Source organism: Anomaloglossus baeobatrachus, chromosome 2 (assembly GCF_048569485.1).
Source record: "Anomaloglossus baeobatrachus isolate aAnoBae1 chromosome 2, aAnoBae1.hap1, whole genome shotgun sequence".
Classification (NCBI taxonomy): domain Eukaryota; kingdom Metazoa; phylum Chordata; class Amphibia; order Anura; family Aromobatidae; genus Anomaloglossus; species Anomaloglossus baeobatrachus.
Window position 1 is genome coordinate 669,153,542 of NC_134354.1, and position 144,179 is coordinate 669,297,720.

Sequence of the window (144,179 nt, forward strand, 5' to 3'; positions counted from 1 at the left end):
TGAAAAGCATCAGGTAAGTGCTGTTTTAAATAGTTCTGCTTTTAAATGTGTGAGGCCATATGGCACCCTTCAGATAAAATAAAATATTAGTGTAGGACTGCCCCTTGAGATTTGCCGTGGAGTGGCAGGGTAGCTCAAAATATTGCAATGTTTTGCCAAAAATCTCCATTTATTAATAAGTACAGTTTAGAAATCGTGCTGGCTCCCTCATGTTGATTATCCTGTTAGTCAGATCACTGATTCTTGCTCCCGGGAGGCAGCATACTTCTCGTGTGGATAAGTCCGGACTGCAGACAGCTGCCTCTGTGCCTCTTCGTAGTGAGTCACCCACAACTACCACTCTTCTTTTCTTCCTAGACACACTATCTTTTGACGCTCATGAGTGTTTCTGGGTGACATTTGTTTCTTCTTTTGTTGGCATGGTCTCTTCTTGAATTGTGCCATTTTCATCATTCTGCATGAGGGTTTGCTAATGGTTCCCAAGATGTGTGGGTGATGACGGCTTTGTGATCTGCTGGCTCCTTTTGGTCACGTCTATCCATTTTTCTGCCTCGGTAGCTGCTGTGAAGCTTTTCTCCCTTTTCATATTATGAAGCATCGCTTCTGCTTAGTCCAAGAAATCCTCACCTTTTGTTCTAAAAGGGCCACTAGTTTGCATTTGTGGCAAGTTAAGTGGTCAATTTTATCCGGTAGATCAGCGAACATGTAGCATGTGTTGCAGCTCACCATGTACGTATTCACCTCTTTCATATTTCTGTGAAATTCAAATTAATATTCCTGTGTGTATATATTTTTTTACTTTACCTGGGTGTTCGGCGGTCCCAGCACATGAGCCAGACAAATTCTCAAAGCAGCGAGCCCGGCTAATACCAGCAATCGTTCAGCTTAACCTCTTCACGACACATGACGTACTAGGTACACCATGGATCATGTCAGGGTAATCACCGCCGATTGCTGAGCCAGCGGTGAGTCCTGCACACATCAGCTGATTTGAACATTAGTAGCATTAGTACAACAGTAGCATTTCAGCAGATCAGAGCTGTGCAGCTGTAATCTACAGAAATGCACAAGCGATCAGACTACTGATCCTTCTAGCCCCCTAGTAAAATAAAACTAGTAAAACAAAAATAAAAAAAAAATTAAATAAAGTTAGTTTTAAAAAATTAAAAAAAATAAAAAAACCTAAAAAGTTCAAATCACCCCACTGAAATTTAAAGGGTTAAAAAAAAATAGAAAATATACACATATTTAGTATCGTCGCATTGAGAAATGCCTGATCTATCAAAACATAAAATCAGTTAATCTGATCGGTAAATGGCGTACGGCAAAAAATTCCAAATGCCAAAATTCCGTTTTTTGGTCGCCGCAAAATTCAATAACAGGCAAATTGTAGCATCTGCGCAAAAGTGGTACTGTTAAAAACATCAGCTTGAGACACAACAAATAAGCCATCACAGAGCCAGAGATCCCAAAATATGAGAATGCTATGGGTTTCGAAAAATGGTCCAAAAAGTGCACAACTTTTTTTGGACAGGTTTGTGAATTTTTTTTAACTCCTTACATAAAAGTAAACCTATACTATGGAACCTTGTTTAACGAGAACAATCCGTTCTGGGACTGTGCTTGTTAACCAAGTTACTCGTTCAGCAAAGCAAGATTTCCCATAGGAAATCATTGCAATGCAAAGAATTCGTTCCACAACTTGTTAAAGTCCCATCCTGGTCCCCTATTGTGTCATTTCACAGATGCACAAAACACACACAAACACGTACAAACACACACAAACACAAGCACGCACGCACATATTATGCTCATCTTACCTTCCGTTCCATCGCCGGTCTCCTGGGACTTGCTGTTCGCTAGTACAGGCTGCGTATCGGGTTACCATAACGACGAGGGAGGAACTTCCGCTGCCAGAGCGCTGACGTCAAAGGCAGGAGATGCTTGCCTCTGATTGGCCAGCGCGCTGCCTTTGAGTAGCGGTGACAGAGGAAGTTCCCGCTTTGTCGCTATGGTTGCCGATGCACATCCTATAGCGGCGAACTACAGGACCCAGGTGACCGGCGATGGAACTGTTTGTACACATATTATGCTCACCTTACCTTCCGTTCCATCGCCGGCCTCCTGGGTCTTGTAGTTTGCCGCAAGGACGTCGCGATGTACCGGCGGACTACAAGAACCATGAGGCCGGCGGTGGAACGGAAGGTAAGGTGAGCATAATACTGTATATGTGTGCGTGCATGTGTGTTTGTGTGTGTTTGTGCGTGCTTGTATGTGTTTGTGTGGACTGCAAGTGCGGGTTAGAGCGCGGTGGATGTACGGAACCGGAAGTGTGTGCGGTGAGTATTTTGCTCGTACAGCAAAGCTCTCTCGTAAACCGAGTTACAAATTTACAGAAAGCTTTGCTTGTTAAGCGAAATTCTCGTTAACTAGGTTACTCGTTAAGCGAGGTTCCACTGTTCATGTTTGGAGCCTACAAACTTGTATCGACCTGAGGCATCACACCGACACATCAGCTTCACCATATAGTGAACACGGCGAATAAAAGATCACAAAAACAATTGTGCAATCACACTTTTTTAGCAATTTTTCCACACTTGGAATTTTTTTGCCATTTTCTATTACACTATATGGTAAAACTCATGGTTTCATTTAAAAGTATAACTCGTCCTGCAAAAAATAAGCCCTTATATGGCAAGATTGACAGAAAAGAAAGAAGGGAATTTTGTTTACTTACCGTAAATTCCTTTTCTTCTAGCTCCTATTGGGAGACCCAGACAATTGGGTGTATAGCTTCTGCCTCCGGAGGCCACACAAAGTATTACACTTTAAAAAGTGTAACCCCTCCCCTCTGCCTATACACCCTCCCGTGCATCACGGGCCCATCAGTTTTGGTGCCAAAGCAGGAAGGAGGAAACTTATAAATTGGTCTAAGGTAAATTCAATCCGAAGGATGTTCGGAGAACTGAAACCATGAACCAGAAGAACAATTCAACATGAACAACATGTGTACACAAAAGAACAACAGCCCGAAGGGAACAGGGGCGGGTGCTGGGTCTCCCAATAGGAGCTAGAAGAAAAGGAATTTACGGTAAGTAAACAAAATTCCCTTCTTCTTTGTCGCTCCATTGGGAGACCCAGACAATTGGGATGTCCAAAAGCAGTCCCTGGGTGGGTAAAAGAATACCTCGATAAAAAGAGCCGAAAAACGGCTCCTTCTTACAGGTGGGCAACAGCCGCCTGAAGGACTCGCCTACCTAGGCTGGCATCTGCCGAAGCATAGGCATGCACCTGATAGTGTTTTGTGAAAGTGTGCAGACTCGACCAGGTAGCCGCCTGACACACCTGCTGAGCCGTAGCCTGGTGCCGCAATGCCCAGGACGCACCTACGGCTCTGGTAGAATGGGCTTTCAGCCCTGAAGGAATCGGAAGCCCAGACGAACGGTAGGCTTCAAGAATCGGTTCCTTGATCCACCGAGCCAAGGTTGACTTGGAAGCCTGCGACCCCTTACGCTGGCCAGCGACAAGGACAAAGAGCGCATCAGAACGGCGCAGGGGCGCCGTGCGAGAAATGTAGAGCCTGAGTGCTCTCACGAGATCTAACAAGTGCAAATCCTTTTCACATTGGTGAACTGGATGAGGGCAAAAAGAAGGTAAGGAGATATCCTGATTGAGATGAAAAGGGGATACCACCTTAGGGAGAAATTCCGGGACCGGACGCAGAACCACCTTATCCTGGTGAAACACCAGGAATGGGGGTTTGCATGACAGCGCTGCTAGCTCAGACACTCTCCTAAGTGATGTGACTGCCACTAGGAAGGCCACCTTCTGCGAAAGGCGTGATAGAGAGACATCCCGCATCGGCTCGAAAGGTGGCTTCTGGAGAGCCGTCAGCACCCTGTTAAGATCCCAGGGTTCTAGCGGACGCTTGTAAGGTGGGACTATGTGGCAAACCCCCTGCAGGAACGTGCGGACCTGCGGAAGCCTGGCTAGACGCTTTTGAAAAAACACGGAAAGCGCCGATACTTGTCCCTTGAGAGAGCCGAGAGACAAACCCTTGTCCATTCCGGATTGAAGGAAAGAAAAAAAAGTGGGCAAGGCAAACGGCCAGGGAGTAAAACCCTGATCAGAGCACCAGGATAAGAAGATCCTCCAAGTTCTGTGGTAGATCTTGGCGGACGTTGGTTTCCTGGCCTGTCTCATAGTGGCAATGACATCTTGAGATAACCCTGAGGACGCTAGGAGCCAGGACTCAATGGCCACACAGTCAGGTTGAGGGCCGCAGAATTCAGATGGAAAAATGGCCCTTGAGACAGCAAGTCTGGTCGGTCTGGGAGTGCCCACGGTTGACCGACCGTGAGGTGCCACAGATCCGGGTACCACGACCTCCTCGGCCAGTCTGGAGCGATGAGGATGGCGCGGCGGCAGTCGGACCTGATCTTGCGTAACACTCTGGGCAGCAGTGCCAGAGGAGGAAATACATAAGGCAGTCGAAACTGCGACCAATCCTGAACTAATGCGTCTGCCGCCAGAGCTCTGTGATCTTGAGACCGTGCCATGAATGCCGGGACTTTGTTGTTGTGCCGAGACGCCATTAGGTCGACGTCCGGCGTTCCCCAGCGGCAACAGATCTCTTGAAACACGTCCGGGTGAAGAGACCATTCCCCTGCGTCCATGCCCTGGCGACTGAGAAAGTCTGCTTCCCAGTTTTCTACGCCCGGGATGTGAACTGCGGAGATGGTGGAGGCTGTGGCTTCCGCCCACAGCAGAATCCGCCAAACTTCTTGGAAGGCTTGACGACTGCGTGTGCCACCCTGGTGGTTGATGTACGCAACCGCCATGGCGTTGTCCGACTGTATTCGGATCTGCCTGCCCTCCAGCCACCGCTGGAACGCCTTTAGGGCTAGATACACTGCCCTTATCTCCAGAACATTGATCTGAAGGGAGGACTCTGTCAGAGTCCAGGTTCCCTGAGCCCTGTGGTGGAGGAAGACCGCTCCCCACCCTGACAGACTCGCGTCCGTCGTGACCACAGCCCAGGTTGGGGGCAGGAAGGATTTTCCTTTCGACAAAGAAGTGGGAAGAAGCCACCACTGAAGAGAGGTTTTGGCTGCCCGTGAAAGGGAGACGTTCCTGTCTAGGGACGTCGACCTCCTGTCCCATTTACGGAGAATGTCCCATTGAAGTGGACGCAGATGAAACTGCGCAAAGGGAACTGCCTCCATTGCTGCCACCATCTTCCCTAGGAAGTGCATGAGGCGCCTCAAGGGGTGTGACTGGACTTGAAGGAGAGAGTGCACCCCTGTCTGTAGTGAACGCTGTTTGTCCAGCGGTAGCTTCACTATCGCTGAGAGAGTATGAAACTCCATCCCGAGGTAAGTCAGCGATTGGGTCGGTGTCAATTTTGACTTTGGGAAATTGATGATCCACCCGAACCTCTGGAGAGTCTCCAGAGCAATGGTCAGGCTGTGTTGGCATGCCACCTGGGAGGGTGCCTTGACTAGAAGATCGTCTAAGTAAGGGATCACCGAGTGGCCCTGAGAGTGTAGGACCGCTACTACTGCTGCCATGACCTTGGTGAAGACCCGTGGGGCTGTCGCCAGGCCGAAAGGCAGTGCTACGAACTGAAGGTGTTCGTCTTTGATGGCGAAACGCAGGAAGCGTTGATGCTCTGGTGCAATCGGCACATGGAGATAAGCATCCCTGATGTCGATTGATGCTAGGAAGTCTCCTTGGGACATCGAGGCGATGACAGAGCGGAGAGATTCCATCCGGAACCGTCTGGTTCTCACGTGTCTGTTGAGCAGTTTGAGGTCCAGAACGGGACGGAATGATCCGTCCTTTTTTGGCACCACGAACAAGTTGGAGTAGAAGCCGTGACCATGTTCCTGAGGGGGAACGGGAATCACCACTCCTTCAGCCTTCAGAGTGTTCACCGCCTGAAAAAGTGCATCGGCTCGCTCGGGGGGCGGAGATGTTCTGAAGAAACGAGTCGGAGGACGAGAACTGAGCTCTATCCTGTATCCGTGAGACAGAATGTCTCTCACCCATCGGTCTTGGACATGTGGCCACCAGGCGTCGCAAAAGCGGGAGAGCCTGCCACCGACCGAGGATGCGGTTTGGGGAGGCCGAAAGTCATGAGGAGGCCGCCTTGGGGGTGGTTCCTCCGGCGGTCTTTTTAGGACGTGACTTAGACCGCCATGCAGAAGAGTTCCTCTGGCCCTTCTGTGACCTGTTGGACGTGGAGGATTGGGACCTGGCTGAGGGCCGAAAGGACCGAAACCTCGGTTGAATCTTTCGCTGCTGAGGTCTGTTTGGTTTGGACTGGGGTAAGGACGAGTTTTTTCCCTTGGATTGTTTAATAATTTCGTCCAATTGCTCGCCAAACAAACGGTCGCCAGAAAATGGCAAACCGGTTAAGAACTTCTTGGAAGCAGAGTCTGCCTTCCATTCGCGTAGCCACATGGCCCTGCGGACTGCCACCGAATTGGCGGATGCTACCGCTGTACAGCTCGCAGAGTCCAGGACGGCGTTCATGGCGTAGGACGAAAAAGCCGACGCCTGAGAAGTCAAAGACACAACCTGCGGAGTAGAGGTACGTGTGACCGCATTAATCTCAGACAGACAAGCTGAGATAGCTTGGAGTGCCCACACGGCTGCAAAGGCCGGTGCAAAAGATGCGCCTATGGCTTCATAGATGGATTTCATCAGGAGCTCTATTTGCCTGTCAGTGGCATCCTTGAGCGATGAGCCATCTGCCACTGATACTACGGATCTAGCCGCCAGTCTAGAGACTGGAGGATCCACTTTGGGACACTGAGCCCAACCCTTAACTACGTCAGGGGGGAAAGGGTAACGTGTGTCATTAAGACGCTTAGTAAAGCGCTTGTCCGGAAATGCTCGGTGCTTCTGGACAGCATCTCTGAAGTTAGAGTGATCGAAAAACGCACTCCGTGTACGTTTGGGAAACCTAAACTGGTGTTTCTCCTGCTGTGAAGCCGACTCCTCTATAGGTGGAGTTGGAGGAGAAAGTTCTAGCACCTGGTTGATGGACGCTATAAGGTCATTTACTATGGCGTCCCCTTCAGGTGTATCAAGATTGAGAGCAACGTCAGGGTCAGAGCCCTGAGCTGCGACCTCCGCTTCATCCTCCAGAGAGTCCTCATGCTGAGACCCTGAGCAGCGTGATGAAGTCGAGGAAGGTCCCCAGCGAGCCCGCTTAGCCGGCCTGGGACTGCGGTCCGAGTCGGAGTCCTCACCGTGGGACCTAGGTGTCACCTCAGGAGCACTTTGCTGCACCGACCGAGGGGGACCTGGGGGCGATGAACGCACAGTGCCCTGGGCCTGTGTTACCGGTCTGGACTGCAAGGCTTCTAGTATCTTAGCAGACCATCTATCCATAGACTGAGCCATGGATTGTGAAAGCGACTCAGAGTTTCTCAGCCAAAACTGCAAACTCTGTCCCTGCCACCTGGACAGTGGAAGCCGGTGGTTCTACCTGAGCCGAGGGTCCCACCAGTGCCTGAGGCTCCGGCTGAGTGAGTGCCACAGGGGCCGAGCATTGCACACAATGAGGGTAGGTGGAACCTGCAGGTAACATAGCCGCACAAGAGGTACAGGTTGCAAAATAAGCCTGTGCCTTGGCACCCTTGCTCTTTGCGGACGACATGCTGTTGTCTCCTCTTAGAGTAATCAGTGAGGGTATATAGCCAAGGGCAAATAATGCGGCCGAACAGAGAAAATGTATACAATATATATATATATATATATATATTATATATATACACACACACTTCGGCACCCAAGGGGGCCAGCACCTGGTAACCGGTGCGGCTTACCGACCGCCCAAAGCGGTTGTGTGTCCACCAGATTCCCTGCCTGGGCCTCCCAGCGTCACAGAGCTCGTTCTGTATTCCTCCACCGGCAGCAGTGTATAACAATGGCTGCCAGCGTTCTCAGAGGAGGAGGGAGCCGTGGGCGTAACTAATAAAGTGCGGGAATCTGGTGCCCCGCAGTGCTCAGTGAGGGGGGAGGAGGATACCTAAGTATGCTCCAGCCCTCACTGCCGACGTCCAGTCGAGCGTCCCGCCCTTACCCCTGACTGGCAGGCCCGGGGGCGGGAGTTATTGTACTAGGCCGCAGAAGCCGGGGACTAAATTTAATAACGCCGGCCGGCAAACAGGCGCGGTCGGCGCGGTAGTCCCGGCGTGACAAAAAACACAGCAGCCACTGCAGCGTCTGTTACACAGGCGCTCCATGCGCCGTCCCCAAGGGGACACAGAGTACCTCTTAGAAGCAGGGCCTGTCCCTGACGATACCCAGTCTCCTGTCCGTCAGATTCCCCCAGGGGCTGCGGAGGGAGCCCGGTCCCAGTGCATGGTGACCGGTTAGGATCCCACTTCTCCCAGAGCCTCTAAGGGATGGGGAAGGAAAACGGCATGTGGCTCCAGCCTTTGTACCCGCAATGGGTACCTCAACCTTAACAGCACCGCCGACATTAGTGGGGTGAGAAGGGAGCATGCCGGGGGCCCTGTGGGGGGCCCTCTTTTCTTCCATCCGATAAAATCAGCAGCTGCTGCTGACTAAAATGTGGAGCTTGCGTGAATGTGTGTCTCCTTCAACACAAAGCATAAAACTGATGGGCCCGTGATGCACGAGAGGGTGTATAGGCAGAGGGGAGGGGTTACACTTTTTAAAGTGTAATACTTTGTGTGGCCTCCGGAGGCAGAAGCTATACACCCAATTGTCTGGGTCTCCCAATGGAGCGACAAAGAAAAAAAAGAGAATTTTGTTTGCTTACCGTAAATTCTTTCTCTTATAGTTCCGACATGGGAGACCCAAACCATGGGTGTATAGCTTCTGCCTCCGGAGGACACACAAAGTACTACACTCAAACATGTAGCTCCTCCCTCCGGGCTATTTACACCCCCTGGATGACAATCTACCCAGTTCAGTGCAAAAGCTGAAGGAGGACATCCACCCATAAGTAGAGATAGAGTAAAACTCGGAATAACCAGAACTCTGACTACTAACAACAGCCGGTGAAACACACGGAACAAAAAAACTGCCAACAGGCAACAGGGAGGGTGCTGGGTCTCCCATGTCGGAACTATAAGTAAAAGAATTTACGGTAAGCAAACAAAATTCTCTTTTTCTTTATCGTTCCTTATGGGAGACCCAAACCATGGGACGTTCCAAAGCAGTCCATGGGTGGGAATAAACCAAACTGAGAAGTAGGCAAAACCTAACTTCACAAATGGGCGACAGCCGCCTGAAGAATGCGTCTGCCCAAGCTCACATCTGCCGAAGCATGAGCATGCACTTGGTAGTGCTTCGAAAAAGTGTGCAGACTGGACCACGTGGCAGCCTGACAAACCTGCTGAGCCGTAGCCTGGTGCCTGAAAGCCCAGGAGGCACCGACAGCTCTGGTCGAGTGCGCCTTAATCCCTGGCGGGGGAGGCACCTGAGAACACTGGTAGGCATCGGTGATAGCCGACCTGATCCAACGAGCTAGGGTCGGTTTAGAAGCAGCGAGACCCTTGCGCTGACCAGTGGTTAGCACAAGAAGTGAGGTGCACCGCCTAAAAACGGCGGTGCGTGACACATAGATTCGGAGCGCCCGCACCAAATCCAAGGTATGCAACGCCTTTTCAAAGCGATGCACAGGGGCCGGACAAAGAAGGCAATGAAATGTCCTGGTTAAGGTGGAAAGGAGACACCACCTTAGGGAGAAAGTCCGGAGACGGACGAAGAACCACCTTGTCTTGGTGAAACACCAAAAAGGGGGATTCCGAAGAGAGCGCAGCCAAATCAGAAACTCTCCTGAGAGAAGTTATGGCTACTAGAAAAACAACTTTCTGTGAAAGTCTAAACAAGGGAACCTCCCTGAGAGGCTCAAAGGGGGGTTTCTGTAAGGCCGTGAGGACCAGATTAAGGTCCCAGGGATCCAAGGGCCGCCAGTAAGGAGGAATGATGTGAGATGCGCCCTGCATGAAGGTGCGCACCTGAGCCAGTCGGGCGATACGCCGCTGGAACAATACCGACAGAGCCGACACCTGTCCCTTGAGGGAATTGAGGGACAGTCCTAGCTGTAGACCGGACTGTAGAAAAGATAGGATGGTCGGCAAGGAGAACGGCCAAGGAGCATGGTCGGAAGAGCGACACCAGGACAGGAAAATCCTCCAAGTCCTGTGGTAAATCTTGGCCGAGGAAGACTTCCGAGCCTGAGTAATGGTGGAGATGACCTCAGAGGGAATGCCTGAAGCCGTCAGGATCCAGGACTCAAGAGCCACGCCGTCAATCTGAGAGCCGCAGAATTCTGGCGGAAGAACGGACCTTGAGAGAGAAGGTCTGGGCGGTCCAGGAGATGCCAGGGCACCTCTACGGACAGACGGAGCAGGTCTGGGTACCAAGCTCGCCTGGGCCAGTCCGGAGCAATGAGTATGACTCGACGGCCCTCCATTCTGATCTTGCGCAGAACCCTGGGCAAGAGCGCTAGAGGGGGAAACACATAGGCCAGACGGAACTGAGACCAATCTTGAACCAGTGCGTCTGCTGCGAAGGCTTGAGGATCGTGGGAGCGAGCCACGTAAACCGGAACCTTGTTGTTGTGCCGGGATGCCATTAGATCCACTTCCGGAGTGCCCCACTTGCGGCAGATTGATCTGAACACTGACGGATGCAGGGACCACTCGCCGCTGTCCACGGTTTGACGGCTGAGGTAATCGGCCTCCCAGTTTTCCACGCCTGGGATGTGGACTGCAGATATGGTGGACTTGGAGTCCTCCGTCCACTGGAGGATTCGTTGAACCTCCAACATCGCCAGACGGCTGTGAGTCCCGCCCTGGTGATTGATGTAGGCAACCGCTGTCGCGTTGTCCGACTGAACTCGAATGTGCCTGCCCGCCAACAGGTGGTGGAAGGCTAGGAGAGCTAGAAACACAGCTCTGATCTCCAGCACATTGATCGAGAGGGCTGATTCGGACGGAGTCCAAGTGCCCTGTGCTCGGTGATGGAGAAATACTGCTCCCCAACCGGAGAGGCTGGCATCCGTGGTGAGGATCACCCAGGATGGAGTCAGAAAAGAGCGTCCCTGAGACAGAGAGAGGGGCCGAAGCCACCACTGAAGGGAGCTCCTGGTCTGTGACGACAGAGCCACCTGCCTGTGCAAGGAAGAGATCCGCTTGTCCCAACAGCGGAGAATGTCCAGCTGCAGGGGACGCAGATGGAACTGAGCAAAGGGAACCGCTTCCATGGACGCCACCATCTGACCCAGCACCTGCATGAGGTGTCTGATGGAATGACGGCGGTGCCTCAGCAGAGAGCGCACCGCCAGACGAAGGGACTGCTGTTTGACTAAGGGCAACTTGACAAGTGCCGGCAGAGTCTCGAATTGCATCCCTAGGTACAAAAGCACCTGGGTCGGGGTCAGAGTGGACTTGGGCAGGTTGACAAGCCACCCGAACTGAACTAGCGTGGCGAGAGATTGAGAGAGACACTCCGCTGGCAGTCTGCACTGGATGAGGCCTTGACTAGAAGGTCGTCCAGGTAAGGAATCACTGCCAACCCCTGGAGGTGCAGGACCGCAACCACTGCTGCCATGACCTTGGTGAATACTCGAGGGGCCGTGGCTAAGCCGAAGGGGAGAGCCACGAATTGGAAATGTTCCTCTCCGATCGCAAAGCGTAGCCAACGCTGGTGTGAAACCGCAATAGGCACATGCAGATAGGCATCTCTGATGTCGATGGATGCCAGAAAATCTCCTTGGGTCATTGAGGCAATGACCGATCTCAGAGATTCCATGCGAAAGTGCCGCACCTGAACATGCTTGTTGAGAAGCTTGAGATCCAGGATGGGTCGGAAGGAACCGTCCTTTTTGGGGACTAGAAAGAGGTTTGAGTAGAAACCGCTGAACCGTTCGCGGGCGGGAACCGGAACAATTACACCGTTGGCCTGCAGGGATGCCACGGCCTGAGAGAAGGCGGCGGCTTTGGAGCGGGGGGGGGTGGACAGAAAAAATCTGTTTGGCGGGCTGGAAGAAAATTCTATCCTGTAGCCGTGGGAGATGATATCCCGCACCCACTGATCGGAGACGTGTTGCAACCACACGTCGCCAAAGTGGGAGAGCCTGCCACCGACCAAGGACGTTGCTGGCGCGGCCAGATAGTCACGAGGAGGCTGCCTTAGTGGCAGCGGCTCCTCCGGTCTTTTGAGGACGCGGCTTTGCGCGCCAGTTGGATTTACGATCCTTGGCTGCGGTAGTGGACGAGGCCGAGGGCTTAGAGGATGACCAGTTAGAGGAACGAAAGGAACGAAACCTCGATTGGTTCCTGCCCTGGACAGGTTTCTTGGCTTTAGTTTGTGGCAAGGAAGTACTCTTCCCGCCAGTAGCTTCCTTAATTATGTCATCCAGCTGTTCCCCAAACAGCCGGGACCCAGCAAAAGGGAGACTCGCAAGGTACTTCTTAGAGGAAGCGTCTGCTTTCCACTATCGAAGCCACAAGATCCTGCGGATCGCGAGGGAGTTAGCGGAAGCCACCGCCGTGTGGTGAGAAGCCTCCAGGATGGCAGACATGGTGTAGGATGCAAAAGCCGAAGCTTGAGAAGTTAAGGCATCCGTCTCAGGAATAGAGTCCCTGGAGAGGGAATGAATCTCCGCCAGAGAGGCAGAGACTGCCTTAAGAGCCCACACTGCCGCAAAAGACGGGGAGAACGAGGCTCCTGCCGCCTCATATACAGACTTGGCCAGAAGGTCAACCTGGCGGTCAGTGGGATCCTTAAGAGAAGTGCCATCAGCCACAGCTACGACTGTGCGGGCTGAGATTCTGGACACCGGAGGGTCTACCTTTGGGGACTGGGCCCAGTCCTTAACCACCTCTGGTGGAAAAGGAAAACGGTCATCTGAACTACGCTTCGGAAAACGTTTGTCAGGACAGGCCCTGGGCTTGTTAACAGTGGTGTGAAAGCTGGAGTGGTTAAAAAACATACTCCTAGGTTTCTTAGGAGAGGTAAACTAGTGTACCTCTACCAGAGAGGGTTGTTCCTCTGACTCTTGTGGGTTGAGGTTCAGTACGGAGTTAATGGACGCAATCAAGTCACTAACATCCGCATCACCCTCAGACAAGTCAATGGGGTACATAGAGGTAGCGTCTGAGCCCACAGTAAATGAATCCTCCTCGCCCTGCACCTCGGCTTGTGAATCAGAGCCGTGGGACGAGGAAGGAGAAGGTTCCCTGCGTCTCCGTTTAGGGGGACGGGGTCCTAGGACATGCTCTGAGGGCTCTGCAGAGCTCGGAGCCGCAGAGGCACCCTGAGAAGGGGGCTGATGCATGGACAGCAGTGTCCGGGACAGCTGCCCCATGGAGTCGGCAAAAGACTGGGAAATAGCTTGTGAAAAGGAAGCTACCCAAGCCGGGGGTTCAGCCACCGGGGCCGGAGCAGCCGGAGGAACCCCTGAGGAGGCTCCAGGCTGAGACACAAACATGTTAGCACAGGCATCACAATGTGGGTATGTGCTTGGCTCTGGCAGAATGAGCTTACATGCAGTGCATATAGCGTACATGTTTGCAGCCTTGCTTCGGGTGACAGACATGCTGCTGAGGTGGAAGCTCTGCAGCAAGAATACACTCCTGTAGAATGCCCTGAGAGTGTAATAAAGTCCACAACCGAAGGTTGTGGCTTACCAGCCCGCTCTCTGTGTGCCCTCCGGATTCCACAGCTCAAAGATCCTGTGAAGCGTCAGCCTTCCTAATGCAGCTGCAGCATCCAGCGCCTTCCAGTGTAAGAACGCTGAGAAAATGGCGCTGGGAGAAGGAGGGGGGGCGTGTATAAGCCCAAGAGCGGGAAAAACGGAGGGCAGAGAGATACAGGGAGAGATACAGGGGAGGGAACATCTCCCCAGAGAGGAGTGCCCTCCCCTCTGCTGGTCGGGCGGTGGGCGGCGCTGTATGCAAAACATGCAGAGAAGCCAAAACCGAAACTAGGCCCAAACTGAAGCCGGGGCCTAGATTTTAAAATGCGGCCGACGAGCAGGCACCTTCGGCGCGGTTCTCAGGGGAAACCCCCAGAACCGGCCGGAATTTACAGTAACGCTAACACACATACTGTCCCCCTAATAAAAGTACCCGGGACCCCTGAAAAACGTCTCAATACTTAGCTTTTGAGACGCAGGGCCAGTCCCTGAGTGGGGGTTAAACGCTCCTTCCAGCAGGAACCAGACAGGGCTGCGGATGGAGACCGGTCTTCTGCAAGCAGAGAGGACCGTGGAAGCTCCCACTTCAACCCAGAGCCTCTCAGAGGATGTGAAGGAGCGCGGCATGTGAAGGCTCCAGCCTTATAAAGTCAACCTTAACAGCACCGCCGACAGAGTGGGGTGTGAAGGGACATGCCGGGAGTCCAGACTGGACCCACTTTTCTTCCAAATCTTTAAAATTAAAATAAAAATGAAAAAAATATCAGAGAATGCAAGTGTGTGATCCTCCTGAAACACAAAGCATTGAACTGGGTAGATTGTCATCCAGGGGGTGTATATAGCCCGGAGGGAGGAGCTACACGTTTGAGTGTAGTACTTTGTGTGTCCTCCGGAGGCAGAAGCTATACACCCATGGTTTGGGTCTCCCATAAGGAACGATAAAGAAAGTTACGACTCTTAAAAGAAGGAAAGCAAAAAAAAAAAAATAGTAAATCACCTGGGGATGAAGGGGTTAAGAAGACTTCTTTCTTCCCAGAATATGCAAATGAGGCTTACTGGTGCTCTAATCTGTACCAGGTCAATTGGGAAGAAACAGAGCACCAGAAATGGTTCAAATAATGTGATGTATAACTTCTGGGGTGGCTGATGGCTAGTGTTTTTAGGCTGGGAAGGACCAATAAACATGAGTTTTTCCAGGCTGATATCAGCTGTCAGCTTTACCTTTATTGGTTATCAAAAATAGAAGGGGACCCCACATTTTTTTTTTTTTTTAAATAATATGGATGGCATATGCATGTAATACACATGACATATAGATACTTGGCAGCAAAAAAACAAACAAAAAAAAAACTAAAACACGACATACGGATGCTAAGTAAAGAAAAAAATAAATAAATTGCACATGCATGACATACAGAATAACATACACCAAATTTTTCTGACTGAGGATATGAGGGATTTTATATACGGAGATTTGATTGAACCTTAGTTGTCAAACTCTATAAAGGGCTGGTTAGGCAGGGTACAAAGCAATATACAAGTGTTGGTGGGCATGAGTGGACTAGTCACTTTCCCTTTAACTTGTATTTGTGAATTGTACAGAGAATATTAATACGCGAGCAGCACATTGCTCTGTACTCGTAATGATGAGTGATCACTATGATGCTTGAGTGCTCGTTTCCCAACTCGATCAGGTTGGACCCTTTGACCGGCTCAAATAGCGTAATGAATATAATGGAAGTCAGTGGTTGGCCATGGCCAGTTCAGCTCTCCGCCCACATACAGTCGGCCATAAATAGAGCATTTCCCAGAAAGGGAGGATTTTTTTTTTTTTTTTTTAAAACACTACATCCGAAAACTTTGTTTTAACCCCAGTGAGAGCCATTCAGAGATTGCAAGTGGCTCTCACTCGGGTGCCTGCTCACATGATTAAGTGAAGCGAGCCTGTGCTTTGTATTCAATGTTTCATGAACGACACATCCAAGCACCTGGATACTTGGCCGAGCACCCTGAGTATCCAAGCACCACAATGCTCAATTGAGTACTGAACAGTTCCGAGCACACTCACCCATCATTAATCATGAGCATTGATAGTCAGCCCTATCCCTTGTGTCATTGTTGTTTTTTTTCCCAGAATGTCTGAATCTTTTGATATTATGTACTGTATCTCGTAGGATATTTAAAATCTGAAATTGTTCCAGTATTTTTAGACAGTTGTTCAGATTGGTGAGAGGTTCTGACCATCTTTCCTTCTGAGAGACTCTGCCTCTCTAATATGCTCGTTATACACAATCACGTGATAGGGTTGAAAATTGACCCTCCAACTGTTTTTCTTTACTGTGACTTATCATTCCAGCCTTTTGTTAACCCTCTCCAAACTTTTTGAGATGTGTTGCTTCCATCAATTTCTAAAAGGAGTTAATTTTTTGTTTTTTAATTAAAAGGAAAAAAATGTCTTACCTTTTAATCGGTGTCGTAGAAAAGGTTTCCAAATGGATGCATTCTTGTTTTCCTTAGACTCCCAACGTCTTTGTAAGTTGGGTTCTACCTTTATGAGGCGATCAAGTTTGAATCAGACCTGCAGTCGATCTGTGAATCATGGCCTGTACTCGGACTGCGACACATGGATGTGTGAATAATACCTTACTTTAGGTTCATACAACACAATCCAAATGTGTAGAGAAGGTCCAAAATATTACATATATCACTTGGCTCTAGATTGCTTTATATAAAAAAATACAAGTATCAAGTCTGTCCAAAAGATTTTTAGGCTTTTATCATTTTAATATTTACTGCCCTTTTAATTAAGCAGATGTGTGTAGGTGCCAAATGCCCACCATCCTCCTTCAGAGGTATTCAGCTCCTGCCTGAGCATGCAATCATAGCGTATGCAATCAATAGAAAGCATAGGCTATCCTTTCAATTGAGCCCAGATTCCAATCAGCGTATGCAATTCGGAGCCCTCTACAAACTTACAACATGTTGTGCCTCCTCTTTAGAAGATATTTTAATAATGACAAGCTTGCTCATAGGGAACAATTTTAGAAGTTTTCCCTGGGTATATGAGTCCTAGTTGTGCTACCTCAGAAAAACTTGGTTAACACATCATTTATTTTCTGTCTTGTGTTGCCTATAACTGGGAATGATGAATATGACATATGCAATTAATTTCAATGTATTGCCACTTAGGGTTGTGTGAAGGCACCTTAGACCTTTTTTTTTTTTTAAAAAATTATGTTACAGCTGCAATGCCGGACTTGACTGTGGTGTATATGAGGCTGTTCATTAAAGTCAGGAGAGACACTGTTGGGCTGGTAAAATATGGCTGCTATACAGTCAGTTAAATCTAGGATGCAGACTGGTCCCAGTATACGACAGACCCACCATGCTGCACTACATGGAACTAGAGCATTAAAAGAATCAGCATTAGCGATGGACACAAATGAGAAGAATTCATCACTATTTTGTACCGGTTAAGCCGGAGTCACACTTGCGAGTGACTCGCGCGAGTCTCACATCGCATCCCCCCCGACACAGCCACACATTCTCCTGACAAGAGTGGATCAGCTGCATGTATTTCTATGTAGATGAGACGCTCCTGTCTGGAGGGTGGCAGGCCGTGCCGGGTGATATGATGCGAGATTCGCAAGTGTGACTCCGGCCTTATACCGGTCATTGACTTTTTAGTGCCCATCGGCCTCCTTCTGTGAACTTGTATGTTAACTAGTAAATATCATCTGTGTGTATTTACAGTACTAGGTAACCACCCCTCCATGAATGGTGGGTTTGTGAGTGGCTGATTATCGTTATTTTGCACCTGTGCTGCCCCCTCCTTTGTTATGGGGGTCTACTACATCCTGTAGTGCAATGGTCCGTAACCAATAACCTAGAGAGCCGAATTCTGCTCTGAGATGGTCACAGGCCACATCCAGCTCCTGCCCTCATAGTAGTGACCTCAGAGCCCCCATTACTGGTATAAGATCTTTTCAGCAGAAATCACACCAAGATCCAGGGGTTCTCATTCAGATCTGTTCTTCTGTGTGGAGCCAAGCACAAAACTTACATCTAGAGACTTGCTCTTTATAGTCGTTTCCTAGACCTAATGCTTATGCATCAAGCTGACAGACAGCAACGAGCTACACATCACAGGCCTGTGAGGCACATGTGGCTCCCGAGACAGGCTGGGGCCCCTGCGGTAGTGCCTTGGTATTGTGATCTGGAGCTTGTAAGGAAGACTGTCTTTTTTTAAGCCACTAATGTCCTTTGTGACGTACTGTAGATTTGTTGTCATTTTCAGTGAATTGAAAAAAAGACATTGAAGGAGTTGTCCCCTTCCAGAAAACTATGGACTAGAAACTTTGGTAGTTATAAAAGAACTACATTGAGGATTTTTAAGGCTGCTTTCACACATCAGTTTTTTGGCATCAGGCACGATCAGGCGAAAAAACTGATGCGACGGATCCGGCGAAAAAAAAGGATCAGTTGCATCAGTTTTTTCCACCAGTTCCTTCAGTTTTTTGACAGATGCGGTGTGATACTGAGCATGCTCAGTTCAAAAAAACAGATCCGGCAGCAGGATCCGTTTTTTGCCGCTTAACGCCGGATCCAGCGTCCATACGCTTCCATTATAAAACACGCCGTACGGCGCCGGATCCGGCACGATCCATTTTTTTTGCCGGACACAAAAACGTTCACTTCAACATTGCATCCCGCTGCCGGACAAGTAAATTTTGCCGGATCCGGAAAAAAACGGATGAAACGCAAGGCCATCCAGCGCTAATGAAAGTCTATGGGGGAAAAAACGGATCCGGCGGCAACAGGCGCCAGATCCGTTTTTTCGTGTTTTTGCTGGATTGTGCCTGATGGCAAAAAACTGATGTGTGAAAGCAGTCTTAGGCGGGCTTTGCACGTTGCGACATCGCAAGCCGATGCTGCGATGTCGCACGCGATAGTCCCCGCCCCCCGTCGCAGCAGCGATATCTTGTGATTCCTGGCGTAGAGAACATTATCGCGACGCCAGCTTCACATGCACTCACCTGTCCTGCGACGTCGCTCTGGCCGGCGTCCCGCCTCCTTCCTAAGGGGGCGGGTCGTACGTCAGAGCGACGTCACACGGCAGGCGGCCAATCAAAGCGGAGGGGCGGAGATGAGCAGGATGTAAACATCCCGCCCACCTTCTTCCTTCCGTATAGCCGGCGGCGGCAGGTAAGGGGATGTTCCTCGCTCCTGCGGCTTCATACACAGCGATATGTGCTGCCGCAGGGACGAGGAACAACATCGTACCTGTCGCGGCAGCATAATTTTGAAAAAGTCGGAGCCTACACCGATGATACGATAACGACGCTTTTGCGCTCATTAATCGTATCATCTAGGATTTACACACTACGATGTCGAAAGTGACGCCGGATGTGCGTCACTTTCGATTTGACCCCACCGACATCGCACGTGGGATGTTGCAACGTGCAAAGCCGACCTAACTCTCCCTGGGTCTGCCACTGCTCCAGTATGTCGGCAGCCAAATCACTAAGCTCAGTGTGTCTGCTCCTTCACATGGAACAAGCCACTAAATTCACCGATTAGCTGCAGCGCCATCAATGTAAGTACAGCTCTCAAAAGGGAACAACCAAGACCAATGTTACAGAAGTGTTGTTGCACAGACATGTCATTTACATTCATCAGTTCGTTATGGTGTACTAAATGTGCTACTTCTACCTATTTTGGACACAAAAAAAAAACCCTAATATTTATATAGAGATTTATAATACTGTGATGTCTACATCATGGATCCAGTAGAGCAGAGGTCCCCAACTCCAGTCCTCAAGGCCCACCAACAGTGCAGGTTTTTGGGATTTCCTTAGTATTGCACAGGTGTTAATGTAATCACCTGCCCAGGTGCTGGTTCCAAAAGCAGTGCAATGCTAAGGAAATCCTGAAAACATGCACTGTTGGTGGGCCTTGAGGACTGGAGTTGGGGAACCCTGCAGTAGAGAACCTATTTAATGAATAAATGACCTTTTGTAAAAAAAATACCTTTTTATGAGCACACTGCAGATCTGTATTCACCACATAAAAGCAAAGACTCCTGAGGAATGGGCTAGAAGATCTCCATAGTTGACCCTTTATAACAGCATCATGATTTTATAGATATTAATTTTCGGCTACTAATTCTTTTCATTGGGAGTTTATGAGTAACAGAGTTTTAATTTTTATTTCATAAATCAATAGTACATATAAATGTAAGAAACTTTGCAATGTATCATATGAGAAAAAACGGCTTCTTTCTCCTCTTTGACTGATCTTTCCCTCTAAATTAATTGGTAAAGTCTTTATCCAGTGAAGACAGATTTTCACATTACTGGGATAAGAAATAGCAGTTGGTTCTTTTAAAATTCTAAGCTTTTTGTTGATGTACTGGTCCTGAGGAAGAGGTCTTTGACCTCGAAACGCGTAGACCGATGAAATAAAAAGAAAGTTATGCTTCATCAACTACTCTACAGTTTCTCTTTGGCTGATGCACGGCATTAACCCCTTCTATACATCAAAAATTCTATGGAGAGGAGAAGGGAGCTGAAGGCAGACACCGACATTCTGTTACAAGTTCTGCTGTAAAGACCGCATATGTTCACACGTCGCTTTTTTTCCCCACAGGCAAAGCCTGCTATCTGGCAGTAAAGTAGCGGTTTACAAAATGCAGGTTCCTGTGTTTTTAGTGCAGATTATGTGTCATTTGTCTACAGTACACATTTTAATAAAGTTAGTTTCATTCACCAAAAATGTATGGTTGCATTTTTGCACTCTCGTGAGAAACCATAGCAAAAATGCTGAAAGAATTGACATGCGACAAGGTTTTTTTTTTTTGTTTTTTTTTTTTTTTAAAGCAGCAGTTTTCCCATTCAGTTAGGAAAAAAAAGGTTTCTGAAATCTTATAGCTTTTGCTGGTACTGTAAAAGCAGCTTTTAATTTGCATTTAAGAACCCGCTGCAAACACGTTATGTGTGAACATAGCTTTACAGTTCTACATAGAACTTAATCAGCACCAACTGTTATTTCCTATCTCAGTAATGGAAAAGTCTATATTCACTGAAGACCGATTTTACCTGTGAATGCAGAATTTGGTGAATAACAGGTCAGTCCAGGAGGAAAAAAGAGGATTTATGTAATAATAAATATTACAAAGTTTATTATCACATGTACTATTCATTTATAGAAGATTTTTTTTTTCTTTTCTTTAAACAATGGTTAATCTTTAACTGAGATGTGAGAAAATCCCACTGCAGGTGAAAGGGGTTGTCCACTACCAGGCCAACCCCTTCTAATTCCACAGGTTTCCTCTGGGGAAAATAATAAAGCCTATATTCCCCTCCAGTGCCAGCGTGGTTCCAGTGGTGTCACGGCTCTGGAGCTCACGTGGAGTTGTGAAGTTACGTGAGCCCTGCGTCCATTCAGTGCCGGCTTTCTTCTCCCCGCCTTTGGACCAAACTAGTTAATCAAAAGGAAGTGAGCCCTGCGGCTGCACTCACTTCCTGTTGATCGTTCGTTTGGTCCGAAGGCGGGGAGAAGAAAGCTGACTCCGATTGGATGCAGGGTTCGCGTGACATCACAACCCCCACCCATGAGCCACGGACCGCTAGAACTGCACCGACACGGGAGGGGAATATAGTCTTTATTATTTTACCTGCAAGACACATGGAATCAGAAGGGGTTGTCCTACTAGAGGATTCAGTTTGCCTCCTAGTATTCTTTTTTGTGAATGTGTTATGGATGACTTATATAAGAATATAGTGATTATGATCAGTGTTATTAGCTGGTGGGGGGGTCATCACTGTACGATGCTAGTGGAGAAAATGGCAGGGTCATGTTTGAAGAAGGTATGTCTGTGAAGAATGGGTCATCCTTGGCTGTCTTCTTTAGAGATGGGAGTATAGGGAAAAAGAAAATAAAATAAAAAAATATAATATATATGTATATAGATAGAGATATATTATATAGATCTCTTTCTCTCTCTCGATAATATATCTATATACATATATATTATATTTTTTTATTTTATTTTTCCCTATACTCTTATCTCTAAAGAAGACAGCCAAGGATGACCCATTCTTCACAGACATACCTTCTTCAAACATGACCCTGCCATTAGCTATCTATCTATATATACTGTATATAGCACCTCCATATGCTTGATCAATGATTTCAATCTCCAGAAACAAAACAAGTTTTGCCACTCTTGGAAAAGACACACTTGACCGACGTCTTTTTGGTTCACATTTAGGCACACAATACAAGGTAGGGCATAAAAATAGATTTTATTACATGCTCTGTTAGAGGGATTACATATTTTAACATTTCACCCATTCAATCAGTCTTGTAGAACCTTAAATACAGCAATGTGCTGAAAAACCATCCAACAGCTGCTCGACCTAAAAAGAAGAAAACCTAATACTTATTGTAGACCCTCATTTCAAGAAGGTTGCATCCCAAAACGCACATCCTCACACCATAGAAAGAGACACACAGGAATGTCCGTTATTCTTTCCTTTGCTTTTTTTTTTTCTTTATTTAGATAAAAACACGGATGATGACCGATGCGACAGTGGTTCGGCCACGTTACATGATGTAAAATTTCGTAGGAGTGTTTCCCCTGAGGTCTACTTTGTAACAGTCTTACAGAATCTTGTAAATCACTCACTACCCGAGAGGCAGCATGAAACAAAAAAGGTCTGAAGATGATCGCTACATATCTCAAATTCAAAAAACGAGTGTTATAAAGAGTAAAAAATAGCTCTTTATCTATAGGCTTTTTAAAATATGCATGTTTAAAAGAGCCAAAAAAAGGCACTGCATGGTTTTCCATTCATTACTTATCCGGAAAAGTCCCTGCTCAGTGACCAAATACTGGCATAATGAGGCCATGGCCATCTTACAGCTGGGTAGTGCCAATGGAATTATATAAATAAGGACTCAAAAGTTTCTCATACCCTCGCTATAATAAGGCATTGCCTTTGTAGTGTATGGTCAGTAACAGGTTTCAGTTACCAAGCACCACTCTCCACGGGCTCGATAAATACAATTATCAAGCCGCTAATGGAGACCAAACAGTAAAGCTATTGAGACCAATGCCCTCCCCCACCCGCCATGGCAGCAGATGGACAAACATCTTTGATTCAAGTCAGTTATTAGAAAAAACTATTACATATAATCTCAGAGTGGCTAAAAAACATCAAGCAATAAAAAGTCCTTTGGCTTTGATATTTTTCGTTCCATCTAATAAATGGGGATGGGTTTGGGGGTAAAGCCGTGGATATGGTGTGATAAGTAGCCGAACATTTACCCTACTGCCTATCATCTGCACAGTGTTGCCTTAGCAATAACAATACCCTGTACATCACTGGCACTTCCATTAAGCAGGGGTATGCTGTCAGCACCTGGACAGTAAAGCTTCCATCTTGAACAAATACCGTATAGATCCGGTTCCGGAGAGAGGAGTTGGAATAATATTTTGTGATGGAATAACAATAAAAGCATGTTCCAAAAAAGAAAGATGTATTGGAAAGGGCACTATATGCCAATGACTGCCAACCGTTACCTAGGCAAGTGCATCCAGAGAATTATGCATATAAAAGACAATGGCATGTAGAGAATTAAGGAATCAGTGAAAAGACTTATGATATATCCCATTTAAGCAGCCCGATTCCTAAAAAGTACCTGTGTGTGCCCCTTCAGTTATCAGCACGTTGGCATTGCACCCTCTCCGCCCATAATGCAGCCTGACATAAGAATTGATATGAAAGCTAAACAGTAGTGGAGAACCGAAACCCATAGGTACACGGTACCATCATTAAAAAAAGGACAGCATCTTCTACTAGTGCACCAGAAGTAATGGCAATAGATCCCTGCGTTCACTGCCAACATGCCGCTCGGCATGCAAGCCATTAGGAGTGTAAGCCACAGCTAGTTTTGCTTGTTAAAAGGGCAATTGAATTTCCCCCGAAAATTCATATTTGACTCATGAATATCAGTTTTTGTTCCTCTTCCTCTGAGGCCAAAGGCACTGCGAGTGAGAAATTTGAAAAGACAAAAATAAAAGAATATTTAAGATATAAAAAGTCCCCTGAAAAAAATAAAGTCAAGACAAAAGAGTCTTAAGGTGCCCTCAGCTGTCCGAGACTTGCATAAATGTCCTCAGAGTAACTGAGCTCCTCAAAGATTGGGATGAGGCTTAAAAGTTCTGTGTCTCCCATGTCATCAAACCAGGACTGCACGGGTACCTGTAAAGAGAGGATTTGTAGTTACTATTCCATGAAGGCGGCACGAGTACATTAATAAAGTTGGGCACGTTTTATTAAAAAGGAAATTTTCAGTACAGAATGACAGGTCAAACCAAGTACACTTGCTCGGTGCACCCTTGGTGTGCCCGAGCACTTCAGTGCACCTTTCCATCTACTTGTTTTCCACCTATCTCAGCCCCCTCCTCCTTGATTGACAGCTCTGACTTTACAGGAAGCATGGAATCAAAGCAATATCCAAAAAATTGAAAACAAAAAGGTGGGAAGGTGCAATGAAATGCTCGGCCACACCAAGGGTGCACCAAGTGCCTGTGCTTGGTATGAACAGTATTTAGAGTTGAATGTCTCTTTTTAAGCTTGGAAAGAAAACAAAAACATGATTAATATTAATAATAATAATAATAATAATAATAATAATAATAATAATAATAATAATTTTCACGCCCTTTCAGATGGAAACACAAACTGCCAGCAATTCAATTACCCTTGCAGTTTCGGATATACTGTAAAAGGTCAAATTCTGTATCTGGATCAATCTCTTTGTATCAGGCTTCTCCCACAGAAATAAAAACACTAAATTGGCCTGCAGAACGTAGTGGTCAAGAATGGCTTCTCTATGTATCGGCTATTGCCTGTGCGTCTATTAGGAAGGAATATCTTGTTTTTGTGCCCCTCCAAATACCAATGTAGATTATCTACAGCCAGCAATAAACCCAGGGCCGTATTTGCCACTAGGCACCCGTGGTCCGGTGCCTAGGGCGGCACGTTGCGGGGGGGCGGCACTTTCTGGCAGCAAAAAAAAAAAAAAAAAAAAAATTTTATAATTTTTTTTTTTTTTTTTTTTTTTTTTTTACATCCCCGCCCCCCCGCCCCTCCCTCCGTTGCACTTCGCTGTGTTCTCGAGGGGGGGGGGGGTGAGAGGGAGGAAAGGCGCACCTCTGTCTCTTGATAGTGAGCTGATTAACCCCGGAAGTTCCAGCGCCTGCACTTCCGGGTCAGAGGCGCGCGGTGGCGCCAATCAGCTCACTGCCCAGCAGGGCTGTGGAGTCGGAGTCGAGTCGGTGGAGTCGGAGTCGGAGTCGGAGCTCATTTTGGTGGAGTCGGAGTCGGAGTCGGAGTCGGTATTAAAATGCACCGACTCCGACTCCTAAAATATATAATAAATTGGGGACAGGAGTGCAATGCAGAATGTGCTGAATATTTTACTAAATAACAAACATTTAGTATAATGCTTATATTTAAGTGAAAAAATTTATTGTAGTACAATGTGAACATCAGACATTTAATTGTTTTTATGATACAATAATCAAGATATTTGAGTATAGAACATTAAATATTTATTGGAATACAACTTTAGAACACAAAAAAACTAATAAATTGTAAATATGTAATATATATATATATATATATATACAGTGTATATACACACACACAAGATATATATGTAATCTACTGTATATTACATAGTGTATTACATATTTACAATTTATTACAGTTTTTTGTGTTCTAAAGTTGTATTCCAATAAATATATTTTATGTTCTATCCAAATATCTTGATTATTGTATCATAAAAATTATTAAATGTCTGATGTTCACATATTCATGTACTACAATAAATTTTTCACCTAACTATAAGCAATATATGTAGGAGTCGGAGCCGGGAGTCGGAGCCGGAGTCGGAGTCGGTGCAAGAGAATTTGAGGAGTCGGAGTCGGAGTCGAAGGTTTGGCTTACCGACTCCACAGCCCTGCTGCCCAGTGCCCGTGCTGCAGCGTCCAATGCTGCAGACGACACACGCCGCGGAGGAGGACGCGACTGGAGCCGGAGCCAGCCAGAAGAGGATAATCAGCAGAGCAGGGCAGCAGGCACCGGAGCAGGTATGCATAAGGCAGAGCCTAGAATGTATGGGCACCTTACAGGTTAGTTGATGATCGTTGCGATGCCTCTTTTTGGCTGGGAAAAGAGAGAGGCTGGGGGAGGCTGGGAAAGAGAGAGGCTGGGGGGAGGCTGGGAAAAGAGAGAGGCTGGGGGGGAGGCTGGGAAGAGAGAGAGGCTGAGGCTGGGGGGAGAGGAGAGGGGGAGGGCTGGGAGGAGAGAGAGGCTGAGGCTGGGGGGAGGCTGGGAGGAGAGAGAGGCTGAGGCTGGGGGGAGAGAGAGGCTGGGGGGAGAGAGAGGCTGGGGGGGGAGGCTGGGGGAGAGAGAGGCTGGGGGAGAGAGGCGCTGGGGGGAGAGAGAGGCTGGGGGGGAGGCTGGGGGGAGAGAGAGGCTGGGGGGGAGGCTGGGGGGTAAGAGAGGCTGGGGGGAGGCTGGGGGAGAGGCTGGGGGGAGAGAGAGGCTGGGGGGGGAGGCTGGGGGGTAGAGAGGCTGGGGGGGGGAGGCTGGGGGATAGAGGAGGCTGGGGGAGAGAGAGGCTGGGGGGGGGGAGGCTGGGGGGAGAGAGAGGCTGGGGGGAGAGAGAGGCTGGGGGGGAGGCTGGGGGGAGAGAGAGGCTGGGGGGGGAGGCTGGGGGGAGATGAGAGGCTGGGGGGAGAGAGAGGCTGGGGGGGGAGGCTGGGGGAGAGAGAGGCTGGGGGGGAGGCTGGGGGGAGAGAGAGGCTGGGGGGGAGGCTGGGGGGTAAGAGAGGCTGGGGGGGAGGCTGGGGGGAGAGAGAGGCTGGGGGGGAGGCTGGGGGAGAGAGAGGCTGGGGGGGAGGCTGGGGGGTAAGAGAGGCTGGGGGGGAGGCTGGGGGGAGAGAGAGGCTGAGGCTGGGGGGAGGCTGGGGGGAGAGAGAGGCTGGGGGGGGAGGCTGGGGGGAGAGAGAGGCTGGGGGGGAGGCTGGGGGGAGAGAGAGGCTGGGGGGGAGGCTGGGGGGAGAGAGAGGCTGGGGGGGAGGCTGGGGGAGAGAGAGGCTGGGGGGGAGGCTGGGGGGAGAGAGAGGCTGAGGGGGGAGGCTGGGGGGAGAGAGAGGCTGGGGGGAGGCTGGGGGAGAGAGAGGCTGGGGGGGAGGCTGGGGGGAGAGAGAGGCTGGGGGGGAGGCTGGGGGGTAAGAGAGGCTGGGGGGGAGGCTGGGGGGAGAGAGGCTGAGGCTGGGGGGGAGGCTGGGGGGAGAGAGAGGCTGGGGGGAGAGAGAGGCTGAGGCTGGGGGGAGAGAGAGGCTGGGGGGGAGAGAGAGGGCTGAGGCTGGGGGGAGAGAGAGGCTGGGGGGAGAGAGAGGCTGAGGCTGGGGGGAGAGAGAGGCTGAGGCTGGAGGGGAGGCTGGGGGGAGAGAGAGGCTGGGGGGGAGGCTGGGGGGAGAGAGAGGCTGGGGGGGAGGCTGGGAAGAGAGAGAGAGGCTGAGGCTGGGGGGAGAGAGAGGGGGAGGCTGGGGGGAGAGAGAGGCTGGGGGGGAGAGAGAGGCTGGGGGGGAGAGAGAGGCTGGGGGGGAGAGAGAGGCTGGGGGGGAGAGAGAGGCTGGGGGGAGAGAGAGGCTGGGGGGAGAGAGAGGCTGGGGGGAGAGAGAGGCTGGGGGGAGAGAGAGGCTGGGGGGAGGAGGCTGGGGGGAGAGAGAGGCTGGGGGGGAGGCTGGGGGGAGAGAGAGGCTGGGGGGGAGGCTGGAGGAGAGAGAGGCTGAGGCTGGGGGGGAGGCTGGGAGGAGAGAGAGGCTGAGGCGAGAGAGAGGCTGAGGCTGGGGGGGAGGCTGGGGGGAGAGAGAGGCTGAGGGGGAGGCTGGGGGGGAGGCTGGGGGGAGAGAAAAGCTGAGGCTGGGGGGGAGGCTGGGGGGAGAGAGAGGCTGAGGCTGGGGGGGAGGCTGGGGGGGAGGGCTGGGGGGAGAGAGAGGCTGAGGCTGGGGGGAGAGAGAGGCTGGGGGGAGAGAGAGGCTGGGGGGAGAGAGAGGCTGAGGCTGGGGGGGGGAGGCTGGGGGGAGAGAGAGGCTGAGGCTGGGGGGAGGCTGGGGGGAGAGAGAGGCTGAGGCTGGAGGGGAGGCTGGGGGGAGAGAGAGGCTGAGGCTGGAGGGGAGGCTGGGGGGAGAGAGAGGCTGAGGCTGGGAGGGAGGCTGGGGGGAGAGAGAGGCTGAGGCTGGGGGGGAGGCTGGGGGGAGAGAGAGGCTGAGGCTGGGGGGGAGGCTGGGGGGAGAGAGAGGCTGAGGCTGGGGGGGAGGCTGGGGGGAGAGAGAGGCTGAGGCTGGGGGGGGAGGCTGGGGGGAGAGAGAGGCTGAGGCTGGGGGGAGAGAGGCTGATGCTGGGGGAGGCTGGGGGGATAGAGGCTGATGCTGGGGGAGAGGCTGCTGCTGAAGGCGGGGGAGAGAGGCTGCTGCTGGGGAATGGGAGAGAGGGGCCAATGCTACAGACAGAGGACAAGGGTTGAGGGATAGTGCAATGACAAAATCGATGGGTGGAGTGTGGGGACTCAGAATAAGAGGGGAGCAGCATTGGGAGCTCATTATGGAGAAGGGGCAGCATGTGTGGGCTCAGTATGGAGTGGAGCAATGTAGGGGAGTCAATATCAAGAGTGGGGTAGTGTGTGTGTGGGGGGGGGGGTCTCAGCATAAGCGCTAGTGTGGTGGTCTTAGTATGATGAATGGGGCAGCATGGAGGTGTCATTATGGAAAAGAGTAAGGCAGCATTAGGAGCTCATGGAGAGGGGCAGCATGCATGGGACATTGTGAGGAGGGGGCAGCATGCATGGGACATTGTGAGGAGGGGGCAGCATGCATGGGACATTGTGAGGAGGGAGCAGCATGCATGGGACACTGTGAGGAGGGGGCAGCATGCATGGGACATTGTGAGGAGGGGGCAGCATGCATGGGACATTGTGAGGAGGGGGCAGCATGCATGGGACATTGTGAGGAGGGGGGCAGCATGCATGGGACCCTGTGAGGAGGGGGCAGCATGCATGGGACCCTGTGAGGAGGGGGCAGCATGCATGGGACCCTGTGAGGAGGGGGCAGCATGCATGGGACCCTGTGAGGAGGGGGCAGCATGCATGGGACCCTGTGAGGAGGGGGCAGCATGCATGGGACCCTGTGAGGAGGGGGCAGCATGCATGGGACCCTGTGAGGAGGGGGCAGCATGCATGGGACCCTGTGAGGAGGGGGCAGCATGCATGTGACACTGTGAGGAGGGGGCAGCATGCATGGGACACTGTGAGGAGGGGGCAGCATGCATGGGACACTGTGAGGAGGGGGCAGCATGCATGGGACATTGTGAGGAGGGGGCAGCATGCATGGGACATTGTGAGGAGGGGGCAGCATGCATGGGACCCTGTGAGGAGGGGGCAGCATGCATGGGACACTGTGAGGAGGGGGCAGCATGCATGGGACATTGTGAGGAGGGATCAGCATGCATGGGACATTGTGAGGAGGGGCAGCATGCATGGGACACTGTGAGGAGGGGCAGCATGCATGGGACACTGTGAGGAGGGGCAGCATGCATGGGACACTGTGAGGAGGGGCAGCATGCATGGGACATTGTGAGGAGGGGGCAGCATGCATGGGACACTGTGAGGAGGGGCAGCATGCATGGGACATTGTGAGGAGGGGGCAGCATGCATGGGACATTGTGAGGAGGGGGCAGCATGCATGGGACATTGTGTGGAGGGATCAGCATGCATGGGACATTGTGAGGAGGGGCAGCATGCATGGGACACTGTGAGGAGGGGGCAGCATGCATGGGACCCTGTGAGGAGGGGGCAGCATGCATGGGACACTGTGAGGAGGGGGCAGCATGCATGGGACACTGTGAGGAGGGGGCAGCATGCATGGGACATTGTGAGGAGGGGGCAGCATGCATGGGACATTGTGAGGAGGGGGCAGCATGCATGGGACCCTGTGAGGAGGGGGCAGCATGCATGGGACATTGTGAGGAGGGATCAGCATGCATGGGACATTGTGAGGAGGGATCAGCATGCATGGGACATTGTGAGGAGGGGCAGCATGCATGGGACACTGTGAGGAGGGGCAGCATGCATGGGACACTGTGAGGAGGGGCAGCATGCATGGGACATTGTGAGGAGGGGGCAGCATGCATGGGACACTGTGAGGAGGGGCAGCATGCATAGGACACTGTGAGGAGGGGCAGCATGCATGGGACACTGTGAGGAGGGGCAGCATGCATGGGACATTGTGAGGAGGGGGCAGCATGCATGGGACATTGTAAGGAGGGGGCAGCATGCATGGGACACTGTGAGGAGGGGCAGCATGCATGGGACATTGTGAGGAGGGGGCAGCATGCATGGGACATTGTGAGGAGGGGGCAGCATGCATGGGACATTGTGTGGAGGGATCAGCATGCATGGGACATTGTGAGGAGGGGCAGCATGCATGGGACACTGTGAGGAGGGGGCAGCATGTATGGGATATTGTGAGGAGGGGGCAGCATGTATGGGACATTGTGAGGAGGGGGCAGCATGCATGGGATATTGTGAGGAGGGATCAGCATGCATGGGATATTGTGAGGAGGGGGCAGCATGCATGGGACACTGTGAGGAGGGGCAGCATGCATGGGACACTGTGAGGAGGGGCAGCATGCATGGGACATTGTGAGGAGGGGGCAGCATGCATGGGACACTGTGAGGAGGGGCAGCATGCATAGGACACTGTGAGGAGGGGCAGCATGCATGGGACACTGTGAGGAGGGGGCAGCATGCATGGGACATTGTGAGGAGGGGGCAGCATGCATGGGACATTGTGAGGAGGGGGCAGCATGCATGGGACACTGTGAGGAGGGGGCAGCATGCATGGGATATTGTGAGGAGGGGGCAGCATGCATGGGACATTGTGAGGAGGGGGCAGCATGCATGGGATATTGTGAGGAGGGGGCAGCATGCATGGGATATTGTGAGGAGGGGGCAGCATGATGTGAAGACAGTACAGATCATATTTCATAATTGAGGAAGGTGTGGTGGGTATAATTTATAAGGGAGGGCAGTGTGGTGTTTATTAGGGGCAGTGTGACAGTCACAGTATATAAGTGGGGACGGTGTGGTGGGAATATTTTATACTCATGCTATGTTTTGATGTGCCTGTGGTGACCCCCATTGGGGGGGGGGGGGGGTTAGTGCCCTTCATTTCTCATTGATACTTTTTAAAGTGTTTTACAGAGTAGATCTGCCTTAAACAGATGTCGAGTGCGAAAACTCAGTTTTACGTTGTCACTAAGGGGCGCGACCACTTAAAGTGCCTAGGGCAGCACGAAGGCAAAATACAGCCCTGAATAAACCTAACTATAATCCACACAGTACACAAAACAAAAGAATACAGCAGCACTCTATGCGCCAAGATGTATGCAGACATTGAATGTTTGAAATTTAGACTAGAATATATTAATATAGACTATACTTATAAAAAAAAAGCTGCTGGGCTGACATGAATTGGCCAATTTTTGCACTAAATACCTTCATTTTTAAAAAATATAACCTATGTAGCAATGAAAATTTTAAACATACAATGTTTGCATACATCTTAGCGCTTACAAATAGCTGCTGTATTCTTTTGTTTGTATATTATGCAGTCACAGCAGCTTGCACCTGTTCACACTTGCTTTATTCTGTTCGGAGGTGTTGATCAATTTTAGCCTATATTCCACAGTGTCAGAGATGACGCTGCAATGTATAAGGAAACTGGACTATTAGAAAAAGGAACAGAAAAAGCCAAAAGTTACACTGTAAAATTTAAAGAATCGCTCCCATTAATATTTTTCTTCATTAAATTTGAGTACCGTATATAGCATGTAGTGAGTGTATGGATATACACATTACTGCTGCTCTCTCAAGGATCCAGAGCCGCTCTGCTCCGCTAATTAAGTGGAGCAAAATTTATGGATGCAAAATTCCTTGCAATAGGAAAAAAAAAAAAAAAAAAGAAGTAGTATTTATAGGTTGTGTATACAATTAGATAGATTAAGAAACGTAAGGGAGAAGATTAAAAAAAAAGAATTAAAAATATACATAAAACCTGTGGGGAGAATTGTCATTTTCAAGCAAACATGTAATGTAGTAGGATTCATGCTGGAAGAAGACATTTTTATCACTGTTCTCAAAAGGCAGCTTCAGACATCTGCCATTGTTACTGGTTCCCTAGCAACCTTGTCCATATTACCTCGCAATCCAATCTGTCAGCAATATTATGGTGTGCAATTATTAAAGAGGGAGCTTGGAAAATAATATTTTTTGTATATATTTTACAACATATCTGCCGGCCTTCTATGGGGTCCAAGAGTAACATCTCATTCACACATATATTATGGCAAACATTAAGAGACCACTTCCAAATTGTCAGTTTTTCTGATTTTTCTCTTTATAGGTATATTTTTGAGAAAAATTTAAATTGTTCTTTTATTCTATAAACTACAAACGAATTTCCAAGCAATACATTTTGTATTTATTTTCTGAAAATGAGAAATGTTCAAAATAACAAAACAATGCATTGCTTTTAGACCTCAAATAATGCAAAGAAAAACAAGTTCATAATCATTTAAAAACAACAATACTAATAATGTTTTACCTCAGGAAGAGTTCAGAAATCAATAGTTTGTGGAATAACCATGATTTTTTAATCACAACTTTCATGCATCTTGGCATGCTTTCCACCAGTCTTTCACACTGCTTTTGGGTGACCTTATGCCACTCCTGGTGCAAAAATGTAAGCAGGTCTTTGCAAAGATTAACCTGCCCAATTCCAGCCTTGCTGAAGCATCCCCAGATCATCACCGATCCTCCACCAAATTGCACAGTGGGTGTAAGACACTGTGGCTTGTACGCCTCTCCAGGTCTCCATCTAACCATTAGACGACCAGGTGTTGGGCAAAGCTGAAAATTAGGTAAAGAAAATTCAACAAACATCTTTGCGAAGGACGTATGAATCAAGCCGCATACAGGGTTTTCCTGGAAAAACAGTTTCTTCCTTCTGCTCAGGCAATGTTCCTCAAGGACAATGCGCCATGCCACACAGCTAGGTCAATCAATGTTTGGATGACTGACCACCACATCAAAACCCTGTCATGGCCAGCCCAATCTCCAGACCTGAACCCCATTGAAAACCTCTAGAATGTAATCAAAAGGAAGATGGATAGTCACAAGCCATCAAACAAAGAACTGCTTAAATTTTTGCACCAGGAGTGGCATAAGGTCACCCAAAAGCAGTGTGAAAGACTGGTGGAAAGCATGAATCATGGTTATACTACAAAATATTAATTTCTGAACTCTTCCCAAGTTAAAACATTATTAGTATTGTTGTTTCTAAATGATTATGAACTTGTTTTCTTTGCATTATTTGAGGTCTGAAAGCAATGCATTTTTTTGTTATTTTGACCATTTCTCATTTTCAGAAAATAAATACAATTTTTTTTGCTTGTCAATTCGGAGTCAGTAGTTTATAGAATAAAAGAACAATTTACAGTTTACTCAAAAATATACCTATAAAAGAGAAAAATCAGAAAAAAACTGAAAATTTTGCAGTGGTCTCTTAATTTTTGCCAGAGCTGTGTGTGTGTGTGTATATATTATATTATATATATAATATATTATTTATTTATACATATCTGCTAGCCTCCTATAGAATTCCAGAGTAGCGCCTCTTCCAATAACACAATCCCATCGGCATTATGACTTACAGCATTTTCTGGATGGAAGATGTAAGATGCAGGAGAGTTGTCTAAAATGATGGTCTTCTTCAGGTCTCTCCCCAGACGGCTCAAGTCTTTGACGTAGCAGCCCTGGTGGAATACACAAGCTTCCCTGAAAAGACGGGATCGGAAGACTCCCTCCTTATCCAGAAGATCAGTCACTGGATCAGCATACTGGGAATAAAGGATAAATGATGATAAACGACCCCGTGAGTCACTACAAAAATGCACAAATGATTAACCCGAAGAGGACCAGCTCACTTTTGGGATTTTTAAGTCCTCGTATCCACTTGCATTTTACATGGACGAGTGTAATTGGATAAAACATCAGATTGCACTCGCACCAATGTAAAACTATAGGGCAGTGTCCATCTGCTATTTTTTTTCTCATGCCTCTGAGAGGAGATTTCATTTTTAATTATAAATACATGTGTAGTCAGTCCAAAAGACTGGCACATGATTTATTTATTAACGGTGATCGTGGTAGATCTGTACTCACAGGCTGCCACCGGAGGTCAAGTGACGTGATCACGTGGAACCAATGGTTGTCATGGTAGCACAGGGTCATGTGATGACTCCTGTAGCTCACATGACATGACTCAGGTCCTGTTACAAGAGATGATCATTTCTCCCGGTCTGAGCGATGCTGCTCTGATCGGGAGAAATGAATGAGCGATCAGACAGCTGATCCTTACAGTCCCCTAGGGGACCTAGTAAAATAAAAAAAAAAGAAGTTTAAACAAAAAAAAAAAGTTCAAATCACCTCACTTTCGCCCCATTGAAAATTAAAAGGGATAAAAAAAATAAATACACACACAATTGGTATCGCCAGGTTCAGAAATGCCCGATCAAAATATAAAATCAATTAATCTGATTGGTAAACGGCGCAATGGGAATCAAAATTCCAAATGCCAAAATGACGTCTTTTGGTCGCCGCAAATTTTGCGCAAACTGCAATAACTGGTGATCAAAACGTAGCATCGGAGCAAAAATGGTACCGAAAAAAAAAAAAATGTCAGCCCGAGGTGCAAAAAATAAGCAGTCAATGAGCCATAGATTCTGAAAAATGAGAACGAAACGGGTCGCGGAAAACGGCGCAAAACACACGCCACTTTTTTTGGACAAACGTCTGATTTTTTTTAACCCCTTAGATAAAAGTAAACCTATACAATGTTTGGTGTCTTCGAACTCGCACCGTCCTGAGGCATCAAACCCACTCATCAGTTTTACCATATAGTGAACACAGTGAATAAAATCTCAAAAACAATAGTGCAAATGGACTTTTTTTTTTTTTTTTGCACTTTTTCCGCATTTGGAATTTGTTTGCCATTTTCCAGTACACTACATGGTAAAATTCATGGTTTCATTTAAAAGTAGAGCCCTCACATGACCATATTGACTGAAAAATAAAATTACGGCTCTCGGAAGAAGGAAGGCAAAACAAAAATAAAAATATGAAAAGCGCAAAATCGGCCGGTCGTGAAAGGGTTAACTATTTTTATTCTAACAAAATATCTAAATGAATAACCTAACTATTTCTATCACAGACATTAAAAAAAAAAAAAAAAGACAGATCATTGCTGGACTAATTACTTTCTTCTGTTCAGTTAATTTTACTCTATTGCACCCTGTTGTCAGCCACTTCCAGCTGGAGAGGATAACAGCAGAGTTCCTAAATTAGACGACTGTAAAAAGTGCCTTTCCACGGTGACTCTTAATATCTCCACTAACAATTAGATTTTACAATATTCAGCACCCCTACAGAATATTAGAAGTTCAGCCTATAATAAAGCACTGCAATAAACAGTCATTTAAAGGGGTTGTTCAGCTCCAAGAAAACTGTCATAGGTGTGTAAGAAGTGACAAAATGAGGCATAGTAACCTGCTGTATTCCCCGTGAATCTAGAGCACCGCAATAGTGCTATGCACCAGTAATGGAAGAGATGACTCCCATTCTTCAATCGCCTGATCAATTAAGCGGGCTTTACACGCAACGACATCGTTAACGAGATGTCGTTGGGGGTCACAGAATCCGTGACGCACATCTGGCCTCGTTAACGACGACGTTGCGTGTGAAACGCACTTTAACGATCAAAATTACTCACCTAATCGTTGATACGTTGTTCTAATCCAGATTATTGTTGCTGTTGCAGGACACAGGTTGTTCGTCGTTCCTGCAGCAGCACACATCGCTATGTGTGGCACCGCAGGAGTGAGGAACATCACCGTACCTGCGGCCGCCCGCAATGAGGAAGGAAGGAGGTGGGCGGGATGTTCGGCCGACTCAACTCCGCCCCTCTGCTTCTATTGGGCGGCCGCTTAGTGACACCACTGTGACGCCGAACAAACCGCCCCCTTAGAAAGGAGGCGGTTCGCCCGCTACAGCGACGTTGCTAGGCAGGTAAGTATGTATGATGGGACCTAGCGATGTTGTGCGTCACAGGCAGCGATTTGCCCGTGATGCACAACCGACGGGGGTGGGTGCTTTCACCAGCGTCATCGTTAGCGATGTCGCTGTGTGTAAAGCCTGCTTTAGACTTGAGATTGTCTGCAGCGGTCAGATCATCGTGGCATGTACCTCTGATGAGACACTGGAAGGCTATACTCCCACATCGGTGTGTGATACCATCTGATAGAAGCAGACAGATTTGTTCTCAGGTATCATTCTAGTTGCTTCTTTCTTTTTTACCCATTGATTTAGGAGTGCAGACAATAGACCGTATAACTCAGACGACGATCACATCGCAATGCTCAGACTGGCCGGCGGCTCTCCTGACCGAAGAGTGAAAGAATGTATTTCTATGCAGCTGTCATACTCATGTAAGGAGAGCCACCAGCCGCTCCGAGCATTGAGATGTGATCCTTGTCAGAGTCATATGACCATCTGACTGTGCTCCAACAACTCATCAGTTAAAAATGGATGAAATCTGAAGTATACAAAACCAAGATCACCACACTTGTGTTTACATCCCGGGCGCACGACTGCTTGAGCTGGCAGAGAATAAATATATCCCCAAGAGACGAGAGCCGGCACGCCGTTCTGCTTCGCTGAAAAACGTTATTGACTCTTTGATTAAGGAAGTGTATTCTGAAACGCGTCAAATGATTGGATGACTATGATGTCAATTTTGCAGAAGGATTTCCAATAAAGTTTTTCAACCAGGGAGAACAAAGTGCCGACTTTCTTCTGTTCTAAAGTATACAGTTTGTCTTACTAATTTCATCCGAGTCTCACTGATCTCCAAGATGTTAATGGGAGAGTGATCTGCAAAACAGATGAGATTAGGAATGCTTTAAAGCAGCACGCCAGCGGGTTATTTTTTATATTGCACAGATGAAATTGGGCTTTAAATCTAGGGCATTGGGGTGGCACGGTGGCTCAGTGGTTATCACTGTAGTCTTGTAGCGCTGAGGTGCTGGGTTCAAATCTCACCAAGGACAACATGTGCAAGGAGTTTGCAAGTTTTCCCCGTGTTTGTGTGGGTTTCCTCCGGTTTCCTCCTACACTTCAAAGAGATACAGATATGGAATATAGACTGTGAGCCCCAATGGGGACAGTGTTGTCAATGTATGTAAAGCGCTATGGAATCAACAGAACTATATAAGTGAATAAATATTATATATTATTATTAAATCTAAGTCCCCTGCTCCTCTCACATACTCCCCTTCTGGAGGCTCACCTTCTATTTCCTCTGCTCTGGTCACTCTCAACGATTTGTCACCTACAGCGCACGCCACTGTTTCATGGAGCATGCTGAAAGTCACAAATCAATGCATCTCCATGAGAGCCTCGTTCTGACTCTCAGATTTGCACTAGAAGCTTGTGATGTAACTCAGAAGTTATGGTCACAAGATGGCACCGCGGGACCAGAGCAGCGTCAGTAAAAGGCTGTATAGGTGGGTGAGTATAAGACCAGGGGCAAGGTGCTTACATTTAAAGCATTACTCCAAGGCTGAAAACAAGAAAACACTGGACAGGTGCTTTAACCCCTTAAGGACGAAGCCAGATTTGTACTTAATGCCCAGGCCATTTTGACCAGTGTCACTTTATAAGGTTATAACTCTGGAACGCTTCAATGGATCCCAGTGATTCTGAGATTGTTTTTTCGTGACATATTGGGCTTCATGTTAGAGGTAAATTTAGGATGATTTTTTTTATTTTATTTGTGAAAAAATCTGAAATTTGACAAAAAAATTAAAAATTTTGCAAGTTTCAAACTTTTAATTTTTATGCCCATAAACCGGAGAGTTATGTCACACAAAATAGTTAATAAATAACATTTCCCACTTGTCTACTTTAGATCAGCGCAATTTTTGAAACAAAATTTTTTGGGGTTAGGAAGGTAGAAGGGTTCAAAGTTCATCAGCAATTTCCCATTTTTTCAACAAAATTTACAAAACCATTTTTTTAGGGACCACATCCCATTTGATGTGACTTTGAGAGGCCTGGGTGACAGAAAATACCCAAAAGTGACACCATTCTAAAACCTGCACCCCTCAAGGTACTCAAAACCACATTCAAGAAGTTTATTAACCCTTCAGGTGCTTCACAGGAACTAAAGTAATATGGAATGAAAAAAAATAAAAATTAAACATTTTACCTAAAAATGTTACTTTAGCAGTAATTTTCTTACTTTTTCAAGAGGTAACACCAAAAATTGGACCTCACACTTTGTTACTCACTTTCTTATGAGCGCGCCGATACCCCACATGTGGTCAGAAACCTTTGTTTGGGTAAATGGGAGGGCTTGGAATGAAAGGAGCAATATTTGAATTTTGGAAAGCAAAGTTGGCTGAAACAGATTGCGGGCACCATGTTGCTTTTACAGATCCCCTAAGGTACCTAAACAGCAGGAACCCCCCTCAAGTGACCCCATTTTGGAAACTAGACCCCTTAAGGCTTCTATCGAGGGGTATACTGAGCATTTTGGACCCACAGGTACTTCACAGATTTTGATAACGTTACTTTGTCATATTGAAAATTGTAATTTTTTTCTCAAAAATGTTGCTTTAGCATCAATTCTCTCACTTTTTCAAGAGGTAATTCCAAAAATGTGACCCAAATGTTTGTTACCCACTTTTTTATGAGCGCGGTGATACCTCACATGTGGTCTGAAACCTTTGTTTGGACAAATGGGAGGGCTTGGAACGAAAGGAGCAATATTTGAATTTTGGAAAGGAAATTTGGCTGAAAAAGATTGCGGGCAGCATGTTGCATTTGGAGGACCCCTAAGGTACGTAAACAGCAAAAAACCACCACAAGTGACCCCATATTGGAAACTAGGCCCCTCAAGGAATTTATCTAGATGTTTGGTGAGTACCCTGAACCCCCAGGTGCTTCACAGAAGTTTATAACGTTGAGCCATGAAAATAAAAAAATAAAATTTTACCACAAAATTGTTACTTCAACCAGGTAGCTTTTTTTTTCACAAGGGTAACAGGAAAAAAATCACCATGAAATGTATTCTGCAATTTCTCCTGAGTTTGGTGATATCTTATATGTGGTGGAAATCAACTGTTTGGGCACACGGCAGGTCTTGGAAGGGAAGGAGTGCAATTTGACTGAACATTTGGCTGGAATAATTAGTGGACGCTATGTCGCATTTGGAAAGCCCCTAAAGTGCCTAAACAGTGAAGGCCCCCCACAAGTGACCCCATTCTGGAATCAAGAAACCTCAAGGCTTTTATCTAGGTGTATATTGAGCATTTTGAATCCACGAATACTTCACAGAATTTGATAAGCTTAGGTTGCCATATTGAAAATTTTCATTTTTTTCACAAAAATGTTTCTTTAGCATCACATTTCTCACTTTTTCAAGAGGCAACAACAAAACGTGGACCCCACAGGTTGTTATCCAATTTCTTGTGAGCGCAGGGATACCCCATATGTGGCCAAAAACCTCTTGGATATATGGGAGGGCTTGGAATGGAAGGAGCACCATTTGAATTTTGGAAAAGTTGAAATAAATTGCACGCACCATGTCACATTAGCAGGGCCTCTTGGGTACCTATACATTAGAAACCCCCCACAAGTGACTCCATTTTGGAAACTGGACCCCTCAAGGATTTTATTCAGAAGTATAGTAAGCATTTTGAATCCACAGGTACTTCACAAAAATGTTGCTGTAGCAACAAATTTCTCTCTTTTAGGCTATGTGGCCATGATCCAGCGACACGGCGTCCAGTACACAGTGTCAGCCTTCCTGCAGAGATGTGAGTGTTGTCCACGGGAGAACGCAGCTGCCCATGCCCACGATTTGGGTTCAGGCTGCTGTGGAGCGCTATGCTACCTGCAGAGCACACTCATCTCCGCAGCATAAATTGACATGCTGAGGCTCGGGAAGCTGCGCCACAGGTCGGTTTATGCTGCGGAGAAAAGAAGCACAGTGGGCACGGGATTTCTAAAAATCCTTCAACTGTGCTTCTACTGCACAACGCAGCGTTATGGACGCAGGGAAAACACTCTGCGTCCAAAACGCTGCAAACCCTGATTGTGGGCACATAGCCTAAAATGCTACAATGGATGAATGGATAGATGTCAAACATATATAACGTCCCACCCCCCTGCATATTCTAAGCTGGCGCCCTTTAGTGTCTTTCATGTGGCACTAAAGGGTGCCTAGCCTTGTATTTAGCCCAAAAAGAAAAAAAAAAATAATTAAAATTTTTAAATAATTTATATTTAAATAATTAAAATAAATGACGTGGGGTCCCCCCTATTTTTGATAGCCAGCTAGGGTAAAGCAGACAGCTGTAGCCTGCAAATCACAGCTGACAGCTTCACCTTGGCTGGTGATCAATTTGGAGGGCTCCCCTTTTTTTTTTTTTTTAATTATTTATAAATAAATAATTAAAAAAAAACAAAACAAACGTGGGGTTCCCCTAAATTAGATCACCAGCCAAGGTGAAGCTGACAGCTGGGGTCTGGTATTCTCAGGATGGGAAGAGCCATGGTTATTGGACTCTTCCCAGCCTAAAAATAGCAGGCCGCAGCCGCCCTAGAAGTGGCGCATCCATTAGATGCGCCAATTCTGGCGCTTCGCCCCAGCTCATCCCGCGCCCTGGTGTGTTGGCAAACGGGGTAATAAATGGGGTTGATACCAGGTGTGTAATTTCACCTGGCATCAAGCCCAGCAATTAGTTATGTCACGGCGTCTATCAGATACCAGACATAACTAATTGACAGTAATAAAAAAAAAAATTGACAACAAAAAAAAAAAATTTGAAAAAACACTCCCCAAAACATTCCCTGATTGACCAATTTATTGAAAAGAAAAGAAAAAAAAAATCCGCTGTAATCCATTTGGACGTCCCACGTCGACTCTGGACCTTCTAGAATATGGGGGACACGTTCAGGGAACGTATCCCCCATTTTCTAGGTGTGAGGACCCTCCATTTGAGGAGAGTGGGTGCAATGAATCTGCACCCACCCTCCCTGGGTCACAGCTGCAGTGTGCCGAGCAGCCAGCAGCAGCAGCAGCAGCCAGTGTCCTGAACACAGGAAGCTGACAGCTGCTCGGCACATGTGACCGCACTCACCGGCGTCTGCTGTGAAGGAGGAGGGGGCCGCGGGGGATCAGCGCTCCGACAGGTATGTAGGACACCGGGGAACACCGGGGGGGATAGGGGGGGGACCCGGCAGGGCCTGGGGAGCAGGTTTCTGTCGCATGTGTTATGGCACATGCGACAGAAACCATAGGAAAGGGGGAAATGCGGCCGGCGCGCTGCTGTGCTCGCCGGTGCGCGCGGCCATCTTGGATTTTCGGGAGGGGGTTGGGGGTCGGGGGGGCACTTTGGGGATACCGAGGGGATCGGAGGGAACCGGGAAAAAGATTTATCTCCCATCTGGCATGTTTGATCATGCCAGATGGGAGATAAATCATTTTTTACCGGCGCGGTCATTTACTGTAACCTGATCATCGGTATACGGGGTATACCGGTCATCAGGTGAGCGGGGACCGGAAAAACCGTCCAGAATCATGATCTCCAGGGTCTCAGCTACCCCCGGCAGCTGAGACCCCGGAAATTTTCTGACTCTGGGGGGCGCTAGACCCTTTTTTCCGACCGCCGTTAAAAAGCGTCAGAAAGGAAGAAGTACCCTAATTTGTCGCCGTTAAAAGGCGTATCGGCGGTCATTAAGGGGTTAATTCTCATGGACCAGAGAATCAAATCTGTTTTGTTTTTTTTTAAATTGATGTGTGTATGGAAGAAGTAAACTTAGTCAGGGTGCGGTCCGAGGGAAAAACAAAACACAGCACAAGGTCGTGTCAAACGGATGAGAGAATGTAGCCTTAGGCCGGTTTGATACGTGCATAGTATTTGCGGGCCATATGTAGACTAATGCACAGAAAGGCCACGTGCCTCTCAACTCGATCTTACAGCCTTATAGACCTACATGAGACGGCTTTGCAGATTTTAATGGACCATGAAATACTGTATGTGTGAACCTGGCCTTATAAAAAAAAAAAAATCGCCTTATAATTCCTGTGCGGACAATTGGATAGGCTTGCACCGGATATAAAGGGAGGGGGAGTGAAGCTGGCAAGTAGGCCTCACTTTGTTTTCGTACACATCCATGACACCCAAGAAGTTTTTCTTGCGGCCAGACAACGACAACCCCTCTAAATGCATTTTACAGACTGTATTAATTGATCATATAGAAGAATGAAGAGTTTGAGAACTGCAATTTCAAGCCACAATTTCTCTCTCGCATAATGGTGTCTAGATAAGTTGTTCGGCTAAAATTAAAATCGGTGGAAGGCCTAAAACCTCAATAGGTCTAGGGTCACTATGGACCATGGCACCGATTACAGTGATGAGTTCAGCCATACTCTGCTCTTCAAAAATGAACGCTGCGGGTGATTGGCTATAATTTGGTATTCTTACACTACTACTACTTTCTTCACATAAAGAGGATTACGACACCATAATGTCTTCAGGCTGAAGTCTTGTGTATTGCCGAAGTTACAGCTGTTTTATAAAGTTGTTTTTTTCTTCTTCAGTGGGATTCTGTACAATTGACAGAAAACCATTGTGGCATGCTTCATGGCATGCTGTTCACAAAGCGCATCAGTCTATCTATCTGACATAGATGCTGGTGGTCTTTGTATTAATGTAGAAGCTTCTCATTACCTTGGCAAGACTAGCAGTAAAGAGTACACATTCATACAGCTCTCCCATCCTTTCCAGAAACTCATCCACATAAGGCCTCTTTAGAACGTACACCTAAAGGAAAAGAAATGGACGTGAAAGTGAGGACTCCATTAGATTATATTGGTGGGGGAAAAAAAAACACAAACAAAACTGGTTGCATGAATTACATTTTTTTTTACAGTTATATTGCTCTAATATATATGGGCCACATGCATTTCTGGATGTAACACTGTACGCTATATATATATATATATATATATATATATATATATATATATATATATATATCTATATCTATCTATCTATCTATCTATATATATATATATATATATATATATATATATATATATATATATATATATAATTTATACACCCACACTGTATGTGTATGTATGTGAGATAGAGATTATCAAAAAGAAAAAAGTATGGTACTGTCTACCTCCAACAATTCTTATGTTGAATGTATGGTGCCAACAATGCCTCTGACCTCCCCAAAAAAGTAAAAAAGAGAATACACACAGTATAAGTAGCCCCATTTTTAGAGATGGCGTGCACCCGAGTCCAAACGGAAAAACTTCAAGTGTAGTTATAATATAAAAATAATTTTCCAGAAATTAAAATTAATTTTCAGACACACAACCCCTTCTTCAACTGTAGCATTACCCTCAGTCTTAGGCGGGATATCAGCTGCTTCCTGAAACAAGTAATCAAGAGTAGGCCGCGCTGTGAGGAAACAGCCTATCCTGGATTACTTGAACCGGGCTGCAGCCATAACAATCTGAGGACGTCACTTGCTCTTCTGAAATTTGATGAAAACAAAATGCTTTCTTTTTAGAAAAAAGCAAAAAAAAAAAATAAATAAAAAAAAAAAATAAAAATTTGCCTTCTCACCTGATGAGTGGTCCCCTCAATCTCCACGGGAACAATAAAATCTGCATTGCTAATTGGCTAAAAAAAAAATTAATAAAATTAATTTAAAATAAAGAATCCCATTCTCTCCATTCACATCCTAACATGCGGAGTTCAGAGTTGCTGCAGCAATATCGGTCCCATTGTAATGATCCAGAGCCTACTGCTCTGTTGTGTGCTTTCCTGTGTGGTGTGGAAATATTCCTGTTAGTCTATTTCCTGTGTTTTATTTCCTCCTTGGTTTGTATTGTCTCTCCCCTGAGTCTGTGTGAATGTGTTTTGGTTTTTCCCCTGTCTGTTGTATTTCTGGGGTCTGGGTCTCCGGTAACGGCACTCTCCTGGGGTGGGGGAGAGAGGGTATTAGTTCAGGGTTCGGACAAGAGTTAGGGTCACGCTGGCGGTCCAGACCTAGCTACCATCAAGCCTACCTCTGGGATAAGGAACAGAACAGGGTTCCTAGTCTGAGGGCCAATTTAGAGGTCCCTGCTCCAGTTACCCCTACACTCCTTTCTCCCTCACCTATTATTATTTTCCCATATTTTATTTTAACCATATATTTCCCCATTTTAGTCAGGCCGTACCTTGAAAGAGCTATGAACCAGAGTTTCATCTAGGTCTATCACCATGCATATTTTTCCATTATCTTTTGGTGTTACCTCCGGGAGTAAAGAGGTACCTGGAATCTGAGGGGGGGAAAAAAAAATAATATTTTAACTCATCAGGAAAATTGAAGAGCATTAAAAACAAAAATTAAAAAAAAAATAAATATAATAGGAAAATACATAAAACAACAGCAAGACCTGACACCAATCATCTATGGTAAATAATAAGGAAGGGACGTAGGAACTATAAAGTCTAATTGTGCTAACAGGTTTTTGCTCCTGTCCCGCCTGCAGAAACATGCATCAAAAATTAGACAGAAATAAGTTTTTTTTTTATATAGCTAAATACAAAAATATATATATATTTTTCTTTTCAAATAGGAATTTTACTGCTAATGTGCTAAGGATATAAAACATTTAATGCATTTTAGGCAAAATGCCATCAATTAATAACACTGCCTATTTTCATGCATGTTTCATTGAAAAGGTGCATGGTACTAAATAAACTACTGGGACTTTTAAAATCTTAAAGGTTTTCCCAATAGGCAGCCATTCTTCTCAAGGGGTGTGCGCACTCTAGGTTTCTGCCACACAAGGGGGAAAAAATAGTCTATCAAGCAGTCCTAATTTATCCTTTAGGATAAAAATGCTTTTACAAATACAGGAAGACAGCACTTCAATTATCATCGGTCTTCAGTTTATCTACCTGGAAAGGATGAAAGAGTGAGCAGAGCTAGCCGGGATTAGATCCTGCGACCTGCAGGTCACACAGATGCTTCCAGGCAGGAGTCTCAGCTGGCTGAGCACCCTCTTCGGTCCCACTGGCTGAAGCATTAAAAGTGCAGGTGGAAGAAGCTTATTGGTGAAGCTGCATTTCACAAATTATTGGTCTTGAGATTTTATGAACTATGCACAGAAAATGAAAAATGAGAACAAAAATCTGGGGACAGGATCGGAGGTTTATAAAAGCAATGGAATTACCTAAGAGCAGTAACTTCATTCTGGTATGAGGTTCATTGTGATCACGTTAAAGATGCAAGAAAACTTATTGGAGAATCGTATGACTGGCTGGTCTTCAAAATCAGACCAGGTATGATGGTGGTCCACCATTACTGGTGTCAGATGATGCAGAGCCTCTTTGAAATCATAGGGTTGACATTTGGACCACGTGGACACGTTGAGTATTTGGGGAGTTTATTACCTCAGTATTTATAAGACAAAACCAGGACCTAAATAATCAGAGGAAAAGTAGAATAGAAACACGGGCACCACTTCTCCATTTTTTACCAGATCCTGGTTTTGGCTTACAAATATTGAGGTAAAAACTCACCAGATACTCATTATGTGCTCATGCCTCAGGTGTCCCACACGTTACCTTTTTTTGGGGGGGGGGAAGGGGAGTAGGGTAAGGGGTAAGTAGCAAAGTACCATCTTACAGGAGAACTCCATCCAATGCCACAATAAATGATAAGACACATTTATCGAAGATATTTGGCCTACAGAGTCAGTGTCCAGAAATGTGCCGCTTTGGGTGGGAGTTTTTCTTTAAAAACTTTGAGGCCTCCTTCACACGTGCTATCCGTGTGACATCCGAATATCACATGGACAGCATGAGTTGGTATACTTACCTGTCTCCCGCACTGCTGTTACCGCCGGGTCCGTGGTCAGTGTAGGAAATATGCAATGAGCATAATGAGCGGTTCCGGAAGTAACAGCAGAGGCAGAGATAGCAGCGCCGGAGATAGGGGAGTATAAAAATTCTCTAATTTTTCTGTGACCTGTGTTTTCTCTAGTACTTCAGGAACAAAGTAGATGTGGAACTGTTAGGGGTACTTTGCACGCTGAGACATCGCTACTGCGATATTGTCGGGGTCAAATCGAAACTGACGCACATCCGGCGCCGGAAACGACATCACAACGTGTAAAGCCTAAATGTGCCGATAAACGATTGCAAAAGCGTCGAAAATCGGTGATCTGTGTAGCGCCGGTCATTTTCATAATGTCGCACCAATAGGAGATACGATGTTGTTCCTCGTTCCTGCGGCAGCACACATCGCTGTGTGTGAAGCTGCAGGAGCGAGGAACAGCTCCTTACCTGCCTCCACCGGCTATGCGGAAGGAAGGAGGTGGGCGGGATGTTTACGTCCCGCTCATCTCCGCCCCTCCGCTTCTATTGGCCGCCTGCAGTGTGACGTCGCTGTGACGCCACACGACCCGCACCCTTAGGAAGGAGGCGGGTCGCCGGCCAGAGCGACGTCGCAGGGCAGGTAAGTGCGTGTGAAGCTGCCGTAGCGATAATGTGATAGCTGCCGAAGCGAACAAGATATCGCTTGTGCGACGGGGCGGGTACTATCGCGCTCGGCATCGATAGCATCGGCTAGCGATGTCACAACGTGCAAAGTACCCCTTACTGTGCTGCTGAAGATAGGACATAAATCCACGAAAACTGAACGAAGATGGTTTTATTTTACATGTTTTGAAATGTCCCCCCCACTTTTTCATCAGGAAATCCACCGATATTCAGTTTTTGTGGATTCATGTCATATCTTCAGCAGCACAGTAACAGTTCCACATCTACTTTGCTCCTGATCTGTTGCGGCCTTTTTGGCATGTGGACTCTTCAGCAGCTGGTTACATGCTTTAATTCTGGTTGTGCGACACGCAACCACATAAGGAGAGAACATTTCCTTATTACTCTTATATGTCTATTGGGTAAGACCCTATTGCACTTTTTCCCTTCAGCTTTTTTCTAGTAATTGTCACACTGATGTCACAAGGATCACATCAGTGTGCGGTCCATGTGACACCCATGCTGCCGGCAGAAAATAGACATGTCGCCATGTGGAGCACACAGACACATGGTCCGTGTGAAAACACAGATGTGTGACCAAGCCCATTGATTTTTAAAGGGTCTACAAGTGTCAGTGTATCCGGTATGTGTGAAAACAGACGTCACACGTACCGGAAACACCGATGTGTGAAGGAGGCCTAAGCCTGTTTTCTTCTGCTTTTACTTAGGACTATAAAACTATTGATTGCTTCCATGGAGGATTAATAATTACTAAAATAGTTGGAATATAGATCTCATGATACTAGAAGAAAATCAACATCAGCTACTAATGAAGATTTAAAGCTTGCATAAGGAGTATGGACTAGATCTTTTAGGAGGAGAAACTAAAAAGACCCCCACACACATTGGTGCACAATCTACTGAGGTTGAAGGCACCACCGGCCACAGCAAAGATGTATTGTGTTCCCAGTTCTTCATCTGGCAGCAGCTTTCCCTACTTTCCACATACACACACTTGCAGGGTGGGTCAAGATGAGCACGTATATGGCGGTGAAATTATGAGAAAAGCCTTTTGACGGTTTTTCCACCAATACTGTAATCTTTGGGGTCTAACATTCAGTATTTTCACTGCCCATTAGGCTATATAGTTAGGAGACAGCATCTATATGGTGTTGGTTGCTGGTCTAACCATTAAATGTTGGAAATCATCTCTTAATGCTTGGTAGATGACATACTAATTTTGATTTCATAATAGGAAAAATAAATTTCCAAGAGGCTTGCATTTCTGAAATCCTTTTTAAATAGGACATTTCAACCATTGTACCTCATGAGTATTAAATGATGTATGAAAAAGATCCCAGTGCCATATAGATGATACCTACCTGGTAAAACTGATACTGCAGACACTGGAGTAACTCCGACTGAAAGAAAAGGGGGAAATCACAAGTAAGCCATCCTATTCAATACACGGTATGCAACTATTAAATAGGGGGTTTCCACAGAACTCATGAAAAACTACACATAGCTCATATAATAGTCAGGCAAAAAAGATAAAAACACATTGGTGGATTATTCTATGCTTTATTTTATGGGCCTGAAATTTAAGAATTTCAAATATCACAATAGTGAAATAATTTATTGGAGAGGACTGCACAACAACCTATACAAGGAGGGGCGTGGAATATTGGCATAGGTTTTTGGGTAGGATGACGTGGAATAGCAACCGGTATATCATTAGACACTAGGATAAAGCCAATTTCCTAACCATGTTTCCTCTTCTTGTAGCCTTACAATTTACAGCTCTATTTCAGAAGACAGTACACGGCTGCCGAATGTCATGGTTGGACGTACCTTTGGGGTGGTCTGGGTCTCCTCCTTTTGGGTGGGAGGTTCACCAGTGCCTCCTGGTCGATTGACATTCTGTGCACTGAGGCAACAGAAAAGTGCCTTAAATATACTCCGGCTTCTAGGCTTCTTTGGCGAGGACCTGGAGACCAGTCCTGGAAGAAATTAGACATACACAGTTCAGTAAAATTTTCAGCAGGGATTTCATTTCAAAAACACAATTTTCATTTTTCTACACTAGCGATGCTTTTAGTTCCAGGCCATCAACAATGACCTGTGGTTAGTTCTCCAAGATGTTTGGAAAAACCTATTTACCAAGCTCCTTCAAAGATTGTGTGCAAATTGACCTAGAGGAATTGATATGGTTTTGAAGGCAAAAGGGTGATCATACTAATAATTGATTTGATCTACAGTTGTCTTTTATTCACTTTATAAGTTTGTTAATTTATATCTATAGACTAATAACATGTCTATATTTAAAGCATTCTTACTCTACAGTTTTTCCACACCTGCCTAAAATGTTTGTATCGTAACATCCATGACTAGATAAAAAGCCTAAAAATGAATCAAATGCCTAGCCTGTTGTGCCAAACATACTCTATAAGTGTACGTGCCCACGATCAGGACCCGCTGCATCCTGGACGTGGTGGGTCCCGGCCTGCGGAGCCGCGAGTCCCCTCTGCAGGAGAACATAAGATACCGCAGGTGCCAGTGCCCTTGATTAGGGTTTGGGGCGCTGCAGTCTCTCGCTTGTGTTCTTTCTACAGAAGACACTTGCGACTCCGCAGCAAAAAATTGACATGCTGCGGCTTGGAAAACCGCACCGCAGGTCAGATTTCGCTGCGGGCCGTACACACAGTGGGCATGGGATTTCTATAAATCCCATCCACTGAGCTTGTACTATATAATGCAGAAAAAACATGCTGCATCTAAAACGCTAAAAACACTGATTGTGGGCACACAGCTTAATACCCTTTTTCAAAATATCTATGCCTCTTGTAACAATATCGATAATTTCCAATGTATTGCGTTCATGTTGAAAACGCATAAGTATACAGAGTCCCAATATCAATAAACGTGCACCAAATGTGATTTATACAACAGATTCTATGTTATAGGCTACTTCTGTACAATCGTTATGAATCTTTTAGGATTTATTTCAAATGAACAACAAATCATACAGGTAAAAAATATGTAAAAAAACGTTACTGGCAGAAAAACACTAAAATCCACCAGAGGAATGAGTGGGCATGAATATAAAATATATATTACTTTTATATTCATGCCCTCTCATTCATGAATGTCTGAGGAAACGTTGACCAGACGTAGTGTGTGTGTGTGTGTGTGTGTGTGTGTGTGTGTGTGTGTGTGTGTGTGTGTGTGTGTGTGTGAGAGAGATAGAGATATTATATTATATACACACACACACACACACACACACACACACACACACACACACATATTATATAATTTATTACAAACACACACACACACACACACACACACACACACACACCCACCCACACACTACGTCTGGTCAAACTTTCCTCAGACATTCATGAATGAGAGTGCACAAATATAAAAGAGTTAAGGTGGCGTCACAAATAGCGACGACGACAATGACGTCGCTGCTAAGTCACCATTTTCTGTGACGTAGCAGCGACGTCCCGTCGCTGTCGCTGTGTGTGACATCCAGCCACGACCTGGCCCCTGCTGTGAGGTCGCTGGTTGTTGCTGAATATCCTGCTTCATTTTTTGGACGTTGCTCTCCCGCTGTGAAGCATACATCGCTGTGTGTGACAGCGAGAGAGCGACGAACTGAAGCAAGCAGGGAGCCGGTGTGTGGCAGCCTGCGGTAAGCTGTAACCAAGGTAAACATCGGGTAACCAAGAAGCCCTTTCCTTGGTTACCCGATATTCACCTTAGTTACTAGCGTCCGCCGCTCTCACGCTGCCAGTGCCGGCTCCCTGCACACATAGCTGGAGTACACATCGGGTAATTAACCCGATGTGTACTCTGGCTAGGAGTGCAGGGAACAGGGAGCCGGCACTGGCAGCGTGAGAGCGGCGGACGCTAGTAACTAAGGTAAATATCGGGTAACCAAGAGAATTGCTTTCCTTGGCTACCCGATATTTACCTTAGTTACGCTTCCACGCGTCGCTGCTGGCTGGGGGCTGGTCACTGGTCGCTGGTGAGATCTGCCTGTTTGACAGCTCACCAGCGACCATGTAACGACGCAGCAGCGATCCTGATAAGGTCAAATCGCTGGTCGTGATCGCTGCTGCGTCGCTATGTGTGACGCCACCTTTAGGAGCAGCATGCACAGGTCTTTGTTCTCCCTCCCAGCCATATTTGTTGAGCACATCTACAAATTTGTGAGTGTCTTCATTATCTACAATAGTAATAAGCATTATACCTTTCATTGTTTATAATTTTAGTAATAGTGGTGGTTTTGAACTAAAAAACTGGATATTCATAAACAGATTTTTGTATGTCTAAGATGGGGCATAGAAATAGATTTCCAAAAATAATTTAAAAAGAAATGCCAGGATTGCACCAGTGGATCTTATTACTCATTAAGAACTTCTAAATGCATCAGTATCTTGAAATATATCCCTAGTGTAACTGTCAACCCTGCCAAGATAACCCATTACTGTCCAGGAACCAGTGTGTAATGATATATGCCCCAGGGGTGAACTAGTTTAGCATGTTATGTTATTGCAATAGGAGTGTTGGTGTTCTATATTTAATTGTATATATGCCTTTAAGTTACCTCTACGCATAATGTTTTATATTGTGCAAACTAATGGAATCCAATTCACTAGATGCCATAGAACTATAAAAAGGACTGTGGAATAGGAAGATTGTTAGTGTGTGGCTGAGGCCACCTGGATTGCTACGAGTATGTATAGTCTAAATAGACGGCCATTCAGCTCCAGGAAAAAAAAAAAAAAAAAAAGTTCGGGTTGTGAAGCATAGAAGCTGTATTTGGAGGTGCTGAAGACCAGCGTGAGCAGAGTCTGAGCACAATGGTCTGGATCAAGAGTAAGGGGTACTTTGCACGCTGCGACATCGCTACTGCGATCTCATCGGGGTCAAATTGAAAGTGATGCACATCCGGCGCGGGTAACGGCGTCACAACGTGTAAAGCCTAGATGCGCCGATTAACGATCGCAAAAGCGTCGTAAATCGGTGATCTGTGTAGTGTCGGTCATTTTCATAATGTCGCACCAATAGGAGATACGATGTTGTTCCTCGTTCCTGTGGCGCCACACATCGCTGTGTATGAAGCCGTAGGAGCGAGGAACATCGACTTACCTGCCTCCACCGGCTATACAGAAGGAAGGAGGTGGGCGGGATGTTTACGTCCCGCTCATCTCCTCCCCTCCGCTTCTATTGGCCGCCTGCCGTGTGACGCCGCACGACCCGCCCCCTTAGGAAGGGCAGGTAAGTGCGTGTGAAGCTGTCGTAGCGATAATGTTCGCTACGGCAGCTATCACAAGATATCGCATGTGCGACGTGGGCGGGTACTATCGCGCTCGGCATAGCAAGCATCGGCTAGCGATGTTGCAGCGTGCAAAGTACCCCTTAGGAGAGAGCTAAAAAGGAAAGCGAGCACTGGCTTTGCAGGGCCATATACGATAAGACGGGCCTGAAAGGAAACCACAAAAAGGCAGATTAGCCGAAGTAGCAGAGCACATGGCCATGGAGTAGATCAGTAAAACCTAGCTGTTGGAAGAGGAAACCTGAAATGACAGACACCACTACAGAAAATTGTGTTATGTAGGTAGAAGCCACGATAGCAATTAGTATTGATAATGGTCATGGAACTGGTTCCTTAAGAACACGTAAAAGGGCCTCCAAACTTTCCTTTCATTCACAGAGGATCTTGGCTGGCTGAGGGTTCAGGCCTTTTGACTTTTTAATGAGTATTTTTCTCTTCCTAACAATATACTGCTGCTTGTGGTATCTAGTAATGGCTTACTTTACTCTCCCAACAGTGCACATGCATCTAGGGCAGTGATGGCTAACCTATGACACATGTGTTAAAGGCAACACGCTGAGACATTTTTGCTGATGCATAATAGGGGCAGGCGGCCACATCCCGATCTATAAGACAAGCTGCAGACGCCGGTGATTAAACTAAAACTGCATATGCAGCTAAACTGCTCCGAAATTACCAGCCCGGAGGAGGGCCACACATGCAGTTCTAGTTATATCACCAGCGGCCGCGACTTGTCTTGTCTTATAGATTGGGATGCAGCTGCCAGTAATTTGTGTTCTGTACCTTTAATCAGAGTCCTGAGCAAGGCATGCTTATGAACCATGCGGTACGAAACACGCCTCTCTCTAACCCTCCAGAGCGGAGCTTGAAGACAGGCGCCATTGCAGGCGGGCGTCGGGCAACATTACAGTGTGGCTGCTGCAGCAAGTCCACACATCAGCACCAAATGGAATCTGGATCACAAGCACTCAAGATATAGGTTATAAAATAAACCTTTTGAGCTTGGTGTGTCAAAACTAGTGAAAAAATAAAATAAACAAATATAGCATAACTCAAGTGGTGTGTAATTTATGGATTTTTTGATAATTTTGTGATTTTTGTAGCTGTAATAATAAAAAAAAAAAAAAATAAAATCATCTGATAATGACTGCTGGGGGAGAAGAGGAGATAATGACTGCTGGGGATATTATCTCCTCTTCCCCACCAGCAGGCATTATCTCCTCTTCTCCTCTCCCCACAGCAGTCACTATCAGATAACTTTTTGTTATCAGCTACAAATCCCACAAAATTCTGAATTTTTCGAGAAGTAACACTCCACCCAAGTTATGCTAGTTTTTTTTTTTTTTACGAATCTGGACACCAAGCTCAAAAGGTTGCCCATCACTGATCTAGGGGTTTGCTAATCGCAATGTGTCAGCCATCAAGTGCGTCTGGTCACCTTCGACTGGGAACGAGAACTGATACATGCCCCACTACTGGGGAAAGATTGTGCCTGGTTTGTGCCAAAAATTTGGTTTGCATCAGAAATTAGTGTTTTGGTATTTCTGTGGGTTGTTAGTACCACATATCTGCACCACTCTAATAACCACTAGTCCCATCTAGCACAAGGACCTCTTCTTCGTACTTTGCTGAACAGAAGCGGCATAAACACAATTACATCACACAAGAATCAAAAGCTCAGATTACAGGAAATGCCTGGAGGTGAACGCAATTTTCGACTTGAAAACGGTCAATCAAAAATTAATATCAAAGAATTCCATGCATCAGACAGCCTTAATAGGTCAGGAGGAGACAAAACTAATAAGCAAGCTTGTGGACCAGCTCCAAGACGGCTCATTGCTGCTACTGATCTCCGATAACATCTACATGTGAACCTTAAAAATGTGCTTGCCTAATTGTGCTTACTTACCATACTAACCCAAGAACGAGTTATCTGAGGGACTAAGGGGCACTTTGCACACTACGACATCGCAGGTGCGATGTCGGAGGGGGTCATGTCGAAAGTGACGCACTTCCGGCGTTGCACTAGACATCGTAGTGTGTAAATCCTAGATGATACGATTAACGAGCGCAAAATCGTTGTAATCGTATCATTGGTGTAGTGTCTGGGAATTCCATAATTACGCGACTGCGACAGGTACGATGTTGTTCCTCGTTCCTGCAGCAGCATACATCGCTGTGTGTGAAGCCACAGGAGCGAGGAACATCTCCTACCTGCGTCCTGCAGCTCACGCCGGCTATGCGGAAGGACAGAGGTGGGCGGGATGTTTATGTCCCTCTCATCTCCGCCCCTCCGCTTCTATTGGCCGCCTGCCGTGTGACGTCGTTATGACGCTGCACGATCCGCCCCCTTAAGGAGGCGGGTCGCCGGCCACATTGACGTCGCAAGACAGGCGAGTCCATGTGAAGCTGCCGTAGCGATAATGATCGCTACGGCTGCTATCACAAGATATCGCTGCTGCGACAGGGCGGGGACTATCGTGCTCGGCATCGCAAGCATCGGCGTGCGATATCGTTGTGTGCAAAGTGCCCCTTAGGTTATGAGCAAATCATAGTAAAGATTTATCCAGAAAGATCCACAATCAACATGTTCATCGTCGGTTATATTATTCTGCCAAAAATGTCCCCAATCTAGATCCTAATATTATAGACTGCTTGCATGGACCAGACCGGAACACCAATTATGTGGACAAAGATGGAGCTGCACATGCAACGACAGACGTGACAGGTACAGTAAATTAGGCGGACCATGTAAAGGTAGACTTGGAGATAACTGTGCACATAGGGCATGTGGAAGAACAAAGATCTAAAAGGAAAAACTGCCAACTGGATGCACTCGTATTCACACATCTGGCTTTTCGCCGGTTTGCTGGATTCGGCACACGCCAGTACAGTGTATACAGTACAATGGCAGTGCGACAAGTGACGGTTACATGCTGTCATATGACCGGAGCATGGGACCAGGAAGTTGCGGCGCTGCCATTGTACTGTATACACTGTAGTGGCGTGCGCCGCATCCAGCAAACCGGCGAAAAGCCGGATGTGTGAAACCGGCCTTACCAGGCTCAAATTAGGCCATCACAGTAGTTTTGGACTATCGATGACTAAATAAATCATCATTGGTAAAACAGAAAGTATTACAAATTTTATAGAAATCTTGAAATATTAGTGTTAATTTTTGCCCCTTTATATTAATATTTTCCACATTGCACCTTGATATTTTTCGAAGCATGGAGCAATCGTGGGGAACTGATCAGTCATTTTAAAAAATACTTTTTATTGAAAAATGAAAACCTTACTCTGGTTGGTGCACACTAGAGTGCTCACATTCCTTTTTTCTTTTTCCATTTCATAAACAGATGAAACAGATGATTGCTACTGATCAACTGCCCCAAGTCATTGACTTCAATGGACGGTTGGAAGAGAAAGTTTATGTCAGATCAACTCTGACCATTTCCTCTCGTCCCCATCTTACAGAAAAGAAAAAAAAACAGTGCAAATGGCTGTTATTTTGTTTCCCCTTGAAAAAACAAAGCAAAAAAAAAAAACACATCTACCGCCCCCTCCTCCCCCTTCACAGATTTAAAAATGACACATTTCAATCAGTTTTTGCTTCCATTATTTTGTCAAGAAAATCCTTATCAGTCTACAGGTTAAATGAAATGCTGAGCTGACCCAGCCTTAGGCTTATTTTGGATATATTGCAGAGGAGCAATGAATATAGAGCTCTTCATTTTATGGCCGATTTCATAAATCCATGTTCTGGCCATGGGTCCTCTGACCAGAACCTGACTGCCTCATACATGCCTATGAGACTGTTGAGTTTGGGTCAGGAGATCTGTGGCCGCTCCTTGCACCACGGTTTGTACTTTGACCACAAAATGCGGATCTGCAAATTCGTCCCTAGATGTTGGAATCTTACGGGCACTTTGCACGCTGCGACATCGCTAGCCGATGATAGGGATGCCGAGCGCGATAGTCCCCGCCCCCGTCGCATATGCGATATCTTGTGATCGCTGCGGCAGCTGCACACGTACTTACCTGCCCTGCGATGTCGCTCCGGCCGGCGACCCGCCTCCTTCCCAATGGGGCGTGTTGTGGGGCGTCACAGCGACGTCACACGGCAGGCGGCCAATAGAAGCGGAGGGGCGGAGATGAGCGGGACGTAAACATCCCGCCCACCTCCTTCCTTCCACATTGCCGGCGGCCGCAGGTAAGGAGATGTTCCTCGCTCCTGCGGCTTCACACACAGCGATGTGTGCTACCGCAGGAACGAGAAACAACATCGTATCTCCTATTGGTGCGACATTATGAAAATGACCGACACCACACAGATCACCGATTCACGACGCTTTTGCAATTATTTATCGGCGCATCTAGGCTTTACACGTTGCGACGTCGTTACCGGCGCCCGATGTGCGTCACTTTCGATGTGACCCCGACGATATCGCAGTAGTGATGTTGCAACGTGCAAAGTATGCCTTAGAGCAGTGATGGCGAACCTGTGGCACTCCAGCTGTTGCAAAACTACAATTCCCATCATGCCTGGCCATTCAAAGCAAAAGCTTTGGCTGTGAAGACATGATGGGAATTGTAGTTTTGCAACAGCTGGAGTGCCATAGGTTCGCCATCACTGCCTTAGAGCTTTCCAACCTGAATAGGTCAATTAAAAAGAGGTACTTTGAGGAGATTCTTCTACAGGCTCTGCCCTCAAACTATAAAGATGAGATCCATAGTGCTGCACCTGTAATTCAAGGTGACACTAGAGCTGCTCCCCCTCCCTTCTGGGACATTACATCACACATCAGGGGGCGTGGTCAGCCTCCTGATAATACCTTATTCTCTGCAGTCTGAGAACAGGGCAAACTACCACACCCCTATTCTCAGACTGCAGGGAAGCAGATATTATCGGGGGGCTGCTTGTTACCAACAGCATGGAGCAGGCCATCCTCCCTGATGTAACGTCCCAGAAGGGAGGAGGAGCAGCTCCAGTGTCACACTGAATTACAGGTACACAGACAGCACTATGGATTTCATCCTAATAGTTTATGAGGGCATGGTCAGTAGAAGAACGTATCTCCTTGGAGTAACCCTTTAATTGATGCATTATCCTTGCTACACTTTGGATGGTTACTATGGGGTGTGTAGGCACCTTGTAATCTCAGCGTCATATTCATGTATGATAAAAGAGGCACATGAAAATAAAATGAGCAGATCATTCACAAATAGCCAGAGGTGACATATAAGGTTACATGGTCAATACCATCTGGAACCCTCCTCTCATAAAAGGAGGAGTGGGCTGCAGAGCTGCCAGACAGTAGGAAACAGAGCAGGTGTGATGTTAGCCAGACGCTTCCGCTGCAGACGTACAGGGTGATGGACCGAAAACATAGCAATTACAAGAACTGCTTTTGGCAAATACTCGGGTTTCAAGGAAGTTACAAAAAGTAACAGCTTTCTGACCTGATGGCTTTAAAAGGTTATGTCCCGCAGCGCAGGGTTAATAAGCATAGCTATAAACAGAAGACAGATCTATATAGCCATACCCTGTGAATGGAGCAATAACAAAGACTTTTACAGAGTTGATGGATCGGCGAGGGGGGGGGGGGGGGGGGGGGGGGGACTAGTAATTAAGAAAGATTAATAAAAATGTGGAAGACTTTCCCCCTGAAGACCAAATCATGGTCAGAACGACTTTCCAAGACAAGTTGGCGAAGGGTCTACTATCAAAAGATGCTAGAACATGATTATTTACTGAATATGTTGGGGTCCATTTACACGGCAGGTTAAGCTGCCTAGAGCAAGCACCAATCAACGATCTAGGAAGCGGATCACTGCTCGCTGCATTACTCTGCACGTAACAACAGGGAGGGGGTTCGTGCAAACACTTCTACATTGGTGGCAGCACGCCGGTGTTTTTGTATCCCCCATACAATCTCATCTGGCCAATTTTTTCTCTTCTCGCAGGTGATAATGAAATTAATTTAGGATATACAACGATACTAAGATAAAGGATGCAAATTGCAATAAATGACTACTGTGGACAAATACATTCAAGGATCAGCATCATTTTACATATCTAGGACTTTATGAGGAGTTCGAGCCTTTATCCAGACAACAACACAAGATAGATTTTTTTCGGCCTCATGTAGACTGTCACTAAATCTTTCCAAGTGGGCCTCCATGTTAGGACTCGTACAGACGAGCATACTTCAGTCCCTCTGTATGCCGTCAGTGTGCCAGACACCGCATACAGACCAATGCAGGTGAATGGGATGGGCAAATTATGCACTACTACACACTATGGACATACGGATGAGAAGGGGGATTGACTTCTGGATGAAGAATGAACAACCTGATATGTTTTTCTGATCTCCTCCTTTTAGATCTCATAGTTGCACCTTTGGGACCTCATCGCCACACTTCTGATCTGAAGCTGGAGAGGATATAACAAATCCATCTGGGTAAAACGTTATGGATAAACACACTTAGCGTATAGTGGTGTGTTTACATGGTCGCACAGGCATCCTGGGATTGGTTTTTAGTAGTCTGGAGTGCTAAGGGTTAATATTTTTGAAAATATGTGGCTGAGCAGCTGGTAACGCGGACAGCTGGATTTATCCGGTTTTATCCAGCTGTTGCGCGCTCTTTTTTCCTATGGATTTGATTGGTCAATGAGTAAAAAGTGCGGGAACAGATTTTGTATTTAAACAGGTGTTCTTGGTCAGCTGTGCAGTTCCAGCTGACTGAAGAAAGAAGCATGGATGAGCTGCTACAAGAGCTGGTGCGGAGAGCAGGAGAAGAAGGCGGCGAAGATTGGCTGCGGGCTTGCCTCTCTGTAACGGCGCCAGTACCCGAGCCAGAAGAAGAGGCAGCGGCGAGGAAAGAAAATGAGAGCGGTGAAGAGGATGTCGCGCTAATCGGAGAGGTCGCTGCAATCAAAAGCCTGCCGAGGAAGAGAAGTCGGCGGGAGGTTTACTCACCTCCGCTGCTGTCATCGCGGAAGAAGCCAAGCAGGAAGACGCCGCTGAGCCGGAAGGAGGAGGAGAAGTTATCGCGTGAGAAGAGTCGTCAGCAGAAGGGGACGGTCATCGCGTCATCAGGAGGAAGTGGCGCGTCATCAGTCCGCGCCGACCGGAAGATGATGGCGGCGACTGGTGAGCGCGGCCGTGCTAGAGACCGGAGTGTCCAGCCGCTGCCCATGCAAAAGAGTGTTAATGGGGCAGCGGCGGCGCTCAGGGTCTGGGCGGGCAATGTGCCTGCGTCAGCTGGATGCAGCGGCCGGATGGAGATGGGGCAAAGGAAGGATGAAAGCAATGAAGCCATCTCGATCCAGGAAGCGGCCCCCAACGCGGAGCTGATGGGAGAAGACCCGGCTTTGCAGCAAAGCGGCAGGGGTGAGAAAAATAATTTATTGACTAAGTTATTTGAGTATGGTAATGTGGAGTTTAAGGATTTAGTTAGTGATACTGTTATGGCAGTATTACAGAGTAGGGAGAAAGGATTGGGTGCGGCATCCGCGAGGGCTGCTTTATACAAAGACAGACCTTCGGGGGTGCCTGATAGTTGTTTTAAGGAAGCACTCACTTGTGAATTGTCTCCTTTAGGTTTTCATTTGAGTGTTTCTTTAAAAGAAAAAATTTGGAACAGGGAGTTCATTGATTTGTTCTCCTTGTTGCCTTGTAATAAAGAACAGCAGCATAGATTTGAAAAAAAGGAGGAGAAGCAAGAGTTTGAAAGTAGAAAGGTTTATAAATCATTTAACAATTGGGTTCAAGCATTTTCAATTTATGCTGCTGTTCTTGGGGAGAAACGTCCAGAATTATGTAGTGGGCTCTTTCAGCATTTAGATATAATATTGGAGGCATACCGCAATTTCGGCGGTATGGCATGGTTAAGTTATGATGAATCATTTCGCCAGAAAATGGCGGTTCATCATAATATTGGGTGGGGTTCAAAGGATGTGGGTTTATGGCTCAATCTAATGCTTCCTCAGAGGAATGCTGGATTGAGGCAAACATCAAATCAAACAGTTAAGAAGGGAGTGTGCTTCGCCTTCAATGAGTCTACATGTAAATGGTTAAATAATTGTCGTTTTCGGCACGAATGCTCATTTTGTGGCGGAGCGCACTCTATGGCGAAATGTTTTAAAAAGCAGAATCAAGCTAGCCAACAGTTGCACAACACAAAGGAACATATTTCAAAAGGCGCAGACGCCAGTGAAGTGGGAAAAAATGCTGCCATGGTTAGAAATATTTCCAGACAAGGAGAAACGTAGTGTTGTGTTGAATGGTTTTAGGTTTGGTTTTTCAGTTCCGGAATTTAGAGGTTTGGGTTGTTTGATGTTTGATAATTTGCGTTCTGTTAATGAGAATAAGGAAATAGTGAGAGGAAAGATTTTAAAAGAAGTTGAAGCAGGTAGGGTAGCGGGGCCTTTTGATACGCCGCCGTTTGTTAATTTTAGGGTATCTCCCTTGGGTTTAGTTCCAAAGAAGGAGTCCGGGACTTATAGGTTGATTCATCACTTGTCGTATCCTGAAGGTTTGTCTTTAAATGATGAGATTGAGGCAGACAAGGCGTCAGTGAAATATGCATCATTTGACATGGCGGTTGATTTACTAAGGCGGTTTGGTAGGGATGCTTTGCTTGCAAAATCAGATATTAAGTCGGCATTTCGGTTGTTGCCAGTTGCCCCATGCGGCTTTAATTCCCTTGGTTTTGTTTTTGATGAAAAATTTTATTTTGACCGCTGTTTACCAATGGGGTTTTCAATGTCCTGTTATTATTTCGAAGCGTTTTCGTCATTCTTGCAATGGGTTGTGGAATTCGAGTTACCAGCAGGAGGTATAGTTCACTATTTAGACGATTTTTTGTTTGTAGGAGGTTGTGGTTCAGAAGTTTGTCAGGATTTGCTTTCTAAGTTCATTGAGGTGTGTGGACTGTTTGGTATTCCGTTGGCGGAAGAAAAAACGTTTCTTCCTTGTTGTAGTTTAGAGTTCCTTGGAATCCAAATTGATTCTAATAGAATGGAATGTAGACTTCCTATTGAAAAAATATTGAAACTGAAAGGTTTAGTAATGGAATTGTTAGGTAAGGAAAAAACTACGTTAGGTAGTTTACAGTCATTATTGGGTTTGTTAAATTTCAGTCTCAGAATCATCCCTATGGGAAGAGTTTTTTCCCGCAGCTTGTATGAAGCAACGAAAGGTGTTAGGTCTCCTAGATGCCATATCAGGCTAACTAAGGATATGAAAAATGATTTGGCTGTTTGGTTTGAATTCTTGGATAATTTCAATGGGATCAGTTGTTGGCAGGAAGAATTTTGTTCTTCCGATGCATTGTCCCTTTTCTTGGATTCAGATGACAAGGTTGGGTATGGCGTGATTTTGGGTCAGTGTTGGTCAGCGGAGTCTTGGCATGAGTCTTGGGTTAGAAATGGGGTGACAAAGAATAGGGTTGTTCTAGAGTTGTTTCCTGTATTAGTGGCGCTGGTTCTTTGGGGTAAGCATCTAGCCCATAAAAGAATAAGGTTGTTTTCTGATAATCAAGGAGTAGTATTCGGCATTAACACACTAGGGTCAAAATGTAGATGGACAGTTAGGATTTTGAGGCAGATTGTATTATGTTGTCTCAATCTTAATATTTGGTTAATAGCTACGCATGTTATTGGTAAATCTAATGTTATGGCTGATTCTCTTTCTCGTCAGCAGTGGGACGAGTTTCATCGGCTATGCCCAATGGCGGAATTAGGAAACACACGTTGCCTACCACAATTGTGGGATATTCTATGGGAGTAATTCCAATGCTTATTAAAGGGTCCTTGGCAAGCAGCACATGGGCTGGCTACTCAAGGGCATGGGATAAGTGGTATAAATTTTGTAACTTTAATGGCTTTTATCCTTATACAACAAATGCTGTTGCAGCATTACAGTTTGTGAATGAACTGCTTGAGGATGGGATATCCTATGCCACTTTAGCCAGGTTGATCGCTGGCATTTCATTTTTCTTAAAAATTTGCGGTAGTCCGCCTCTCAGCAGTTTATTTCCAATTAGTCAAGTATTGAAAGGATTAAAGAAAGCGAACTTTCAGCCGGATACGAGGAGACCTGTGTCTATTGAATGGTTATCCAAGCTCTGGGAAGTGTTAAAGTCGGTATGTAGGGATGAGTTTGAAACATGTTTGTTTCAAACTGCATTCACGGTAATGTTTTTTGCTGCATTACGGGTTGGGGAATTATTGAGTGTGAGTAAGAGCCAGCCAGCAGGTTTTTAAATTAGAGGATGTGTCGATATCGGACAGTAAACTGTTAATTAATATTAGAAGATCCAAGACTGATCAGTTAGGTAAAGGCTCATTAGTTAAATTGAATCCTCTGAGTAATGCAGACATTTGTCCCGTCAAGAATGTGCGAAGGTGGCTTCAGGTACGGCCTTTAGGTAAGGGGCCTTTGTTGATTCATGCAACAGGAGATCCCGCAACAAGCTTCCAATTTAACAGTGTGTTGAAGAAATGCTTGTTTAAATTAAATATGGGTAAGTTTCACATTTCGTCACATTCATTCAGAATTGGGGCGGCTACAGTAGCTGCAGGATTAGGTTTAAGTGAAGATAACATTAAAGAGTTAGGCCGGTGGGACTCTGGGAGATTTAAATCGTATATCAGACCTGATTTATTATGTTAATAGTTTGTTCATTATTTCAGGCCCAATAATCATCTGGATTTTGGGACATTCTTATATCCATTGGGCTCAGAAGAGGGCAAGTCAGAGAACATATACAGAAAATCTCTCTTTTGATTTGGACTTTATTCAAGTTTTATGGTTTGGTTATAGGGGGATGACTTGGTCCCAGTTAGCTGGGAGGGTAAGAAAATTATTGTTATATTATCCTTCCCCTGAATTGATGATTATTCATCTCGGCGGGAATGATATTGGCAGGCATAATACAGTTAAATTATTAGGGGAAATGCATAGTGATCTTTTAGCTATTAAAAGCTATTTCCCTAACACCTGTTTGGTGGTATCGGAAATAATTCCACGATTAATTTCATAGTATCATAGTCATAGTATCATAGTTTTTAAGGTTGAAGGGAGACTCTAAGTCCATCTAGTTCAACCCGTAGCCTAACATGTTGATCCAGAGGAAGGCAAAAAACCCCCCAATGTGGCAAACAAGTTCCAATGGGGAAAAAATTTCCTTCCTGACTCCACATCCGGCAATCAGACTAGTTCCCTGGATCAATACCCTGTCATAAAATCTAATATACATAACTGGTAATATTAAATTTTTCAAGAAAGGCATCCAGGCTCTGCTTAAATGTTAGTAGTGAATCACTCATTACAACATCATGCGGCAGAGAGTTCCATAGTCTCACTGCTCGTACAGTAAAGAATCCTCGTCTGTGATTATGATTAAATCTTCTTTCCTCAAGACGTAGCGGATGCCCCCGTGTTCCAGTCGCAGGCCTAGGTGTAAAAAGATCTTTGGAAAGGTCTCTGTACTGTCCCCTCATATATTTATACATTGTGATTAGATCCCCCCTAAGCCTTCGTTTTTCCAAACTAAATAACCCCAAGTTTAATAACCTGTCTTGGTATTGCAGCCCACCCATTCCTCTAATAATCTTGGTGGCTCTTCTCTGCACCCTCTCCAGTTCAGCTATGTCCTTCTTATATATCGGTGACCAGAATTGTACACAGTATTCTAAGTGCGGTCGCACTAGTGACTTGTACAGAGGTAGAACTATATTTTTTTCATGAACACTTATACCTCTTTTAATACATCCCATTATTTTATTAGCCCTGGCAGCAGTTGCCTGACACTGTCCACTAAAGTGAAGTTTACCATCCACCCATACACCCAAGTCTTTTTCTGTGTCTGTTTTACCCAGTGTTCTACAATTAAGTACATAATCATAAATGTTATTTCCTCTACCCAAGTGCATGACCTTACATTTATCTACATTAAACTTCAATTGCCACTTCTCAGCCCAATCCTCCAATTTACATAAATCTCCCTGTAATATAAAATTATCCTCCTCTGTATTGATTACCCTGCAGAGTTTAGTATCATCTGCAAATATTGAAATTCTACTCCGCATGCCCCCAACAAGGTCATTTATAAATATGTTGAAAAGAAGCGGGCCCAATACTGACCCCTGCGGTACCCCACTATGAACTGAGACCCAGTCCGAGTACGTACCATTAATAACCACCCTTTGTTTCCTATCACTTAGCCAGTTTTTAACCCAGTTACACATATTTTCCCCTATCCCCATTATTCTCATTTTATGTACCAACCTTTTGTGTGGCACCGTATCAAAAGCTTTTGAAAAGTCCATATACACAACATCCACTGCATTTCCCTGGTCCAGGCTTGAACTTACCTCTTCATAGAAGCTGATCAAATTAGTTTGACAGGATCGATCCCTCATAAACCCATGTTGATACTCTGTCATAAGGTTATTTTTCTTGAGATACTCCAGTATAGCATCTCTCAAGAAACCCTCAAGGATTTTACCAACCGTAGAGGTTAAACTTACCGGCCTATAATTTCCCGGCTCAGTTTTTGTCCCCTTTTTGAATATTGGCACCACATTTGCTATGCGCCAGTCCTGCGGTACCGACCCTGTTATTAAGGAATCTGAGAAGATTAAAAATAATGGTCTATCTATCACAGAACTCAATTCCTGTAGTACTCTGGGGTGTATGCCATCCGGGCCCGGAGATTTGTCAACCTTAGTGATTTCGAGGCGGCGGCGTACTTCCTGCTGGGTTAAGCAGGTAATATTCAAGGGTGAATTTATGGTATCACTGGTCATGTCATCTGCCATGGCATTTTCTTGTATAAAAACCGTAGAAAAAAAGTCATTCAGCAGGTTGGCTTTACCCTCATCCCCTTCCACCATTTCACCAAGACTATTTTTAAGGGGGCCAACACTATCGCTTTTCAGTTTTTTACTGTTTATGTAGTTAAAGAATATTTTAGGATTATTTTTACTTTCTCTCGCAATGAGTCTCTCTGTCTCAAACTTAGCTAACTTAATTTGCTTTTTACATATTTTATTTAATTTTCTATAATTATATAATGCCTCATCACTACCTACCCTCTTTAATTCTTTTAAGGCTTTCTGTTTTTCTTTTATTGCTTCCCTTACAGCTCTATTTAGCCATAGGGGTTTCCTCCTATTTCTAGCATGTTTGTTCCCATAGGGTATATTTTCTGCACAAGCCCTATTCAGGATGCTCATAAAAGTCTCCCATTTGCTTTGTGTACTTTTATTACACTTTATTACACTTAAAATTTTATTTTAATTTGGAATGCCGATGGATTGCGTTTCATGGGTAAAATTCGAAAAAGGGTTAACAGGGATCTCGAAAAATTTGTAAAGTTATTGGGTGGGTTTACATATAGACATAGGGACCTTGAAGGGTTTACGCCTGGTTTATTCAGGCAAGATTGGGTCCATTTATCAGAGATTGGTATGGATATTTTTAATCTTGGTTTACAATCAATAATTGAAAAATGGCTGTGCGGTTTTGTGGGGGGGGGCCACGCCTGGTTGGGCATGGCCGGTTGGGGAAAATCGCCCAGCTTGCTGGGTGGATTGGCTTAATTTGATTAAAAATGGACTTGTAGATTAATTTTAATGGGTTTATCGGATGACAAAAGTTGATTATTTATGTAAAAAGTTGATTATCTGGTTAATTAATTTATGAAACTCTTAATAAACCATCACGGCCATTTTTCACCAGATTCATTCTCTTGTCATTATTTATTTTAATTGTAATAAGGTATGACTTGTGCTACCATGAGGAGGCTAAATACTGAGACCTTTGTTTTAGAAATATATGGTCCCCATTAAATGACTAACAAAGACACTAAATTCTGGGAGTAGGAGCTTCAAACCTGACTAATGATGTGATGATGCTATATATATGTCCATTGTAGTAAGCCTCTAATTATAGGACCACAGCTTCCTTCTCTGGGAGTTCCTACAAGTTCTTACAATTGTCTTCCTTTAGGCCAGTAATGACTTCCTGCCGCGCTCAGAGCGGCTCTTCACTTCTTATACATCAGCTCATTCTGGAGACATTTATTCCTACTCTAGGTCATTAGTGGATGAAAAGCAAAATGTGGCTCTCTGATATAAAAGATGTAGCAGAGCCGATTGAGTAACCACTATCAACCTTTTAAAAAAACACAGAGATACACCCAAGCCCTGCAGCTTTAAAAAGAAGAGGTCTCTTGTTTTGGAGTTAGCCCCTATCCACAAGGGCCCTTTCAGACATCTGTGATCATCGGTCCAATTTCGGATCACAATGCGTTGACTAACTGCCTGTCTCCTGAACCAAGCATGACAGGCTCCTAGAAATATATGAAGCTGACACGCTTGGATCAGGAGACGTGCAGTCAGTCTAAGCACTGGGGGCAGAGATTGGACCAACGATCACGGACATCTGAAAGAGCCCTAAGAGAGGAGACGTCTTCCCAATTGCTGGAGGTGTAATCACAGGGTCCCACACCAATTCCAAGTGGGAGTGAAGATCCCAGTGTGACTGCAGCAGTGGCCGATGATGCGCACTGACACTGCATTCATTCTGAGGGGACTGCAAGAGTTTGACGAACACTGCACTCGGCGGCCTTCCTCACTCCCAGAAGTATAATTGGATGGTCCACTGCTCCATTTGTGACACCCTAGCCAGACCAGGTAGTCACAAAACTTGTACATCCTCCTTGTTACCATCACAACCCACACTGAGGCATAACACACAGCCATTAAACCCTAGTCACCCCCTCATGATAATAGGGACACACCAGTGGGTGGGATCAGGCGGATGAGAACGCCCAGCTACGGGTCCTGAGGTGTCAGAGGCGGGAACACAAGAGTCAAGTTCAGACAACAGTCTAGTTTACACAAGATAAGTGAGGAGAGAGTGAAGTCAAGTGCAGACTGTGCAGTGTAGTCAGGGGTAGGGGGCCCTTGGACTACCCGGCTAGGTGGCAGACGGTGAACAGGGCAACAGGCGTCAGAGATGCGGTTGCGTGAGACCTAAAGTGGACCGGGGCAGGGTTGTAGCCCGCCGGTGTCGACAGCAGGAATCCGGTCCGGAGGCTGTGCACAGTCGGGGTGCCTGGACCCTAGGGCGAGGAAGGTTGCAAGACCCTCTCCAATTAACCAGCTGGGGACAAGGTTCCAGACTTTGTCCCACTAACTGCTCAGATAGAGCGAAACAGAAGCCCAACGCGGGGGATAGGGTGTCCGTCAGAACCCACTGAAATCCAAAGGGTCAGCTTTCGCGGGCCACAGCTCCCAACACACACAGAACCTGACGTGGACCTCTCCGTTCCATGCGAAGTCATCCAAAAGGAAAGAAAAACACAACGTGCAGGAGGAAGGGACACCTGTTCATTAACCTGGGTGCGAGACCCGAATGCACCCTCCAAAGGCAGCCGGCCACTGGCAACTTGGTTTACTACTGGACTTGTGTGAAATTACTGAACTGGGAGTACACCATTGTCCCCCGGTCCAGCCCGGCGCGCCCCCTCCAGCAGCCATCACTCCCGTGTTCAGACACAGGGCCCCGGGACTACACCTCCCCTACCCGTGGAGGGGATCCCATCTTGCTTCCCCGCTCCATCAGCCCCGGGTGCTTCATCACTAGGCAGCGACGGTGCCACCATCCCTAACTGCAACCCACGGGTGGCGTCACAGACAATCCCCCTATAAATATCCCCCTTTCCGACGGTTGTGAGGACAGGATGCCGTGCGAGCCCAGGTTCGGTCACCACCCGGATTTGAGCAGGCCCCCGAGGAGAAGCGGCAGCGGCCCCCGCCCGCAACACATTCACACAGCTCTTCAGAGCCCCAATTCTCTGGCTTTCTGGGGGTCCTAGCAGTTGAGAGGTTATCCTTTATCCAATAAATAGAGAATAACTTACAAACTTAAGAATACCTTATTTTCGCTTTATTCCCTGCCGAAGTCCTTTAGCTTTACGGTGCTGTATTCTGAATCCATATTGACAGCTCAGTAGGGTTACAGGAGCCCTCCCAAGAATGATTTTTTTTTTTTTTTTTTTTACTAAATCTGTGTATATTATTGTACTCCCCTACTGCTGCTTTCTCCAGGCTCCAGCGCCTTTCTGCTCCTCTTCTCAGCAATGTCACCGCTCTGCAGACTCTCCGGTCACACTGCGCTCTGTGATCCAGAAAGTGGCTTCTACAATGCAAGTCTATGGAGCATAAGAATGAGGCTCTGTAGACTTATATTGTAATAGACAGCATAGAGTGACCCAGATAGTCTTAATGGCAGCGATGTCACTGAGAAGAGGAGTGGAAAGGTGCTGGATCCCGAGGTAGATAGCTGTTGGGGATTATGTACATATACACAGATTAAATTTAAAAAAAAATAAAAAATCATGGAAGGCTTCTTCAAAGGGAACCTGTCAGGTGCAATAAGGACCCAGCACCACGAGCAGTTCTGGCTGCATATTGCTAATCCCTGCGTAAGTGCATACATAAAGAGATATTTAGAAAAAAGTATTTTAAAAGATCCCATATGATATGCTAATGAGCGCAGGGACTAGTCATGAGGGCATTAATTCCCTTGTCTAGTCGGCCCCCTTAGCATGTAAGCACGCCCCTGTGGACATACTAGCATGCTAATGAATGCGCAGCATCAGAGGCATGGTCACTCTCACTGCTCTCTGACACCACTGCCTCTGACACTGGATTTCGGCTCAGTGCGCATGATCAGAATACCCGGCACTTCTGGTCATGCGCACTATGAAGCCGAGTGCAGGCGTCCCAGCTTCAAACTGGTGCAGTGCGCATGACCTGAAGTCCAGGGGAGGGGGGGGGGGATGTTTTGATCGCGCGCACTGAGCCGAATACCAGCGGTGGCATAGGTGAGAGCGACCGTGCCTCTGACACTGCGCATTCATTAGCATGTTAGTACGCCCACAGAGGAGTGCTTATGTGCTAAGGGGGACGACTAGCCAAGGGAATTAACGCCCTTGCAATTAGTTGCTGGCCTCATTAGCATATTATAAAGAATCTTTAGTAATGCTTTTTCTAAAGATCTCATTATCTATGCTACTAGATACAGGGACGGTTAGGCAGGGATTAGCAATATGCTCGCAGAACTGCTTGTGGTTCTAGGTGCTTATTTCACCTGACAGGTCCCTTTAACGTGAAGTCCTGTGCAAACGTCACCGGTATTTTTACATCATGATACATATCCCAAATAACATCCAACTCAAACAGATTGTGTGAACAGTAGATATAAATTGTAATCGCTCCAAAAGGAATCCATAGCCAAAGCTGGGGCTAGTCCTGGTGACATCCACCCTTCCAGATACCAAGATGATCTGCAATATCCACCAATATCTCCAAAAAGACTAATGTCCCCTGCATGACAAAAGCCATTTTGCTGCAGCAGGACGGGATCTGGAGGTTCTCCAGTGCCACGCTGGGTATGAGCGATACGACACGCGGAGAGCAGCTGGAACAGAACATTACGTCCTATTCAGTTTCAATTACTGATCTACAGGGCATTACAACAGGAGGCTGGACCCTGCCGGCACATCTGTCTAACACCTAAGCTGACAAATGCTAAATGGGAGCAGCATTTCTCCATATGCAGCCGGCAGCTGCGCAGAACAAACACCTAGCGGGTCCATTGTGCCAGGCCAGCCGTGCCCCAGTACACAGTGTAAGGCCAGATTGGCCAACGCTCCAGATGTTCATTCGTACTGGTTTGTCCACATGTTTTATACTGGTGCCAGGTCCTTGTGAAATGAGGATCATGAATAGCAATCAAAACATTTTATCCATCGAGATATCTAAACTACCGCGAAGCACATAAACCAGCGAGTCACTTATTTACGTGCCATCGTAATGCCGCTTCTACCTTATGGGAATGTTCCTACCTCCATATTTATGGAGTCACACAGGTATATATTAATATCCACTGCAATAGTGATTGCCTGACAGGAGTCAAAGCAGCTTTAAGTCTATGTGCGCACTAGAAAGTGATTTTTTTTCTTAAGGAAAAAAAAATCGGACCCTCTGAAAGAATCCCGCACCCGCAGTAAAACTGCACCCACATTTTTGCCGCGGATTTTCCACAAGTTGGTCCCCGTGGATTTTTACCAATATCTATGGTAAAAACCGCAGGTACCTGCAGAAAAGAAGTGACATCCTCATTAATTCCGCAGTGGAAAATCCAATAATATAATATAATATATATATATTATATATATATCTATCTCTCTATATCTATCTATCTCTCTATATCTATCTAACTATCTATATCTCTCTATATCTCTCTATATCTCTCTATATCTCTCTATATCTCTCTATATCTCTCTATATCTCTCTCTATCTATCTATCTATATCTATCTATATCTCTCTATATCTCTCTCTATCTCTATCTCTCTCTATCTCTCTATATCTATCTATCTCTCTATATCTATCTATCTCTCTATATCTATCTATATCTATCTATCTCTCTATATCTATCTATATCTATCTATCTATCTATATCTATCTATCTCTCTATATCTATCTATCTATCATATATATATATATATATATCTCTATCTCATATATATATCTCTGTCATATATATATATATATATATATATATATATATATATATATATATATATATATATATATATATATATATATATATATATATATATATATATATATATATATATATATATAGTGTACGCACAGCATTTTTTAAAGTTTTGCTGGGGAATTGACTGCAGCAATGTTAGACACATTTTCTGCAGCAAATCTGCGGCAAAATCCACGGTAAATCCGCAGCGTGCGCACAGGGCCTTAAATGGATTATTAGAAATAAAGTGGATATTGAGTATTTAATATTAATGTGGTTTTTGCACAACCTCGCAGCCACAAATTATGCCTAATTTCTTGAGAAACATTGTAATAGAAGATAGAGAGAAATATAATTATTAAATTTTTATTTAATTTATATTGTTATACATCATTTTTAAAATAAAATAAAAAAAAACAAAAAACACAAAAAGGTCTAAAAAAAGATTTGAGCAGCATTGCAGAAAGAACACTCAGAATTTTTCTTCTTTATGGCAGAAAATGAAATTTCTAATTGATGAACAAAAAAAACTAAAACACAACACAACACAACACAACCGGTATAAATACTGTATATGTAAAGGGAAGGATGGCGTTAGAGCCAGCACAGCTATAATGTAGCATGTAGGAGGCAGATGGCGCTTCAATATGTCTTGTGGATCCTGTGTCACAGAGAACAGAGAAGCTGGGCAATTCTCAGGATGTGCTGCAGAGAGGCCCCCCGAGAGAGAAGACCCTCAGTTACATGTGCCAAAGATCAACCAGAGGTGAAAGAGCGCACATCTCCGGCCAGCCGCTAGGTAAAACACGGAGTTATTTCACGGCACTGGGAACCGCGCTGAAGCGCTAATACTAAATTACCCTCATAATAATACAACGCCATTTGCTGGTTTTCATTGCTAAAGAATTAGGACTGAAATGTCTTTGTACAAAATGTACACGGCCCTGAGAGATCCATTAGAAAGCAGAAAGCTATTCAAGACGAAAAAGAAGAATCCTCAGTCTACATTTTATGAAAAAGATGTACGCCTATAAAAAAGGAAATACAGAGAATTACCAAGGAGGCTACACAAGGCCTTACCAGGCTCTGGGCACACCGTACGGTGGTGGCATTAGTAGAGGGCACCATGTCTGCGATCCGCTCCTGTACAGAATTTAGACATTACATTTAGGTTACGCTTCTTGGATCAAATGAGACTGAATGGAATATGGGATGCCTCTGCTCAATAACAGTGGCAGGGGTGGACAATCAGACCAACCTGAGGCCCAATATGTAAGGGGGTCACTTCTGCCTCCAAAGCAGGTGCAATTGTGCATTAAGAGTAGAGATGAGTGAACCTGGTTTGGAAGCAAAGCTCCAAAAAAAAAGAAAAAAAACAAAAACAAGATCCGGGTTCGAGCGAGTGACGAGTACGAACCAACCACTCAAGCGAGAACCGCTGTACTTGGGTATGAGTGATGCTCAGCCCCGTGCGGTGTTTGATTGGCTCCAATTTGGGGTAAAAATATGTAAAATGCACACACACCTCCCCCCACCCCCAAAAAAATGAAATCTACATAATCACCGCCCCAGAAGTGTTTTGTCTTTGGGGGGGGGGGGGGGGCGACACTACATCTGATCATGCTGATTGATCGGCTCACATTTGGGGTGAAATCAAACACTGCACGCGGCTCGCACAGGGCTGGGCTTCACTCATTCCCAAGCACAGCGCTGCTCGCTTGAGTGGTTTGTACTAGTTGATAGCTTGAACCCGAACCTTGGTTTTCTTTTTCTGGAGCTCGAATTCTGAACCCGAACCTCGAGCCCAAGGTTTGCTCATCTTTAATTAAGAGGGGCTATTGGACTGCAAAGGGCCATAGGTTGTTTTTTGCACAGGGGTCTCTTCTGTCTGTCCACTTCTGCACAGTGCGCCATGACATCTGGTCTTTAGAAAAACCCTGTAGTGTGAATGCGCTCAATGTGGGGTGTTCTACCATCATGGTAGTGTAATCAGCTAACACACAGGCATGCCCATATGTCAGGTGTGAGCGACATCTGCACTTGAGGGAAGTGTTTTACATTGAGCCAAGCACAAAACCTGCGATGTATTTACGAGCGTGGCATACACTGCGTGCCCTTTATTTGCCATTATGACGACACGCTGACCTACATAGTCTCTTATACAATCACCAAATCCTGCAGCATCACATGAATCAGAGAATGAACAAACCTATAGACATTAGGATAAATTCTTTGGATTGGTCATTTCTACTGACGTCTATTGAAGCAAATACTTCTATTCCCCATAAAACAACAATTCTGGAGCTTCATTCATCAGAACTCCATAAAATGTTCAGTAAGAAAACAGCAGAGCAAGACCAAGATCAAGTATGGACGGGGGCACAAGGGGGGCTATATTCAATCCCAAAAATAATCATTGAAATGGAGTAGAACGCCCCCCCCCAAAAAAAAATAAAAAAATAAAAAATGAAAATGAAAAGCCAGTTGGTTTGACCAGAGCAATGCTTTAGGTCTTTTAAGCCATGTGCGCACATTGCAGAAATTTTGTTCATGAAATCTGCACCTTGTGGAGAAAAAGGCACCAAAACGCATGAGTTATTGCTGCGGTTTTGTGCCATGCTTTTTTTTTTAATGAAGTCAATGGGTGGAAGAGCTAAAAAAACAAAAAAACGCACCAACAACTGACATGCTGCAGATTATTTAAAAGGAAGGAAAAAATAAATAAGCACTGTGTGCACAGCACTTCAGAATTCTCATTGACTTTACTGGCATAAAGCTAGGCACGCAGATTTGGGCCACAATCTGCACCAAGAAATGCACAGTGCGCACACAGCCATTTTCAATACAGTTTCTGTATAGTTATGTGTTGCTCCTCTGTTATTCCTCCTGGAATTGATGATAACTAGGTGTTGCCAGTTCAGATTGTGTCCCAACATTGTCACACTGTCCAATCAGCGACGACAGCATCCAACTATGAAGACATCTCTCCCTTTGACAACTGACAATGACAGCCAATTGTCAATTTATTCATAAATATTTATGAGCAATAACCGGTACAAACAATGCTGATTTCTAAGAACTGATGATGCTCTGGAAAGGCGTACATCAATAGAAATATTTCCCAAAGTGGCGACAGGTCCCCTTCTAAAAGAGATATACACTGTACATTATGTCAGTAATTTGTATATTTGTCAGTATTTATGCAGACATACAGCCCCACAGACCGCTGAGGCCAATGATTGGCTGCGATACTGTTTAGGGGTCCAGGAGGCGACGCCTGCAGCCAATAAACTGTATGCCAGCGGGGAGGCAGCGTGGATGGAGGCAGCGTGGATGGAGGCAGCGTGGATGGAGGCAGAGGATCATTCATTGCTGTGTTGTGCGTGATACAAATCTCAGACACCCTATAAGAACAAGTTTCTACCCCTGAAGAGAGCAGTTGCATGTGCTCCCCCCACCTTCCCTTTAGCAGGTTTCAATTAGATTTCTTAGATTCCTTTATGGTATCACCGATAACAGGGCAGTGCCCCTTAAAGAGACAATAAACCAGAGGTCTCCAACCTTTCTGACCATGAGAGCCACATATAGCTCTGAGACATTGTCGTGAGCCACATCCAGCTCCCACCCTCCTCACAGTAGTGACACCCAGAGACCCCATCACCAGTATAATCACAGCTAAAGGTTTTCCACAGAAATCACACTGGGGGCACATGCTGAGATCCAGGCGTTCCAACCTTACCCCCATTCAGATCTGCTCTACTGTGTGGGCCTACTGATAATGTAACCATCTAGAGACCTGCTCTTCATAGCTGTTTGTAAGACCAGGAGCTTATTCACCAAGCTGGAAGACAGTCGTCAGCCACACATCCCGGGCCCGAGAGCCACACATCCCGGGCCCGAGAGCCACATGTTGGGGATCCTTGCAATAACCCTACATAGTAACTCAGAGTTGTAATATTGTATGCATGTGTACCGCCCTGAGAGGGCTCGGCTGCTCCCTTGTCACGCCGAGCTGCTCGAGGTCCGGGCTCGGGTTGTCGGTGGCTCGAGTGCCTCCGGACCGGGGGGCCACGTCGCTCTGTTAAGGGGAGGCAGTGGGGTGGTGGTGTTGGACGAGGTTCGCAGCCAGGGGCCGTGTTGTCGTTGGACGGGTCGTGACGTCACTCACGGGTCGTGGTGACGGGATGCACCACCACTGCGGCGGGAGTGAAGGGGGCTCCCGGGATCGATGTTGAGAGCGCAGCCTGGATGTTAGCCCCTCCGTGGATAGGGGCGGTGTGTCCCAGGGCCCGGTGGGACGGGCGATGATGTTGGGGTGCAAGGGGCCGTGCTGCGGTGCGATGTCGTGCCCGGATAGCACTGGTGTACTCACTATTAATTCACACTCAGAGTCACTGGTAAACCAAAGTTCGGGTATGGTCGGGTCCCGCAGCCGGCTGCTTGTGTCCCTTGTGAGGCTGATGGTGGCCCCTTTCCCTTGCACCTTTTGTTTTGACTTCTGGCTCCCCTGCCTGGGCAGTGGTAGCCCACTCCCCGGTGTTTAGCTGCCGGAAGAGCCCTCCGTTGCCCACAGGCGCTGGCCCGTTGGATGTTTGGCCCTTGGCGGTGGCTCTTACCCGGTATCGATGGGCTGTTGCCTTCTTTCGGGACTTTGGGTGAGGATGAACCCGTGAGGTCCAGACTGCAATCAGTGAATTTGCCTAAACTCAGTGGCTTCTAAGCTAGGACGGGGTCTGAGTACCCAGTTACTGGTGCTCCGATTAGCTGTTGACTCCCCGGTTCAGTTCCGGCGGGCTCCAACCCTGACCCGGTCCCTACGGTTCCGCCGGTCGCTATACTGGTACTCCTGCAGGCAGCCATCACCGTCTGCCTGCCTGACGTTTCGGGGATCCCAGGCTCCAACCCGGGTCCCTGACAGCTTCTCTCCTTCCTCCTCCTGTCACTCTTTAAACTCCTCACTCACTAACTCCTAACTGACTAACTCCTGACTGACTGTATTTCCTGCCTCAGGACAGTAGCCTCCTCGGTGCGCGTGCCTTTTCGCCTGACTCTGCCCACCTGGTGTGCCCTACTGGCCCTGAGGGAGGCATCAGGTCTCCCTTTCGGGTGACGGATGTGTCCTCACAAGGGATGGGTGTGTGTGTGTGGTGTGGTGGGTGTTGTTACCTGTGACCCCTGGGGTCCAGGGCGTTACACATGGATAAACCTCTGATTGCTAGTGGAAAAACAAATTCCTCAATTCCTTCAGTTGTGGCTCGCCTTGACTTTCTGGCCGGGTTTAGCATGGATCTTACAATGCACAGCAGTGGTGGCAGAATACAGTGGCAGCAATAGATTAATACTATTTTAAAAAAAAAATTGGGATCATTAAATCGCAATTGCCTTTTGAGTCCAAATGTGCTGAGGTCAGAAGTGGCCATAATTAGTGAAGCAAAGTACATAATCCTCAGCGTCTTCTGGGCAATGCCCAGGACTTGGGGGGTGCGCTCAGGACCCCGGTGGATGCCCCTCACCCCAGCAGCTCAATGACATTCTGTTAATTTAGTCACTGAAAACCTGATGACTGGTGTTTAAAAATGGGGAGAGGGATATAAGACCATTTTTCCCTTCGAAATTCAATATAGCACAGAGATTAAAATTTTAACCCCATTTTGAATGAGGGAAGAAAAGAAAAATAAAATTATATGAACAGAAGCTCCATGTGTACTTTATAAATTCACAACCAGCAATTGCTAGAAAGCGAGGTACTTGTACTGGCAGCCATGAGGTCTTCTGTCTACACTGCCAACTTCTTCTGCGAAGAATGAACGGCTCCAGTCTCCACCAGCAGAGGACAGCAGCCCCGCAGCGGGGACCAGAGCTCGCTCATAACACAGTACTGACATTAAGAGCGCACACTATACAGAATACACACACACACACACCTACAGCACTGATACACACAGTACTGACATTAAGCGCGCACACTATACAGGATACACACACACACACACACACACCTACAGCACTGATACACACAGTACTGACACAAATTATAATTATATATATTATATATATATATATAAAAAATAAAATATACACACACACCTACAGCACTGACACACACGCAGCACTGACACACTAAGTATATAGAATACACACAGCTCTGTTACACACCTGCAGCACTGATACACACTAATATACAGAATACACACACACACACACACACACACACACACTTGTATATAGAATACACACTAATATACAGGATACACACACACACACACACACACACGTATATAGAATACACACAGCACTGCCACACTAATACATAATACACACCTACAGCACTGACACACACCAATATATAATACACATTATTTAATTATATTTCATGTACACACATGTTGTATGTGGGAGGATGCCTCACTATGGTACAGAGGTCGGTGGTAATGGTAACAAAATGCTTACAAATAACACCGCCATATGGACACCCTTTACATGATAGCGGAAGTACTGCTATAGTGATATTGTAGCTCACAGATTATACACACATGCTGAAGCTACAGGAAGCAAAATATTACACAAAGGGTGCGTCTTCTACATACACCGATCAGCTGTGCTACATACTCCTCAATGTCAACCAAAAATAAAACCGGTGTCAACAAAAGGAAACCACCAAACACTCAAGAGATGAAAGACCCGTCATACTGCTACAGAAGACACCGATAACAGAAGAGACTGTGATGATGGCCAAGGCCCCTCAGGCAGTCCTGGGGAAGGACACGCTCCGTACAGCCTTCTGGTGCTGGGGTAAAAGCAGTAATTCTGTACAAAAAACCTGGGATACTGAGAGCATAGAGTAGCTGTCTAAAAAGGATTTGGTTAAATGGTATTAAAAAGGGAGGGGGGGGGTTCTGGGGAACAATTGTAAAGAAAAATGTGTCTTACGGCAGTGAATGCAGTAAAATACCAGAGAGTAGTGCGGCCAGTCTGGTATCAACACAAGGGACCACTGCAGCCAGTTCCCTTCCTAAGAGGTGATGTTTAGTTGGAAAGTGCAACACGGCTGAGGGGCTGACTGCTGTAGTTACATGGTGGAGGACGCATTCCCGATGCAATCAGACGAAGAGGACGCACCGACACTGGAGCAATGGGTGTACTCCATATTGTTACCATACGGCATTTACTGCCTTTAGACACTTAATTTTTATGCTGGAAAACTTTGAGGACAATACAGGAATGACAAGTACAATAACATGGACAATATGAGGAGCATCATCAGAAACGAATCTACCTACTAGACCCTACATGATCCCGGTGTAAAGTGGAGGCAAAGTATAGAGCAGTTGCTACGGCAACCAGACTCCATCAGATTAGGAAATAATCTGCATGCTTTATATATTCCAGACAAGACTGTTCTGCATGTATAATGTCTCATTCATACGGAACAATAATGGTGGTCGGCTTCTTCCTCGCTACCAGTCAGATATGCAAGATTTCCTCCAAAAGCTAGAAATAGATGACAACTTCAGACTCATAGGAGCCTCTAAAGTTCTGTCACCGCCCTGGGCAAAATGCATTACCTGTTACGTGGGCACAAGGTCACATGTGGGAAAAGGGGTTTCAGGTCAGTCTCCACATACACATCAGTTGTCTCACCAAGGAGATGTAAATGTAAATCGAGCAATAAAAATAACTTGGAGGCTTGATCACAACAACGGATTATAATTTAGATTTTATTAAGTATATAGAATAAGGCAGCAGCATATGCTCCTCCTCAGCCATTAATGTGCATACGGGGACCATAAAGACGTCCTTTACAGCTCCCACAAGGGTAGTCCCTACACTAAATAAAAGGGAAATCTATATGATAAACACCTAACCTCAAAAGTGAATAGAAAAAAAAACCCCAAAACATTAACGTTATACAGCTATAGTGCACACCGGATATATAATCCTACAGCTCAGGAATAAAGTGACGCTGAATGTGACGGTCAGATCACAAACAACACCGGGAACTTAAACAAGTGTGTGTGTGTGTGTGTGTGTGTGTGTGTGTGTGTGTGTGTGTGTGTGTGTGTGTGTGTGTGTTTCCATGATCCGGCGACATTGCAGGCCCTCGAAATCTTGAGCATGCTCATGGCTCATTTCAGCAGTATCAGTGCAAGAACAGAAAACAACTTCTCCACTTCCGGTCATGCGCAGTGAGCCTGAGGCCCGGATGCGTATACCCACCTTGTATGGCACACTGGCGGTACTGAAATGAGACACGCGCATGCGCAAAATTACCAAGAGCGGTGAGGACGCCGGCTCATGGAAATAATGTCATCATGCCCTTAGGGGTGTGATAACACAGAAAGAGGGTTGACTAGTCTGGGGAAAACTATGCCCCCCTCAACTAGTGAAGGCCCTAATATGCATATGAAAAAATAAATGCCTTTTTTTAAACATTGATTTTAGAGAATTATGTTACAGAGAGCTAGTTAGGAAGAGAATTTTGACTTCTAAGGGGTACTTTGCACACTACGACATCGCAAGCCGATGGTAGCGATGCCGAGCGCGATAGTCCCCGCCCCCGTCGCAGCGGCGATATCTTGTGATAGCTGTCGTAGCGAACATTATCGCTACGGTAGCTTCACATGGACTCACCTACCCTGCGACGTTGCTTTGGCCGGCGAACCGCCTCCTTCCTAAGGGGGCAGGTCGTGCGGTGTCACATCAACGTCACACGGCAGGCGGCCAATAGAAGCAGAGGGGCGGAGATGAGCGGGACGTAAACATCCCGCCCACCTCCTTCCTTCCGCATTGCAGCCGGGACGCAGGTAAGGAGATGTTCCTCGCTCCTGCGGCTTCATACACAGCGATGTGTGCTGCCACAGGAACAACATCATAACATCGGTCCTTCCAAAATTATGGAAATGACCGACGCTACACCGATCATGCGATTTTGACGCTTTTGCGCTCGTTAATCGTTGTAAAAACGATTCACATACTCTGATGTCGACAGCGACGCCGGATGTGCGTCACTTTCGATTTCACCCCACCGACATCGCACCTTCGATATCGTAGTGTGCAAAAGTACCCTTAGTGTGAGTGCTGCTGGGTTGGAGGACATAGGGGATCAGAGTTTTCCCTTTGAGCTCTTTTTTGGGGATATGTTGCAGAGAAGCCATGATGCATACGGTGTCTTGAACTTAACCGACCCGAGTCTTTTTTTCAACCTAGTAACACATATCCTATCTGCACATTACATTCCATAAGCAGTACCATTATATCAGATAGGCAGAAACGCACCTGTGATTTGTAGGTACGAGGAGGTAATTAACATAATAGTCTTTTGCACAGGTTAGAAGAATGAGGCTAATCAAAGCTTCGGTCCAGTTTATATTCCACTTGGCCCTATAATTGGTGCATGCTTTAGGAAATTTTCAAGACAAAACATCCATTGACCAAAAAGTATGTCCGATATTCCAAGAATTCCAGAGCAAACTATTACTACAACATCTTAATTATTGGTCAGACTTTAAAGGGCCCAATTCATTAAACCTGGCATTTTGTATACCAGTCGTAATGTAAACACGCAGAGTATGATGAATTCATGGAGAGGTGCAAGCCGCTTAATAAATTAGGCACATCCGTCACCTGCCATGCGCCTCCAGCGGAAGGGTTACTTGGAGAACATTTCTGGTGTAACTTACCCCATTAGGGCCCTTTTAGGCGTCCGATCACAGATCCCAATTCCAGGACTGGCCAAGCATCTCCCAGCCCGAGTGTGACATATTTCTATGAAGCTGCCACGCTCAAGTTGGAAGACATTCGGCCAGTCCATGCATTGTGATTCGAGATGGGACAGCTGATCACAGACATCTAAAAAGGAGCCTTTAGACTGGCACAAACTGAGGAATTTGAGGGGCAGGGTTCACCCCTTCCCCCCGTCAGCTTATCCCATATTGTCGGGATCAGTTCAAAAACGCCAAAAGTCACAAAATGTCTGCACAACTTTACAAAAAGTTAGCAACACTTCGAGGAAAACTGGCAAACACCCCGGAGCAATCCCTAAATGCCTGCATACAAATGTAACACAATAAAGTAATGTGAACACAGCGTGAGTGGGACCGTACCTGCTAAATCTACCTGGTCAGTAAAAACTAGAATTGCCAAAAACAGAACAAGACCAAGGAGCCTCCAAGAAGCCACATACATTAGAATAAAAGGGCAGAATAACAGAATTTCTGAACCTCTAAAAAGCAATGACTTCTCACACAAGGGATCGGTTTCATAGGACATAGTCACCATTGTCAACACATACATATATACATACACACACATATATATATATATATATATATATATATACACATATGTGTATGTGTATATATATATATATATATATATATATATATATATATATATATATATATATATATATATATATATATATATATATATATATATATGGCATTTCCTTTCATATATAAATAGTAGAGCCTGGAATATTTCACCCGTGTAACTGACACATAGAAAAATATAATGTAGTATATAAAATGTATACCTATGTAAACTTTATTTTACTACGTGTCTGAGATATAGCCAAACAATCAATTCTAACCTGTGGAGGAAATAATATTGAAAATATTTATTTTATATTGTAATCATAAGATCAGAGGAGAAAAGGGGAATAGTAATAATTTTATTTCTATAGCGCCAACATATTCTGCAGCACTTAAAGGGAACCTGTCAACACTTTTTTGGCCTATAATCTGCGGCCACCACCAGTGGGCTCTTATATATAGCATTCTAACATGCTGTATATAAGAGCCCAGGCAGCTGGGTATAACATAAAAATGACTTTACAATACTCACCTAGAGGTTCGCTCTGGTGCACAACGGTCAGAGGGGTGGCGCCGTTCTCTGGGACCGGCGCCTCCTCTTTCGGCCATCTTGGTCTTCCTTATTCTGAAGCCGTGGTGCATGACGCGTCTACATCATACACATGCGCCGCCATTGAGCTCCTGCGCAGGCGCACTTTGACCTGCCCTGCTCAGGGCAGATCAAAGTATTGTAGTGCGCCTCAATACCGGCCTGTGTGTGTGACGTAGACGCGTTATGCACCGCAGCTTCAGAATAAGGAAGACCAAGAAAGCCGAAAGGGGAGGCACCGAGCCTGAAAAACGTCGCCACCCCTCCGACCGTTGTGCACCGGAGCGAACCTCTAGATGAGTATTGTAAAGTGTTATACCCAGCAGCCTGGGCTGTTAGAATTCTGTATATAAGAGCCCACTGGTGGTGGCCGCAGTTATAGGGCAAAAAACTGGTGACAGGTTCCCTTTAACAATAAGCAGGGGTGTGTACAGACAAAAAAAAAATAAAGTAACATACAGTTCTCCAGTTACAGGAAAAGCGAGGGCCCTGCTCACCAGCTGACAATCTATAAGGGAACTTTGTGTCGAATATCATTTTTTTTTTTATATATATTATATATATATATACACACACACACACATACATATATACATAGATATATACATACATATATATACACACACACACACACACACATATATATACACAGACACACACACACACATAGTACTATATATTGTTCCCCACATATACATTTTTATTGAATTTTAAGTGTAAAAATATTCTGAATACAAATTAACATATAAAGAAAATGCAGCAATCACTAAAGTACTTGAGCAATTGACAAGAAGCTGCTTTCTAGAAATAGTTATTTGGCATCGCCAGAACGCAGACGCCAGCGAGCCTTGCACATGTCTCCAGTTACCCGATTAGGAAGTTAACCCATTAGATAACAGTGGATCATGAGCTCTGTAGTATTTTGCAATACACGCAAAAAAAAAAAAAAAAAGTACATGGAGGGGAGAGAAACAACATAATCATAAAATGCTTTATAGTTCTATCCTCAAATTTCACTAGTGAATTAATCCTGATTAAATTAATCCCTTGAGAGAGAGACACACACATATATATATATATATATATATATATATATATAATATACACACACACACAATCCTGGGACATCTAATTTTTACAGGATAAATTGCCATTATTAACCTGAAGTTGTATTTGATCTTGAAGATTTTAAAATGCTGCTGTATAATTACGGATGCCACGAGGACGTAAGATGCGGACACGGAGATGACGATATGGATGAAGATTGTATGAGTTCTCTCAATGAAACTCATACTATTTTTCACATGCTTATCTGAGCCCAGGCTTAGGGCTCCTTCACAGGTCTGTACAGTTTGGACCGATGTCTGATCACAGTGCACAGACTGGCCGCGGCTCTCCCGACCAGAACGTGACAGCTTGATATATTTCCATGAAGCAGTCACGCTCGGGTTGGCAGATATGTGGCCAGTCCGTGTATTGCAATCACACAGTAGACCGAATTGTACGAACGTGTCAAAGAGCCCTCAGTGTGAAATGGTTTTTCTTTTTCTTTATTTTAGTTCTCAGCTAAATCTACAGTAGAATATACTTTTTTTAATAGATTCCCCCCCCCCCCCCCCCCCCAAGTATTACATTTTATTTGTTATGTTTTATATCCACCATAGCGTTCCAGGCCTTTTTAGTTAGGGTCAATTTTCGCAGTCTTTAGGAGGGAGCATCGCTCACGGGTTAATAATGAAGCGTTCTGGGAGCCACGACTCCCCCAGAGAGAGTCCTTAAATATTAGTGTGGAAGGATGGGTCTCATACTTATCCCATAGGATAAGCGCTGCATGAGACCCATCCTTCCACACTGATATTGACTCTAATCCTGCGGGGCTGCGGCTATTCACCCTATAACTACGTCTTTATTGGCGTTGTGACTGACACAACCCCTAGAGGTGAGTGCATCCATTTTCTTAACTGTAACCAGATAAGACCCTATTGCGCTTTTTCTCCTCATCCCAGAGAATCCTGGGAGCCACAGTCCCTTTTAAAAGACCATTAAAATCAGCACTAAATAAAAACGCCCATGTCTCTAGAACTCTATGGCCGACTTAAGGGGTTATCCACTACTTTTACATTGATGGCCTATGGTTAGGCTAGGTCATCACCCCCACCAATTAGCTATCCTTGGTCCCGGTGGCTGGAAATTCTCAGTTCCGGAGCTGCTCCATCTTCTGATAGTGGCTGGGTCCGGTTACTGCACATCCACCTCTCATTCTAATTAATAGGAGGCGGATATGCAGTATCCAGCCGGTATCAGAAGACAGAGAAGCTCCGGAGCTGAGAATTTCCAGCTGCCTGCTGCTACCGCCGGGACCGAAACAGCCGTTCAGCGGGGGTGCGGGGTGTCGGACTCCGGCTGGTCAGTTATTGATGACTTATCCTAAGCATAGGCCATCAATGTAAAAGGAGTAGTTATATCAGCACAGTTGTGTATTACGGTCACTCTCTCATTGTGCGCACTGGAGTATGGACCATGCACTCCGTACTGTGATTTTATGGTGGAAGGATCACAGACGAAGATGCTCAAGGAGGCTTTGCAATTTCTATACTATACACCATATAACTGTGCAGGTGTGATCACCTCAATGTCTCACTGTACTATCCCTTAAATATGAAATGTACCAATACACAAGAGATAGAAAAGTACAGAAAAGTACAGACTATATACTGCTTTTAGAAGTGATCTCCTACCTTCGAACCTACTGGTTTTAACGAACCTCTCAAGTCCCAGAAAACATGGAAAAATGCAGACCGCCTTGCTAGTTTCACAAATAAGGCCGGTTTCACACATCCGGTTTTTCGCCGGTTTGCCGGATCCGGCGCTCTCCCGTACAGACAATACAATACAGTGACAGCCCTGTAACTTCCAGGTCACATGCGCCGGTCACATGACAGCATGTGACCGGCGCTTGTTGCGCTGTCACTGTACTGTAGTCACTGTATGGGAGAGCGCCGGATCCGGCAAACCGCCGGATGTGTGAAACCGGCCTAATGGAGTGCCACCGGTTGCAGATCATTGAGGTGGCTTATTTCAGTGTCAAGTCAAAGAGCACCTAATAGGGCAGCACGGAGGCTCAGTGGTTAGCACAGTGGCTCAGTGGTAACACACAGTGGCTTTGCAGCACTGGGATCCTGGTTTCAAATCCCAAGGACATCTCACGTTTGCGTTGGTTTCCTCTCACACTCCAAAGACTGACAGATAGGGAATTTAGTTTGTGAGGCCGGAATATGATGGTGCTATGGACCCAACGCACAATAAATAAATATTTTTAAAGCATAAGGCTACATGCGCATGCTGCTTCTTTTTGTGTTCACAAACTGCAGCCAAAACTGCAGCCAAAACTGCACCTTGTCAGAGAGAGCCTGGAAATGTCACAAAAAACGCATGTAATTTTAGGTGCGTTTTTGGTGCGTTTTTCACACCCTGCGTTTTTGCTGCGTTTTTGTGACAAATGTTGACAATAACGCAGGAAGAATGAACATGCTGCATTTTATTTGTCACAAACCTTTGACAAATAAAACGCTGACAAATAAACTGCAACGTGCGCATGACAAATCTGACTTCTCATAGACTTTGCTGGGAAGTCAAATGTCAGAAAGTTCTGACAACAAAACTGCAGCCAAAAAAGCAGCAAAAAAGCAGCGTGCGCATGTAGCCTAAAAAAAACAAAAACAAAAAAAAACACCTAACATTATAGGATCATGTCACATCATCCAGGAAAGTCACTAGTAAGCCTGGATATCCCAGAATGAACCATTCATTGTGTGAGACAGTACACAGCAATCCTTACATAGTGTGATTCGTGTCAGCACATGTGCTCTCCACTTCACGTGGCGTTCACCATACCTGAATGATGAGGCCCAAGAAAAGGGACGAAATACTAAAGCAGCCCGACTGTTAATGCACACTCACACATGACCAGATTGCTCTTAATGTCTGGTGATGATGGCGCATCTTTAGGCCTCGTTCACATGGGAGTATTTGTCAGTATTTTGTATCAGCGTTTCTGAGAGAAAACCAGGAGTGGAACTTACAATGAAAAACTACAATTGGAATATCGACCCCTGTTCTGTGTTTTGGAGACACTCCTGGTTTTAGCTACAAATATTGATCAAAAATACAGATCTGTGAATTGAGCCTTAGGGCGTCGTCACATGCACCGATTTATCGTGCGATGGCGTGAGCGATCGCACCCGCCCCCGTTGTTTGTGTGTCACGGTGTCACACCAAGACGTTAAACCCCCGTCACTCGTACCTACCTCCCTAACGACGTCGCTGTGTTCGACGTCACAGCGACATCACACAGCGGCCGCCCAATAGAAGCGGAGGGGCGGAGATGAGCGGGACGTAACATCCCCCCCACCTCCTTCCTTCAGCATTGTGGGCGGGACGCAGGTAAGCTGTGTTAGTCGTTCCTGGGGTGTCACATGGAGCGATGTGTGCTGCCTCGGGAACGACGAACAACCGGCGCGCAGAAGGAGGAACGATTTTATGAAAATGAACGACGTGTCAACGAGCAACGATAAGGTGAGTATTTTTGCTCATTCACAGTCGTTCGTAGCTGTCACACGCTACGATATCTCTAACGATGCCGGATGTGCGTCACTACTGACGTGACCCCGACGGCATATCGCCCGTTATATCGTAGCGTGTGATGCCGCCCTTAGGCGGATTTTGCCACGGAAAACCTGCGGATTTATCTGGATTTTCAAGATAAATCCGCAATTTTGCGTAAGTACAGACACTCCCCATGTTATCCTATGGGATTTGGGGAGTGCTGTATCAATGGTGCGGTATATGCGACTGCGGAATATGCTGCGGATTTCCCGCAGCCGCATGTAACTGCATGTCAATTATTCATGCGGAAATATCTGCGGATGTCCAGCCCTTCCACTATGGAGATAGAGGGCGGGACTTCCACAGATATTTACGCAGGTTTACCGCAACAAAAAATGCTCGAATCCCGCCGCAATGGATAGCTGCGGAAAACCTGTGGACAAACCTGCGGCAAAGTCCGCGGGTGCGTTATCCCGCGTGCATATAGCCTTAAGGGCCCGTTACACGCGACAATTTATCTGACAATCGCATGTGCGACGTGACACGCCCAGATCATATTTACGATTTGCCGGTATCGCTTATAGGTCGTTTATTTTCTGTCATACAGAACGATCTTAAAATCAACGCATCAGCGATCAACGATATATTGTTGGACCCAGGCGGTCGTTTGAATGTTGGTCGATGTTGGCAGGGTGTCAAACGGAGCAATATGTCGGCTGCTTCCCCAAAATGAACAATTTTTTAAAAATGAACGACGTGTCAACGATGACGTCGCAAACGGAATCCGTGACCCCGACGACATATCTCCCGATAAATCGACGCGTGTAACGGGGCCTTTAGACTGTGTAGTCCAGGTTTATATCATTATGTTAGTTAGTGTCCACAAAGTCCCAACCAATGTTGGACAAATTGTCTACTTGACATAATGCTTTAGATGACACCCCGCTCTTTAGCGAGTAACATCCCCTCGGCACATATCAGAAAAACATATGTAACATGCCTAATACACAGGATAAATGTGGCACAGTATGAACTGGCCCAGATTAAAGGGAATCGATCATCAGGTTTTTGTTATTTAATCTGAGAGCAGCATAATGTAGAAATTAAGATTCTGATTCCAGGGATGTATAACTTATTAGGCTCTGTGCTGTAGTTTCAGTACAACCAGTGTTGAACATGTGCAAGGAGTAAGTTCCAATGGGGACAGTGATGAACACATCTGTAAAGCATGGTGTAATTAACAGCGCTATATACAGTAAGTGAGTAAAATAAACAAATAAAATGTCCAAGCAGTGGAAATTTTAGATCAATTCATCACTAGAATGTAGATTCATCTTTACAGGCAGTGATTACCTGAAGTGTACTTACTATTTGAACTGCCCCATTTACAGATATATCAGTATACACCAGTATGTTCTGCGCAGCAGCAAACAGCACTGTCAGAAACCCCCAGCAATCTGGTCAGAAGACTGATCAGAAGATTAATGGGGGGAATTATTTTCGGAAACTTTATTGCTCTGTTATCAGAATATTGCAGTAGTCTGAAAATCTGTATATTAGGGAATGGTACTTATGCAATTACTTCTTATCAGAGACGCCAAATCCTCAGAACACAAATAGAAAACAAACATTCTCATGCAAACACAGGACCTGAAAGGTCAACTCAGCACCCAAAAGCAGTAGTCTCCCGAAACACAGGCCCCGAAAGAGGTCATGTCTCCCGAAACACAGGCCCCGAAAGAGGTCGTGTCTCCCGAAACACAGGCCCCGAAAGAGGTCGTGTCTCCCGAAACACAGGCCCCGAAAGAGGTCGTGTCTCCCGAAACACAGGCCCCGAAAGAGGTCGTGTCTCCCGAAACACAGGCCCCGAAAGAGGTCGTGTCTCCCGAAACACAGGCCCCGAAAGAGGTCGTGTCTCCCGAAACACAGGCCCCGAAAGAGGTCGTGTCTCCCAAAACACAGGCCCCGAAAGAGGTCGTGTCTCCCAAAACACAGGCCCCGAAAGAGGTCGTGTCTCCCAAAACACAGGCCCCGAAAGAGGTCGTGTCTCCCAAAACACAGGCCCCGAAAGAGGTCGTGTCTCCCAAAACACAGGCCCCGAAAGAGGTCGTGTCTCCCAAAACACAGGCCCCGAAAGAGGTCGTGTCTCCCAAAACACAGGCCCCGAAAGAGGTCGTGTCTCCCAAAACACAGGCCCCGAAAGAGGTCGTGTCTCCCAAAACACAGGCCCCGAAAGAGGTCGTGTCTCCCAAAACACAGGCCCCGAAAGAGGTCGTGTCTCCCAAAACACAGGCCCCGAAAGAGGTCGTGTCTCCCAAAACACAGGCCCCGAAAGAGGTCGTGTCTCCCAAAACACAGGCCCCGAAAGAGGTCGTGTCTCCCAAAACACAGGCCCCGAAAGAGGTCGTGTCTCCCAAAACACAGGCCCCGAAAGAGGTCGTGTCTCCCAAAACACAGGCCCCGAAAGAGGTCGTCTCTCCCAAAACACAGGCCCCGAAAGAGGTCGTCTCTCCCAAAACACAGGCCCCGAAAGAGGTCTTCTCCCAAAACTCTCTGGATATTTCAAGTCAAGAGGAAATAACAGGTGAGTATAGACATGGTAATGACTTCTAGTGGTGGTTCTGCACTGTATGGCCAAGTAAATCTGGTATACCCCTCTCATTATGACATGCCTCACAGATTAACACACAAACAGGAACACATCAGTGTGGAAACAGAATGTACGTTTGGAAGCTAATCTGTAATGATTTTCTCTGAAATACAAACACGCCTGTTATTTTCTGTTGAACGGGTAGGAAAAAAAATACAAAAAAAAATTGTAGAAGTTCTTGACATCGTCAAGAAACAGGAAGTTAAAAAAAAAAAAAACTAACACCATACAGGAAGTTAAAAATTAATATAAGATGTATATCAGCCATTTCATTTACATGTGACCCGCGAAAGACAAAAAATACCGATGTCAGGTGTAATATTAAAGCCTAGCCTAAAAGATAAGACCCAATGATACAAGGAGCAGAGATAATAAACCAACCCTTCATAGCAGGGAAAGTATTGAGCCAAGTGACAGATCCCCGCCCCACAGAGGTGTATGAGGTACTATAGGCAGAAGCCCTTCGTCAGGTCTGACCCGTTTCCATGAGGTTTAGTAGAATATTATCCTAACAGGGAAACTTTCCGGCTGTCATGTCAGCCCGTTGTCACCTGTCAGCCCGTTGTCACCTAATGTTACCAGGTCAACAAGTTCATTTATACACACGTTTGTAAAAACAGAAATTAATGGCAGAGTACAGAGCCCCAAAGGTACACCATCCGGAACACTTGTCGAAAACATCCTCAATGGTTAATGGCAGCGCATTAAATAATCCGGACAAACAGCTGCACCTGATAAGTGCACATCAAAGGGAGCGTCCATGTACAGAACATGGCCTCTGAGGCACAGATAGGTTACTAATCACACGTCAACATGGGTCCGGCCATACACATCCACTGCTCCGTCACCAACAATCACAGCGGCAGAGTGGGATGTGCTCAGCGACTGGTGGTTGTACACAGACAGCCATCACATGGCTCCACAAACTAAACAGATGCAAGGAATCCATTTTGAGCTTAGCACATACTCCACCCCCCACCCATTCCCCACAAATACATAGGAACAAATCTGATCAAACCAATTCAAGGGCAACAATAAAATTACCGATCAAGGGACATATTGTGTACAGGCAGCCGTGATCGGGTTATATCCGAGCAGCAGATCGCAGCACGACCACAAATAGGCGTGAGGCGCAGAGACCTGTGCGATTCTGGGAAATGGCTGTTTGTTTTGGTTAAAATAGAATAGAGGTTATGGCTTCTCTGTATAACAGCACAGGTGGAGCAACGTTATTACCTGCATACCCATAATAACAACACAGCCCGGCACACTGTGCTGCACAGCCCACATACAACATGTTATTGTAAGAGCTGTCAAGTCAAGAGACCGTACGAGAAGCGTTAATGCAGAATGGCCAACACTATCCGGAGCCAGAAACATTGTGCGTATATAAAAGAGCAAAAGCACAACACAACATGGCTAAATGAACCAACTATACACATCACAAGATATACAGGTACAAGCACACAGACACAGGTGCAACCACACACAATATATACAGGTGCAACCACACACAAGGTATACAGGTACAACTACAACCACACACACAATATATACAGGCACAACCACACACAATCACACACACAATATATACAGACACAACCACACACACACAATATATACAGGTGCAACCACACACAATATATACAGGTGCAACCACACACAAGGTATACAGGTACAAGCACAGGTGCAACCACACACACAATATATACAGGCACAACCACACACAAGGTATACAGGTGCAACCACACACACAATATATACAGACACAACCACACATACGGGTACAACCACACACAATATATACAGGTGCAACCACACACACACACACACACACACGGTACACCCACATAAAATATACACAGGTATATCGCACACATCAGGTACAACCAAACACACACTATATACAGACACAACCACACATACAGGTACAACTGCACACACAATATATACAGGTGCAACCACACACACACAAGATACACAGGTACACTGACATAATATAGACACATGTACATTGCACACATCAGGTACAACCAAACACACACAATATACAGGTGCAACCATACACATAAGGTATACAGGTACACCCAAATATAATATATACACACAGGTACACACACATCAGGTACAAACACACACACAATATATACAAGTACGTTGCACACATGCACCACACACACACACACACACACACACCAATGTATACAGGTACATCGCATACATACACAGGTTCAAACATACACACACACACAACTGCGCACACAATATGTACAGGTAGAGTGCATACATACCACTGTACATCGCACACATACACTGGTGCAACCACACACACACATACATTATATATATATATACACACACACACACATACACACACAATACACAAGGTATACAGGTACATTGCATACATAATACAATATATACAGGTACATTGGCCACAATATATACAGGTACATTGTATACATAATACAATATATACAGGTACATTGGCCACAATATATACAGGTACATTGCATACATAGTATAATATATACAGGTCCATCGCCATACCCTAGGGCTGCCAGGACGTGAAGGTTTTATTCAGGTCTTGAGATAGTTTTTAACCCCAGAATCAGAGGGGATCGCACCACTTTACCTTTTTTTAATTAAACCTATTGATTTTCACTTCCACAAACACAAGCATGGAGAATATTACACGACCTGTCAGGGAACCAATTAGAAGAACTAGTTACAAAAAAAACCCCAACAACAACATTAACAGTCTGTGGCTATTAGAAAACCCCAAATAATACCCCGAAAACCCACCAGGCTGGCACCAGACCCAGCAGAACCCTCCGGCTGATGGCACAGGTCGGGCAGTGCAGCGGCTCCCACCCGAGGAGCATTATTTAAACCGAGTCCTGCGCCCACCCTCGCAGGGAGGGGTCTTCACTTGTTTTCCTCTTTTATTGAACCATCATAGATACAATGATACAGAATATAAAGGATAAATATTATCAGACGCCATGTCCCCATTACAGAACAGGGCAGTAGGTGTGATCCGTGCAGTACAGCCCAGCAATGAAGTCTGTGAGATAAACAAGCGATCAGATCGCCAGCGATGCTCGCAGCAGCCTTACCTTGTTTTGGATGCACCAGAGGCTCTTCTCTCTGCACTTGGGTGATGATACAGCTGCTTTCCATCTAATACTTGCTCGGATCCAGTGCTGATCGCGTCTTCCCAGATCTGATCTGCAGATCTCCACCCCAGCGATCTCCCTGGAAATCCCGGATCTGTCACTCTCACTCTACAATCCTCTCCGGCTTATGCTCACGGCTCGGACTTGCAGCTGAGCAGAAATCCCCGCACACACCATAGAGCGCAGACACAGGCAGGTCCAGCCCAAATATCAGAATTGGTTCAACATGGAGAATCCAGACTAAGAGAAGCAAAACAACAGAGGAAATAGGACAGCGGCAGTTTCAAGGTCCCCCCAATACTATAGATAAACAACCTTCCCCGATCTGCCTCTTCCGCGCTGCAATCCCCTCTGGAGCTGCACCCCGGGAACGTAGCTTGGCGGACAATTAAAGGCTATGATCGTCAGAGCGGAGAAAATAAAAGATTTCGTGGAAATTAAGCTTTGTTTTCCTAGAGCAGGGCAGTGCGATCGGGGAGACTTGAAACCGCCGCCGCCTGGGATTGGCTGATAGCTCTGTGGGCAGTATAAAAGGGCGGGACTGTGCGATGCAGTGTTTATCTAACGACATTCCAGTGCAGGAGCCCAGTGCAGCTAATGGCTGAGCAAAAAGGACAGGGCTGCGGCTCCAGCCTGCCCAGGAGTCACTCCATCACCCACCTGCCCTGCCCAGGAGTCACTCCATCACCCACCTGCCCTGCCCAGGAGTCACTCCATCACCCACCTGCCCTGCCCAGGAGTCACTCCATCACCCACCTGCCCTGCCCAGGAGTCACTCCATCACCCACCTGCCCTGCCCAGGAGTCACTCCTTCCATCCACCTGCCCTGCCCAGGAGTCACTCCATCACCCACCTGCCCTGCCCAGGAGTCACTCCATCACCCACCTGCCCTGCCCAGGAGTCACTCCATCACCCACCTGCCCTGCCCAGGAGTCACTCCTTCCATCCACCTGCCCTGCCCAGGAGTCACTCCATCACCCACCTGCCCTGCCCAGGAGTCACTCCATCACCCACCTGCCCTGCCCAGGAGTCACTCCATCACCCACCTGCCCTGCCCAGGAGTCACTCCTTCCATCCACCTGCCCTGCCCAGGAGTCACTCCTTCCATCCACCTGCCCTGCCCAGGAGTCACTCCTTCCATCCACCTGCCCTGCCCAGGAGTCACTCCATCACCCACCTGCCCTGCCCAGGAGTCACTCCATCACCCACCTGCCCTGCCCAGGAGTCACTCCATCACCCACCTGCCCTGCCCAGGAGTCACTCCATCACCCACCTGCCCTGCCCAGGAGTCACTCCATCACCCACCTGCCCTGCCCAGGAGTCACTCCTTCCATCCACCTGCCCTGCCCAGGAGTCACTCCATCACCCACCTGCCCTGCCCAGGAGTCACTCCATCACCCACCTGCCCTGCCCAGGAGTCACTCCTTCCATCCACCTGCCCTGCCCAGGAGTCACTCCTTCCATCCACCTGCCCTGCCCAGGAGTCACTCCTTCCATCCACCTGCCCTGCCCAGGAGTCACTCCTTCCATCCACCTGCCCTGCCCAGGAGTCACTCCATCACCCACCTGCCCAGCCCAGGAGTCACTCCATCACCCACCTGCCCTGCCCAGGAGTCAGTCCATCACCCACCTGCCCTGCCCAGGAGTCAGTCCATCACCCACCTGCCCTGCCCAGGAGTCAGTCCATCACCCACCTGCCCTGCCCAGGAGTCAGTCCATCACCCACCTGCCCTGCCCAGGAGTCAGTCCATCACCCACCTGCCCTGCCCAGGAGTCAGTCCATCACCCACCTGCCCTGCCCAGGAGTCAGTCCATCACCCACCTGCCCTGCCCAGGAGTCAGTCCATCACCCACCTGCCCTGCCCAGGAGTCAGTCCATCACCCACCTGCCCTGCCCAGGAGTCAGTCCATCACCCACCTGCCCAGCCCAGGAGTCACTCCATCACCCACCTGCCCTGCCCAGGAGTCACTCCATCACCTACCTGCCCTGCCCAGGAGTCACTCCTTCCATCCACCTGCCCTGCCCAGGAGTCACTCCATCTACCCACCTGCCCTGCCCAGGAGTCACTCCATCTACCCACCTGCCCTGCCCAGGAGTCACTCCATCACCCACCTGCCCTGCCCAGGAGTCACTCCATCACCTACCTGCCCTGCCTAGGAGTCACTCCATCTACCCACCTTCCCTGCCCAGCCCAGGAGTCACCCCATCACCCACCTTGCCTAGAGTCCCTCCATCCATCCACCTGCCCTGCCCAGGAGTCCCTCCATCCATTCACCTGCCCTGCCCAGGAGTCCCTCCATCCATTCACCTGCCCTGCCCAGGAGTCCCTCCATCCATTCACCTGCCCTGCCCAGGAGTCCCTCCATCCATTCACCTGCCCTGCCCAGGATCACTCCATCTACCCACCTGCCCTGCCCAGGAGTCACTCCATCTACCCACCTGCCCTGCCCAGGAGTCCCTCCATCCATCCACCTGCCCTGCCCAGGAGTCACTCCATCTACCCACCTGCCCTGCCCAGGAGTCACTCCATCTACCCACCTGCCCTGCCCAGGAGTCACTCCATCTACCCACCTGCCCTGCCCAGGAGTCACTCCATCTACCCACCTGCCCTGCCCAGGAGTCACTCCATCTACCCACCTGCCCTGCCCAGGAGTCACTCCATCTACCCACCTGCCCTGCCCAGGAGTCACTCCATCTACCCACCTGCCCTGCCCAGGAGTCACTCCTTCCATCCACCTGCCCTGCCCAGCCCAGGAGTCACTCCGTCACCCACCTGGCCTAGAGTCCCTCCATCCATCCACCTGCCCTGCTCAGGAGTCACTCCATCCATTCACCTGCCCTGCTCAGGAGTCACTCCTTCCTTCCATCCATCCACCCACCTGCCCTGCCCAGGAGTCACTCCATCTACCCACCTGCCCAGGAGTCACTCCATCCTCCCACCTGGCCTAGAGTCCACCTGCCCTGGAGTCACTCTATCGACCTGCCTGCCCAAGAGTCACTACATCCACCCAACTGCCCAGGAGTCACTTCATTCATCCATCCATCCATCCACCCACCCACCTGCCCTGCCCCGGAGTCACTCCTTCCGCCTGCCCTGGGGTCACTCCATTCATCCACCCACCTTCCCTGCCCACTCAGGCCGCCTGCCCGGGAGTCACTCAGGCTTAGTTTGAACAGTCATTCTGTGCTGTCAGAGTCCCATAAAGGGAATCTGTCAACAGGTTTTTGCTCCCCCATCTGAGAGCAGCATAATTTAGAGACAGAGACCCTGATTCCAGCGATGTGTCACTTAGGCTGGTTTCATATCAGCGTTTTTCTGCCGGTCGGCAAAAAAACGCAAAACGCATGTTACCAGATCCGTTGTCTGCTGAATGCAATGTCAATGGACTTGCAGCAACATGCGTTTGCGTGCGGTAGTGTCAGGATCAGGTGAGTTGCAGTTTTTTACCTTTTATGAAAAACGCAACATGTTGTGTTTTTCACCTTTGTTCAAAAACTGCATGTCAACGGATCCTGTACGTTGCGCAGTAGCTGCAATGTATTTCAATGGGCGCCGGATCCGTTTTTCACAGTTGCGCTTGTATGCGGCTTGAAGGATCCGGTTTCCTGTGCAAAACATGGCCTGAAACATATCAGGGGCTGCATTGAGTCTCTCTCTCTGTCCCTCTCTCCGACCGGCAGAAAAACGCTGATGTGAAACCAGCCTTACTGGGCTGTTTGCTGTCATTTTGATAAAATTTGTGTTTCCTCTGCTACAGATTTAGTAGTTATTCAGAGCTCATGAATATGCTGGACTACCTAGCAGCACACCAAGTAGTCCTCTAAGGCTGGACTCAGACAAGCGTATGGCATCCGATCCGACATGCTAATGACCCCCGGCTCAGGCTCTGCTGCGAGTGTGAGCCCAGTGTCATGCGACTGTGATCCAATCCTGCAATCAGGTCACAGCTGTGAAGCTGAAGGACGGGTGCTGCGGAGGAGAGGGAGGGGTTAATCTCCCCATCTCCGCCATTGTCAGCCTGTGCGTATATCGCACTGCACTGGGATAACATCCGAGTGCAGTCCGATGTATCTCTCGCACCCTTTCACTTGAATGGGTGCGAGTGATACGGCTCTAGCAGAAAATCGCAGCAAGGATACGAGAAAAGCTGACTAACTGCTCTCCCTCATTGACTAACATAGGATTTTCTCACATTGCACTCGTCCGATTTTCACGCTCGTGTGAGCGTACTCTAAGGATAATCTACTGCTGATTAATCAGTGATTTTATCACAACTATACTAAGCAGCCTAGTAAGTCACACATCATTGGAATCAGGATCTCTGCCCCTATGTTATGCTGCTCTCAAATTAGGTGGAAAAAAAATGACAGATTCCCTTTAAGGCCCAAATTCATCATGGTGTTTACACACACCTTCAAAGGCTGCAATTTATGAGAAAACATGAAATTACACAAAAATGTAGCAACTTTTGGCATTTTCACACCAGTATCAGCCAGATCAGATTTTTTTAAGTAGAAACTGCTTTAGGAAACTTTTTTTGGGAGGAGTTTTTAGTTTCCTGATATGTTCTTTGCAGCTTTTTGATTGGACGGTGCCTAATTTGAAGAGGTTTGTTTCAGAATTCACTTCAAACAAGTGACATGCAATTTTTTTCACACTAGGTGTTTCACAAAACCTCTTCATGGCAAAAGTAAAGCCCAAAATACTCCTCATATGAACTGCAAAATGGATTACCTGCAGAAATGAATGAGTATGCACACATCTTTTTATGGGGGATTCCGCTCTGAAACCCAGAATAAGCACTAATGCTAAAAAGTATGAGGATATACATTTCTAGGTAAAAAAGACATACCGTACTTGTTCATATATTCAGGCTTCTGACCATCTTTTAACCACTATAGGTTTCAATGCTAAGAGGTTAAAAGAAGTTACCTGACCATTCTTAAGGCCCCGTCACACTTTAGCGACGCTCCAGCGATCCCACCAGCGATCTGACCTGGTCAGGATCGCTGGTGCGTGATACATGGTCGCTGGTGAGCTGTCAATCAGGCAGATCTCACCAGCGACTAGTGACCAGCCCCCAGCCAGCAGTGACGCGTGGAAGCGATGCTGCGCTTGGTAACTAAGGTAAATATTGAGTAACCAAGTGCTTGGTTACCCGATATTTACCTTGGTTACCAGCGCACACCGCTTAGCGCTGGCTCCCTGCACTCCTAGCCAGAATACACATCGGGTTAATAAGCAACCCGCTTTGCTTATTAACCCGATGTGTACTCTGGCTACGTGTGCAGGGAGCAGGAAGCCGGAACTGGCAGCCTGAGAGCGGTGGACGCTAGTAACCAAGGTAAATATCGGGTAACCAAGCAAAGGGCTACGCTTGGTTACCCGATATTTACCTTTAGTTACAGCTTACCGCAGGCTGCCAGAAGCCGGCTCCCTGCTCCTGCACTTTCAGATCGTTGCTCTCTCGCTGTCAAACACAGTGATGTGTGCTGCACAGAGGGAGAGCAACGTCCAAAGAATGAAAACGCTGCAGTTGAAAACGCTGCGGAAATGCATGTAAAAACGCAACGTGGGCACACAGCCTTAGTCATTTTCCAATAAGAAGCCGCTCTATACTTTATAATGGAAGTAAATAGGAAGGCTCGAAGGATGCCTGGATGTCTTTTTGAGCGCTTTGTCAGCACTTTTGCTCCAAAATTGCAGCTGTTTCTTCAATACTCAATACAGTAAATAAAAGAAGTTGGAAAATCAAAACAGACCCACCAAAAACAATAAGGAAAAAGGTAAACAGAAAAACGCCTTGAAAAAGCACTCAGGAAAAAAAACAGTAACAAAGACGCTTTAGGAAGAATAAGGTTATATGCCCACGTTGCGGAAAATGCGCGGATTTTGCCGCGGATTTCTCGCGGAAAAGCCGTGGATTTCCCGAAAATCTGCAGCTCAGGCACTTCCCAGCCATTTCTATGGCATTTTGGAAATGCTGTGCCCACGCTGCAGATTTTTCCGCAGCGGATTTCGTGCGGATTTTGATCCGGAAAAATCTGCAACATGTCAATTATTGTTGCGGATTTTCATCCGGATTTTGGCTTTAAAATGGGGGGAAAAAAAAAATCCGCACCAAAATCCGCGGCAATTCCGCGGTATATCCGCTGCAAATTCGCACCTTTGAAAAGGTGCAGATTTTGCGGGAAAGCTGCGGATTTTGAGGCAGAAAAATCCGCAGCTACATTCTCCCGTGGACACATAGCCTAAGACTGATGCTTCCTATTGAATTCTTGGTGGGTTGTGGGTTTTGTGCACACCGGCTTCATACCCTTATGGTATGTACACATTAAGTTTTAGGAACCTGAGCGGAAACTCTCCAAAGGTCGTGTTCACACATTGCGCTTTGCTGCGTTTTTTTTTCTGCAGGAAAACGCTACTCTCTTGGCAGTAAATACACGGCTTATAAAACGCAGGTTTGGCTGCATTTTTGCTGCTTTTTTCCCCTTTGGTTTGTAGTGTTTTTGGTGCAAATATGTTCCATTTGTTTACAGTACATGTTTAATAAAGTTAGTTTTAGTTACCAATACGCAGCAGAAACACATGGGTGCGTTTTTTACTTTCTCTTGCAGGCTATCAGTGACAAAAAGCTGAAAGAATTGACGCCGCAGATTTAAAAATTCTGCAGTTTTTCAATTCAATCAGTAAAAAAAAAAAAGTGCATACTAAAAAAATCTCACAGCTTTTGATTGTACAGTAAAAAGCAGCTTTTAATATGGAGGAAAAAAACACTGCAAAAACATGTGGACAGCAGAATCCTCTTCAAAGACATAGAGTTTTTGCTCAGTTTTTACTCCAAAAGCTCAAAAAAAAGACTCAGTGTGAGCACGCTGAGTGTACAATGGGTACGGAAAGTATTCAGACCCCTTTAAATGTTTCACTCTTGGTTTCATTGCAGCCATTTGTTAAATTCAAAAAAGTTCATGTTTTTCTCATTAATATACACTCTGCACCCCATCCCCCATCTTGACAGACAAAAAACAGAAATGTAGAAATTTTTGCAAATGTTTTTAACAAAAAAAAACCTGAAATATCACATGGTCATAAGTATTCATACCCTTTGCTCAGACACTCATATTTAAGTCACATGCTGTCCATTTCCTTGTGATCCTCCTTGAGATGGTTCTGCTCCTTCATTGGACTCCAGCTGTGTTTAATTAAACTGACAGGACTTGATTTGGAAAGGCGCACACCTGTCTATATAAGACATCACAGCTCACAGTGCATGTCACACCAAATGAGAATCATGAGGTCAAAGGAACTGCCCAAGGAGCTCTGAGACAGAATTATGGCATGGCACAGATCTGGCCAAGGTTACAAAAGAATTTCTGCAGTTCTCAAAGTTCCTAAGAGCACAGTGGCCTCCATAATCCTTAAATGGAAGACGTTTGGGACCACCAGAACTCATCCTAGACCTGGCCATCCAGCCAAACTAAGCAATCGTGGGAGAAGAGTCTTGGTGAAAGAGGTAAAGAAGAACCCCAAGATCACTGTGGCTGAGCTCCAGAGATGCAGTAGGGAGATGGGATAAAGGTCCCCAAAGTCAACTATCAGTGCAGCCCCCCAACAGTTTGGCCTTTATGGCACAGTGGTCAGACAGAAGCCTCTCCTCAGTGCAAGACATGAATGCCTGCATAGAGTTTGCAGAAAAAAAACACATGAATGACTCTCAGACTATAAGAAATAAGATTCTCTGGTCTGATGAGATGAAGATAGAACTTTTTGGTGATAATTCTAAGCGATATGTGTGGAGAACACCAGGCACTGCTCATCACCTGCCCAATACAATCCCAACAATGAAACATGGTGGTGGCCGCATGATGCTTTGGGGGTGTTTTTCAGCTGCAGGGACAGGACGACTGGTTGGAATTGAAGACAAGATAAATGCGGCCAAGTACAGAGATATCCTTGAAGAAAACCTCTCCCAGAGTGCTCTGGACCTCAGACTTGGCCGAAGGTTCACCTTTTAACAGACAATAACCCTAAGCACACAGCTAAAATAATAAAGGAGTGGCTTCAGAACAACTCTGTGACCATTCTTGACTGGCTCAGCCAGAGCCCTGACCTAAACCCAATTGAGCATCTCTGGAGAGACCTGAAAATGGCCGTCCACCAACGTTCACCATTCAACCTGACGGAACTGGAGAGGATCTGCAAGAAAGAATGGCAGATGATCCCCAAATCCAGGTGTGAAAAACTTGTTGCATCCTTCCCAAGAAGACTCATGGTTGTACTAGCTCAAAAGGGGCTTCTACTCAATACTAAGCAAAGGGTCTGAATACTTATGACCATGTGATATTTCAGTTTTTCTTGTTTAAAAAATTTGCAAAAAAATCAACATTTCTGGGGTTTTATCTGTCAAGATGGGGTGCAGAGTGTACATTAATGAGATTTTTTTATTTTATTATTTACCACATGGCTGCAATGAAACAAAGAGTGAACAATTTAAAGGGGTCTGAATACTTTCCGTACCCACTGTATATGCACACTGCGTACACGCTGAGTTTTTCCTGCAAAAGAAGCTTTGTGAAAATACTGGTGGTATTCTTTGCTGAAGTGTCTTTTTTTTACATCTATCCTAAAGAATTTTGTGATGATTTTGCTGCCTTTTTTAACTTTTTTTAAAGGGAATCTGTCATCAGGTTTCCCCTCCCCCATCTGAGAGTAGCATAATGTAGAGACAGAGACCCTGATTCCAGCGATGTGTCACTTACTGAGCTATTTGATGTCATTTTGATAAAATCAATGTTTTCTTTGCTGCAGATCTAGTAGTTAGGGTGCATGCCCACGAACAGTATTTACAGCGGTTTGGATGCAACATACGTCAGCTGCGTCCAAACTGCTGCGTGGGTACAGTACAAGCATAATGGATGGGATTTCTATAAATCCCGTGCCCACTATTCTTGTTCTTTCTGCAGCAAACACTGACCTGCGGAGTGGCTTTCCAGACCACAGCATGTCAATTGTTTACTGCGGAATTGCCTGCGTCCTCCGTAGGGAGAACACAAGCAGGAGACCGCAGCGCACAGAACCCTGATCATGGGTACTGACAGCTGCGTTCTCCAGCGGAGGAGACTCGCGTCCCCCCGGTCAGGACTCGCTGCGTTCAGTCCTGCTCGTGGGCACATACCCTTATACTGAGCTCATGATTATGCTGGACTATCGGGCAGCACGCCAAGTTGTCCTCTAATGATAATTTACTGCTGATTAAACAGTGATTTTATCAAAACTACACTAAGCAGCCCAGTAAGTGACACATCGCTGGAGTCAGGATCTCTGCCCGTACGTTACGCTGCTCTCAGAATAGGTGTCAAAAACCTAGTGATACATTCACTTTAATAGTGAGGTGCTAAAGGAAACTCGAAAATTCTGAAAATATGCACATTAAATTGATTTTACATTGCAGTTCATATGTTCGTTCTGTTTGGTGTTTTTTTATTACTGCTTTTTCAGTAGTCTGAAAAATAGAAGTCATGTGCACATACCTTTAGAAGGGTTTTCGTACAGTTTTTGAGGAGCATTTTTGTGATGATCTCAGACGAAAAAACTTCTGAAAACAAACTCTGTGATAACATAGCTCTAAGGTATGTGCACACGTGAAAAATCCACAACTAGAAATCGCTTCTAAGAGACATACATTTTTTGATGTTGAATGGACGTGGTTTTTGACATGTTTGGGTTTTTAACGTGTGGTTTTTGATGCATTTTATGTATAGCCCACTGGAGGTTGTACTAATAATAATACTCTTTATTTTTATATAGCGCTAACATATTCCGCAGCATCATCATTGCTGTCCCCATTGAAGCTCACAACTAAATTCCCTATCAGTATGTTATTGGAGTGTGGGAGGAAACCGGAGTACCCAGAGGAAATCCACACAAACATGGGGAGAACATACAAACTCCTTGCAGATGGTGTCCTTGGTGGGAATTGAACCCAGGACCCCAGCGTTGCAAGACTGCAGTGCTAACCACTGAGCCACCGTGCCGCCCAGTAGCCCGCAATGTTTAAAAAAACTCCACCCAGTATGCTCCAGGTTTAATTTTCAACAGACTACTATGGATAGTAGAAACAGCTCAGAAAGTGCTGTCTGCATTCATAAAACCCAAAAAGGGTTTAAAATTAAACATAAAAATAAACATACACAGCAACTCTGGAGCCCCACAAGTTGTAGCACATAGGTGAAACCATAACAATGTTAATTGACGGCAGAGAATATGCGTTTTTCTTGTATACCCCCCCAAAAAGAAACAAAAAAAGTATCTCTTAGGCTCCTTTCACATTGCGTTTTTCCCTACGTTCACAGGTCCCGTCGGAGCATCCGTCCGAACCGCCCCTCCCCCACTCTGCAAAGCGTGTTCCGGGCGCATGCGCCCGGCAGGGCCATTCACTGTAATGGAGCACACTGCGTTAGCGTGGGCTCTTTTTTGTGCCATTTTTGCACATATACGTTTTCTGCAGACGGACACCCGAACATAGTCGACTATGTTCGGGTGTCCGTCTGCAAAACACGTATATGTGCAAAAATGACACAAAAAAGAGCCCACGCTAACGTAGTGTGCTCCATTACAGTGAATGGCCCTGCCGGGCGCATGCGCCCGGAACACGCTTTGTAGAGTGGGGGAGGGGCGGTTCGGACGGATGCTCCGACGGGACCTGTGGACGTAGGGAAAAACGCAATGTGAAAGGAGCCTTACCGATTAGGCAAGATTCAGATAGCCATATTTCATATTCCTCATATGGATCACAAGGCACAGACTGACCACGAGATTTTCGACCTGAACTTACTCATTTATGCCTATAGGCTGTAAGTTGGGGTTCCGGAGACCCTTTCTTTAAAAAAAAATCAAAAAAAAAATCATGTACTTACTAAGTGAGTGAGCAGCCAGGAGGTATTCATGTGTATCTATATTCTTTTATGAAAACTTGCAGTCTACAAATATAGCTAGATAAAGCAAAGCTGAGGTTTATATAAAGGTACATTTTTGTTTTTTATGGTTTACGGTTTTCTATATATTTTCTATATATTTATGTCCTACTGATTGTAATACGAAAACAAAAAATTTGCGAATTGTTTTTTTTAAAATAAAAACTGTCTGATTTAAAAAATTAATACTAATAATTGACGTGCAGGGGAGATTTTGATCCACAAATCGTATCAAAATGGAACATATCTTAGTTATATTTTTAATGAACAATTTGTGCGCAACAAAAATGGGCATGTGAACGTTCCCACAACAAGTACATGGCTTATCAAAATAACCCATTAACATAAACATAGACCTTCAAGTAACACTATTTATTCTATGCAGAAATCAAATGTTACTTTTTGTAAACATATTTTGATTAAGCATTTTAACTAGTTCACAAAAAACAATAAATCTGGAATAGTTTCAAACCGATTTAACAATAATCCAATACATATTCCTATAAAAACATTCTTTATTGAAATACACATAAAATCGCCCGGGTAAACAGATAAGTACCAAAAACTAAAATGGAGACAATGTTAAGGGTGCTTTACACGCTGCGACATCGCTAACGATATATCGTCGGGGTCACGTCGTTAGTGACGCACATGCGGCGCCGTTAGCGTCATCGCAGCGTGAAACCAAGGAGCGACGATCAACGATCGCAAAATCGTCAAAATTCGTTGATTGTTGACACGTCGGTCCTTTTCATAATATCGTTGCTGCTGCAGGTATGATGTTGTTCGTCGTTCCTGCGGCACCACACATCGCTATGTGTGACACCGCAAGAACGACGAACATCTCCTTACCTGTGTCCACCGGAAAAGAAGGAAGGAAGGTGGTGGGCGGAATCTTCCACCCGCTCATCTCCGCCCCTCCGCTTCTATTGGACGGCTGCTGTGTGAAGTCGCTGTGACGCCGCATGAACCGCCCCCTTAGAAAGAAGGCGGATCGCCGGCCGGAGCGACGTTGCAGGGAAGGTAAGTCCGTGTGACGGGTGTCAGCGATGTTGTGTGCCACGGGCAGCGATTTGCTTGTGTCGCGCAACCGACGGGGGGTACGCTAGCTAGCGATATCGATACCGTTATCGCAGCGTATAAAGTACCCTTTAGGTGAGGGGTAGCCATATACCTTCTAAGGCTGAGGCAGTAGGGGAAGGAGCCAAATGATATTAAGATTACCGCTGCCCTATTAATTCCCTTTTACTACCCCTGCCTACCAACGGAGGGTATGACACCCTATCTTAGCTCGGCGCCCCAGTTCCTCGTCGGCTCACCCTCACTCACCTTTGGATCACCTTACCAAAATTAATAATTGAAAAACACCAAACACACACACAATGGTGAAGAATAATAAAATATTCTGGGATGGAGTTGTTATGTCTCCTATACTGTACTATTTGCTAATGTCAACCTATAATAATAATAGTAATAATAAACCTGTCACCTTATAAGATGCAATTGAGGAAATAAAAAAAACACATACTCATCTCCACCATACCTGCAGTCTCTGCCGTGGATGTCACCTGAATCCGTCCCCCAGTGAATTTGAACAACGCATCTTCTTCACTGGGGGCTGGCGTCAGCGGGGCATGGCCTGTGCCGGACACTGTCATTCAGAACCACAGACAGCGCCAGAAAAATCAGGTAAGGCTGCTTTCACACATCCGGTTTGAGCCGTGCGGCTCAATCCGGCTGTGAAACCTATGCAACGGATGCGGTGAAAACACCGCATCCTTTGCATAAGTTTTTTACATGCGGCCCGTCCGGGTTTTGCCGCTTGCGGCATGCTACTGAGCATGCACAGGGGCAAAAATCGCATGCGGCGGCCAGATGCGGTTTTTACCGTATCGCGCCGCATCCGGCATCCATAGGGATGCATTGAGAAAAGCCCTGCATCAGCCGGATGCGGCGCGATGCGGTTTTTTTTGCCGCACAAAAAAACGTGCCAGGCAACGTTCCATCCGGCCGCCGCATCGGCTAAATCTGCCGCATGCGGCAAAAACCGGACCGAACGCAAGGCCATGCGGCACAATGCGGCACTAATTAAAGTCTATGCAGGAAAAACGCAACCGGCAGCAAAATAAACCGGTTGCGTTTTTCCTGCAAAGTGCCGGATTGTGCCGCATAGCAAAAACCGGAGGTGTGAAAGCAGCCTTAGGCGGGACTTTCCATTCTCCGTGTGTTATTACGTATAACACACGGAGAACACGAATGTGCCACAAACACGGCACACGGGGAGCAAACCACCCCTTTACTACGTCCGTGAAAAAACGGTTCGTTTTTTTCACGTGCGTGTGAAGGGGGCCTTAAAAGGTATACGGCTACCCGTCACCTAACATTGTGTCCCCTTTAGTTTTTGGTACTTATCTGTTTACCCGGGCCATTTTATGTGTATTTCAATAAAGAATATTTTTATAGGGATAAGCATTTTAAGCCCTTCACTATCTTTTTATAATTTTACATTTTTGCACGTTCATTTTTTCTTCCCCTTTTTCAAAGTCATAACTTTTTTTATTTTTCTATCCCCATAGCCATATGAAGACTTGGTTTTTAGCGGGAGGATTTGTTTTTTTTAATGACACCATTCGTTCTGCCTCATATTGTACTGGAAAACGGGAAAAAAAAATCCAAATGTGTTGAAATTGCAAAAAAAAGTGCAACTCAACAATTGATTTTTTTTATTCACTATGTTTGCAATACAGTAAAATTGACCTGGCCTCATGATTCCCCAGGTCAGTACGAGTACGTAGACACCAAGCATGTATATTTTTTTTCTATTTAAGTAGTGAAAAATATTCAGAAATTTGTAAGAAAAAAACATCTAGCTTGTGTTGCCATTTTCCATGCCCATAACGATTTCATGTTTCGGGATCTGGGGCTGTATGAGGACTTATTTTTCTTATTTTTACAACCCAATCTGACATTTTTATTGATACCATTTTGGTGTTGATACAATGTTTTAATCGCATTTAATTAGATTTTACTACAATGTAGCGGCTGCAAAAACCCATAATTCTGAGGTTTTGATTTTTTTTTTCTTGTTACATTGTTTACCAGTTGGATTCATTTATTTTATGTTTAGATAGATTGGACTTTTACGAACGCAGCAATACCAAATATGTTTCTTAAATAATCCCAGATTCTCATTTTGATTAAACGTTATAGTAATATTACTCCATAATAGCATTTTTTGGAAGAGAAGAACAAAAGAGTTAAAAGAAATGCTTAAGCTAATAAAACCAACTTTTTATTTCAACACTTTAAAACAGACCTTATCAAAATAGGTTACATGTGGTTTCAGATATTTGGATCACTGGTAAACAAAAGGTGTTGCTGTGCCTTTAAGGCCCCCTTCAGACGTTAGTGCAAAAAACTAACGTTTTGCATTGTTTGTGGTATAGTAGGTACAGTCATATGAAAAAGTTTGGGCACCCCTATTAATGTTAACCTTTTTTCTTTATAACAATTTGGGTTTTTGCAACAGCTATTTCAGTTTCATATATCTAATAACTGATGGACTGAGTAATATTTCTGGATTGAAATGAGGTTTATTGTACTAACAGCAAATGTGCAATCCGCATTTAAACAAAATTTGACCGGTGCAAAAGTATGGGCACCCTTATCAATTTCTTGATTTGAACACTCCTAAATACTTTTTACTGACTTACTAAAGCACTAAATTGGTTTTGTAACCTCATTGAGCTTTGAACTTCATAGGCAGGTGTATCCAATCATGAGAAAAGGTATTTAAGGTGGCCACTTGCAAGTTGTTCCCCTATTTGAATCTCCTATGAAGAGTGGCATCATGGGCTTCTCAAAACAACTCTCAAATGATCTAAAAAAAAAAGATTATTCAACATAGTTGTTCAGGGGAAGGATACAAAAAATTGTCTCAGAGATTTAATTTGTCAGTTTCCACTGTGAGGAACATAGTAAGGAAATGGAAGAACACAAGGTACAGTTCTTGTTAAGCCCAGAAATGGCAGGCCAAGAAAAATATCAGAAAGGCAGAGAAGAAGAATGGTAAGAACAGTCAAGGACAATCCACAGGCCACCTCCAAAGACCTGCAGCATCATCTTGCTGCAGATGCTGCCACTGTACATCGGTCAACAATACAGCTCACTTTGCACAAGGAAAAGCTGTATGGGAGAGTGATGCGAAAGAAGCCATTTCTGCAATCACGCCACAAACAGTCGCCTGAGGTATGCAAAAGCACATTTGGACAAGCCAGTCACATTTTGGAAGAAGGTCCTGTGGACTGATGAAACAAAGATTGAGTTGTTTGGTCATACAAAAAGGTGTTATGCATGGAGGCAAAAAAACACGGCATTCCAAGAAAAGCACTTGCTACCCACAGTAAAATTTGGTGGAGGTTCCATCCTGCTTTGGGGCTGTGTGGCCAATGCCGCCACCGGGAATCTTGTTAAAGTTGAGGGTCGCATGGATTCAACTCAGTTATGCAGGGGATGGATATTTCAGCAAGACAATGATCCAAAACACCGCTCCAATTCTACTCAGGCATTCATGCAGAGGAACAATTACAATGTTCTGGAATGGCCATCCCAGTCCCCAGACTTGAATATCATTGAACATCTGTGGGATGATTTGTAGCGTGCTGTCCATGCTCGGCGACCATCAAACTTAACTAAACTGGAATTGTTTTATAAACAGGAATGGTCAAAAATACCTTCATCCAGGAACCAGGAACTCATTAAAAGCTACAGGAAGCGACTAGAGGCTGTTATTTTTGCAAAAGGAGGATCTACAAAATATTAATGTCACTTTTATGTTGAGGTGCCCATACTTTTGCACCGGTCAAATTTTGTTTAAATGCGGTTGTACATTTTCTGTTAGTACAATAAACCTCATTTCAATCCAGAAATATTACTCAGTGCATCAGTTATTAGATATATGAAACTGAAATAGCTGTTGCAAAAACCCAAATTGTTATAAAGAAAAAAGGTTAACATTAATAGGGGTGCCCAAACTTTTTCATATGACTGTAAATCCGTCCATGTGTGTATTCCATATGCTGTTCGTGTACTATCCGTGTGTCATCTGGATAGCACACGGACAGCACGCACTTGTATATTTACCTGTCTCCAGCGCTGCTGTCACACTTGCTTCTGGGTCCGCAGTAGTACAGTGAATAATCATTAGCATAATGAGGGGGCCCGGAAGCAAGTGTGACAGCAGCGCCGGAGACAGGTAAGTATAAAACTCCATTTATTTCTCAGTGACATGTTTCCTCTGGTACGTGTCACATTGATGTTACATGGAGTGTGCGGTCCATGTGACATTCGTGCTGCAGGCAGAAAACAGACATGTCGCTCCACACCGACCATGTCAAAACACAGACATATGCATAAGCATATTGATTTTAATGGGTATACATGAGTCCATGTCTCCGGTACATCTGAAAATAGATGTCACATCTACTGAAGACACGGATGTGTGAAGGAGGTCTAACATTGTATACACACTGGGATCTATATGTATTGGTAACATGTGATTACTCCTTCTCATGTACAAATTTCTCACATGAAATATGCTATGCATCTCTCGTGAATTCATAAATAAGAAAAGAAATAAAATTCTTCATATATTGCGAAACAATGCTATACTATAGCTATATTCTATGGGTAAGTATGTATATAGCATCACCTCACAGTTTAACATTAGGGCTATACATAGATCTAAATCTTTCCTGTTTAATGTCAATTATTATTACCAAAATTATATATATTTGTCAAGTGCCAGAATAATATGAGAAAGAATATTTAAGGCATTTTTATTACTTTCTGCAAAATCAAAAGTTTACATACACTAAGAATACTATGCCTTTAAACAATACGGGACAGCCCATATGATGATGTTGTGTCTTTGGAAGCTTCTGATTCTGGTTTATTGGCAACAACGGAGTTAATTATAGACATACCTGGGGATGTATTTTAATGCGCACCTGAAACACACTGCTTTGTGTAGCACCATGAGAAAGTCAAAAGAAATCAGCCAAGATCTCAGAAAGAGAATTGTGGACTTGCACGTCTGGTTCATCCTTGGGTGCAATTTCCAGATACCTGAAGGTGCCTCATTCATTGGTACAAACAATTATACGCAAGTACAAACAACATGGGAATGTCCAGCCATCATACCGCTCAGGAAGGAGATGGGTTCTGTGTACCAGAGATGAACGTGCTTTGGTCAGACATGTGCATATCAACCCAAGAACAAAAGCAAAAGACCTTGTGAAGATGCGGGCGGAAGCTGGTAAGATTGTGTCATTATCCACAGTATTGTATCAATAAGGGCTGAAAAGCCACACTGCCAGAAAGAAGCCATTAGTCCAAAAGAAACATAAAAAGCCAGATTAATTTTTGAAAATGCAACAGAAACAAAGAGCTTAAGTTTTGGAAACATGTCCTGTTGTCTGATAAAACTAAAATTGAACTGTTTGGTCATAATAACCATCATTACATTTGGAGGAAAAGGGGGAAGCTTTGAAGCCTAAAACACCTTCCCAACTGTGAAATATGGGGGTGGCAGCATCATCTTGTGGGGCTGTTTTGTTGCAGGAGCAACTGGTGCACTTCACAAAATACATGGCATCTAGAGGAAAGAAGATTATGTGGCAATGCTGAAGCAACATCTCAAGACATCAGTCAGGAACTTAAAGCTTGGGGGGAAATGGATCTTCCAATTGAAGAATGACCCGAAGTATACTGCCAAACTGGTTACAAAGTGGCTTAAGGATAACACAGTCAATGTTTTGGAGTGGCCATCACAAAACCCTGATCTCAATCCTATTGAATATTTATGGGCAAATCTGAAAAGGCTGGTGCGAGCAAGGAGACTTACAAGCATGGCTCATTTACACCAGTTCTGTCAGGAGGAATGGGCCCAAACTCCTACAAACTATTGTGAGAAGCTTGTGGAAGGATATTCAAAAATGTTTGACTCAAGTCATACAGTTTAAGGGCAATGCTACCAAATACCAATGAAATGTATGTAAACTTTTGACTTTTCAGAAAGTAATAAAAATGCCTTAAAACTTTCTCTCGCTCATCATTCTGGCATTTGGCAAAAAAAAATATGTAGCTCCCCATGGGACAGGCGGTTAACCTACTCGTTGCCGGGCCATTGACTGTCGTGGTCACGGGCGGCCTAGCCCAGCTCCGTTGCTCCGAGGCATACAGAAGATGTCTGGGGGAGGATGATGGGGGTAGTAGTGAGGTGTTTGTTGTGATGCCACCTGTGGTATACGGGCAGGGAATGGGCCACCGCTGCTGTCTCCATCCTCCGGGGCAGATGGTAGTAGCAGCTATGGATGGTATCGCTCCCCACAGGTGGAGCGGGCCCCGGAGAGGATGATGAGGGGAGTAGTAATGGCTGCTCGGAGCGGCAATACCGGTAATAAAGAGTCAGAGTCTGTGGCTGCGGTTTCAGGTTGTTTATTCACTTTTGTAAGGTGCCGCTCACCCAGGTAATACCGATCAATTACTATGATGGGCTCCGTCGAACTTGAATCCCTTTAGAGATCAGTCCGGTTTGGTGTTCGGTGGGTTTTCTCTTTATAACGCCTTTTTGGGGATCCCCTGGCTTGAAGCTACGAGTGGACCCTGGGTTTCACGAGATGTACTCCTGTCCCTATATACAGGTGCCGCGGTTCCGATATGGGGTCCGGCTTGATGCGAGACCCCGGATCTTCTCTGGTACTGTGCTGTTGGGCGCTGTGTGGTCAGGGAAGCTTGAAACTTTCCCCATCCAGGCAGATTCTGGAAAACCAACGTGAAGTATGATCTTCCCTAGGGTCCTGCCTCCCTGCGTGGCATCGAGTCCGTGAGGAGCAGATTCATTCTCCCCATGGCAAGCATGTGAACTTCTCCTCCTTCCCAACGGAGCACCCGTGTCATGCGACTACTCCCTTCCTCTCCTGCTGGAGAACTCTCTAGACTGCCTGCCTGAGTGTGGCTGGCTCACTAATTTTGTTAATTGTTGTGTGACTCCAAACTCCCCCAGCTGGCTGCACCTCACCCCTTCCAGGTCCTAAGCTAGTGGGACTGGGGCCCCGGTTGAGGGCATCCTGTAAATGCCAGTCTGTCGGCGATTCCTGTATTACCCTACCCTAGCCCAGTCCCCAGTGGGAACAGGGCAACCAGGTGTGTATATGAGTGTGTAATGTGGTGAAACCGGAACTGACCTCCTCAGGAACCGGGTTTAGCATTTCACGCAAAATTGGATGCAATACTCTGTGGCAACTGAAGCCTCAGGGGCGCCACAAATAATTTTGGTTCCTAATTGACCTAAAACGGGAAAGGTTTATTCTGATTTCATGTCAGCTATTGAGAAAAACATGCAGATGTGTCTTTAGATCGTGTATGTAAACTTCTGGTTTCAACTGTATGTAGCTTACATGTGATTAATCAGACATAAGGTTAACACCTGTGTGGTTCACATCATGTACAAACAGCCTTTAACGCTATAATAACCCAATGCTGATCTTGCACTTAGGGTCTCTGCATATAAACTATAATAGAAAAATCTACGCATCAAAATTAAAATAATGCTTCTTCCCTTCCAAGCTCTACAGGGAATCTAGGGTCAGATTTTGGCAAGACCAAAGTTTTGTCGCCCGGAGAAAGTAATGTGAAATTCAAACAAATAATTAACTTCTAATACAAAGATATGTTGCATAACATTGGTGAATGAAGTTGAGTTGTGGTGCTATTAGAGCTATATTTAATATTTTGTGTGACTTCCATGAGCTTGAAGGACTGCATCCATGCGGTTCAACGATGATTCATACAATTTATTGATTAAGTCATCAGGAATAGCAAAGAATGCAGTCTTACATGCCTCCCAGAGTTCATCTAGATTCTTTGGTTTTGTCTTCCAAGCTTTCTCTTTCATCCTACCCCAAACATGCTCAATGATGTTCATGTCTGGTGACTGGGCTGGCCAGTCCTTGAGCACCTTGATCTTCTTTGCCAAGAGGAACTTTGTTGTAGAGATGGATATATGAGATGGAGCACCATCCTGCTGCACAATTTGACCCCTTTTATGATTGGGAATGTAAGAGGTAGCTAATACTTCTTGATATTTTAGGCAATTGATATTGCCTTCCACCTTGCAAATGTTTGCACACCCCCATACTGAATGTAACCCCAGACCATGATCTTTCCACCACCAAACTTAACTGTTTTCTGGATCTATACGGGCTCCAGTAGGTCTCCTGCAGTATTTGCGGCAGCTGCGGTGTAATTCAACTGAAGATTCATCAGAGAAATCCACCTTCTGCCACTTTTCCAGCGTCCATCTGTTTAACAGGCTGTGGGACTTGGCAAATGCCACACGTTTTTTTAATTGCCTTTTTTTAGTGCTGGCTTCTAGGCACTGATTCGACTGTTCTAGTTGACACAGGGACTTGAGGTGACCAGGCCTTTTTGAGCTCTGCTGCAGTGGAAGAGGGGCTGGCTTTGGATTTTCTAACCAACAAACGTTCCTCCTGAGCAGTTGTCTTGCGGGGTCTGCTGGACCTGGGCTTGTCAAAAACATCTCCAGTCTCTTAAAATCTTTTTTTAATTCTTTGTACTTGACGCTGAGACACATTAAAGCTGCCAGCCACCTCTGCAGTGGATCTGTTCTTCAGCCTCTTGATAATCAAGGCTTTGGTCGCAGGGTGGCTTTTTGGCATGTTGTCAGAGGTCAAGTTGCAGTTCAAGTGAAGGTCTGGGGTGCTGGGTTTCTTTTTATACACACCCACTAATTAACCGATCATTTAGTGAGCACAGGTGAGGATGTAAACTAGGATTGGGTGTATTATATTACAAGGCGACAAAACTTTCATCTTGCCAAAATCTGACCTTTCTGTGTTCATTAAATTATCAATATTTCAGCTTTGCAGCAACTTTATTTTCATAACCTAAACCAAATTTGGGAGGGTTTCAGCTTTCAAAAGAGTAATTTATTAAACCAATGGATGAATTTAAAGTCAGGTTATAAGCTTTTATTTACATAACATGGATAAGCGACAGAACTTCTGTCAGGGACTGTACTGTAAATACGGAGTATTGGTGCCTTCAGGAGAAATTGTGTAACATATTCTGGGATCTTATTTTACCTATTTCTTTTTATGACAATGAAAAATGTGGGGCATTGTTGTATTCAATAAAATTTGTACAACAAATTGGGTGGTCCATTTTCTATTGTTACCTTTGTGAAAATGAAAAATTTGGGGCTAAAGCGGCATTTTTGTGGGGAAAAAATGTAATTTTTCAATTTCACAGTACAATGTTTTAAAATTCTGTGAAGCATCTGTGGGTTCAAGATGCTCACCACACCCCTGATAAATTCCTTGAGGGGTTTAGTTTTCAAACTGGGGTCACTGGTGGGGGGGTGTTTGCTGTTTATGCACATTGGAGGCTCTGGAAATGCAACATGATGTCCGCAGTCTATTTTAGCCAAATCTGAGGTCGCAAACTCAACTACCATTCCTTCCCTTCTGTGCCCTCCTGTGTGCTCAAACAGTAATTTTCCCCAAATATGGAACATCTGCGCACTCAGTAGAAACTGCACAATAAATTGGGTTGTCCAATGTCTCCTTTTACGCTCTTGAAAATGAAAAATCTGAGGCTAAAGCAACATTTTAGTGAAAAACACGTAACATTTCATTATTTTCTTTCACTTTGCTAATATTCGTGCGAAGGGTTAACAAAATTTGCTAGTATTCTTATCAAGAGTTAACAAACTTTCTGAAAGTGGTTTTGGATACTGTGAGGGATCCCACTTTTATAATAGGATCTTGTTTAGGGGTTTTCTGGCACATAGTATCTTCAAAGTCAATTCAAAAGGGAGGTGGTCCCTAAAGAAAATAGGACTTGTAACTTTTCTTTGAAAAATTAAAAATTACTGCCTAACTTTTAACCCCTTTAACTTTCTAGCAAAAAAAGTTTAAACAATGATGCTGACCTAAAGTAGTCATGGAGTAAATGTTATTTATTAATTATTTTGTGCAGTATGACGATTTCTTTTCAGGGCATAAAAATTCATAGTTCAAAAATTTGAAATTTTTCAAACTTTTTGTGAAATTTACAGTTTTTCCATAAATTAGCACAAAGCAACCTAAATTTACCACTAAGATGAAGTACACTGTTTCATGATGAAACAATATCAGTATCACTGTAATATGTCAAAGCATTCCAGGAGTTACCATATAAAGTGGCACAGGTTAGAATTAAAAAATTTGGCCTGGTCAGAAAGGGGAAAACAGGCTTTGGCGGGAAGGGATTAATAAAAATACCAACTCCCCACACAAAAAAATAAGCTCTAAAAAAGTTTAGTTTGTAGAAAAATAAAGGTGCGTCTCTCAGAAAATAGCGATAATTAATTTCTCTTTTTTGTTACAAATTAAGATTTTTTATTTAACCTCTAAAATAATAAGAAAAACATATTCAAGTTTGCTACTGCCGCATTCATATTAATATGACAAATTGTATTGACAAATTTTTTTTACAATGGATATTTTTATAGTGGTCATTGTAATATTAAACCCAAAAAAAGATTGGCGGTATTGATTTTTTTTTTTCACCCAACTTGGATACTTTAAGTTTCTTCAGCTTCAAAAAAATCACAGACGCCTTACAGTTTTTTTACAGACGGGACAAAAAAAGTCCCTTATTTTGACGGATTGTCCTGGAATTCCTGGATGGTTGGAATTTCTGGACAAGGGCTGAGGGGGGGCAGGTACTGAGACTTTCCTAGATCCCTAAAACGGGTGGCCATAGTAACTTGTGTTACTAGAGTGGTTGTGAGAACATGCCACCAGGACAGCCATTAGAAAATCTTGAGCTACATAGAATTCAATAATCATGGCCGCCTGTGACCATACAAACATCACTTTTTTATTGTCCTAATCCATAGTAAATACCAATTCTAGAATACATAAATGGTCTATCAACACAGCCTCTTCCACCCATGCAATGGTCCCCCCTCCCCACACAGAACATCACTACAGGGTCCTCAATGAGTTACAGTAAAATCATGGCAAAATTTAATTACCTGTTATGTTTTGAGTGTCCTTGCATTGCCTGTAGAAAGTGAATGAGGCAGTGGCCGGCCATACTCATAACTGCTTGATTCACATAGGGGACTTTGGAACCTCTGGATTTGGGATAAGTGGGGCCATGAGTGATCATACATCTATGATCTATCCTTTACAAAGATGACATATCTGTTTTTCGAGACAACTCTTTTAGGCTCCCTCTGCTCTCCAACTAGGATTTAAGTAGCACTCCCATATCAAGATCTGTATCTCAAGTTTTATAGTCCTTTATTTTAGAGCAATGTGAATGGAATCTACAGTTAGGTCCAGAAATATGTGGACAGTGACACTAGTTTTGCCATTTTACCTGTTTGCCCAACCATATTCAAGTTACAGGCAGTTATATACTCAATATAGGCTTAAAGTGTAGACTCTCAGTTTTAAGTTGAAGGTATTCCCATCCTAATTGGAGTAAGGGTTTAGGTATTAGATCTCCTTAACTCCTTCACGACATGATATACTGGTACATCATATGTTGTGCACCTTACTTTGATGCAGGATTTGCTGGTATAAGAGCCGGGTGTGGCGGTCACATGGCTGCAAGTATGTGATATCCATACTCCAGCCGGAATCCGACAACATGGGAGTGGCCTCACTCAGTACACTTGCACTGAGCAAGGGCTTGCTCACTTAGTCAAATTGTGGTCAGGAGTATCCATATCACATATTCGCGGCCATGTGATCTCCGTTCCGAGCTCTTACAGTCATGGACAAAAGTTTTGAGAATGACACCAAAATTATATTTTCACATGATCTGTTGCCCTCTGGTTTTTAATTGTGTTTGTCTGATGTTTACATCACATACAGAAATATAATTGCAATCATATTATGAGTACCAAAAGGTTATATTGACAGTTAGAATGAGTTAATGCAGCAAGTCAATATTTGCAGTGTTGACCCTTCTTCTTCAGGACCTCTGAAATTCTCCCTGGCATGCTCTCAATCAACTTCTGGACCAAATCCTGACTGATAGCTGTCCATTCTTGCATAAGCAATGCTTGCATTTTGTCAGAATTTGTTGTTTTTTGTTTGTCCACCCGTCTCTTGATGATTGCCCACAAGTTCTCAATGGGATTAAGATCTGGGGAGTTTCCAGGCCATGGACCCAAAATCTCTATGTTTTGTTCCATGAGCCATTTAGTGATCACCTTTGCTTAATGGCAAGGTGCTCCATCATGCTGGAAAAGGCATTGTTGGGCGCCAAACTGCTCTTGGACAGTTGGGAGAAGTTGCTCTTGGAGGACATTTTGGTACCATTCTTTATTCATGGCTGTATTTTTAGGCAAGACTGTGAGTGAGCCGATTCCCTTGGCTGAGAAGCAACCCCACACATGAATCATTTCAGGATGCTTAACAGTTGGCATGAGACAAGACTGGTGGTAGCGCTCACCTCTTCTTCTCCTAATAAGCTGTTTTCCAGATGTCCCAAACAATCGAAAAGGGGATTCATATGAGAAAATGACTTTACCCCAGTCCTCAGCAGTCCACTCCCTGTACCTTTTGCAGAATATCAGTCGGTCCCTGATGTTTTTTCTGGAGAGAAGTGGCTTCTTTGCTGCCCTCCTTGAAACCAGGCCTTGCTCAAAGAGTCTCCGCCTCACAGTGCGTGCAGAAGCACTCGCACCAGCCTGCTGCCATTGCTGAGCTAGCTCGGCACTGCTGGTAGTCCAATCCCGCAGCTGAAACAGTTTTAAGATACGGTCCTGGCGTTTGCTGGTCCTTCTTGGGTGCCCAGGAGCCTTTTTGGCAACAATGGAAGCTCTCTCCTTGAAGTTCTTGATGATGCGATAGATTGTTGACTGAGGTGCAATCTTTGTAGCTGCGATACTCTTCCCTGTTAGGTCATTTTTGTGCAGAGCAATGATGGCTGCACATGTTTCTTTAGAGATAACCATGGTTAACTGAAGAGAAACAATGATACCAAGCACCAGCCTCCTTTTAAAGTGTCCAGTGGTGTCATTCTTACTTAATCATGACTGATTGATCGCCAGCCCTGTCCTCATCAACACCCACAGCTGTGTTAATGGAACAATCAGTAAAACAATGTTAGCTGCTCCTTTTAAGGCAGGAATGCAATGATATTGAAATGTGTTTTGGGGGTTAAAGTTCATTTTCTTAGCCAATATTGACTTTGCAAGAAATTGCTGTTAAGCTGATCACTCTTTATGACATTCTGGAGTATATGCACACATTGCCACATCATTGACTGCAAACTTGTGACTTTAGACCAGACAACCCCTTTAATCAGTCTTAAAAATAGAAAGGTCAGATTAGACTTTGCCTAAAAACATCTAAAGAAGCCAACCCAGTTCTGGAAAAGCATTCTTTGAACAGATGAAACTAAAATCAACCTATAGTACAATTATGGGAAGAAGAACGTATGGAGACGGCTTGGAACGGCTCATGAGCCAAAGCCCACCACATCTCCGGTAAAACATGGTGGAGGCAGTGTGATGGCAGGGTATTCATGGCTTCCAATAGCTCTAGGTCATTAGTGTTTATTGATGATTTGACTAAAGACAGAAGCAGCCGGATGAATACTGAAGTGTACAGGGCTATACTTTCTGCTCAAATTTAACCAAATTCAACAAGGTTGATTGGATGGTGCTTCACAATACAGATTGACAATGACCCAAAACATAAAAAGCAACCCTGGTGTTTATAAGGCAGAAGTGCAATATTTTAAAATGGCTGAGTCAATCACCAGATCTCAACCCCATTGAGCTGCATTTCACATGCTTAAGACACAACTTAAGTCAGAAAGACCCACAAACAAGCAACAACGGAGGTCAGCTGGAGTACAGGCCGGCAAAGCATCACAAAGGAGGAAAGCCAGAGTTTGTGGCGTCCATGGCTTCCAGACTTCAGGCAGTAATTGTCTGCAAAGGATTCTCTACAAAGTATTACAAATTAACATTTTATTTATGGTAAAGTAAATTTGGCCAATTAATTTTGAGCCTCTGAAATGAGGAGGATATTTTTTTATTTTCCACAGGATATTTTTGTTCAACTCCTTTAATTAAGCCTTCAATTTGCATCTAAGATGTTTCATTTTAAATCAAAAATAGTTATGGACCTACCTGTAGTTGATGCAGGCAGAAAAAAAAAATATTCAGATAACGGGATTCTGAAGAAAAGAAATTAAAGTTAAATTTAAATGTTTGCAATGACATTCTTTATTCTTGGCGAAGGGTAGTTTTTTAAATTTTTGTACTGTGCAGTTTATTAGTAAACATACGGTAATTAAAAAACATGCTATACTGTATAGGGGACTTGTTTAATTTTATAATCAGGAGGACATAAGATCCTGCTCCACATTATATATTTTCCCAGCCCACATCATGAGAAACCTGTCAATCTGACCACGTCAATGCAGCGTACACTGAACTTGAAGTGAGACGTACCTAGTGTCTATCACATACAAGCTCACCAGTGATTTGAAAGGAAAACATATTTTCCTCCATGATCCCTATATCCCTTGAGAGCTATGCAGTTTCAAGAGAGGCTTGTTATTCATGGTTGATTTGTAGGAAAGTGAAGTACATTAAACAAAGTATGGTATGTTTCAGGTTTAGTAAAGTGGTAACGTCTATGTACAAGAGGTTACACACATGGTAGTAGGTCCGACTTTACAAACAAAATAACTAGTTGAAAATGTTTTATCTTTCACAAAATTATTTCTGCAATCGGTGTACAAAATATATTGGTTAATTTTTAAAAAAACCTGTCAGGACCCCCAGGCCTCCCAGACCGCCGCATAATGATTTAGAGCCATAATCCAACAATAAAATCATGCCATTAATGTAATGTATATTAATATATATATATATATATGTCCACAAAAATAGCATATATTGTCGTCACTCTTATATGCAATTATCCTGAGCTAGTCTGACGAGACATTGACTTCATGCCCTGGCTATGCAGTTTCTAATCATTTTCCCAGGATGAGATTGTCATTCTCCAACTTGCAATTGTCTAAGAAGATAATGTGGGTAATTTTGAGTATTCGCAACCTCCTTCCTCTCTGGACAGACACAGCGCAGATCTCTCTGTCTGTTTTTATTGATACATTGCTTATGCCAAGAGAGGAATGTAACATGGGTGTGTCACGGGTGACAGACAGTCATGTAGTGTCCGGCAATAGAAGGTCACAGTTTGGCTGCACAAACTGCTCCCTGACTTTCTATCATTCCTGCTTGATGTATTTAGCATCCTATGTATTTCCTCTGTTTTATTTTCATCCCTTTCATTTTAGGACCCTGCGGAGTTCCTCACACTTTCAGCTGCTTTTCATCAGCACTTCCTTGTTGTCTATATATACCCTCATTTTCCCATACTCAGTGCTGGTGATAAGCCCTCTACCCTTTACAAATCTTGAGTGCAAGCAGTCGGCTCACATTCTTCTGGTGTAGCTTGGTTGTTGTTTGCAGTTCCTCTTTTTGAGGTATCTGGAGATAAGTTGTTGTTTCTTTCTCTTGTTTGTTATCCTTGTGTGTCCTTTAGTGCTCAGTGGGGTTGACAAAGAACTCGTTCTATCTACTCCCTACCTAGGGCACAGATACAGGGTCAGCCTAGGGTCAGGTATCCTGCTCAGTGCATAGGTGTGGAACCTATCTAGGGTGGTAAGGGAAGCCAGGGCCCAGCAGTAGGTTTGGATAGGGGGTCACCATGTCCTCCTTCCCTAGACACAAGGTTTCCCTTCCCTTTCGCCGTTCGCTTGGTTCTTTCCTGCACCTAGCGTGACAGAATAAAGTGGCGTCAATGCTCAAAACTGTCTACATCATCTCCTTATGCGACTGCTTTCAGTGAATGGTCTAGCTTTACATTGTCCAATTATGCACCCCTTGAGACTGGAGATGCATATATGCCACCGCATTCTTCCTTGGACATGCGCATGAAGCCATAGAGAGATTACCCTGAGTCTGTTTTGGAAGAAGTGGAGTCATGTGAATGCTCAAGATTGCCAATTCATCTTCTCAGACAATTGTAGGTTGGAGAATGTCAATCACATAAGGGAGCATGATTAGAGACTGTAGAGCCAGAGTAGCTAAGGATAATTTACATTTGTGATAGATGACAATAAAAGTTATGTTTGTGGATATATAACAAAAAAAGGTATGGTATGATTTGAATTCCAGATTATGACCTGATAGATAGAGAGACAGACAGAAAGAGAAACAGACAGATAGATAACATTTCAGCAAATGGAGCAGGGATTTGGTCAGGATTTTTAGTGTTTTCAATGCTGATAAATACATGCGGGTACTTACACATCATGCAATATCATCAAGGTGGCGTCCGGGTCCAAATATATTCTCCAGCTGGACAGCAACCTCAAACATTTAGCCAATATCATTAAGAACCATCTTCACAAAAAGGAGTCCTGGAATTGATGTCTGGGATTACATGAATATAGTGAAAAGGATTTGTGCAGGCCTATATCCTCAGAAGGTCTGTGGTTAGTTCTCCAAGATATTTGGAACAACCTCCCTACCGAGTTCTTTTAAAAACTGTTTGACAGTGTATCTAGAAGAACTGATGCTGTTCTGAAAGTGAAGGGCGATCACAACAAAGATTAATTTGATTAAGGCGGGCTTTACATGCTGCGACATTGCTAGCATCGGCTAGCGATGTCGCGTGCGATAGCACCCGCCCCCGTCGGTGGCACGATATGTGGTGATCGCTGCCGTAGCGAACATTATCACTATGGCAGCGTCACACGCACATACCTGTGCAGCGACGTCGCTGTGACCGGCGAACCGCCTCCTTTCTAAGGGGGTGGTTCGTTCAGCGTCACAGCGACGTCACTAAGCGGGCGCCCAATCAAAGCGGAGGGGCGGAGATGAGCGGGACGAACATCTCGCCCACCTCCTTCCTTCCTCATTGCTGGCGGGAGGCAGGTAAGGAGATGTTCCTCGTTCCTGCGGTGTCACACGTAGCGATGTGTGCTGCCGCAGAAACGAGGAACAACATCGTTACTGCAGCAGCAACGATAATTGGGAATAGGGGGGGCATGTCACCGATTAGCGATTTTGAACGGTTTTGCAACGATTCAAAATCGGTAATATGTGTTACACGCAACAACGTCGCTAACGCGGCCGGATGTGCGTCACAAAATCCGTGACCCCAACGAGATTGCTTTAGCGATGTCGTAGCATGTAAAGCCACCCTAAGGCTCCTCTTTTGTTCATTCACTCTGCATTTTGTTAATTGCCAAAAATAAACTATTAACAATATTTTTATTTTTTTTTTTTAAAGCATTCTGCAGTATTTTTCCACACCTGACCAATACTTTTGCACATTAATGTGTATAGAATTTTTGTCTATTAGCCTATTTGTCAAAAGAAAAAAAACTTCCTACCAGCACTGCCGGATAAGAATGAACCTATCAATAATGCTTGTTTCATGTAGTTGAAGTTGTTTCAAGCAGTGGAGTTCTAATTAAATACTTTTTTGGCCAGTGGTCCGGACATCACAGTCATGATTTTGGTGCCATCATTTATGAAAGCAGCTGTGCTGAGGAGCAGAAGTGGCAATTTTGAAAATGAGTCTTTCTATAAAGCAATTATCATATTTAACCCCTTCGCCTGAAGTCTGTTTCACCTTCATGACCAGGCCAAATTTTAATAAAACCAGTGTCACTTTATGAGCTAATATCTCTGGAACGCTTCAACGGATGCAGGTGATTCTGAGACTATATTTTTCGTGACATATTGTATTTCATAGTAGTGGTACATTTTGGGAGATATAACTTGAGATTATGAAAATATTAAAAATTTTACAGAAAATGTAGCAATTTTTGAACTTTTAATTTTTATGCTCTTAAACCAGATAGTTATAATGTGACGCAACTGGACTATCAGGTCGTCACAGGGTATTTCACAATCTACCCTCCCGTGCAGTATCCACCTCTCTCTTGGTTCTGGGTCCCTAATCAAATGGTGTAGCCTACATCAGCTAATCAAATCCTAGATACACCCTACACCACACCCACCAGACACACCAGTGGACGGCCCGAGTGGAATATAGTCGCCCACCTGGGGGGTCAGGGAGGGGAGGTGAGGAGTGTAGTCAGTCAGTTAGTGAGTGGTGGTGAGAGAGTAGCCCTCGAGCTGTCAGGAGCTCTGATGTGGTCGGGAGCGGGGAGTCCCATAGAGAAGCTGTCTAGGTGGCAGATGGTGGTCTGGACCTAGAGGAGTTGGACCCCTGTCACAGGGGATCGTGGCAAGGGGCTCAGATCTGTCGAGCAGGACAGCTGGCGGCCTTGCACCATCACCGGGCTGGGACCAAGGCACGACGGGGTACGTGGACCCTAGGTCAGGGGGTAGCTGCATGGAACCCGATAATTCACCCATGGAGAACGGAGCCTTCAAGATTAATTTCCAACCGCTCCAAAATCGGGGCACTAGCGCAATGAGGGGGATAGGACTTTCCATTCAAAACGGTCCAGAAAATCCCAAACGTGAGCCCTGAGAGCAAGCTCCCATACTTAGCCACACTGGGGAGCGGGACCCGGCAAGCTTCACACTACCTGGACCACCAGAGAAGTAAACTTAGTGCCAGGAGGCAGGACACGGATCACCAGGCAGCACCATTGGGGACAGGACCCAAACTAGCTCCCCTCAGCGGCAGCGGTGTCCAGAGACTTGGTTTACCCAGTTGTCGGTGTCTGCTTAATGGTGTCCCAGGGCATCCACCCCCTACCCGTGGAGGGTTCTAACACCTTGCTGCCCTGTTCCATCATCCCCGGGTACTCCCAACTGCAGCGGTTGTACTCCTAATTACCACACACCATAGGTGGCGTCACAAACGCTATAATCCCTTGTAAATACCCCCTTCATTTGAGTGGCCGCACGACCCCCGCGTCCAGAGACCCTTGAGCCACTGAGAACCCGGATCCGGGCAACTCGGCTGCTTCCACGGGGGCGGCACAATACCATACAAAATCGTTAATGAGACTACTTTACATCAGCATCATTATTGAAACATAATTTTTTTTTCCATTAGGAACTTGTAAGGGTTAAAAGTTTATCTATCATCAAATTCTCATTTTTCAAAAAACAATTACAAATCCATTTACATTTGAAGTGACTTTCATGGGCATGTGTGACCGAAAAAACCCAAATAGTGACACCATTTTAAAAATTCCACCCCTCAAAGTACTTAAAACCACTTTCAAGAAGGTTATTAGCCCTTTAGGTGAGGGGTGTCAAACTTATTTTCTCCAAAAGCCACATCAGCATAACTATTTTTTTCCCTTTATATAATATAGCACTATACATAAATGAAAAGGGGTCTCAAATAAATGTTTCCAAAAGGGCCATGTGTTGGGGAGTGCTGAACCAAAAGGCTTAAATTAATTCTGCTCAATATTAGTCTTAACTTATAATTATAATTATTTTATAATAATAATTCTATCACTTAATATTGAACAGAATTACGTATGCCGACATCCCTCCCATGTACAGCATGAACCCTCACGTAGTCCCTATATACAGCATGAGCCCCATACATCCTCCTATATACAGTTTGAGCCACCACACATCCTCCTCTGTACAGCATATGCCCCACATAACCCCTTATATAGAGCAAGAGCTCCCACATAGCCTCCTATATACGGCCTGAGCCCCACATACCCTCTTACATATAGCATGATCCCTAAATAGCCTCCTATATACAGCTTGAGCCCCTGCACACCCCATACACATATACAAGATATACAATATTTCACAATATGAGTACACCCCTCATATTTTTTAAATATTTTATTATATCTTTTAATGGAACAATGTGCCGCCCCAGTGCCAGCAGCCGCTGGTCGGATCCGGACCTTCAGGGGTGGTGGCTCGAGGGTCTCCGGACCCGGGGGTCTCGCGGACACGCCGAATAAAAGGGGGGACGTAGATGTACGGGTTAGGCCGTAATAGGTTCGTGATGCCACCCATGGTGTGTGGTGAGGTGGGACATCACCGCTGCTGTGACGGGGCACCCGGGGGAGATGTTGTGCAGCAAGATGTTAACCCCTCCGTGGGCAGGGATGGTGGCCCCGGGACCCGATGGCTCTGGTGCAGTGGGAATGATGACCGCAGAGGGTGCTGGTGTACTCACAGTTAGGAAAACACACAAGTCTCTGGTAAACCAAGGTGCTAGTGGCCGGTGCCGTGGCCAGTTGCGTTCGGGATCCCCCATCCGGCTGGTGGTCTCTATCCTTGTCCTGCATCTTTTTAGTAGAAAAGACTTCCTTGTATGAAACATAGGAGTCCTCTCCCGGCTGGATGTGGCCTAAGGAGCCGTGCCCGCAGACGCTGGCCCGTGGGATCTATGGGCCTTGGCGGTGACCTCTTATCCTTTCTCGGTGGGCTGTTGTCTTCTATGAGGGACTTTGGGTGGGACAGGATCTCTAGTCCTGGCCTCAATCGGTTATAGGTTCTGGTTCCTGGCTTCTGGGTCCGAGTACCCACCTTTGTGCTACGGTTTCCGGGTCGGTTTCCCGTGTCAGTACCGGCAGGCTACAACCCTGTCCCGGTCCACCTCGGATCCACCGAGCCGTCTTCCCATCTCCAGTCGACGGAGACCACCGTCTGCCTCCTAGCCAGTGGCACCAGGGCTCCTACCCTGGTACCTGTCAGTTTACTTCAGGCCTGACACACAGGCCTGACCTCCACTCACACTGAACTCCAGACTAGACTGAACTGAACTGTTTCCCACCCTGGGCTGTCTAAACCCCTGGGTGGGCGTGCACCTGTGACGCCCTGGGCAAGCCAGGGGTCACAGGTCACAACACCACACGCACCCCACATTCGCTGCAGGTACACCTAGCTAACCCAAAATCCTTGTTGCCTTCCTCCAGGGGCTGATGTCCACACCAGGGGGTGGGCCAGGCGGTTGGCTCCGCCCACCGAGGAGTTCACAGCCCTGGAGGCGGGAGGAACCAGGCAGATAGAGTTTGGAGGAAGAAGTGGAAAGATCAGTTAAGGAAGTGAAAGTAGAAGGAAGTGAAGTGGTAAAGGAGGACAGTAAGAGTGGTGACAGAAAAGGAACAGTTAAGCAAGCCTGAAGTTGGTCCGGGTGTGTGCCCCGGACTGTGACAGCAAGGTCAGCAGATGGCGGTGATAGTCTGCAGGGGGACTGCTCGGAGGTTGCTGGAAGGACTGCGGACGGGTAGTGACCCGGCGGTACCGGAGCAGTATACGAAGAACAGTTAGCACCAGGGCAGGGGCCTTTCGGATCCCGGCAAGTCTAGGAGTCGCCATAATTTGCCAAATCCGTCAGTGAAGGGGACCTCTGTCTCCTAACAACCAAGTCCCGATTGAAGGCAACAGTCCGACCATTGAGGGGAGACACCGCCACCGTCAAGGCACCAGTTTCCCAGGGCCAGCGCCTGCAGGCAAGAGAGAGGCTCCTCCGGCACATATCCAAACCGGGGAGCGGGTAACCGGTGGGGACCCATCGCTACCAAGAGACTTTACATAGGTGCAGGGAAGAGATCGTCACCGCTAACTGCAGGGAACCGCAGCACCGTAACCGTCCGAGGGACCTGTCCAACCAGGCGTTTGTTTACCGAGAACTGTGTCGTGTTTACTGGCTGAGTGAGTACCTCCGTGCCGTGCGGCACAGGGCTGCCCCTGCACCTCCACAGGCCCCATACCCGCCTGTCCACCATACCAACCCCATCACTGGGCCTCGGGAGCACCAAAACCCCTACCCACGGAGGGGCAAATCAACAACTGGCTGCTCCATACCATCACTCCCGGGCTCCCCAGACAGAGCAGCGGTGGTGTCCACTTAATCACCACAACCGTGGGTGGCGTCACGGACAATAAACTATCCCAGAACACCCAATCCCCTTTTCACTCACGGGCGAGGAGCGCCGCTCGAGTCCCCGGGATCCGGCCCATCGCTCGAGCCACCGAGCAGCAGCAGCAGAGGCCGCAGCAGCAGCGGCAGCCGGACCCGAGCAGTAGGGGGAGCGCGGCGTCCCCTCCTCCGCCCGCGACAACTTGGCGTCACGAACAGGATCTTACCGCTCTGCCATTGGGTAGAGAAAATTTCAGAAGTCGCCATCTTTGGCGCGAAAAGTTCCCGCTCGAGCGTCTTCTCGAGTAGCAGAGGCGCGAAGGCCAAAACCCTGCCCCGATAGAGGAGGGGCCGGAAAGAGGCTAAGGGGGACGGAAATAAGATGTCTGCGCCCGACGGAGCCGCTGGAGGAGCGGTTGTCGCAGCCGCAGTGGCACCCGCGGATGGGAATGGGCCTGCCCAGGTCCCGGCCGCGCTGGCGGGAGGTGCCACGGCCCCCGCGCTCGCTCAGGTGATGCCGTTCTCCTTGCCCTATGCGCCCGGAGCTACCTGGCTACCGCAGTATGACGGGAAACCTGATGCTTTACAGGTCTTCCGGAAAAAGCTTAATCCGTTGCTAGAACTGTACCCCCTGACCGATAAGCAACGTGCGGTGGTAGTGCTGGGCCAGTTAACCGGTGCAGCTGAGCAGGAGGCGGAGACCTGGGCCGAGGGGGACCGGCTCTCTGTAGCCACCATCTTTGAGAAGCTACAGACTGCCTTTGAGACCCGGACTGAAGCTGAGCTGAGGATGCAGTTTTACCAGTGCCGGCAACGGGCTGTGGATAGCATTCGGGACTATGCTTTACGTCTGCAAACCGCCCTCCGCACGCTAAAGCGGGTGAATCCTATCAATGAGGCGGACAGCAACAAGATGTTAGTAGAGCAATTTGTGCAGGGGATGAGATCCCCTGAGGATCGCAAACAACTCCGGCTGTGGGCCCTAGAACACCCTGATGTGGACTTTGCTGTGTTAAAGGAACGGGCCATTAAAGCACTACAGCCCCCAGCTTCAGAAATCTTGGAGCCAGCCCCGTGGCCCATTGAGACGGCCCCCATTGTGGTGGCCCCTGCCCTACCAACCTCTCCAACACCTACAGCCCCAAGCAGCACGATGGAGGAACTGGCAGCCCAGATCCGTCGCATGGACGGAGACCTCGCCAAGATTCTTGCTGCACTCCAACCTTTGACCAGATCTCAGCCTTCAGCACAGTTACAGCTTGCCGACAGCCCTGAGGATGTCCCCTGGATGCAGCGGAGAAGTGCTAACAACCCGCGGAGCAGACCTCCAACCTGCTACAAGTGCCGTAAGCCTGGGCATTACTTCCGACAGTGCCCGTTAAACGAGCAACCCCTGGGGCCCCGGGCCAATCCTCAGGAGTAGAACTCCGTGGCCCCCCAGACTGGCGGGACCGGTATATCGGGGCCCGGCCCATCATCCCCGTGGCTGTGGACGGCATACCGGTGATGGCTCTCTTGGACACTGGATCACAGGTAACCACCATACCATACACATTGTACCAGCGGTATTGGGGGATAGACGAGCTGGCACCCCCAGATACTAGTATAACGCTAATTGCTGCTAATGGACTCCCATTGACCCAAGTGGGGTATAAACAGGTGGCTATGACAGTGGGGCAAGCTGAACTGCAACACCAGGGTATGATTGTGATCATGAATGAACCCAGTGATCATAACCCGAAGATAGTGCTAGGAACCAATGTGATGGAGCACTGTATGGGTGATGTGTTGGCCCTACTGCAACAGCTGGCCGCCACGGCGGCGGGGAGCCGACAGAGAGCTGTGCAGCGTGAGATCCGAGCCTTGATGTACCGCCAGCATGTAAACTCAACAGGAGGAGAGATTGGTGGAGTGAGAGTGATGGATGTTGCTCCGTTGATTGTGCCCCCTAGGAGTTAGATGATGATTTGGTGTAGGGCAGCAGTAGGGCCTCAGGGGCGTGACTACCCTGCCATGATGGAGCCCATACCCTCCGAGCACTGGCCCACTATAATGGCCGCCCGAGGGGTGGTAGACGTGAAGAAGGGGAGAGTGCCCGTGAGGGTGCTGAACTGTAGGGAGGAAGAAGTCAGGCTTCCCCGGTATGCCACCATTGCCAAGCTGTTCACCCTGGATCCCCACACCATCCACGAAGCCAGTCCCTCAGTCTCCCCACCTACTACCAGCACTTCCCCGCCTCAAGGGGAGGTAAATGAGTGGCACCAACAGCTACACGTGGGCACTGATGATACCCCTACACATCACAAAGCAGGGGTATACAGGGTGGTGCGGGAGTATGAACAGGTTTTCAGCAAACATCCACTAGACTTTGGGCAGATCAAAGGGGTCCAACACCACATCCCCACCGGTGAACACCCCCCTATCAAAGAGAGGTACAGGCCTATTCCCCCTGCACATTACCGGTGTGCCAAAGATATGTTGAGGAACATGAAGGAGGCAGGGGTTATTCGGGACAGCTGTAGTCCCTGGGCCGCTCCGTTGGTACTGGTCAAGAAGAAGGATGGTACCATGCGGATGTGTGTGGACTACCGGAAGATTAATCAGATAACACATAAAGATGCCTACCCACTGCCCCGTATTGAAGAGTCTTTGGCCGCACTGAGAACCGCAAATTACTTCTCTACCCTTGACCTCACCAGTGGGTACTGGCAAGTGGCAGTGGCCCCGGAAGACCGGGAGAAAACCGCCTTCACCACCCCAATGGGGCTCTGTGAATTCAATAGTATGCCGTTTGGGCTGTGCAATGCCCCTGGAACCTTCCAACGGCTGATGGAGTGCTGTCTGGGACATCTGAACTTCGAGACCGTCCTGTTATACCTGGATGATGTGATTGTGTACTCTCAGACGTATGAAGCCCATCTGGAGCACCTGGCCGAGGTGTTCGCATCCCTTGCCAAATACGGGATGAAGTTGAAGCCCTCCAAGTGCCACCTGCTGAAACCCAGAGTGCAGTACCTGGGGCATGTGGTGAGTGCGGAAGGTGTCGCCCCCGACCCTGAGAAGATCACTGCCATCCGGGACTGGCCAAGACCAACCACCGTGAGGGAAGTAAGGCAGTTTTTGGGTCTGGTGGGATACTACCGGCGCTTCATCAAGGGGTACACGAAGATGGCTGCTCCCATGCAAGACCTCCTCATGGGACAGACCAAAGGTGGTAGACCCATCTGAGCCCCACTGGTGTGGGCGGACAGGCATGAGGAATCCTTCCGTCAGCTGAAAGCGGCCTTGACTGGAGAAGAGGTCCTACCGTACCCTGACTACGGCTGCCCATTCATCCTCTACACAGACGCCAGCAATGTGGGTTTGGGGGCAGTCCTGTCCCAGGTCCAGGAAGGAAAGGAGAAGGTGATTGCCTATGCTAGTCGAAAGCTCCGGCTGACTGAAAGGAACCCTGAGAACTACAGCTCCTTCAAGCTCGAGCTCCTGGCACTGGTGTGGGCTATCACCGAGCGGTTCCGCCACTACTTGGCCGCAGCAAAGTTCACCGCTTTCACGGATAACAATCCGTTGACTCACCTGGACACGGCCAAGCTGGGCGCGTTGGAGCAGCGGTGGGTGGCCTGACTAGCCAACTATGACTTCACCATCAAATACAGAGCCGGTCGTGTCAACATTAATGCTGATGTCCTCTCTCGGATGCCCCACTTGTCAGAAGGTGGGTGTGAGGATGATGACCTCGAGGAGATCGAGTTGCCTGCCTTCCACCGGCCACCAACTGAGAAGGTACATGTCCACCAACAACGGGTGAACCTGGATCCGCTGCCCAGTCAGGAGTGGCAGGAAGCTCAAGATCAGGCGCCCGCTGTCCACCTAGTCAAGACCCTGGTGGAGCAAGGCGCTGCTGGGATGGATCCTGCCACCCCAGCTGAAGCCCAACGCTTGTGGAAGGAACGGACCCGGCTGTGTCTACATCAGGGGAGGTTGTACCGTGAGCTGATCAACCCGAAGACCCATGAGAAAATCCGCCAGTTGGTTATTCCCCAAGCTGATGTACCCACTGTTCTGCAGGCGTACCATGATGGTGCCGGCCACTTCGGGTGGAAGAAGCTGGAGATGCTGTTGAGGGAGCGGTTCTATTGGAGTGGGATGCGGGAGTCTGTGGAGGCCTGGTGTCGAGAGCGCGGTCCTTGTACGTTGAGGAGGAAGGATGAAGCCAGCCAGAAGGCTCCCCTACGCCCGATCGTTACACACCAACCGCTGGAGCTGGTCGCCTTGGACCATGTGAAGCTCACCCCCAGCCGAAGTGGGTACACTTACGCTCTGACCATAGTAGATCATTACTCCCGGTTCATGGTGGTTGTCCCGGTCAAGGACTTAACCGGCCGTACCGCCGCTAGAGCGTTCCAAGCTTACTTCTGTCGACCCCATGGATACCCTGAGAAGGTGCTTACCGACCAAGGTCCAGCCTTTGAGGCGGAGGTGTTCCATGAGTTCTGTCAGCTGTACGGCTGCAAGAAGATCCGGACCACACCTTACCATGCCCAGACCAACGGTATGTGTGAGAAGATGAACCATCTGGTCCTTGGCCTCCTCAAAACGTTGCCGTTGGAGGAGCGGAACCTGTGGCCGGAGAAGCTGCCTGACTTGGTCGATATGTACAACAATATCCCGTCTAGCTCAACGAAGTGCACCCCAGCGTATCTGATGAGGGCTCGGCCTGGCCGACTGCCGGTGGACCTGGAAATGGGACTGGAAGCCCCAGAGACACTCCCCTCAACGGCTGAATGGGACACCCGGCGGAGGGTGCAGTACCGACAGATTCAGGAGTATGTGGAGAAGAACCTAAGTCGGAGTCGAGAACAACAGGAGCAGCGCTTCAATCAGAAAGCGTCTGCGGGCCCTTTCCAGCCTGGAGATGTGGTGTTAAAGCGGAAGAGGAAAACCCACAAGCTGGATGATCAATGGGAACAAATCCCGTACGTCATCCAACCCACATGATGGGAAGATGGAAAGGCCTACCAGATCAGTCGTGACCAAGGGGGCACCTTGGCCACGATTTCCCGGGACCAGCTGAAAAGGTGCCCACCAGCATTGAGGGTGATGGCTGAAGTACCAGCTCCTCCACCAGCAGAGAAGGCAAAAGAGGTGATCCACACTGTGATGGGTGACTTCCCAGCAGACTGGCCTACACAGAACGGCGCGGTGATTCTTCCAGTGATACTGTTCCCACAACCTGTGGATGAAGAAGTGGTGGAAGCGGTCAACCGTGAGCCAGAACCAGTGCCAGTGCCCAGGGATGAACCTGTGCCCAGCTCCCCTATGCCTCCGCCTGCCCCACACGATAGCCAGGAGGAGGAACCGATTGTTCCCTCTGCCCCACTGCCTAGCCCCACTGACACCAGACCCCGGAGGTCCACCCGTCCCAACCTAGGTAGGCCCCCACTTACGTACAGGGAAACCGTTCTTTAAAAGGGGGAGGGGAAAGAAAACAGGTGTGTTTAAGTGTGTTTGTTTAAAAGTTGAAAATGATGATAAGTGAAATGGAACCGAAGCTTCACCTGATTAGCATGTGATTTGGAAACCGGCCGTTGTCGGCACCGTTGTCCCCGTGGGGACCGCTTGAAAAGTGTTTGCATGAGGAACTGCTCATGGACAAGCCCGTGAACTTGCAGGGCAACCACAAACGTTAAGTGGCTTGTAAATAAGTTGTGTTACCGGTACCGTTTCCACAGTTACCGCCTCTGGAGAGGCAGGTTGGAGGGAGGGCCCGCAGCAGAGCAGGCTGGGGCCCAGCCACCACAGGAACCGGTGGCTACCCTCTGGAGGGGAAGGACAGATCCCGCTCGGGTAGCTTGTACTGGACTGGGGTCAAGGGGTGCTGCCTGTTTTCTTAGGGGCAGCATTAGGGCTAGGTTACTTGGGTGGGAGAGAGCGGAGACCGTAACCGTTAACCGTTTTAATGTTGCAACGTTTAAGAACTGAACCTCCCGCTGTGGGATGATGCCATAAATTGTAAATATGTTACCGTTTTCCCTATCTTTTCAGAAAAAAAACCAAAAGGAAAATAAAACCGGTGTTGGACGGGCAGCCCGAGGATGGTCTGCGTTTTGCTAAGGGGGAATGTGACGCCCTGGGCAAGCCAGGGGTCACAGGTCACAACACCACACGCACCCCACATTCCCTGCAGGTACACCTAGCTAACCCAAAATCCTTGTTGCCTTCCTCCAGGGGCTGATGTCCACACCAGGGGGTGGGCCAGGCGGTTGGCTCCTCCCACCGAGGAGTTCACAGCCCTGGAGGCGGGAGGAACCAGGCAGATAGAGTTTGGAGGAAGAAGTGGAAAGATCAGTTAAGGAAGTGAAAGTAGAAGGAAGTGAAGTGGTAAAGGAGGACAGTAAGAGTGGTGACAGAAAAGGAACAGTTAAGCAAGCCTGAAGTTGGTCCGGGTGTGTGCCCCGGACTGTGACAGCAAGGTCAGCAGACGGCGGTGATAGTCTGCAGGGGGACTGCTCTGAGGTTGCTGGAAAGACCGCGGACGGGTAGTGACCCGGCGGTACCGGAGCAGTATACGAAGAACAGTCAGCACCAGGGCAGGGGCCTTTCGGATCCCGGCAAGGCTAGGAGTCGCCATAATTTGCCAAATCCGTCAGTGAAGGGGACCTCTGTCTCCTAACAACCAAGTCCCGATTGAAGGCAACAGTCCGACCATTGAGGGGAGACACCGCCACCGCCAAGGCACCAGTTTCCCAGGACCAGCACCTGCGGGCAAGAGAGAGGCTCCTCCGGCACATATCCAAACCGGGGAGCGGGTAACCGGTGGGGACCCATCGCTACCAAGAGACTTTACATAGGTGCAGGGAAGAGACTGTCACCGCTAACTGCAGGGAACCACAGCACCGTAACCGTCCGAGGGACCCGTCCAACCAGCCGTTTGTTTACTGAGAACTGTGTCGTGTTTACTGGCTGAGTGAGTACCTCCGTGCCGTGCGGCACAGGGCTGCCCCTGCGCCCCTGCACCTCCACAGGCCCTATACCCGCCTGTCCACCATACTAACCCCATCACTGGGCCCCGGGAGCACCAAAACCCCTAGCCACGGAGGGGCAAATCAACAACTGGCTGCTCCATACCATCACTCCCGGGCTCCCCAGACAGAGCAGCGGTGGTGTCCACTTAATCACCACAACCGTGGGTGGCGTCACGGACAATAAACTATCCCAGAACACCCAATCCCCTTTTCACTCACGGGCGAGGAGCGCCGCTCGAGTCCCCGGGATCCGGCCCATCGCTCGAGCCACCGAGCAGCAGCAGCAGAGGCCGCAGCAGCAGCGGCAGCCGGACCCGAGCAGTAGGGGGAGCGCGGCGTCCCCTCCTCCGCCCGCGACACACCAACCGCCTGGCCACGCCCCACTGCGCCTATCTGTCCCTAAGGGGGTGACTAGGGTTTAATGGTTGGCTGTGTGTTTCCTAGTGAGGGAACGGTGTTATGCAGGTGCCTATTTGTGACTACCTGGTTTTGCCAGGGCGTCACAACAACACTGAAGATATGACACTTTGATACAATGTAAATTAGTCAGTGTACATATTTTTTAACAGTGTATATTTGGTGTGTCCTCTAATAACGCAACGCACAGTCATTAATGTCTATACCGCTGGCAACAAAAGTGAGTACACCCATATGTGAAAATAGCTAAATTATGCCCAAAGTGTAAATATTTTGTGTGGCCTCCATTATTTTCAAGCACTGCCTTAACTTTTTTGGGCATGGAGTTCACTAGAGCTTCAAAGGAGCTACTGGAATCCTCTTTCACTCCTTCATGATGACTTCATCTGAATTGAGCTAATGGATGTTAGAGACCTTAGACTTCTCCACCTTCTGTTTGAGGATGCACCACAGATGCTCAGTAGGGTTTAGGTATGGAGAAATGCTTGACCAGTCCAGCACATTACTCTCAATTTCCTTAGCAATGCACTGGTGGTCTTGGAGGTGTGTTTGGTATCGTTATCATGTTGGAATGCTGCCCTGTGGCCCAGGTTCTGAAGGGAGGTGAGGTGTATTATTCTATTTGGAGGAATATGGGGTATGCTTTATTCTATCTGGATAACTATGGGGGTGCATTATTCTACACTGTGTGCAGAATTATTAGGCAAGTTGTATTTTACAGGATTTTTTTATTATTGATCAACAACTATGTTCTCAATCAACCCAAAAGACTCATAAATATCAAAGCTTAATATTTTTGGAAGTTGGGGTGAGGTTTTTTAGATTTGGCTATCTTAGGAGGATATCTGTTTGTGCAGGTAACTATTACTGTGCAGAATTATTAGGCAACTTAATAAAATCCAAATATATTCCCATCTCACTTGTTAATTTTCACCAGGTAAACCAATATAACTGGCCAAAATTTAGAAATAAACATTTCTGACATGCAAAAACAAAACCCCCAAAAATTAGTGACCAATATAGCTACCTTTCTTTATGATGACACTCAACAGCCTACCATCCATAGATTCTGTCAGTTGCTTGATCTATTTTCCATCAACATTGCGTGCAGCAGCCACCACACTGTTCCGAGAGGTGTACTGTTTTCCTTCCCTGTAGATCTTACATTTTATGAGGGACCACAGGTTCTCTATGGGGTTCAGATCAGGTGAACAAGGGGGCTTTGTCTTTATTTTTTAATCTTTTAGACCTTTACTGGCCAGCCACGCTGTGGAGTAGTTGGATGCATGTGATCGAGCATTGTCCAGCATGAACATCATGTTTTTCTTGAACGATACCGACTTCTTCCTGTACCACTGCTTAAAGAAGTTGTCTTCCAAAAACTGGCAGTAGGTCTGGGAGTTGAGTATCACTCCATCATCAACCCAAAAAGGTCCCACAAGTTCATTTTTTATGATACCAGCCCATACCAGTACCCCACGTCCACCTTGCTGGCGTCTAAGTCGGAGTGGAGCTCTCTGACCTTTACTGATCCAGCCTCTGGCCCATCAAGAGTCACTCTCAGTTCATCAGTCCATAAAACCTTTAAAAAAAATCAGTCTTAAGATATTTCTTGGCCCAGTCTTGACATTTTATCTTATGTTTCTTGTTCAAAGGTGGTCATTTTTCAGCCTTCCTTACCTTGGCCATGTCCCTGAGTATGGCACACCTTGTGCTTTTTGATACTTCAGTAACATTGCAGCTCTGAAATATGGCCAAACTGGTGGCAAATGGCATCTTGGCAGCTTCACGCCTGATTTTCCTCAATTCCTGGGCAGTTATTTTGCGCCTTTTTTGCCCAACACGCTTGCGACCCTGTTGGCTATATCCAATGAAATGCTTGACTGTTCGGTGATCACGCTTCAAATGTTTGGCAATTTCAAGACTGCTGCATCCCTCTGCAAGACATCTCACAATTTTGGACTTTTCAGAGCCCGTCAAATCTCTCTTCTGACCCATTTTGCCAAAGGAAAGGAAGTTGCCTAATAATTAAGCACACCTTATATAGGGTGTTGATGTCATTACACCACACCCCTCCTCATTACAGAGATGCACATCACCTGATTTACTTAATTAGAGAATTTGTAGTCTCCACTAGAGATGAGCGAACCCGAGGTTCAGTGTTTGTACCAAACTTTACAAAAAAAGCAGAATTTGGGTGATTTACATATGCAAACTACTTGCGCGAACATCGCTGTGCTCAGGTACGCTTGGTTCTTTGCCCGGTGTGAGCCACTTGCAGTGTTTGAACAGCTCGCACTGGGGGTAATAACAGTGTGATCTGCTGTAGTGTGCACTCAAAAAAACTAAAATGGAAAAACCTCACCCACTCACCCCCAGAAGTGATCTGTTTATGGTTGGCTGCATGTGGTTTGAGCTGAACTGCCCAATAAGTGGCTACAATTGGGTCAAGTTCGGGCCCCAAACCAAAATGTATCTAAAGTCCGGCGGCTGAACCCACCAAACCAAACTTCTACGGCTTCACTCATCTCTAGTCTCCACAGATCCTGAATCTACCCTGACAGTTGGCGATGTTTGTAAAAATGTCATTGTGACATACTGTATTGCTGTGAGCGATGACTGTAGCTGCTTCATACACACCTGTATGACTGAAAGCCTGGGGCCACACGGGGACTACTGCGATCCACTTGCATGACACTCGGCTCGTACTGGCAGTACAGCAGAGCCGAGTGTCATGCGTGTGTCCTTGCAACTGAGGTCCGTTCGTGCGAGCAGACCTCAGCTGCGGGGGGCGGGCCGGCACTCAGGAAGGGAGGGAGGGATTTCTCTCCCTCTCTACTGCGTAGCCGGCTATTGCCATTCTTGCACTGCACTAGCGGTACACCGGTGTACCACGAGTGCAGTGCAATTTTTCTCTCGCCCCATTCACTTGAATGGGTGCGAGAGAAAGAGACTCAGCTTACAATCGCAGCATGCTGCGATTGTTTTCTCAGTCCGATTAGGGCTGAGAAAATAATCGCCCATGTGTGCTGACATACAGGCTAGAATTGGTCCGAGGGGAATGCGATATTTTATCGCACTCCACTCGCACTGTTTTTCTCGCCGTGTGGCTTAGGCCAAAGGCAGCGGCTCCAGGGAGGAATAAAGTTCCCTTTTTCATGAACTGCACTTTCAGTACAGCACTCAGGCACCTTTTTAACACACATTGAATACCATAATGACAACACCCAAACATCATTGTTCGAAGAGACCTTTTTTGCGAATTTCATCGGTTTTGTAATTTTGCCCCATTTTCTAGATCATTGTGTGTTTAAAATGATTAGTGTCATTCAAAACTGCAACTCACCCCAGGAAAATCAAGCCCTCATATGGATAGGAAGAAGAAAAAAGCTGTGATCAGAAGACACGTCAGTGGCAAGTTACTGGATATAAATATTTATTCTGTCTGTATAGGGGTGCTGTATAGGGGACGTAAACCATAATTGTTGGCAGGCGTTTTCTACGGCCTGTCTGTTTGAACAGGCTATTAATTATGGTCACTGAGCGATCCTTCCCATATTATATAGCATCCCCTGTTATATATACAGGATAGTGCTGTCCCCTATTACATAGCATTCCCTTTTGTTATGTATAGTGCCTAGAGTTGAGCGCGGTTCGCGGTTCGAGGTTCTCCAGTTCTAGGCTCGAGTGATTTTGGGGCCTGTTCTAGATCGAACTAGAACTCGAGCTTTTTGCAAAAGCTCGATAGTTCTAGAAACGTTCGAGAACGGTTCTAGCAGCAAAAAAACAGCTAATTCCTAGCTGGCTTTCCGCTGTAATAGTGTAAGTCACTCTGTGAATCACACTATTATGACATTTCAGTGTATAGTGTGCGTGAACAGCGCCTTCAGATCACTGCTGTTTCTATAATGGCGATCGCCATTTTTTTTTTTTTTCCTTGTCTTCCTTCCCTAAGCGCGCGCGTCTTGTGGGGCGGGCCAGCATGTCAGCCAATCCCAGACACACACACAGCTAAGTGGACTTTTAGCCAGAGAAGCAACGGCATGTGTGATAGGATGAAAATGTCACATGTCCCTGCATTATAAAACCGGACATTTTCCTCCAGGACGCCATTATCTCTTCTGCGTCTTTGGTGTCAGACATCACTGTCGCAGCTCCGTCCTGAGTCCTATCGCTGACACAGCTGTATGCGCTCCATACACAGCGCTGGACAGCTTAGGGATAGCACTTTCTATCAGTCCTTTTAAGGGCTCAAACCGGTAGGGTCAGAGCCATAGGTGACAGGTCCTGAAAACAGCGACAGCGTCTGTGTAGCAAAGGTCAGGGATTTCCTCCCTGCATTTCCCTATTAGGAGGGAATAGAAAGGCAGGCTTCCATTCCTCTACCCAGAGCACCACAATCCTGGCACTGTACCCTCCTGTCCTCTGCACACTCCAACTCATTATAACTAAGCCATTATACTAGCAAACACTCAGTGTACCTAGTGGCATCCTAAACGTGGCTATTGGACTTTGCTATAGTCCCACTAGTGCAAAGACATTTGCAGCACCTCTGCCTGCATTGCACACTACAACTCATTATAACTAAGCCATTATACTAGCAAACACTCAGTGTACCTAGTGGCATCCTAAACGTGGCTATTGGACTTTGCTATAGTCCCACTAGTGCAAAGACATTTGCAGCACCTCTGCCTGCATTGCACACTACAACTCATTATAACTAAGCCATTATACTAGCAAATACTCAGTGTACCTAGTGGCATCCTAAACGTGGCAATTGGACTTTGCTGTAGTCCCACTAGTGCAAAGACATTTGCAGCACCTCTGCCTGCATTGCACACTCCAACTCATTATAACTAAGCCATTATACTAGCAAACACTCAGTGTACCTAGTGGCATCCTAAACGTGGCAATTGGACTTTGCTATAGTCCCACTAGTGCAAAGACATTTGCAGCACCTCTGCCTGCATTGCACACTCCAACTCATTATAACTAAGCCATTATACTAGCAAACACTCAGTGTACCTAGTGGCATCCTAAACGTGGCAATTGGACTTTGCTATAGTCCCACTAGTGCAAAGACATTTGCAGCACCTCTGCCTGCATTGCACACTCCAACTCATTATAACTAAGCCATTATACTAGCAAACACTCAGTGTACCTAGTGGCATCCTAAACGTGGCTATTGGACTTTGCTATAGTCCCACTAGTGCAAAGACATTTGCAGCACCTCTGCCTGCATTGCACACTACAACTCATTATAACTAAGCCATTATACTAGCAAACACTCAGTGTACCTAGTGGCATCCTAAACGTGGCTATTGGACTTTGCTATAGTCCCACTAGTGCAAAGACATTTGCAGCACCTCTGCCTGCATTGCACACTGCAACTCATTATAACTAAGCCATTATACTAGCAAACACTCAGTGTACCTAGTGGCATCCTAAACGTGGCTATTGGACTTTGCTATAGTCCCACTAGTGCAAAGACATTTGCAGCACCTCTGCCTGCATTGCACATTACAACTCATTATAACTAAGCCATTATACTAGCAAACACTCAGTGTACCTAGTGGCATCCTAAACGTGGCTATTGGACTTTGCTATAGTCCCACTAGTGCAAAGACATTTGCAGCACCTCTGCCTGCATTGCACACTACAACTCATTATAACTAAGCCATTATACTAGCAAACACTCAGTGTACCTAGTGGCATCCTAAACGTGGCAATTGGACTTTGCTATAGTCCCACGAGTGCAAAGACATTTGCAGCACCTCTACCTGCATTGCACACTACAACTCATTATAACTAAGCCATTATACTAGCAAACACTCAGTGTACCTAGTGGCATCCTAAACGTGGCTATTGGACTTTGCTATAGTCCCACTAGTGCAAAGACATTTGCAGCACCTCTGCCTGCATTGCACACTACAACTCATTATAACTAAGCCATTATACTAGCAAACACTCAGTGTACCTAGTGGCATCCTAAACGTGGCTATTGGACTTTGCTATAGTCCCACTAGTGCAAAGACATTTGCAGCACCTCTGCCTGCATTGCACACTCCAACTCATTATAACTAAGCCATTATACTAGCAAACACTCAGTGTACCTAGTGGCATCCTAAACGTGGCAATTGGACTTTGCTATAGTCCCACTAGTGCAAAGACATTTGCAGCACCTCTGCCTGCATTGCACACTCCAACTCATTATAACTAAGCCATTATACTAGCAAACACTCAGTGTACCTAGTGGCATCCTAAACGTGGCAATTGGACTTTGCTATAGTCCCACTAGTGCAAAGACATTTGCAGCACCTCTGCCTGCATTGCACACTCCAACTCATTATAACTAAGCCATTATACTAGCAAACACTCAGTGTACCTAGTGGCATCCTAAACGTGGCAATTGGACTTTGCTATAGTCCCACTAGTGCAAAGACATTTGCAGCACCTCTGCCTGCATTGCACACTCCAACTCATTATAACTAAGCCATTATACTAGCAAACACTCAGTGTACCTAGTGGCATCCTAAACGTGGCAATTGGACTTTGCTATAGTCCCACTAGTGCAAAGACATTTGCAGCACCTCTGCCTGCATTGCACACTCCAACTCATTATAACTAAGCCATTATACTAGCAAACACTCAGTGTACCTAGTGGCATCCTAAACGTGGCTATTGGACTTTGCTATAGTCACACTAGTGCAAAGACATTTGCAGCACCTCTGCCTGCATTGCACACTACAACTCATTATAACTAAGCCATTATACTAGCAAACACTCAGTGTACCTAGTGGCATCCTAAACGTGGCTATTGGACTTTGCTATAGTCACACTAGTGCAAAGACATTTGCAGCACCTCTGCCTGCATTGCACACTACAACTCATTATAACTAAGCCATTATACTAGCAAACACTCAGTGTACCTAGTGGCATCCTAAACGTGGCTATTGGACTTTGCTATAGTCACACTAGTGCAAAGACATTTGCAGCACCTCTGCCTGCATTGCACACTCCAACTCATTATAACTAAGCCATTATACTAGCAAACACTCAGTGTACCTAGTGGCATCCTAAACGTGGCTATTGGACTTTGCTATAGTCCCACTAGTGCAAAGACATTTGCAGCACCTCTGCCTGCATTGCACACTACAACTCATTATAACTAAGCCATTATACTAGCAAACACTCAGTGTACCTAGTGGCATCCTAAACGTGGCAATTGGACTTTACTATAGTCCCACTAGTGCAAAGACATTTGCAGCACCTCTGCCTGCATTGCACACTCCAACTCATTATAACTAAGCCATTATACTAGCAAACACTCAGTGTACCTAGTGGCATCCTAAACGTGGCTATTGGACATTTGTCTAGTCACACTAGTGCAAAGACATTTGCAGCACCTCTGCCTGCATTGCACACTCCAACTCATTATAACTAAGCCATTATACTAGCAAACACTCAGTGTACCTAGTGGCATCCTAAACGTGGCTATTGGACATTTGTCTAGTCCCACTAGTGCAAAGACATTTGCAGCACCTCTGCCTGCATTGCACACTCCAACTCATTATAACTAAGCCATTATACTAGCAATTTTTGCTGCCAGTTTAAGGGCCGTAGTTGCATTGTCAGGGATATTTATTCTTTATTATTCTGCTGTTAATAAAGCTAGACCACCACTGCAATCTACACCACCTCTCAATTTTTACTACCACATTTTCAGTGCACAATCTTGTCGCAATCAACATGAGTGGCAAAATGACAGATGCTGGTGGAAAGGGGAAGAGGCGTGGTGGAAAAGGCAAAAAAGGTTTTGTCCGTGGGGAAGGTGGCAAAGCTCCATTATCATCTGCTGAAGATAGACCATCTACCAGCAAAAGTAAGATGTCTACTACTTACCGTGGACAATCCGATGTGCTCCCTTTTTTACGGACACGAACAACAGGAACAAAGGTAGATGATGGCTAAAAAAGGAAAATGCTTGAATGGATCTCAAGTGGTCCAACAAGTGCCCTCTCAGCCACTTCAAGTACCGCATCCAAAAAACACCAGTCCTCTGAGTTGTCATCCCAATCAAACTTGCTTTCTCCCAGCTCTGAAGTCTCCATCAGCCCTGCACAGTATGGTGGAACTGAGATGGCTGAGTCTGCAGAGCTGTTCAGTCACACTATAGCCTGGGAATCAGAGGTCTGCTCCCAAGCTACAGTGAGTACAGAACAGGAAATGGTCTGCAGTGATGCCCAGAACCTTTGTGACTCTGATTCAGGCCGTGAGGACCAAGTTTCTGAGCATAATGTTGACCCTTTGTCACAAACTGTAACACCTGTGGTTATAGACAATGAGGAACATACTGATGAAGATGAGACGCAGATACCCGATTGGGATGACAACTTAAATATTCGGTCAGGGCAAGAAGAGGCTCGGTCTGAGGGGGAGGGGAGTGCAAACACAACAATTGATGATGAAGTTCTAGATCCCACCTACTGTCAACCCACAGTCAGGCACTCGAGGAGGTCAACAGAGGTGGTGGAGGAGGATGCAACTGATGACGAAGTTACCTTGCGCCTTCCTGGACAGAGTCGGAGTACTGGTAGCACGTCTACAACTGCATCCTCAGCCACCACTCTGCCTCTGAGCATTATTCGGGGTGGATCAACAGGTCGCATGGCCTCTAAGCCTTGCCTAGCCTGGTCCTTTTTTGACATACAGTTAGGTCCAGAAATATTTGGACAGTGACACAAGTTTTGTTATTTTAGCTGTTTACAAAAACATGTTCAGAAATACAATTATATATATAATATGGGCTGAAAGTGCACACTCCCAGCTGCAATATGAGAGTTTTCACATCCAAATCGGAGAAAGGGTTTAGGAATCATAGCTCTGTAATGCATAGCCTCCTCTTTTTCAAGGGACCAAAAGTAATTGGACAAAGGACTCTAAGGGCTGCAATTAACTCTGAAGGCGTCTCCCTCGTTAACCTGTAATCAATGAAGTAGGTAAAAGGTCTGGGGTTGATTACAGGTGTGTGGTTTTGCATTTGGAAGCTGTTGCTGTGACCAGACAACATGCGGTCTAAGGAACTCTCAATTGAGGTGAAGCAGAACATCCTGAGGCTGAAAAAAAAGAAAAAATCCATCAGAAAGATAGCAGACATGCTTGGAGTAGCAAAATCAACAGTCGGGTACATTCTGAGAAAAAAGGAATTGACTGGTGAGCTTGGGAACTCAAAAAGGCCTGGGCGTCCACGGATGACAACAGTGGTGGATGATCGCCGCATACTTTCTTTGGTGAAGAAGAACCCATTCACAACATCAACTGAAGTCCAGAACACTCTCAGTGAAGTAGGTGTATCTGTCTCTAAGTCAACAGTAAAGAGAAGACTCCATGAAAGTAAATACAAAGGGTTCACATCTAGATGCAAACCATTCATCAATTCCAAAAATAGACAGGCCAGAGTTAAATTTGCTGAAAAACACCTCATGAAGCCAGCTCAGTTCTGGAAAAGTATTCTATGGACAGATGAGACAAAGATCAACCTGTACCAGAATGATGGCAAGAAAAAAGTTTGGAGAAGAAAGGGAACGGCACATGATCCAAGGCACACCACATCCTCTGTAAAACATGGTGTAGGTAACGTGATGGCATGGGCATGCATGGCTTTCAATGGCACTGGGTCACTTGTGTTTATTGGTGACATAACAGCAGACAAGAGTAGCCGGATGAATTCTGAAGTGTACAGGGATATACTTTCAGCCCAGATTCAGCCAAATGCCGCAAAGTTGATCGGACGACGCTTCATAGTACAGATGGACAATGACCCCAAGCATACAGCCAAAGCTACCCAGGAGTTCATGAGTGCAAAAAAGTGGAACATTCTGCAATGGCCAAGTCAATCACCAGATCTTAACCCAATTGAGCATGCATTTCACTTGCTCAAATCCAGACTTAAGACGGAAAGACCCACAAACAAGCAAGACCTGAAGGCTGCGGCTGTAAAGGCCTGGCAAAGCATTAAGAAGGAGGAAACCCAGCGTTTGGTGATGTCCATGGGTTCCAGACTTAAGGCAGTGATTGCCTCCAAAGGATTCGCAACAAAATATTGAAAATAAAAATATTTTGTTTGGGTTTGGTTTATTTGTCCAATTACTTTTGACCTCCTAAAATGTGGAGTGTTTGTAAAGAAATGTGTACAATTCCTACAATTTCTATCAGATATTTTTGTTCAAACCTTCAAATTAAACGTTACAATCTGCACTTGAATTCTGTTGTAGAGGTTTCATTTCAAATCCAATGTGGTGGCATGCAGAGCCCAACTCGCGAAAATTGTGTCACTGTCCAAATATTTCTGGACCTAACTGTAGAAAAAGATCGCCCAAATTATGTGATCTGTAAAAAATTTGTCATGGTTCTCTTAGTAGAGGTCAAAACCTCAGCAGTTTGACAACTTCTTCCATGAATCGTCACATGAATAAATATCATATGGCCCAGTGGGAAGCTCACCGTGCTGCAATGCGGCCTAGCGGAGCGAACCATCCACCGCCTGCCACTTCCAGTGCATCCGCGCGCTCGTCATCTTCTAGGACTGTGGGGACAGCTGTCACACCTGTTTTTCCACCCACAACTTCCACCACTGTAACCGCAACAGGCAGTTTGCTTGGTAGGTCGTCAGTTGGTTTGGAAGGGGAAACAAGTGAGTGTGTACAGCTCTCTCAGACATCGATAGCAGCAACGTTGGATGAAGGCAACATCATGTCTCCGCCTGCACTTTCCTCACAAACCTGCATTTTTCCAGGGACACCCTACTCAACACCGTCTACACACAGCAGCCAGATCTCTGTCCCTCAGATGTGGTCAAATAAAAGGCCACTTCCTGCGACCCATGACAAAGCTAAGAGGTTGACTCTATCCCTCTGTAAGCTGTTGGCTACCGAAATGCTGCCTTTCCGCCTAGTGGACACACAGGATTTTAGAGACCTTATGTCTGTCGC

The 144,179-nt window shown here is 46.2% G+C and overlaps 1 protein-coding gene across 1 annotated transcript; it reads right to left on the minus strand.

Annotated features, from left to right (window-relative positions):
- Positions 1 to 22,210: 22,210 nt before the first annotated feature.
- CTDSP2 (CTD small phosphatase 2) lies at positions 22,211 to 92,307 on the minus strand. Its single transcript, XM_075337114.1, has 8 exons — positions 91,766 to 92,307; positions 48,361 to 48,509; positions 47,892 to 47,930; positions 44,199 to 44,300; positions 43,600 to 43,656; positions 42,688 to 42,780; positions 33,544 to 33,729; positions 22,211 to 23,958 (listed from the first exon to the last, which is right to left on the minus strand). The coding sequence occupies exons 1-8, from the start codon at positions 91,827 to 91,829 to the stop codon at positions 23,833 to 23,835; spliced, it is 816 nt and encodes a 271-aa protein (XP_075193229.1). The 5' UTR covers positions 91,830 to 92,307; the 3' UTR covers positions 22,211 to 23,832.
- Positions 92,308 to 144,179: the final 51,872 nt, after the last annotated feature.

Bases quoted from the DNA above. Each gene is read 5' to 3' on its own strand.
- CTDSP2 (XM_075337114.1), bottom strand. From the start codon at position 91,829: ATGGAAAGCAGCTGTATCATCACCCAAGTGCAGAGAGAAGAGCCTCTG. The intron at 48,510-91,765 runs GTAAGGCTGCTG...AATTTCTTCCAG, and splicing joins TCTGGTGCATCCAAAACAAG to GACTGGTCTCCAGGTCCTCG. The intron at 43,657-44,198 runs GTACGGCCTGAC...TTTTTTTTTTAG, and splicing joins TGGTTCATAGCTCTTTCAAG to CCAATTAGCAATGCAGATTT.